Source organism: Trachinotus anak, unplaced genomic scaffold, assembly GCF_046630095.1.
Source record: "Trachinotus anak isolate AG129_WGS33_773 ecotype Australia unplaced genomic scaffold, CSIRO_AGI_Tana_v1 ptg000011l, whole genome shotgun sequence".
Lineage (NCBI taxonomy): Eukaryota > Metazoa > Chordata > Actinopteri > Carangiformes > Carangidae > Trachinotus > Trachinotus anak.
In genome coordinates, this window is record NW_027273862.1 from 13,231,001 (window position 1) to 13,355,373 (window position 124,373).

Sequence of the window (124,373 nt, forward strand, 5' to 3'; positions counted from 1 at the left end):
TTTAGAGACAGTGAAGCAGAAACCTGCCTGGCCTGCTGATTGGGTCGTATCAGTCATGAAGTCCAGATAGTGGTGAATGCAACAGTAGTAGCAACCGAAGGTAACAACTCAAATTTGTTTATTCGCTTGAAAAGCAATAAGATAAGATTGCCTTTATTAGTCCCACAGCGGGGAAATTCACATTCACATTGTCGAATGCATGGCTCAAAAAAAGAGACTTAATAGATCCAAAGTAATTGTATTACTTGTAACTGAGGTAAATGTTTGAAATAATTGTGATACTGATTTGAAGTCATATCACCCAGCTCTAAAGAAAATGAAGAAGGCTGTTTTGTTTAGGTAAAAATAAATTTTGAATTGAAGACCATGGATTACAGAGGAAAAGGCAAAGGAAAATGTATTCAAACAGAATACATACACCTGCATGAATATATTGACTATTGCCAGTTATTGGACTAACGGTGGCCGATTGGAAAATTTAAACATATCGCTCACTCTTATGAGAGAACAGCTATTCTTTTATAATCCACTTCAGGTTATAATGCAGAGAAGATCTCCTGGTGAAGTTCACTCACTTCCATCTCTCTGTGGAGTTTACAGTTCACGTTGCTATCATCTCTCTGTCTACATTTGGCTTATCTTTCCTTTGCAGCTTGTAGTCTAAGTTAGCATAGAAGACTGATGAATGTTGGTTTCTGCTTCGGTACAGGAACATATAAGAATTTGTGTTTTCAGGGGATTTTAGTAGTCCTCTTGCTATGTGACTTTTCATAGCCTACCTACTGCCCAGGGTGTTCACTATGTTAATCTTCTCTGCATTTATTCAGTATGTGCTCCATTCTGGCAACCAAGAAAATGTGTGTATCGTATAGTATGTTTTTGAAAACACTCATTGTTTGTGGAGTGTCAAGGATTCAATCTTTAAGTGCGTTTACAGCTTAAAGCAACTCCAGAGATTCAGTGTCATGGTCAAAGACTTTTCAGCAGGGTGGATGTCTGCTCTTGTGGCATTCAGTTGAAAGATGGTCTCATTCATCAGCACACTACCATGAAGAACCTTGAGGTCATTACTATCATGACATTGGGACGGCTGTTCACCTGTACATCAAACAGATTATGTTTTCAAATCAGGTGCCATGGTAGCACAGTGGTAAGTTCCATCAGTGCTGAGAGTTAGTTATTTTGTATGGAGCTCCACCTTCTGCTCCAGACACAAGCTATTCCAGTGGGTGTAGACAGCAGACCTTAAATTTCCATTAATATGTGTTTATTGTGTCATGGTCTGGCAGCATTTCATGGTTTTTTTTATTCATTTTGTTCAGCACATACTGGGAAACACTCCTGACCCCACTGATATGCAACTGAGCGTAGAAAATGAATAAATGGTTTTGCTGAGGCCATAGCTACTTGAATGCATACTGTATCTGTCCTTCGGCGATCAGATGTGAAAGCATATTGTCAAGTGATTCCAATTTTTTTCTTTTGCACCCTGTGACAGCAGTCAATACGTTTTTGCCACTTATGGTTGTGACTCTTGAGCCTGACAGCTGCAGGTAGCAAGTAAAGGAGGGATTATCATCTGATGTAGCTCACTGAGTTGAATTCAGTTTTGCAAGGTGTCCGGGAGTCCAGCTGAAAATGGATGGTAAAAATGATTTTCTAAGCTGGAGGGTTTCATTTCAACTTTTAGGGGGGGACACACTTGCGAATTACTGTTCGATGTGAAACACAGTAAGATACTATCTAACTGATCTTCTTTTTAGGGCAAAACACTCTGTTGTCGTCAGAACGCATTTAAATCATAATTAAAAATTAGGTGATGGGCCTCTTGGACACACTTGCTTCTGTGTATCTCAAAAAAGAATTACAGAATTAGAATAACATTGTTTTCTTATCTTATAATACATCTCTCCTACATTAGTACTACAGTAGTACAGTGGTACAAGTCCATGCTTTTGCATCACATTTGCAGACATACAAACGTTTTCATCATGACATTATCTTGATTTTACTATAAACGCTGCATGTGTGATTGCTTGTGTCTAATCTATATTTGCTATGCTTGAATATAAATCAATAATTCAACAGCCACAATTAAACATAACATACAGTAAAGAGATCAGTGCCAGCAAACTGTTTTTAAGTGTCATACATAGGAATTTACCATATTTTTACTAAACCAATAAATGTAATACTTAATTTCTTAATTAAATTTAAGTATGAAATTATGAGTTAGGATTAAGGAATGGTTGCTTTTTTTCTAATCTGTGGTATACTTGATGATGGCCTCCTCTTCCAAGAGAGGACTTCAAAGATCCACCTGTTTTCAACCTGATTTCCACACACTTGCCTATGTAAATGTAATAAGCATGTGACTAACACCCAGCCTAAACTACAGTTCATATGGTTTTTTTTGTTTGTTTGTTTGTTTGTTTTATTTCTTTGTTTTTTGCCCTCACCTGAAAAAAATTGATATTTGATAACAATAACTAGGATATACTTCATACAAAAACTATCAAAAGCTGCACATTACTTCTACATCTCGCAGAAACTCAGGTTTCAAGGAAAATGTGCTTTAACCCTTTAATAAGAAACAGTTGAAAACATTCAGAAGCATTTTGATGCCTGAAAAACCTTTTGAAACCAACATAGCAGGTCCATCTCTCTTTTCATCTGCTGCTTTCACACCTCTCAGGGGCCATTTTCATTGCCTGAGAAGTGCCCATTCCCCCTTGTTTGGTCGTATTGGTTCAATCTAGCTTGCTTGCCAAAGGCAGTAACCACCATAACCAGCAGCAGCACTTTCTCCGACACAAAGAATTGCGTTATCACATTTTCATGCTAGTGATCTGCGATATCACTGATTTCCTTTCTGATAATACCAAGTAATACCCAAGCTGGTATCACCGATACAATACTGACACTTTGTACAAAAGCTTAATATGTTCAGAGAAGGGAAAAAATAAGTAGGAAATAACCATTTCAAATAAGACATCAGACTACTCTTTGTAATTCTTTAATATTAAAGAATAATACATTCAGTGTACCTTTAAACACTTTCAAAAGATCAAAAGATGTCCCACAGACCAAGAAACTTAAAAGTTGCATGTTAATTGATAAGTCAGTATCTGAAAGGCTACCTTGGAAACGCTTAATAACTGTGGCAATCATGCTCTCCTGTTAGCATCGTTAGCACAGCTGAGCGCCTGGGCATCTTGCTTAAATTTACATCTTAACATCTTGCTTCATTTGCTGGCTAATTTGCTAGTTAACAAGCTAAGTAACAAGACATATAGGTGAGCGTAGTCACTGATATGTATGGTAGTACTAATAGTATATGATAGTTAAAGTTAACATATGAATAGAATAACACCAGAACACCTCAAAAAGCAGAAGCACAGACTTCCTCACATCAGTTAACTGCAAGCCATATTGATTGTTTGATATTTGCGTTAAAAAATCCTCCGAAAGGCACCAACATCACAAACATGGCCTAGAGGTCACATTCAGTAACTCTGAGGTGATATTGTGTCATGTGATTACCTTTCAGGGGTTTGACAAGGTTTGTGGTGTTGCCACAGCACCTCACAGTCTTCACACACACATCACAAACTGCTTAGTTGTTGTTCTCAGAACTGAAGAAGTTCCACACACGACTTTGTTTGCGCTCAGCCATCATCAATGTCAACACTGTTCAGTGGCTCATGCATTATAGAGCTGTAGTTCATGACAATGACAAGTGGAAAGAGATAGTTCCTATCAACCGGGTATTATTTAGACGAGACCCCCATTGATAGCGTTGTTACTTTCTACTGTCACCCTGTTGATGATACAAGACACATTTACCCAAAATTATTGAGTTATTGTAGTATTGATCTTTTAATCAGAGAATCAAACAGAAATGTTTGGAATCAGAAGTATTGATATTTCAATATCGATATGCACACCACTGGCTGTTGCAGCAGGAGGGAGACACAATGAAATGTGCCGGGAGTAAACAGTCACTCAATAATCTGTTATGAATATGAAAAAGCACTATTATTTCAGTGTTCTGTGGACCCTTTCAGACTAATAGATTATAAATAATGGAGGAATGGACAGAGAATATGGCTTCTGAACCCTCAAACAAGTAGAGAAAATCAACACCCTGGCTGCTATATCTGGTACACGATGCTGGTAGATATTAATAAATCATACCAATGTGTGTATGGTTACCGCAAAATGAACTGAACATTTGATTTCTAGAGATTCTAATTGATCTAATGAGGTATAGCAGGCTTATACTGAAAAAAATGTGACCATTTACTTTTCAGATTCATTCACCCGTTTAGAACCTTCTGAACAGCCCGTGCAGGGGCCAGCGGATGTTAAGAGGTTTTTAACACCGTGTCTAGACACAGTAAGAGCGGCGTTACAGCAGAGCCGCAAGCTTCAGTGCTCAGTCTGTGTCTATACACGATGTTGTCATTTAAACCGTGCCTGATGACCCGTTTGTCAGTCATAGTCTCATTGTGGGTACACACATTAAATGGAGGAATTTGAACTACCAGTACCAATCTGATACCAATGCGTTAGAAAAAAGAATATTTTAAATTAACAGCTGTATACTACTAACCCTGTATGGATGTGATATGATTGCTGTCATTTTTGTATGACATGGCTCAGGTAACACCCTTTGTAAAACATGAATAAATACATAAATGCCATAAAATCTTTATTTTTTCATAGTGTAAATCACTCATTGTGATCACTGTGGATCAAAAAGTTTGGGACATAATCGTTCCTATACAAATGCTGTTTAAATAATTTATTTAGTAATCAAGTAGTCTGCATACAGTGTTCATTTTAGATCTTATCATACTTGAAACTTATGGAAAAAGAATTTGGAACTGATGAAGCCTATTACTGCAAGTTGTCAAATGCTGGGTCCCTCTGACTTATTGGAACAACCCTGTGTGTGACACAATAGCCACTTGCAAGGATGCGCACACACATCCTAAAACTAACAAAAAAAAGTCTGGGAGTTTCTAAACTCTGGGTTTGAATGCAGGCAACAGTCTAGTCTGGTCCAAGTGCAAGTCCAAGTCAACGGTGGTCAAGTACAAGTCGAGTCATGAGTCCTGATTTCAGAAATAGCTAATCAAAAGTATGAGTCCTGGGGCCAGATGTATAAACTCTGTGTAGATTCATGACTAAAACTATGTATGCGGACCAAACCAGAAATACATATAGGCATTCCTTTCATCAGAATTATAAAGGCGTGCATAACATGATTCCAGTTTATAAATCTCACTCATTAATAAATTGGGTGCATGTGCACAAGCCTCATTTCCACTCCCACAATTAGCCATAAATGGATGAGGACGCTCCCTTAATCAATCAGTTTGCATACAAAAATACTGTCTGTGACAAAAAGAAACGCAATTTCACCGATTGTCGGTCAGATTACAAACAAAGGCACATCAGTAGGCTATACTTTGGTACAATAACTCTGACTGTAAAGTCCTGTTTCTTTTTTTTTTTTTGGGGGGGGGGGGTCACTTTTCATTTGTTCATACCAGAGATGTCTTAATTAGGCAACCAGACTGACATCTGAAGTTATGATTAGTAAATATTAAAATGTTATGGAAACAGTTTACAGAATGTCTCAGAATAAATGCTAACAATGTAACAATGCTAAAGGAAACATTGAGTGCATAAACTCATTTATTTCCGTTTATGAATTGTCAGATTGTTTTTGCTGCGTAAACACGAAAACGTACAACGATAGTAATGATTTCAAGCTCCATAAGGTTGGCTATTCTGTCTTATTTTTATATCTGTGTCTCCTCTTTATTTTGGATTTCCAGTTCAATATATCTAACTGAGCTTGCTCTGGAACACCATGTGTACGCATGGTTAAAAGAATTTGTGAAGTGCCCATGGTCTCGCTGCATATTCTTTGTTCATTTATAGCAATTCATGTACGGGGAATGGCCGTACACATGGTTTTCTTTGTGTATTCATCGTTTATGCGTCTGGACCCTGGAATCCAGAACTACAACACTGATGTGTACACACATCTCACTCGTCATCTGCAATCCATATGGCTCTTTGCTTTGGTCTTAAGTTTGATTTAGCTGTACTTCCTCAAAAATGTAAGGGCTTCTTGTGTTTTCTCCTACAAGTTTCTGAAGCTGGTGGAGATTTTTGACCGTGAGCAGAACATTAAAGCAGTTGAAGAAAGACCAACTAGTTTTCTCATTTTTAGCGATGAACATTTAGCAAAGATGTCGTCACTGCAAACTGCTCAGCACATCTAAGTAAAGTTTTCATCAGTGCAGCTATCTAACTGATTAATACTAAAGCCCAACATGCTCCTGACAAAATAAAAACTCTTTCTTTCACAATCTGTGCTGGTACTGAAATTCATATAATCTATATGAATTTTATAAGAACAATAAACTAAAAACATCAGAGAACACCTAAAGGTACTGTATACTGGAATTTTGATACAGCAGAAATGAATGGTAGTGGTTACAAAACAAAATGCAAAACAAAGGACCTGCAACTATTTCATCAAAATATATATAAGAAATATTTTAGCTGCAACAGGTTGCAGCAACCATAACACTCATTTTATACCTGCTCCACTGGAGTACGCAGTGTAGCAGAGCAGACACTGAGACTCATGGCTGCATGAGCCTTTAAGCTCAACAAATATTATCAATTCAGTATGCCAATACAGCAAGCAAAATATGCTGACAGACAGGAGGAGGAAAAGAGACAGAGACAGAGGGAGAAAGATTAAAAGGGTGAGAGAAGAATAGAAAGAGGGTGTGATGAAGCATGTCTGGCTCTTGGTGCTCTAGTAACTAAAGCAGCTTTCATGATCACCTGGCATTCACACACAAACGCACACACACAGAAACACACACACACACACATACACACAAGCACATGCACATGCAAGAGAAATGCATCTCACATCTCTGTACTTACTGTATCTACCTCCACAGCTTTATGTAAGTGCTCCACATACAGACTCATGCCTTTGATTGGGAAAGTAGGACATGGGAAACAGAGACAAACACACACACACAAACCAGAAACTGGCTGTGTGTGTGTGTGTGTGTGTGTGTGTGTGTGTGTGTGTGTGTGTGTGTACTTGTACTTGCTATATAGTAAGGACCAAAAAAAAGGATTTCACTAACAGAGTGAGGACATTTTGGGAAAGTGAGGACATTTTGGCCGGTCCTCACTTTTTGAGACACCTTCAAATCACATTTTGAGGGTTAAGACTTGGTTTTAGAGTTATGGTTAGAATTAGGTTTAGGTTTAGGTTAAGGTCAGGGTCAAGGTTAGGGTTAGGCACTCAGTTGTGATGGTTAAGGTTAGGGTAAGGGGCTAGGGAATGCATTATGTCAACGAGTGTCCTCACAAAGATGGAAGTACAAGTATGTGTGTGTGCGAGTCATACAGGTCAAGTATGTTTATTCAATTTTCTGTTTTTCACTTAGAAAAGCCTTGCAACAAAGCATATTTTTAATAGTATAACTGATAAAAGATAAGATGTATGTCTTTAGGGCAGGATGATATGATTGAAATATGATTAAAGTTTAGAGGGACTAACCGTGTTGCAACGCTATATGTATTTTTATATCATGAGTCATGATAAATATTTTCTCACAAGTCAGTTCAGAAACTCTTAACAGATAAAATAACCAGATAGAAATGCTTGTTTGTGGATAATCCATTAAATAGTTACAGACAGATCAAAGTACTTCATCACATTGATGCAACAGTCCCATTAGTGTTGCTATAAAGCAGAACCTTCTTATTGATATGCAACATTGGCCACAATGTAGATATTTAAGGGATAGCAACCACATTATAAATGGGATAGACAATCAATGATGGTGGGCAAATTTATATTGTACCACTGAATATATTCTATTATTACCCACACCTACATGAGACCAAAACAAGAACTCAAGAAACAAGAAGTATATAATTTTATCAGTTTTTAACTACACCATGCAAGGAATGATTAATTTGGTCAAAAATTTGATCCAAATTTAATCCAAATATATGGATTTTGCATTTAAATCTCAAAGCTATTCCTGCTTCCAAGTATCTATGCTGTTGCACATCTTCAATTTGTGTGTAAGATGGGAGTACGCTCCTTCTTGGTAACTGTGGTCCTCCAAGGAATGTCATCTTCCATGGCCAATCCTACACACAAGGCATTCTTATTCCAGATCATTTTGGTTCCCTGATGGTGGAACAAACTACCAATGCCGTCGGAGCAGGGGTGTCCCTTTATATCCTCAAGAATCTACTGACGGCTCATCTCTTCCAAGAGCACCTCCTCTCCTAGCAACTCATCATGACTAACCTGTACTTACTGTGCACTTCTTTATCTGATCTCCTCGCACTTTGTCATATTAAAACAGAGTAGTACTTAGTACTTAGTGGCTATTCCAAAGTCTCCTACTGTACTGAAACTTGTGTGCTGACCCTCACTCGTGTTTTTGGATGAAAGCATCTGCCAAATGAGTAAATGTAAATATTTGCGCAAATCATTCTTGACCACCACACACTGAGATGACTTGACTGTAATTTTTATTGAGAGTGTACAACATGTTTTGCCTGCGGCTTCCCCAGGCTCGCTCACCAGAATATTTGTGCCTCGCTCATGCACAATGCAAAAAGATCAGTGCTAAATTTATTTTCTCTGGGCAGGAGCACACACAAAGCACATATACACATTCAATACGTGCTCACAAACATGTTGAGGACCACTGGTTATGTAGCTTTGGCCTCAGGTTAAAATTTCTGAACATAGTCCAGGCCTCGATTTGTACAATTTCATTGCAGCTTGTTGATGTCTTCCACTCTGTGTATATAAAAGCAAAGACAGTAACAGGTATGGGTGAAGGCATAGTTGACCTTAATGTTACTAGAGAGAGAAAGAAAGCGGGTCTGTGTGTGTGTGGAGGAGCTGTAGTCCTCTTGACAATGATTCTCCATGACAGGGGAAGTGTACGGGCCTTCTCCCAGGAGCAAGTAGCATGCTGCGACCACAAAAACAGACACACACACACACACACACACACACGCACACACACACATACTTGTACTTCTATCTTTGTGAGGACACTCGTTGACATAATGCATTCCCTAGCCCCTTACCCTAACCTTAACCATCACAACTGAGTGCCTAACCCTAACCCTGACCCTGACCTTAACCTAAACCTAATTCTAACCATAACTCTAAAACCAAGTCTTAACCCTCAAAATGTGATTTGAAGGTGTCTCAAAAAGTGAGGACCGGCCAAAATGTCCTCACTTTCCCAAAATGTCCTCACTCTGTTAGTAAAATACTTTTTTTGGTCCTTACTATGTAGCAAGTACAAGTACACACACACACACACACACATATACATACATATATATATAATATGGCAGGAGCAGTCACTGAATAGTTTGATGAATATGAAAATGATGTGATTCATATGCTATGGTCTTCAGTCATCAGATCTCGATTTTGGACATGTTAGACATCATCAAAACACCAACTAGATAGATAGATAGATAGATAGATAGATAGATAGATAGATAGATAGATAGATAGAATACTTTATTAATCCCTAGGGGAAATTTAGATTGTGCAGTATCTTATTAATGTATTCACTTAAGATTGAAGTCAGTGTAATGATCCACTGCCTTTGTTTGAGGTGTTGAACAGTCTCAATTTCCTGAACTGCTCAGTCTTGCAGTGCAGTCAGATGAGACGCTGGCGATATGCTGGTTGGTTCCTCACACGTGCCTCCAGTTCATCACACTTGTTAGCCAGAGAATGGACATTCCCCATGAGGGTCGATGCTAGAAAGCTTAGCTTAACCCCAGCTCTGCATCCTCAGTACCGCACCTTCAGCTCAGCCGGTATGGGATGTTTAACTCCATGTCTGGTAAGCCATGAAGTAAGGTCTTCCCTTGCGTACACTATTTTCTCCATCATCAGACGAAACAACACTGCAGAATAAAGACACAAATCGACAAAACACACTAATTCTACAAGTACAAGCTACATGGACTCATTTATATAATGAGGGAATATCCTAACTTAATAACTTAAATTAGAAGCCAAGTCCCAATTAAACACAGAGTCCCTTTTACTGGCCTGATGTGGTTGGACATTTTGTCAAATTAACGCAGTTCTCAATTAGATGCTAGGTTCTTTGGATGTATTTCCGCGAGAGTGAATGATGCCCATGTTCAAAATCCATGGTGCAAAGACAAAACGGTACAATGTGAAATTTAAACGGTCAGTTACCAAATTTGCTCATTCAAATAAAGGTTTAAATAACTATGGTAACCTTCAGCTTTCATCCTTTCTAAGGTAGGCTATGGTATTTTTATGGGTTTCTCTCTCTCTCTCTCTGTGCACAGGGTTGGCATAGATGTCCTGTCTCTCAGAGCTAGATCAAATGAATGATTCATAATATGTTATTTGATAGCCTGGTAGTAATATTCCTACTGATTTAAATGGTAAATTTGATAGTATTTATCATCTTTGCTGTGCACAAGTTTTATACAAAAGGAATTAAAAGCCTGTCCTATTTAAATGCTTTGAAATATTATTTTAACCATCAAATTTCATTCATAGATATAGCATCATTAGAATCATCATTTTGAAGTATAGCAGTATTGTAAAAAGCCACAACATATTCTCTCCCACCACTGCGCGATTCATTCAATTCAATTCAATTCAATTTTATTTGTATAGCACCAAATCATAATATACATTATCTCAAGGCACTTTACAGGGTAAGGTCGAGACCTTACTTTGTTACAGAGAAAAACCCAACAGTTCCCACAAAGAGCAAGCGCTTGGCGACAGGGGGGAGGAAAAACTCCCTTTTAACAGGAAGAAACCTCCAACAGAACCGGGCTCAGGGTGGGCAGCTGTCTGCCTCGAACGGTTGGGGAGAGAGGAGAAAAGAGAGAGAGAGAGACCAGGAACAACTGTATAGGTAATGGTGTTATCAATAATAATGATAGATAACAGTGGTTAATAGTAATGATGAGTAGTGGTGGATCTGGATCCCGCTGCTCCAGAGGCAGAGATACAGAGTAGAATGTGGACAGAGAGAGGGAGAGAGAGGAGAAGTACAAACTACCGGAGAGAAAAGAATACAAAGTTAATGGCATAAAGTAGTCGAGAGAGAGAGAGAGAGAGAGAGAGAAAGAGCCCAATGCATCATGGGAATCCCCCAGCAGTCTAGCTCTATAGCAGCATAACTAAGGGATGGTTCAGGACATACCCGAGCCAGCCCTAACTATAAGCTTTATCAAAGAGGACAGTTTTCGGATGTGGCGTTATTGTCACTGTAACAGTACAAGTACAATTGCAGCAAAATTACAACAATCACCCCGTCAACACATAACATAACAGGATGACTGTAGCGAAAAGGGGGGGGGGGGGGGGGGGGGGGAGAAACATGTGGAGAGGAGAGGAGAGCACATTTCACATTTTACAACATATCGACACAAAGCCTGATCTTAAAGGTAGAGAGGGTTTCTGCCTCCCGAACCCACAGTGGGAGCTTGTTCCACAGGAGAGGAGCCTGATAGCTGAAGGCTCTGCCCCCTGTTATGCTCTTACAAACTCTGGGAACCACAAGTAGACCTGCATTTAGAGAGCGAAGTGTCCTATTGGGAAAATAGGGAACTATAAGCTCTTTAAGGTACGATGGTGCCTTACCATTATTGGCTTTGTAGGTGACATTTCATTTTATCATATTGATTAAACCGGTTCTGTGCTCCATATTGATTTCGGGGTGTCCATCCATCCGTCCATCTCATTCTCGTGGACACGATATCTCAGTAACACCTTGATGGAATTTGGCACAAATATTCACTTGGACTCAAGGATGAACAGATTAGATTTTGATGCTCAAAGGTCAAGGTGGTGGTGACCCCACAAACATGGTTTTGGCCTTGTCAACAAAATATTTCAGTAATGTCTTGAGGGAATTCCTTCAAATTTTGTAGAAATATTTACCTGGTCTCAAACTTTAAGGTCCCAGTGACCTCACAAAACATTATTAGGGCCTTGTGAATGCAATCTCAAGAATTCCTCAAGAAAATCCATTCAAAGTTGGCACAAATGTTCACTTGGACTCAAGAACAAACTGACTTACTAAACTTTGGTGGTCAAAGGTCAAGGTCACGGTGACCTCACAAAACTTGGCTTTGGCCTTTTCAACATAGTATCACCATAATGCCTTGAGGGAATTTCTTCAAATTTGGTACAAACATTCACTTGGACTGAAGGACAAATTGGTTAGACTAGACAAAAGTCAAAGGTCAAAGTCAGAATGAGCTCACAAAACACTTTTTAGCCATTAATCAATACTTCTTATATCGATTATGACAAAATTTCACACAAATTGTTAATATTTTATTCAACTCTGGATAAACAGGAATGTAATTTGAAACTAGTCTGAGGGGTGGAGGTACATAAACTACCAGACAGTAACTTTAGTTCATCTTGCTCATTGTCAGACATTGCATACACCCTGTAGTTATTAGTATGGTTAATACATTTCTTTATTTAAACTCGGTCATTGTCCTTTTGTGTTAAATTGACGTACAGGCTGGTCATCCATTGAATCAAGAAGTCATGGTTTCTGATATTAGACTGATCATATTAATCAACAAATTTACTTATCAAAGTTCTTTTCCAAAGTGAAAAGTGATGCCCCTAATAAACAAGGATTTTGACAGGGGCAACAAAAGACTGGAAAATTGGTTGAATATCTCACAACTAATTAGGTTAATTGGCAAAAGGTCAGTAGATGGTTGGGTATAAAAAAAAGCCTCTCAGAGATGCACAGTTTTAAGGCCATATTGGATAAGTATGATCTTTTTTTTGCATTAGCGTGGTGATGTTTCTTGATTTGTCAAGTATTTTACTGGATAAAATATAAATAGACATTCCCAGGAGCAGTAGACATTTTCTCCATAAACATCTCTCTCTACTAAAAACCTTTTTGCCCAATAATATTCTGAAAAATGTGCAGTGCTACAGATGCCATCAATTTCAAAAAGTGTCAAAAAGTTCAAAGAGAAACCACATGGATCACCAGAGCAATAAAAGATTAAAATTAAATCTGGAATGGATATGTTGCCTGCTCTGCAACAGTTCAGAAGGTGAGAAATTTATTTCTCTTTATAGTCTCTGCAGGGATTATTAAAGTTTCAGTTAATTTAAAACTACACAATAGACCAGAACAAAGGTTAACACATTTGCTGAGCTTTCCTGAGCTGATTCTGTGCAGGTGAATTTGGGTAAAGTGAAAAGAAGTTACAAGTTTTAGATGCGCAAAACATGCTGAAGACCTTTGCTGCAACAGGTTAAAAAGTTCAAAGTATATCATTTCATTTAATATCATGAGGAAAAAAAGCTGATCAGAGAGTTAGGAGACCAACCCTAATGGCTTTTATCTCAAATGTTCTTGTTTTCATTGAGAGTAAAGAGATGAAAGAAGAGACAGCATGACATTGAGCATGAAGCAGCCTGCTTTAGATTAGCAAGTGATCCCTGAAATGTGCCCTAACCTAGAGCTTCACTATGAGTTACAGCATACATAATATACCTACATGGAGCAGAAATGGCATACACTTAAGTAGACATGTAATGCATGCAGTGACATCACATGAGTCTTTCTCATTAGTCTGCCAAGGTCTCCTGAGGAATTTGATCCTCAGGAGACCTTGCGGGCAGAAGGCCTCTCCTCTAATTGTAAGGTCACAACCACAACCACTGTACTCTCATGTCCATTTATGCATATTAAAACCAACTTTCACACAACAATGACAACTCTATGCTAGAGTTAAATGGCTCACTTTGCATAACCAAAGGCTGGATTTGATCTGAGGGACTTTTGACCTCACACACTGTCCTTACTAAACAAGAAGACTGCTGTACAATTCATTTAGCTTAGTGTATTTTGATATAGCTTTGGATGAGCTAACAAAAAGTAATAACGTTCACCTGTTTAAAAGAGAACTAATACAAGAAATCAGATTATTATATTGTTAATTACTATAATATAATTTATAAACCACACATAAAATTTTCTGAACATGTGCAAGTACAAATTGACTGGTTTGTAATATTTGCAAAATATTTGGTCATGATACAGGTTCAGTTTCATCTCCCCTTTTTTCATGCTGTTGACAGGTTTAGTTTACTTTGACAATGTCAACTAAAAACAGATTATACATTTGCAATGTATTAAACATGATAAGGATGAGCTAAGACGGTCCTCCAACAAGTCTTCCAACCTATACAAACATATAGGTCGTTTGTCTCTCACCTCGGATATGACCCATGGGAGTGTATCGGCAGCAGGTGTACCGGACCTTCATTGTCATGGTAACAATAATGAAAATACAGTTGTTGAACAGTAATGGAAAATCCTTCTCCTAACGTAGGCTTTATTGCTGTATTACCAAAATTCCTCAATACAAGCAGTCACCTAACAATAAAATGTAACGCTGGGACGTAATAAGCTGCTTGCACAAACTACGAACTACTATGAAGTTCTTCCATTTTTTTTACAGGCCTCAAAAACCTCCTTGTTTAGATTCCCTTTTGTGGCAATACAAGTAATGTCTTCTGCCTCTGACAAGCAATGACAAATTGTGTAATATTGTTTATGGGCCCAAAAACCTTTGAGAGAGGACATCATGGTGGATAGCAGGGTGTATAAGGCATCTGACTTTGACACTAGCTACTACATCCCATCTTCTACTAACAGACCATTTCATTTTCTTTTAACCATGACTGTAGTTCTTCTCCAACCTTTACAGAGTAGTTAAATTTAACAGGGTAGCAGAACATAAAAAGTTTACATTAACACAATTTGTAATGATCATATGCATTTTAGAAACAATGACAAAATATGTGGGTAGTGGACTTGTTGAATGGACCAACTCTAGATTGGGTATTAGAAAAAAAAGCAATCTTTGCTGCTCTGTGATTACTCAAATATTGGTTATTTAATTTCAAAAGATGATAAGGACTATAAGGACAAGGTATTTCAGCAAAAAAGATGTTCACTATCCGAGATGAGGCTGTGGAAACATTTTCGAGTGTCTGACAAATGATACATTGTATTAAAATCAAGAAGAGAATGAATGCTCATGACTCTTGGGGGTTGCTGCTTGCAGCTGTTGGCTTGATGGTTTCTGAGGCAGTGTGAAAAGTTGAATTTGAAGTGGCTGATTACAACGTGGCTTCTTCCTCAGAATCTGCCCCTTAGCCTGAGGAGGTGCACATGCCTGTTCGCTGTGCCTCGGCAGTTCAATGCAGAAAGTCAAGAAGAACATCAGATGTATGGAACAGGCAGGTGAGGAAAACCCACTGTGCTGCCTTCACATAATAATCTCAGTGAGACAAGTGGCCCCCACACATCAAGAAAAAATGAAAATTGCCAGCAGACTCGACAGCTTCCTTTGTCTGTGTGACTGCGACATGTTGACATGCATCAGGGACTGCGCTGTTTCCACGGAGCTTAAAATTCATCTGCTTGCGATTTGAGAGGAAATAAGGCACATTATTGTGAGACTGTGCATAATAGAGCATTCCGCAACACAGATATACACCAGGATAAACATATTATTCATGTTTTAATGATACACTTTGGTAAACTGTCACTCCTCTGTCTCCCTTCCCATTTCTGTCTCCTCCTCCAGCTGCAGCCTCTCTTCTTTTGTCTCTCATCTGTTCTCTGGGCTCACTAAAGTCACTGAAGCAACCGTATGAGCTCCTGCTTGTTGGTACCTTGCCAGTAACACCACTTGTAGGTGTGAATTGTGTTTTGTATGTGTATGTCTATGACAGAGAAAGAGGGAGAGAGAGAAATGAAAGAGTGAGTGTGTGCAAAAGAGAAAGAGAGGGCGTGAGACTTGCAAAGTGGCAGTGTGAGTATGTCTGTCTGACTGGGTGGGTGTGCCTGTGAAGCTGCAAAATCATTTAAATTGGGAAAGGAATGCAGGAATGCTCGGTAGTGATTCTGATCTGAGCCAAATTTCTCTGTCAGAAAAGTCCCCAACCAGCCGCCTTGCAATTTCACAGTGATTGGAGAGGGAGTGAAAAAAGGAGTGAGGGAGGAGAGACTGAAAAAGAGAAGAAATGGAGGAAGAAAGGGAGGTAGGCATGAATAGAGAGTAGAGAGATAGAAGTAAGAGGGGGGTAGAGGCAGAGAGACAGACTGAGAAGAGTATGGTAATGCTGAGTTCATTTGTGTTAGTAATTCGACTGTGGGGGTAGAAGAACAGTGCTGTCAGATGAGAGTTTTCTATCTTTAAAAAAAAAAATTCAGCTTTCCAGGAATAAGCTCCTGAAGTTACAGTAAAATCACACATCACTCCCATTGTCTCCCATTATGGCAGGCTCCATTCGAACTACCCTGAAAACATTAAAACACTAAGTTTGTGTTACGACCATTAATTTTCTCTGCCCACTCTTCTCTACCCCATTTCCATCGGGAGCAGGGTGACACATGCTCAGGCAGATGATGAGTCACATTCATAAATGTGAACAATTTAGAGACTTCAGTCAAACTAACTTTCATGTCTGGAATATGAGAGAAAAGACCTGGAGGAAACCACATGAATATGGAGACAAGAGTTTACATGTTCTTTAAGGTTTCTATAAAACAATGACTACAATCCCTTCCAACATGGTTTTACTGAAAGCAAAGCACATCCTTGTGATTCCTCCAGTCTAGAAGATGATTTATGGCATGGTGTTGACACAAACAATGCATCTAGATTTGATGTGTAAGGACCCACTGTATCCCAGCAGAATGGCATTAGGGTTACAGAGTGGAATGGCAAGTAGGCACACTGTCCTTGGACCAAAGATCCAGGGTTTAAGTCCTGATGTTGTCATGCATCCACTCTGGTGAATCCTCCAACAGCCAGACACTGAGTCACTACCAGCTCCAGGGGAGCTGCTGTGTAGCTGTTCTACCTGACTTTCCCTGCAAAGCACTGCTTAGTATCAGTGGGAGTATGCCAGATGTGAACATTAAGCAGACCTCTTTATCGAAATGAATCATTTTTCACTTGATGCAAAGGAATCCTTATACTTTACAGTGTGTTTGAGCTTAAAATGTGGGTAGAACAAAATTTTTGTCAAATAACATGTCTGAAAAAAGAGATGTCCAAAGACTATTAATTGGTTTAATATGTCCAGTATTAACATGACTAATCTGCTCACATCTCATGTAAACATACGATAGTCAAGCTAATCAAAGAATAGTACAGCAATGTAGCTGCAGAAAGCATGATATCACCTACTTTATCTAGACACCCCCAACCCCATGATTCTTTTCTATGTTGTTCACTAGGGCTGCATGATTCAGAAAATGTCACAAATCGATACGATGAGATTTAGATTTTTGGGCTCAGAATTTGAAGTTCTCATTTTCCAAAACGATTCTCAATTCAAAAATGATGCTAATAAGTCATATAGACAGGCATCACTAAGTTGCGGCTCATTTCGCAAGTTATGTAACCAATGTTCCAGTGGTGGCAAGTATATATATGTCACTCCACTAAGACCACATGATCAAATGTTAGTTGAGAATATGACACAGCAGTCTGCCAAACATCCATCTAAGTAATATTAGATGATATCATTGATGCAGAAGGTTGTAATCAGTGTGGCATTAAGCAGCATAGGCGAATGAACACAAGCCCTCTGTGTTTTCAGTGGTTTCATTTACTTACTTGTGTTGAGCAAATGAAGCCACATTGGAAATATCCATTCAGATGAAAAGTTGCAGTGCAGGCAGTCAAGCTCATCTAATAGGCTAAGCTTTGAAAACGTAGCTAAGCGAGCTTTTTTATTTTCAGCAGCACTGTGGAAGCAGCAAAAGTTGTCCAAGTGTAACAGGCTGACTCTGTCATGCGTCTTTGTAAATGCATCACAAACAAAGAAAGGAGTCAGAGGAGTGAATGATAAATGAAAGGATGTTTTCTGCCTTTTCATCTTTACTAATCAATGATTCAATTTACTGCACAGCTCAAAGGCTACCAGCAGCTGCCAGCAACTTGTAAGGTGGAATGTTTTCTTGCTTGTTACTCAATGCATGATTGACATTTGGAAATCAATCAATACACCTTAAACGTCAAAATCACAACTTTGACCATTTCGTTTGTTCTTATTAGCTCTCTTGCATGACATACACTTCAGTGATGATCAGATCTCTAAGCACTTAAAAATGTATATAAAGCCTGCATATAACATGGGTCTTATTGAGCTCCTTCTTCCCCTCAAGGTTATAAGTTTTCAGTTGCTCACACTGCACTTTCTTTTTGCTCATGCCAAGGATGAGTATCTGGGTGGAAACTGACACAGCGCCATCTATAGGACTGGCGAGCTATGCTCATGTCAAAAAAAATGTAAACCTGATTCGGACTGATACAAGACTGAAAAATATTAATCGTTTTTTGGGAATTTATGAATCAAATTTGAATCCATACAGATAGAATCACAATGTTCACTTTGTCTCCTTCTCTTCTCACCATCCCCATCTCTACCCCTTTTTCATGCTGTACTTGTGATCAGTGAATTTTATATCATCTATATTACTTTATTTTGCACAGAACAAACGTTGCAAAGATTACTGGGCTGATTTACTCAAGATCTGCCACCAATCTGAGGGGAAATCCCAGCCAGAGACAGGACTGATTATGTAGTAGAGTGAGGGGCTTACAAATTCAGGCCTTACCACTGTGATCAATGAGCTGACATGTTCCAGCTGTCATGATTATGTCAAATTTTATATTTATGAGCCAGAATTTGCAGAGATGTTTGGATTGGTGTGAGTGCTCTGGTGAGATTGGAGGTGCTGACATGGTTGATAAATCAGAAACAAGGTTTTATTTCATTTATTTCCTTTCTAGCCAAGTGTGTGACACCTCACTGTCGTCTGATTGTTGTGTGAGGATGTCATGAGCACAGGACAGAAAAAATGAAAGCCAATAATGAGTATCTGATGCAATGTGCTTTCAAACTCTGTTCCAATTTTAGGTTTAGTCAACCCATCTAACTCACTTTTTGCTTCCCTCTCTCTTCTCCTCTCCTGATTGTTTGCACCTTTCCTCCATTCCTTCTTCCCCCCTTCTGTCTCCCACACCTCTTTCTCCTCCGGTCCCGGGTCCGTTTCTTGGCTTTCTTTCACTCCGTCTCCGAATTACTCTCAACCTTCCTTGCCTTTCTTCTATAGCTTTCCTTCCAACAGTAAAACAAAGAAATGATCATCTGTGCTGAAACAATGAGACGAGCTTGGAGGATAACATGCTTCCTTTTTCTCCTCTTCCTCTCTCCTTATTCTCTCTCATTAGTTCCTCCCTCCACTCATTCCTCCTTCCCTTCTTCCTCATATCCCTTCTCCTCTCATATCCCTCTCTGTACCTCTCTCCTCCTCTGTCTTTTGGGCCAACCCCAGCAGTAATCAATATCATCATCAGAATAATTATCATCATTTACCTACACAATGCAAATTGCAATTTAAATGCATGTGTATGTGCCTATATATGTGTGTATAAAATCAGTATTTTAAAACGTGGCTGTGTGTCAGTGCACACCCACAAAATGCTTCTGCTCCTAGTTTATCTCATTGTTTGAACAGTGCTGCTTTAATTAGGACAGGCCTGTCTATCCCTGTGTGCGTGTGCGCGCGCGCGCGTGTGTGTGTGCGCACATGCATGTGTGTGTGTAAGCAAGTGCGTGCATGTGCCTAAAAGTGATCACAGTGTCTGTGCGTGTGTGTGCATGTTACCATAGTGCCCCCATGTGGACGACTGTAGAACAGCGTATGTTCTCTCGTCTTGTTTCTCAACACACACGCACACACACACTAACACACTCCAATGACACGGTGTTATATTTGGAAACACAATTTCATGCTATCAGCACTGGCTAGCTATTCCATTTAGATAGCAGCCGTCTATATGTGAGTGTGTGTATGTGTATGTGTGTGTATGTGCATGGGTCCTCATGTTTGTGCGCATGGTTGTGTGTCTGTTATGTATGCATCTGTTTGTGTGTCTGAGTGCAGGGGCCCCCGGTGTGTTTCAAAGGGATGAGTCTTTCCGAATTTAATGAAATTAAAAGTTTGTTGTCATGGTAACGTTTGGATTCTCAGTAATTATGTTGATTAAAAATGTGAAAATTAATTAAAAAGTCGGGAAAATGATCTCACAGCAGATGATCAGCGAAACATCAAAAATGATTCAGATCTCTGTCGCTCTTTCTCTCCCTCCCACTCCCTCTAATACACACCAGGCTCGTTCTCATCCTGTCTTTTGCTGTCGCACTTCAGAAGTCCTTTATTGCCACGCAACACTGAATTATCTACATTCATCTCTCACACACTCTTTGTGTCAGCCTGTTACACCCTTCCTTTCGCACTTATTTGCACACAGTTTATGACAAGATGAAATTTGGCTTCATGTCCAAAAGACACAACAGCAAAAAAAGAACTACACATAACTGCACCCCTCTCACTCACTCGACTCATTCTCAACTTGTTAAAAGGCTTGAAAGGCTTGCCAGAGCAGGCACATCAACAGCAAAGGTAATACAAAACAATGGTAACCTCAGTCTCACTTTCTCTCTTTCAGCCTCTTTATTACTCCAGTGCTCCCACTCTTCACAATCTGTCTCTTGTTCTCGGACTCTTTCTCTCTGACAGAATGAATAAACAGGCTCAGCAAATTGTAATCTCTTTCTTTTATTAGCAACGGCAAACACAGAAACAATGAATTTATCCTCCTCCCCTCCCTCTTTCCTCTCCGTCTGCTCTTCTCCTCTCATCAGCTTTAATGAACCACAAATCTCATCAGCCATCTTTTCATCAGCTCTGCCATCACTACTTCCTGCATTTGGGCACAAGTCTTTAAACCCAACTACTCGTTGAAAGCTTAGTTCTGCTTTCAGCAGATGACCAGGAGGACTGCACATAATTATATTTAGCTGCAAGGTAGAATGCATATAGATTTTCCAAAAATGCTATTGTGCTAACTGTCAGAGTCAATATTAAGCAGAATTTGGTTCTGACAGTTTTCAGCGGCAGCAGTGTTAATGTGACACTGCTCCACAGCTCTGGTTTAGTAAGTGGTGATTCACTGCCAGCTGATCTTGAGCATGTTCACTATCTCACCATGGTGATGTTAAGGAGAGCAGTGTTATATCTTTGCAGCCATCAGTTAAGAGGTGGCAGTATAATAACAGCTTTGTACAGCTTGACCTATTTCTCTCTGCACCTGTGTGAACATGTTCCTTGTGCAAGATAGCATTATTTTTCAATGAAGTTCAAATCTACATAGCATGAGCATTTGTCTTGTTGTAGTGGTGTAGCAGTGACTGGGAACTGTGATACTAAGCCCGTATGTTGGTTTTTGTGCGTCATCATCCTGATGAAACAATTACAGGAGAAAGTTTTTCTGAAACATGTAAAGGAAATCCTTCATGTATAAAAGACATCTCATGACTGTGATTCCAAGCCAAACCATTGATCATATGCAGAGCCATCCATGGGCCCACCTCTTTCCACAGGCGCACGACTTGGCTTGGCCCCGTCTTCAAAGGGGTGGTAGTTGTGTATGTGTGTGTGCGTGTGTGTGAGAGTGTGTGCGGAAGAATTAAGAAATTCTGCCAAGGGTTTCATGAAGGCAAACCATCAAAAATGCAGACAGTAATGAAAAATAAGACGATGAAGGTATATCAAAGCTATTGTTCCAAAGTAGTTGAACACGTTTTAAGGCAGTGATTGTAACTCAAAGTTGCGTCATTATTCTGAGCAGACGTCTCAATGGTGGTGACCAACAATGTTACAGTATCTGCATAATATCTGTCTAACAATGGAGGATTAATTAATGTCTTTTTTTTTTTTATACCTTCAGGCAGCATGTATGTACAAAAGACTTTTTATAACGAGTTCACAAGGCTGTCTGTGAAAGCAATGCATTTAATGTGTTCAGCTTCACTTACATTCCAGTGTGTATTTAAAACACATTTCATTCTTTTCCCAGCAATAGTTTCATTCAGATTTCAGCTTTATTCGAGTTTCAATTAAGTTCATTTCAATTAAATTAAACTCATTTCTAACTTATTCATGTTTAGATATGAAGTACTGATTTCACTGATTAATTTGTTTCATAAAGTGATCTCACACAGTAATACTTTTTTTCTCTTTTTTTTTTTTTAATTTTTGCTTAGTGTTGCAGTCATAATTGTAGCTATCAGGGTTTTCTTGACTCTCTAACTTAATGCCAAAGTGCATTACCCCTGTTCATCAGCTGATTTTAATATTCATCTGAAAGGACAGTAACCATACCAGTAAAAGCTTCTAAACTATGTGTGGTCTACAGGTGCACCACTGTGTGAATATGTTTCTTTCTCTCATATGACTTTCATGCTTTCTACTTCCTCCTAGTAGGAGTGGGGCTCTTCATCCCTCTTCCTGGTGCTGCCTTAGGAGGGGCGGGGCTAGGAGCTGAGGGGGCAGGGCTAGGAGCAGCCTGGGTCTTAGGCTGTGGGATCTCTATGGGCAGTTTGGGAGGGATGATTGTTTTAGGAGTCAAAGTTGGTTTCGCCTCAGGGATTTTCTCTCCATGGCGGTACACACTCACCTGAAGAGAGCGAGAGAGAGAGTAGGACATAATATTATGTGACCACTTCCCATACATACATTTACTCTATATCTATATGTATGACAGTAAAATAAAAGAAAAAATACTGTAGTTTCAAAATGCCTCGCCTCACATTTCACAACATTTAAACAAAGTCACAAGGTCAAATATCAGCTCTGTAACAACTCTGAGTCACACAAAGTGGGATCACAAAAACATCATCTCACTGTTAGGCCCCAATGAAAACACAAGATTTGTGCCACAGATGGTCTGAAAAATTTCACAGCTCTGAGTAAATCCAGTCATTTGCAGTACACAGCAGTGACACTCACCACTATATCCACAGACTCCCCTCCGAATTTGTTCTGGACAATCATGGTATATCTGCCAGAATCCTCCATGGAAACACCTTTGATCGTCAGACTGGCAAACTTGCCCTGGTCTAGGGAGACCACGTACTGAAATAGGAAATCAAAGGTTAAAAAAGTGAGAAAGGCAGCACAGGGAGTTTAGCATGACTTAACATTTAAAATGCCTGCCACTGAAAGTTTTATTTAAAAATTGATTTATCTTTTACTCAGAGCAGCAGCATGAGCTTTGATTACCACCTCCCTTCAGCGAAAGCTGAGCACTGCTCACACAGGCCTTGCTGGACATGAGGACTGATGATTTATTCCAGTTTATAGTCTGTTCTGTTCTGCTGAACGCCGATAGCTCAATCAATATATGATGGAATTAAATGATAATAAAAACACGTTCCATCTGTAGTTCTTAAGACCACAGAAACATTTTCTATTTTTACAGTCTTCAGAGTTGGAGGACACTTGTATCAACACCTGAGAGAAGTACTTGTAGTCTGACTCGTACCATGTGAGTATTACGCACGAGAATACAATGTTTTAATTTCCCCTCTCTCATACCTGCCCACTCATTTGCAAAGTCTGTACATTAGTACAGTTAAATGGAGTGGCACTTAAATGGACATTAGTACAGTTAAATGGAGTGGCGGACTAATTACATCCCTATTACAAGAAACACTTACCTTTAATTTTGAGTAATTAAAACTCTACTGGCCTAAAAATCAAATTGACCTAAAAAAAAAAAAAAAAGATGCCATATTTGCAATTGATTTACTTTTTCTCAAACATGTTAAATGGTGTTGTATAATTACATTCATTCATTAGACATAGGCTAATCTGTGGGTTCCTATTTTCTCTTTTGTTTGACCAGTGAAAGGTTAGGTGGTGTATAAAAACATAGTATTAGATAATTATTGTTTGGTGGTAACAATGATACATCCACAGGGACAAAATGTACAAAAGCTTTAACCTCAGGTATTCACCACCTGTTCCCGCTCACCCCTGTGTGAGCCCGTGTAGTGCTACAGTCGTATCTATTTCTATTCTGAGAGTCAGTGCAATAAATGGATCTGTATATATTTCTGTTTGTTTTTCTGTTAATATCTTCAGTAGCCTCTGTGGTAAATAGGTACGGCAGAGGCACTCCTGAGGTATGGGAAATACATCACCAAAGACCTCAGTTCTTGTTTTAGACAGATTATTAACAGGTGAAGGAATGAATAAAGAAAAGGGCAAACTTGAACATAAATTCCACCCGGACCACAGTTTCTCTGACTTAAATCTTCAAAGCTGGAAGGAGCCGCAGGATGCTGATGCTGTCGAAAGAGCCTCCACTGACTGGGGACGAGACTGTAGCCTTATACTGGTTGGCAAGTAGGTCAATGAGTTATGAGAGGTAGATTTGTTCTGTTACTGATCTCGGAGTGTGCTGATAATACTGTCCTCACCTGAAGTACGTAGTGAGGGATTATAACTGGTGCTGAAGGCCACAAAAGTGGGCAGAGGCCCTTTGTTGTTATTAATCCAGGTCACTTTACTAGTAGCATACATATATGAAGGACTTTGGCTCTGCAGGGACTTCCAGCAGTGCAATCAGGGAAACTGATAATTCAGAGAACTGTATTAATTGAAACATACACTACTTAGAAAATACTTCAGTCCTCAATATTTCCTCCAATGTTTCCTGAATTCCTCCTTAAAATATCACTTTTCCATTACTTTATATGAATTTATATTAAATTCTAAAGGTAAAATTTCTTGTTCTGTCAAGAAAAGTCACTATGATATTAAAGCCATTGAGGTATTATTGTCGTAATGGCTGTGTATGGAATTTTGACAGTTCAGGTTCTGCTCTTTCGGTTACTTCCCATATGAATCCAAATAGTGTGCAAACTATTCAAATAAAGTGAAAGCAAGTTGGGGTAACACAACAGAATCCAGTAGACATGCACTGAGTGTCCTTAATATCTCTAGTTAGACAAGTTAACAGAAATATACTATTGCTATTGTCTGTGATTAATAAGGTAATTAATCATGAGAGAGGAGGGAGGGCTGGGTTTAAACTGCTCACAGAGTCTGCAGTAGTGTGTGACATGTAGAAAAGATCGAGGCCATATTCGAAGTGCTGAACATGATGCCATATGGTGCACATGAGTCATCTGTACAATTTAATTGTGTGCATGCTTCAGTGGCCATTAGATTCTGATACCTGTTATCCCCAGAAGTATTTACCTGATCATCAGGTTCGACCTCTGCTCCGTTCTTCAACCATGAGACTTGAGGCTTGGGGTCACCACACACTGTGCAAGTTAAACTCAGGGTCTATCAAAAGCAAAAAGAGGACTTATTAGACAAACGTCCACATTTACAGACACAAAAATCATGCACACAGTCAGATATTACCTTCTTCTCCATAATGGTGACCACATCAGGCAGTCCTCCCACAACCTTACCACGATCTGAAACAGAACATTAATATCATTCCTGTTGCTTGTTGCTGTATATTGACGATCGCCTTGGGGCTCTAATTGTATAAAACATATGTGCACAGTTGGCTTATGCTTTTAAGAACTGAAGGATGATGTAATAGTGATAACTTTCAATCAGCTGTCCAGTAAGTGTAACAAAAAAAGAATGCACTCACTCTTTTCAGCATAGGCTTCAGCCCTGAAACACAGAGAAAGCAAGGTTTTAGATATTTATTTTTCAAAACATTTCTGACCAGTAAAATGTACCTCTCACTATCAAAAGCCCTAATAATTCAACTTCTTTGTGGTGGGACGATATGTATGATGATATTGTCTTTGTCCGCTACCTGGCTCTGCTCAGTGACCACACACGATCTCTCTTTTCCATTTTTGGGTCACTAACTGTGGTCAGATGGTTTGCCACAAGGTATTCTGGATTTAGAGCCAAACCACATTATATTGTGGTTTACTGTGGGACCTTTCGGAATCTGTCCATGGGAAAAATGATATTGCTTTGCAATAACTGGGCAAGGGCTGTCTGAGCAGCATGGAAGGACCAGAGGTCAGCCGCAGGACCAGATGGCTGGGGGAACTCTGCTCTCCTTTTAGCATGTTGATGCTAAATCAAAAGGGCAACAGGGTGTCACTTGTTTCAGCGTGTTTGTAAAATCTTGTGCTTAAATGTCTTTCTTTGAATGTTAATTAGAAAAGGGATTTGGATGGTTTCCACTCAGCATGCAGTGTTTAGTGGTTGGAGTTGTGATTGATTTTTCTAAATGGATTTGCAAAACTCAGTGTGTGGGGTTTCACTTCGGCCCAAGTAGCCAAAGGACCCCGAAGGATCTCTGTTGCCTGACTTAATCTATTTTTAGCATTGATTTTTATCTCAAATTACAATAAAGTGGACTTGTTTAGATAGCAAGGCATGTTTTTTTTTTGATCCACTGTAGTTTTTGATGTACCTGTATCTTATACAGACAAGTAGATAAAAAACCTAATGTAAAAGCTGAGTGACAGTGTTTCAACAGAACATTTCAAAAGAAGCTGTTCACTGCAAAAACCCACATGAATAATTGGCATCTACATTAGGGTCTGACTTTGTCACTCCCCGCAGGCTTATACTAAGCTCAGCACAGTTTAGTGTATTCTTGAACAGACTGGAGGTTGGTATGTTGTACTGCTACAGTGCTCAACAGAAGCATTAGCTGCAGTGTTTGCAAACATTACAGTAAAACAGCAGTATGGTGGGCAGATTAAAATCCTATTGATCCTTTAAATTGATCTGCTTATTGGAAAGAGTGTTGGATCAACACATAGAAGCTCAGTTCAAGTTGCCTGAAATAATCTGCAGGCTTTACACCATTTTATGTGAAGGAAACTGTTATTCATCAGTTGCAGAGATAGTCAGCCTAACAAAATACACATAAAGGCACATGTAAAGTAACAGATTTGAGATGTAGTCTTACTTGAGTTTCTGGAACTCAGCATAGGCCTTCTCATATACTGTAAAAGACAAAAGCAGAATTTCATTGCTACTCTTCACAATTTGAATTGTCTTCTTAATTTTACAGTGTTACTTCACCAGAAATTCACCTAAGTATGAAAACATTGTACCCTGTCTTAACGGTGGTTTAAAATAATTGTGTCTGTTGTTTGCTCCTTTTCAAACTGCAGCAGTGTTCACTTTCAATAAATGTAAATCAAATATTCTGGTGAAAATATAAATACACAACTTCTGGCACAGCTTCAGAACCTGTGGAGGAGGGTAATGCAATTGAAAAGCAGTGCACTTACCACACATTTGTCAGAAAATATAACTTTTTGGTACATGAGCATTTGGAGATATGGGTTTCTTAGTGCATTTTACACATTTACTGCATGAAAATCCAACACTATTGGAATCCGTTATAGCCAGCTTGACTTCAGGTTGACCACCGCTGCAGTTGTTTGCGAAGGTGTAAACTTTTACAGCCAGTTTTCAAGCCTACTGGGATGAGTGTTTGATACTCAAAGGATAGATTTTGGTTTGGAGCATTACCTCAAAGCCTTAAACTACAGATTGAATCCAAGCGCGCCATAAAAACAAGTGACTGTGTCATTTCCAACCCCTTTTTATTGTATTATCAATAAAAAGGGTGAGTGACATACAACAAGAACAAATGAGAGCGAAGTGGGAGAGAAAAAAAGTTACTGACCATCACCACTGAGGTCCAGTGTGCGTTTATGTGAGTTTTCAGGGTCGGTGATCACAATGGAGTACATTCCTTTGTCCTTCTCCACTGGCTCAATCACCTGTGATTAAATTAATCATCACACATGTGACTTACAAGCCCATCAACCAGCCAGTGTCTTTATTTCTACATGTTTTCCCTAAATTAATGGTTTAAAAAAGAATAATTCATCTATTATTATAAAGCTTCCAGACAAAAAGTAAAAGCAAGACGCACCATTTAATTAATTAAGTTTAATAATTTTAAAATGTGTGATGTTTTGATTCATCAGCTACCTGTTGTGACAGTGAGATTATCTATTTAAATCCTGTCAAAGTTACCCTGGTTTCACCTCTTTTTAAGGAATACTGAAGGGCAACAGTGCCACCACCTGAGGTGCTTTGCTGTTTTAAAATCACCCATGATCCACATAACAAGCATATACTGTTCCGCATTGTACAGGAGACGTTAATACCTCCATTGTTGCCATAGCAGGGGTTCCTCCAATCACAATCTTGTCACTGTGGGGGAGTTTAGTCTCACTGAGGAGAGGAGAGGAGAGGAGAGGAGAGGAGAGGTTAGTGTGTATGTGTGTGTAGTGTTTGTATGTGAGTGGGTGAAGTCTGTTTCAGAGGTAATGGAAAATCATGTTTACATGCCTGCCTAATGTTATGCCTAGGGATACCAATTTCTCTCTCCTGCTATCTGTCGCTCTCTCACACACACTCAGTGAAAGGCCAGGGAGAGGTTAAAAATCTAATCTCCATAATTTTTGTTCTTTGAATAATTGAATAGTAGAAAAGCCCCTACTACCCCCTGTCATAGTTCTTTCTTTCTATCTATTTCTTCTTTCTTCTTGTTGTCACGTTTTTTTTCCTTTCTTTTTCTCTGTCCACTCTCTCTCATTTTGTTTCCCCTCCCTCCACACATTATAATCTCTAGGGTACAACAGAGTGCTTTTAAGTGCAGAAAAACCTTGCTTCTTTATAGAAGATGATAGGGGTGTGATTTTTGTCACAAAATAGGGCAATTTTACTGCAATAACCAGAATAATGAAAACACTTGCCAACAGCCATCACAAGTTTTATTATGTGGCTTATTGTTTTTGCCACTCACGGCAGTTTAACTCGAAAGAAAAGCAAAATAATATGTTTGTGGTCAGCATGTTTATAGGCAGACTTAAAAGAACACTCTTATTCCTCCTAAAACTACTGCTATGACTACTAATAGTGGATTTGTTATAATTTCATTCTTCTTCTTCTTACTAATAGTAGTAGTTGTGGTTGTCGTGAATAAAGCAGTAGTTATAATAGCAGTAGTGTTATTAGTATTACTGGTATTTGTATTAGTATTAATAATATAATTTCTTACCCATGATACCAAGAGATGTTCATCTCTGAGGTGTAATACTTCATGTGACACTGCAGCTGAATGCCTGTTGCTGTGCAGTTAATCACCAGCTCTGCTGCACTGGCTCCTAGAGGAGATGACAGAGGTTGGAGATAGGTTGTGGAAGGCACATTTGAAATCAAAATCAAATTTATATTTTTCATCTGCTGCTGGGTAACCTGGCTTCTCTCTGCAGTGAAAGCTACAGAGAGCACTTTTTCTCCCCAGAATTAATAAAATAAAATCAAACTTCCATCTGCAGGCATTTGTAGTGTCCATCTTAAGACTTCCCTTGTTATGCTATCATTACCCAGCCTGGAGAGCAGACGTGTACTAATGAAGCAGAGTGCGGACTGTTTGTATGCTGCATTGAGAAAAACACCTCAACCATGAGAGTTTTTATTTACTTTTTTTTTTTTTTTTTTTCTAAAGCTGTTACATCTAAAAGGGAGTTTTGTACTACACCATGTCTGTGTGTGACTTTGTTCACTGCACATTACGAGTGTGCAAGTGTGTCATCCACCTGGTCACATCACCATGGTTTCCCATTATCACAGTAATGAACCCTCTTCTCCTCTGCAACCACTGCTCTAACACTTGCTGCAGAGCTGTCAAGTGACTGTCTCTTAAAATAGGAGTAAGACGCTGCTCCACACTGTCACTGTGACAGCGCAGTGGAATTTTAAAGTGATTTCACCACATGATGGCCAAATGCTTCCAGCATGACAACTTCTGCCACACGCTGATAAGTGTGTGTGTGTGTGTGTGTGTGTGTGTGTGTGTGTGTATGTGAGTGTCACAGTGGGATTTTAAAAGAGAAATGTATCAGCCTGATGATGGATCTAAATCTCTTATCACTCTGTGGTGTGATTGTGCCATGTTAAAGTGAGATAATTTGCATGGTGATGTTTAGTACTGTTTTTAATATGGATATCTGTCTGTCTCTGTGAGATAATTGATGTCTGTGTATTCACCTCTCTGTGTGTGTGTCTGTGTGTGCGTATAACAGGGAGATACTTACCAGCCAGTTGGTTGAGTTTATTTATGGCATCGTCAAAGACTAGAAGAGAGGTAGACAAACATGGGGTCAGGGAAGGAGCCAAGAGAATGAAAGTCACAATGTTAACCTCTGCTGGCTACATTTAAAGTTCAGTGATGAAATGTTGAATGGAAAGCTGGAGTGTGGGACTTTTCCTTATCAACATTACATTCAAGTCCTTGCCAAACAAGCCCACACAAGGGCCAATTTAGCCTATCAGCGCTAGCTAAATCTCTGTATTTCACAGTATACCGGAGTTTTTAAATTTGTCTGTGTTGACATTCCCTCACTGGCCCGATGCCTTTTACGTCAACCAGCAATAATTGTTTGCCAGAGCTGAAGAGGAGCAACTGCAGTGAGACAAAGTAGGCTACAGCAACTATAAGTATGGCTGAGCCTATGGCGGAAAAACCTAGGAAGCATCCAAGAAAAGTTTCTGATGCGCCAAATAAAAAAGAAACTTGGCATTCTGAGAAAGGACTACAGTCAAAAAAAAAAAACAATCAACAGAGTGGACACACATAACCCCTTTAAAAACTCATTAGCTTGCCATGTACAGGTACAGTGCATAAATTTGCTCTTTTTCAGTTTTTACTTTTCACATGTGATTGTAGGTTATTCTTGCTTAGTTATACAACCAGCCTGCTGTTCAGGTAATTACTCCCCTAATTAATCAATAATATAATTTAAGAAAGATATCTTTACCTTTTCCGGAAATGTCAATTTGGCTCATATCTTTTCCTCTGTCATCACTGATGGTGGCCTTATAAACGCCTGCTGTCTTCAGTGAAAACTGGAGAAACAAAACAGGAAACACAAAAATATAATAGGGAGCACAGTGAATACAGTATTCTGAATCCTAACTTATTGTGAGGTCTGTTTCTTTTTTCTTGTTTTTGGATCATCAGATAACAGTGGAGAGTTTTTGTAACTTGACAAATCACTGAACAAAATATTACATTCATGTCTTGACTTAGTATAGCCACTACAACACTAAACTACTTCCTGATATGTAAATGTATAACATGTATAGAAATAAGTGAAATAATATTGTACACAGGTTTATAGTATTCAGAGGATCAACAATATCATAGTGCAATTACCAGTTTAATTGGCAGTTTACAGACTCCTGAGCCAAGGTCGGGCTTCACATCTGGGATGATCTCTGTGTCCTCTCTGTACCAGTGGAACTCTGATTCCTTCTTCAAGTTGGCGACCTGTAATGAAAAACATAACCACACATATTAATGAACAGTTCATCATCATTATCATCGTTATCATTAAAAAGGTTTTAGCTTTATGTGTAGCCTCTATACTGTGTACCAGATCATCAAATCCCAATGGCCAAACCACTTTTGCTTTACTTCCATTAGTCTGCTTTGAAAAGTCACTTGTCAGTCCTGAGTTTAGATACGGCACACCTCATCTTTTCATGGCATCCGTCGATTAGAGATGCTGAATATAAACCTAGATATAAATTTGTAACTGCTTACAAGATGCAACTTCAAAAAGTCAGTGACGTATGCTTAGTCATTCAATGTCTGTTGAGATATCTCTCTGACAGTTACTCTCACTTCATCTCTTTCCCCAAGAGAACCATGGCATGTCATCCCTTTTTAAAGAATATCTTGTATCCTGACTAATCATTAACATCAACTACAAAAGGAGCATATTTCTGCAAAATGGCTGATGGTCACATTAATTCATCCACCCATTTAATTAATTCAATATGTTTATTATTATTATTTGGGCTAAACTGGCAAACAGATGACAGCTTCAGATTGTCTGGAGTGATATGAACAATACTTAAATGTTAAAATTGTTTCAATTATATGTTTCACACTAACAAAATCCAAGACAAAATTGACAGTATAATTCTTGTTATTTTCAATCTGGGCCTTATCATTACACACCATTGTTGAATCCTGCGCTCAACAGAATTGCTAATCAGCTACCCAGAATCAGCCCTCAATTTCTGTAAATGTGTGCGTGTAAATATTCAATAATTATTGAGTTTGGCTGTGTTTACCTTGCAAACCAAAGTGACAGAGCAGTCGTCTCCAATGTGAAGTGACAGGAACTCACTGAAGTGGGGGCCTGTGGTGGATAAAGGTAGGAGAGAAAGGCCCAGTAAGTTTACAATAAATTACTTGTGGACCTTGATTGTTTGAGCTCTGTTAATTGCCTCAAGCTTAAGCTAACTATGGTTTTAAAATTCTTAATGCAACATGCCAGTGTAGAATCTTCATATGTACCTATAGTATCTGTTCTATACATTTCCAAATTTTTGAATTATATTGTGCGGTATGTACTGACCCATTTGAAAAACACAATTTTTAAGTAATATTAGTCCACTTATTTCCTGTGTACTAACACTGATTAGATTAGATTAGTAAGTTAGTCTTCCAGGCAGCATAGTAGTGTGCTTGTCCCAGACCAGGTAGAGTAAAACTCATACAGTCCTAAAAGTGAGTGATGTTTTGTTTCTTACCCTCCTTGACTCTGATGTATTCCCTCCTCTGGAACTCAGCCTCAGCCAGTGCTGCCTTGAAAGCTGTGTGCCCATACAAGCACACATAAACAGAGAATAATTAAAAGATCAAAGTGTTGCCAGTAGTTGCTATAGATTCCTTCAGAGGATTACCTAGCTAATGGTCTCCTGTATGAGGGTGGAATCATAATTTATGAAATAAAGCATCTTTATTTGAATCAGAAACAGAATGTCCTTCATAGATACAGTAAATGTTTTAAACTACAAAATAACTTAACTTAAAATAACTCAACTTAATACAATGCCATAATGTTACCTTCTTATACCAAGGTCAGTCAGTCTACTGCCAAACACACATAACAAACAATATTTATACTATGTAGGTCTCAATAGACTCTATCTTTTTTTGCATACGTATATGCATTTTTGTCTAAGGGGAGAGTAGTAAATTGTCATCCATTCTGGCAGGTTTGTTCTTGGTTTGACTGGTTTAGAAAGACAGCAGAGACTCTGACAGTGAGAAATCAGACCTGGCCTCTCTTACCATCTCCAATCAGAACCAGTGAGCTCTGTGCTTTGCCTCCTCCATCTGTGATCTGGCAGGTAAATGTCCCCTCATTCTCCTCTGTGAAATGGTCCATGATGAACTCAATGATACCTGTAGAGATGTCATGACCCATCTTGTTGGGCTGCAGAAAAATAGAGTTGCTTTTTGTAAAAAGGCTATAATGCAGCGGAGGACAGACTTTGTGAATATGGATACTTTTTTTAAACTGCGATTGTGGCTTTTATATTGCAACATTAACTGAATCCACAGGCAGACAGACAGTTTGTTCAGCTTGAAGGTAAAAAGTCATTTTTTCCATCTCTTCCTGACTGTTTTTTTTTTTTAACTACAGTGTATCTTACATCAGCTCCAGACAGTTCCTTGTTGTTGGCAAAGAATTTGTAGGTGACATTGGAAGAAATCTCTTCAGCTTGCAGCCAGAACCTCATTCTTCCTCTCTCCAAAATCTTATAGGCCAGCTCTGACTTCAGCGGGATGACTAGAGGAGAGAAGAGGATAGAAAAAGAGTGATCACAGATGAAAAAACATTATTTGCACTTACTTACTCATGACAAACTGTAGAAATAGAGAGGGAGGTAATAGAGGAGAGGAGAGGAGAGGAGAGGAGAGGAAAGGAGATGAGAGGTGTCAGTTGGGAGGCAAAAGACAGTGTAGGAGAATAGTGGTTAGGCAGGTGATGCAAAAGCAGGTAAGACTTTTTTGGATCGAATAAAAAGAGAAATGTACTCCTAAAAGAAGAAAGAAATCTGAAAGGTTCAAAGAAAGTCAGAACAAAGCAAACTGAGAGCATGAGGGGTAGAAACAGAGAAATAGAGAGTGGGTAAAACAGATTAAAGACCCAGCAGAGAAAACGTGTAAGTGAAGAGAGATTAAAAGGGACAAAGAGAGAGATTATGAGGGATCGACAGAGTCAGCTAGAGGTACCTACTTGGGTGTCTGATATCATAGCTGAGTGCCAGCATCTTTGCCAACTCTGAAACATAAAAGAAACAAGTTATTCATGTCATTCAGCTGAGGGCACAAACAAGTTTACACTTTATATATAGATGTAATTTTATCATGCACTTTGATGGGGTTCTACAAGTTTGGAGTTAATTGTGTTTAATAGGCAGAGGCAGATAAATGCACAAACACGCTGAGGAAAATGTGGCCTTAGGGAAGACAATACATTATGGCTAAGTGTTTTTTAAAGCCTAGAACTAGACCCAAAGGCCCACTCTGATACTCCTCCAACAAACTGCATTCAGAGTTAGTATATTAAATAATTGGAGGCGTCCCTAGTACCTGTGGTATAAATTAAATAAATAAAACCTTGTGTACTAAAAGTTTCAAAATTGTTGTGAGTTAAGATGAAAAAACTGTAGGCCAAATGGGAAGTGTAAGGCACACTGAATAACATATTATAGCCTTGTAGCATAATGGTGCAATAGCATGAAAACTATTGTGAAACTGTCTGACAGAAGGCCCTTTGCCATGAAGATGTGGTTTTAAAACACACATACTGCCCCAAGCTTGGAGAAATAATGTGAGCAATGTGCTCTACTAGTATTCATCAGACGTGTAATGAAATTGTTTGCTGCCTACATGCCGGTGTGATCGTTTTTGGGGACAGTCTATTTGCTTTCATCCTTGTTTCTTCTTGCACAATGCCTCAGATCCTCTGCACATAGTTTCCTTTCGAATTTTGCTTAAGTCTGTACTTTTGATGTTCTTGTCGGTGGATGTAGGAACTGGATGTTGCTGTACCACTGTTAAAATTTTCATGTTCAAGGCATGAAAGATATTTGCAGGCACTACTTTAACAGATGGAGGAAACAAATGTTTAATGTAATTTAACTTCATGAAGATAATAATGGCGACAATTCAGCATGTCAAAAGATATATAAAAGAGAAACAACAACAACAGAATAGATTTCAACAGTTCAGGTTGCAGATAGAATTTGTAATCACTGTTCGATTTCTCTAAAGTTCAAAAACCAGAATTTGGTTGGACCAGACTTACACAGTGACGGGTAAATCCTACCTTCAGCAGTGATTGTATAGCTGGATGAAACTCCCATTGTGTTAGTGACAGAAACAGAGTATGTCCCAAAGTCCTCTTTATCGGCATTCTTAAAGATCAGCTTAGAGCTAGAATGCAGAACATGAGCGAGACACAGAAAGACAAAGACAAAGAGATGTTGCACATAAGATCTAGACATTCATATTTTCCAATATCCAACCAAAATATGTGTGTGTTGTGTTTGTGTCTGTCTTACTGGTTGCCTTCAGTCTTAATCACCACTCCTTTGGAGAAATCTGTGATTTCTTTATAATCTTTTTTCCAGACGAACTGAGAACCCTCGTTCATTTGGCAGGACTCAAATGACATAACAATGTCACCTGTCTTCTGATCCACCCCACAGGACACCTCCTGGGAACCTTTAATACACAGAGACAAGCACACATCGTGATAAAGTGATCATTCTGTCACTCCAAGTCACACAGGAAGACTTGATAGATAGACTTTCATATTTTGGTTGGTTTTTATCATATTTATTATATTATATTATATTTGCAGAATCAAAAAGTAGGCAGTTTCAATCCCAGCAAAGCATACCTATGGTGCAGCTGACTTAAAATACAAAGAGAAATTTGTAGATCCATCTTTAAGAAATTTGGTTCATTGAACTTGTTAATCTCCCACTGTTTGCGATTCAGTTACCTGCCACAGCCTTGGCAGTCACAGGATCAGAGGCCATTGAGGCCATACCCACTCCTGCAGCATTGACTGCACGCACTCTGAACACATAGCTAGTGTCCACCTCCAGGCCTGTTACCTAGGAAACAAACAGACAAGGAAACAACCCTGTTATGGTAAGAGGAGATGAGTTATGATCTTTGGCATACAGGCGTGTCAGTCATCAGTCTGGACAAGTCTGCCAGGTATAGTAACTGTGACATTAACATTGTAGCAGTACGTCTGTCCACAACATCAGAAACTGTTGCAGGTAAATAACCCAAAGTCTTAGAGTCAAAGAGATACAAACAGCAGCAGCTCCTCGATCTGTGATAATAAATACAAAATGTATTGTCCTATATCAGCACCCAGACCTTTAATTATTTTTAGTTTTTGGCAATAAATTACTTAACCTATGTTTTATTCACTTTTTGCAACCCACATTTTATTAGAGCACTAAATACTGTTTTCATAATACAGTGATCAGTTAAATTGATATGTTCGTTTGTTGACTGAGTTGCCAGTGTCACATATGAATTAAGTTGCGTATTAGCTGCTAATTTGCATTCTAAAACCAAGCATATCCGATTTCCCTCCTATTGTTTCTGTATAATACTGAACAAAGTAATTGTATACTTTATCCACTGGGTGTCAGTGTCACACAGTTTAATGTATGTGTATCACTACATTGTATAACAGGTTGAATAAAGCACTATAGGCTGGTCCAGAATAGTGTAACCATCAATGGAAGGCTTTGCAGAAATATAGTATAGTATAGTATAGAGGAACACTGTGCTGAAGATATTAACATTTAGCAATATACAGTATATCATCAGGAGAGCAATGTAAAGTAGTTGTAATTTGTTTTTGTTTGAGCAGTGCTGATATCGAAAACCAGCATCCAATTTCTCGACAATAATATTTTACACAATTAAGTTATTTACAAAGTAATGTCTAACGAAGAAAAACAGAAAACAACAAGTACTAGAAATTAAAAACTCCACAGCGAGACTTCAAGAGCCTTTAGAAGTGCTCTCACCTTAAGGAAGCGGTGACTGACAGCTTTTTCGTTGGCTGTGGTCCAGTCAGAAGTGCCCTTCTTAGCATACTCAACATGATAGCCTGTGATTGATCCAGAACCAGTATAGACAGGCTTCTGCCACTCAACCACCACAGAACTATCTCTCACTTCACAGAAACTCAGGTCATAGGCAGGACCTAAAGGACACAGAGAACAGGAGAAGAAACACAAAGACACATTTACTTTTGCATTCATGTGTACATTCCATTGACCGTGTTAATTCCCTTCCTTCTAATACTCAAGGCTGCTTGGTAGACATGAGCATGATCGCCCTAAATTTGTATAGGCTTCATGTTTTTTGGGGAAGTTTCAGAGTTTGTTAGTGACAGTGACCAAGTTGGTCAGAAGATGATATTTACTGACCAGGCTCTGGCATAGTCCAGGCTTCACAGGTGTAATCGGCTGAATGTTTGGATGCTGGTCCAAGGCCAGCCAGATTGGCTGCATACACCTGGAACTGATAGACTGCTCCCTCTGTCAGGCCCTCCACCTGTCAATAAAATATTACCATGGTTACAAAAAAAAACAAAAAAAAAAAAACAAATCATAGTTAAAACAAAATAGGTTTGTAACTTTTCAGCTTTGCTATGGTATCATAGAACAACCAACTAAAGTACTTGTATCCAGTTTATGCTAAAATTGGTGTCTCCTCTTCAGTTTGTTTTGATTTTTGAGGTAGGTTTAATAACAGATATTGTTGTACCTTATAAAGTCTTTCTGTGATTGGTGGGATATGAATCTCCCTCCACATGGTTGTGCCACTGCGTCTTTTGTCCACATAATACTCTTTGATCTTTGCTCCTCCAGAGTGAAGAGGCTTCTTCCAGTTCAGAACCATTGAATGGCCGTCACAGTTCAGCAAAGCAATGTCGTAAGGAGCAGTGGGGTGGGCTAAAAAGGAAGTACTGAATTGTAATACTTGTAATTACAATAACTTTACTTCACATTCATCAAAATGATTATCACAGTCCAGCAGGGAGATGTTACAAAGCAAATTATCATCATCATCACCAACATCATCAATAATAGTGACCAAAAATACGCCAATACTGACTGAGGGCAGCCTTGACAGTCAGAGGTGAGGACTCCTGGGATTCATCACTGAGACCCAGCTCATTGATAGCCTGGACACGGAACACATAGGTTTCTCCTTTGGTCAGACCACTAACCACAAACCTGAAAAAAAAGTGTATTACTATAACCGATAATCAAAGAAAGACATATTTCTAAGGAATACAGTGTGGTTTTGTTTAGTTGAAATCATACCTGGTGTCCTTGCGAGGCTTGTGATTGGCAGAGGTCCAGTCTTTGGACCCCTTCACACACTGGTCAATATAATATCCAATCAGATTGTTGGGTTCTTTTGGAGGAGCCCACTGGATGAGGACGGAGGTGTCTGTTTCCCTTGTAGCAATCACCTGACCGGGAGCTGATGGCACACCTGAACATGGCAAAAAAAGAAATAATCATTATGATGGCAATAATAGATGTTTAAAATGTGCTCCTAATCTACACTTGTATAATGAGTGAAATGGGAAGTGACAGACCTTTGAGTTCCTGAGTCTCGATAGGTCCTGTCGGCTTTGATGGCTCGCTGGTTCCATATATATTGGCTGACAAAACTCTGAACTTGTATTGTTTGCCCTCTGCCAGGTCAAAGACGGCATAACGTGGTGATCGAATAGGAACCTGAGTGTTAACACGCTGCCACGCATCACTGTCTGCCATGGACTGCAGTGATACAAAGATGAGACACAGGAAAGCATGCCTGCTGTTACCATATATCGACACACAGAATGACGTGTACTGTGTTAAGATGGGTTTACTGCTGGTTGTTAGTATTTGTTTAAATTAATGGAACCACTTTTTATTAGTCTTTTCTGATCTAGATAAAGAAAATTACTATTTTCATAAGACTTGGTTTTGTGAAATTTGCTTAATATTTGCTATTAATAATATGACTATGTCATATTTTTAAACATTAAATTAATATTTTTGGACCAAATACAGCAGTGTACAGAATACAGTGTACACATTTAAAATGTTTCTGGTTATGTCATTCATAGCCTGTTTAGTGACTTCGACATTTCTGAGGAGAGAGAACACCATGCATTTACCGTGAATTTGCATTCTTAAATGACATGAGCTGCACAAGTAGTATGTACAGTGTAGCATTCAAAGTGACAGTGGGTGTGGTAAAACAGTATTTGTTACCCTTTCTATGTAGTACCACATAGGAGCCTTGCTGGAATATGCAGGAGCTTTCCAGCTGAGAACTACATATGTCCTGTCTGTTTCTGAGGCATGAATTCCCGATGGAACACCTGGAGGCTTTCCCTCAGCTACACAGACACACAAACATACACACAGATTATTATATATATATAATATATATATATATGGAATTTATATCTAACAATACATCTAGATTAGTTTTAACTTAAATTAAAAACTCACCTTCAACTTCATCATGGTAAGACACAACATCCAGTTTTCCTCCCAGCTTTTTGGCTACAGGAAGATAAAAGACAATGATAATCAGTTTTCTCCAAGTTGACATTGAAGTTACTTCAAGTAGATTTCAGATAGAAAATTGTATGAACTGGGTCCTGTGGTTCTTAATTTGTGGTTCAGATCAACACACTAGCATGCTAATATGACTTTCCACCGCATGATGTAAACAAATTACATCTCAGTTTTTGATCAGTGATACATGTAAGAGAAGTCACTTTAACCGTACTGACCAGGGAAGGGCACGTCATTCAGACATAAACCAAACAAGCAGAATCCAATGACACAGTTTGGTCAGTGAAACAAAAGACATGCAGCTAACTCTGCAGCATGCCATGTAATATTTAGCCTTTTGTATTTCAGTGACGCAGTAATGTAGTCTTACAACCAACATGATAACTGCACTGCAACCAGTCCAATCAACATACTAACAGCAACATTACTTCTAGTCATCTATAGTAAGTTAACATAATTGGTTGGGAACCTGCTCAGTGATTAAAGTAGAAATTGATCATGTAGCATGGTACAGTATCTGACATAATGTTAAATTGATATGAAACTGTTTTGTATTAAACTTCACCATTATCTGTTTGTCTCTTTATTTATTCATTATCTTTTTACTTAACCAGGAAGTCTCCTGGCACACATTATCTATTATCTCTTTAACAATAGGTGGCCAAAATGGTAGCAGGTAACAGGTATCTATTATTCCCTGTGTGTCAAAAATTAGATTTTTGTTTGTTTGTCTCTGGGAAAAGCCAAAGAAAAAATTTGGTTGTTTTTAATAATATATGGATACATGCATGAAGTGGCTGTATGCTAAACTGCTTCTGAGTTAAGTCGGTGAAAGAAAGCAAAAGAGACATTTTTAATATAAAAATGTCAGAAATAACAACTTTGCAAACATCCCCGAGCGGCACTGACATTTGGCATCAAACCCACCATGGAGCCTCTCAAACTCAGTGGGGTCCAGGGCAGCAATAGGATCAGACATGCGAGATGGTTTGCTGATTCCATGGGAGTTGACAGCTCTGACTCTGAAGTAGTAGGAGTGTCCTTCAAAAAGCCCAGACACTGGGTATTTACAGATCTTAATAGGGTGGTCATTGCATTGGGTCCAGTTTTCGGTGCCAACCTCACACCTACCAAATTAAGATTAAAAATGAACAGGAGAGAAGAGGAGAGGAGGAGGAGTTCAGAAGAGGAGAAGAAAACGTGTTGCATGCATGGTTTCAATTACCACTGGTGATTTTTGACAGCTATCATGCCACTATTTAATGGCAGGTATTTAACTACTGAAAAGTATATTAAAAGTTCTTAAGTACTTGCAGTACTTGAACTTGCAGAGAAGATTTACAAAATGTTCCCAGTGTAGAACTCCTACATTATGATTTTCAGTGGATGTAGTTGATTAGATTATTATAATATTATATTTTTATGATCAATCCACAAAAATACAATGACTTCAGGGAATCATTTGCTAAACTGAGATTATTTTTGTCCATTACCACACTTGGCAAGAATTTGAAAATTAAGAAACCTGTTAAATCAAATAAAGTGGGCTGTTGCATTTAAAAAAATATGACAACAGCAATGGCAAGCAAAGGATATGCAGTTTAGGCTCTTATATTTTGTACATTAATGGATCATTAATGTACAATATATAAGAGCCTATCCCTATCCAACCAGTTTTTAAGGTTGGATAGGGAAAGATTTGGCTTAGCTGTGAAATACTCAGAGAAAGTCCTAAAAGGAATGAGGGAGTAGAGCAGTATAAAGACAATGGAAGGAGTGCCTGTCCCTAAAGACAGGAACCCCTTCATTTGTATAGATAGTCAAGCAAACTCTATGTGATGACTTACAGTAATCAGTTTGTCTTTATGTTGGTCAGTTTGTCTATTTGGTGTTTATATGAGTAACTCCTACTTGTCCACAAAGTATCCCAGGATTGGACCCTCTGTGGTGGTATTTGGAGGCTTCCATGACACAATGACATAGTCTCTATTGGCATCATGGATCTTGATGTCCATAGGAGCACCAGGTGCAGCAGGGACTGGGGGAGGGCCATCTACACAGGAAGTGTCAGGATGACATTTTCTTATAATCATGTTATAAATAAGTGATATTTTTTTAAAAATCTATTAACATAGTTCTATAAAATGTACATAGTTCTATAAAATCCATACCATCAACCATAGGTCCTCTTTTGACATCAGCTATATTGTTCGATTTAAAGTTTATCAATTCATTTAAAGTTATCATCTAGTAAACCTCACCTGCAACAGAAACAAATGCGCTGTGTTCTGCGGTGCCTCCTTTAGTGACCATACGGAGTGTGTACAGCCCTTCATCGTCTTTGTAGAGGTTGGGAATACTCAAGGTGGTGACTCCTCTGCCAGTTTCAATCTTCACCCACTTAGAGTTAAACAGACGAGTGTCTAGAAATGAGACGGGATTCTGAGTTCAGTGTCACTGCATAATTCTTATAAACCTCTCTGTGAGGCTGCTAAAGCTATCTCTACATTTATATAATTACATATGGGGGTGGGCTGCATAAAGTCATTCGGAATGTGAAAGACTAATCTATTACACATTTCTTTTATAGCTCATGGCACCTTTATGTAATGTCTACAGACACATGCATAGCAAATCAAACTTCTCATGAACTGGGGGTATATTTAACTACTCTCAGTATAATTGCAGTAAAAATAGTGGCCATAAAATTTTCCCATTTGTCCACAGTTGTGCCTGTGGCTGAATGTAGACGAGACTGGATTGGGTAGTCTCCATGGTAGCCAGTATATATTACTAGCAATTACAGTGTAATTACCTTGCCATAAAATGTTACTTTATAACAATTACCATCTCTATACCACTGTGCCTCAGGCTGGAGATTGGCCAGGTTGGGGTTCAGGGTCATGGTAGCAGACAGAGTGGCAGATCCTCCCTCGGAAGCAAACACTGGACCAAACTTCTCCAGAAAAGTGATACTGATTTTAGTGTAGTGGATCTTGGGAAGCATGGCAGCTGAGAGACAGGGGAAAGGAAGAAACAGAGAACAAGAGGAAGGTGGGAATATTGCATGTGGTAACAGCTTGTTCCTTCACTTTCAAAACAGATTATATTTTATAGCGTAGCAGTGGCAATGATCCGGAGATGGAGGTAGTTATGATGCTTACCTGAGAAAGGCAACCATGCATATGGACAGGACTCATCTTCCTCCCTGAAGCCTATATGATTAAGAAACAAACATACCAAAAGTTAACTATAATTAGCAACCGCCAGTTGTAATAATAAAAGAAAAGCTAGTGAACAAGCAGACAGATGGTAACAGATGGTGGTATTGGAAAACTGGCAGCCTAGTTAAAGATCTGAGTGCCCCCAGGTAAATTGGATGTGTCCAGAAATAAATATATAAGTAAAATAGTTTAACTGGATCATAAGAAATCACAGTACAACATCAGACACAAGGTAACTGAATAGAAGGACTTACGCTTGACAATGACGGAGGCCTGAGTGGAAGCCTGTCCATGGCTGTTACAAGCAACAGCAGTGTACTGGGCTGTATCATCAGTTGAGCATCTATAGAAACACAATTTAGGTATTCCAGGTTAACTTACCCATCAGGATTCTCATAGACTCTCATTGTATTTTGATCAAAAGGTTGGGAATGTAAAAAGCCCTCATACCAGATGTACTGTATATCCATGAGGATCTGCTCTAACAGGGCTAAATGTAACCTACTGATGTAATGCCAGTTTGGATTTGCTTTTACAAGGCATATGAAACGAATGCACCAAATGACCAATCATTTCCCACATGAATGCATTATGTTGCCAGGGATAATCAGCAGCTGGGAGGGCACAGCAAAGCTTGAGCAAAGCCCCTATTCACACATACAGTAGAACATACAAATTGTTTGGTTCAGGTAAGGTATTGGTTTTGACCGACAGCTGTCCTGTGTGGGAATACTATATGTCTAGTTTGAGCCTACCTGACCTATTCTTCATAGATATGGTAATGCTTGTACAAGACTTGGCAGTATACATACTATATATCCTGGAGACAGGAAATTGGGCAGTTAATTCTATATGAAACAATTACAAGTATCTTCAAGCACAATCGGTCAAGTTTGCACTTTTTCACAAAAGCCTTATTTTAAAATCAAATCTGCTGCTGCAGCATGTATGCCATGCGCATCATATTTGCAGGGGAATGTTGTTGCTTCTGTTCCTTCAAGGACTATATGGTCACAGATGCTTGAAAAGTCAAAAAGATGAAAGACATACTGTATGTGGACAAAAAGACTAAATTTTTATTTATGGTCTGCACAAGGGGGTGAAGAAACACACTCAGTTGCTATCAATATGTCATAGGCTTCGCCATGGCTGACATGCACCTCCTGAAAAATGTAACCACACTTTGCTACTGCAGTTATGGAAATACCATGTGAAGGATGGAAAAACTGTGATCAGTCAGTTTGAACAGCCTCTAAGTTTCTGATGCCTGATTTAAGTTTCTAAAAAAATTGTTAAAAGTAAGTTTAACACAAAGGAAGTTGAAGAAAGGTTCAGGCATCTTCTCCTTTACTGGCACACACACCTAACAAAGCCATTGGCATAGCTCACCATAATCACACCTCTCTATCAAAGTATCCTCTTATTTGGTAATGAGTTAAGGCCAAAATGGAGTTGCCTGGATGTAACTCCATTTCTTTAAGCATGTCTGTAGTCCCCCACTGCTCTTGGTGGTGCTATCCATGGGTGAAATCTGACACTGGGCTATAAATCGAAACCTATGTCATAGGTTTTGACGACAGGACTGCCTTGGTGTCAAACATAAACCAGATTAAGAGGCATGAGCATGCTGCTACAGAAGACAAAACCATGTTCCTTTCTCACATACGCCACACATTCATGGTCTGAAGGACAACCTCAGCCTCTTGAGTTTAACCTCTTCCTTCTTTCATTATCTCTTTATCCTCCTGTCCCCTCATCTTTCTCTCCCTCCCTGGATCTCTCTCTTACCCCGATCCTCTTCTCACCAGTTTTCCCACAACCTCATATTACACTAGTATGATCTAACATGCGGACAGGATGCATGGGCTGGTGTAGTCATAAGGGGATGACTTTGATATCAGTAGCAGAAGTGACTACAGTGAGTTGCAGCAAATGTATTCTTGTTTTGAATCATAATAACATTCAGTAAATACTTCGATACACGCAGAAATGTTTGCACCGGTGCAGCTGTGTGTGTGAGGGTGTGCACAGGAATGTCATGGTGTAAGGATCCAAGATTGACAGGCAGTCTTGTTCTGTCATGAGTCTGTCTTAAAATTTCCACAAGCTGTGAATAATTTCAAAGAGATTTATTTAAGGTCTTAAACACCACCCAAAGCATAAAAGTTTTAGACAGATTTTGGCTGATAAAATTCTCTTTCAGACTATTCAGACCTCTTATGAGGCTCATGTAGCTGAGGAGCATTAATCGAAACTATTTAAGAAGTTAGTGAGATTCATTGTGGGTTGAAGTGGATGTAAGTAACTGACACAAGGAACGAGATGTGATTGGAGCCGAGGAAGGAGTGATGACTGAAAGAATCCTGGAGTATCATGTGGCACTAAGGTCAGCACTTGAACAGCTGAGCTTCCTAAGGCTGGAGGGAGAGCGGGATATGCTCTTGTCCCATATACAGTATGTAACCTCACAGCCTCCCCACACAGTCAGTCAGCTGACTCTGATGTTATTACTCTAGTCTGAATTTCTGTGCAGTTCCTGATGGGACTGGCAGATTTTCTGATGGTTCATGATGTAGTCTTGAGCCAGACAACTGGGAAGCCCAAGTGGGCAGGAATCATGAATAAGTTACATGTAGCAGTAAATAATGAATTACAAACCTAGTAAAACGAGTAAATGGAAATATTAACTAAACACACCTTGTAGAATTTGCGTTGAACACAAGCATTCTGTGGCTTCTCACAAAAACTACTGGTATCCTTAAAAGCCTAGCAAACATTAAATACATTACCACACCCAAAATTTTTGTTTTGAGTGCTTAGACACCTGTAATGTTTGTTTACATCAGCCTGTAGTCTTCTTTTTATTCTTCTCCATCATTGCATTGCTACCTCTAATAGTGCACTGTCCCACTCAAACTATACCTGCTCTCTGCAGCTGAAACAAATAACTATCCCTGAAAGCTGGTGTGTACATAGTATAAAGCAAAAATACAATTAAGGGTTACTCAAGTGATTTAGTATTGCAAATTACATTTGGGGGGACTTACAAAAAAGACAAGAAGAATGGTCAAAATCAGTGTAGCAGAGACTGAGATATGCTGACGTTTAATCAGTTCTGCAGAACAAACTTTTAAAAGATAGCTAAAGCAGTTCGCATATTGCAACTCAACTGTATCATTCATTAGACCTTTTCTGCCTGAAACCTATTTACTAAAATAAGTTCCTCATTAATATGAAAACGTGCTGTACCTCAGGATCTCCAGAGAATGGATTCCACCTGTGGATTCAGTCAGGTACCTTCCAGAGGATATATCCAGGATCAAATCATCTTTATACCTTAAATAGAGGAGAATTACAGCATCAGAGAAAGACATGTGGAACCCTAAAAAACTTTATTATCATCACTATTATGATTAATAATATGTCTCAGAAAAAAGACAGCGTAAACTTCATGGAATACTGTAAAGTTGTACAATTGTTATGTTGTGAGACAGTTAAAAACAACAAAAAAAATCATAGGGTATACTGTATTTTGTTAAATGTTGTATTAAATTACCAGGTAAAAAAAGTTTTTTTTGTCTTACTCACCATTTTACAATAGGTGTGGGGAAGCCCTCAACAGTACAGAAGATTTTGACTGAAGTGTTTTCAAACACAGTGTGGGATCTGAGTCTGACCAGGAACTTTGGTCCCCTGATCATGGGCTCCTCATGCACATATTTGTCCAACATCTTTGTCCTTACCTAGAAAGGTCGTCAAGAATACCAATTAGGATTAAACCTAATATAATGCTTTATACTCACACACTTCTCCTTATTGTCTTATTGCCTGCCAACCATTATTATTATTATTATTATTATTATTGTTGTTGTTGTTGTTGTTGTTATTGTTGTTGTTATCATTGTGGATTTATCATAAACTCCTACCACAAACAACATAAGCTACCACTGTATTAATACAAATTTGTGCACAGATAATGACATAAAAATTTAATCCAATGTTTATATGCAAGTCTGGATCATGTGGTTTTATAGATTCTTACCACATCCTGGATGCGAGTATGTATTTTGTGCTCATATCTGTCCTCCATGGCCTCAGAGCTAAAGACAAAAGGCAAGGGAAACAATGTTTTACCTTGTACATAAGCTGAGAACTGAGTAAATTCATCAAAGGATGGGCTTTTGAATGTTTACCTATGCCAATACTTTAAGACTATGTAACATTTATTAGCCTCATGTAAGGGTGTATGCCCAAAGAACATTTACAGTAAGTAGCACTGGTTTAAATGAAACGATAACTATGTGTGTGAAGAATGCCTTGTGCTTTTGACGATGTACAGTATAGTGCATGTGTGCAGCAGCTATGCAGGTGCCTGCCAGTCCAAATAATAGGCTGCATGCTGCCTGTGTCCAGTGACAGAGCTTCTTTCCAATTACATAACTATGAAAATACTTTTATGAAAGAGCTGAAAATTTTAAGTTAGTGCACCAAAATTTGCTGTTAAATTAATCACTGCTGATCCATCAATCCCACCTAATACTTGCTGTAACATAGGCTGTTGTACCTCAACCCCACATTCACAAAAACTTACGAAGTGGCACTGTGACAAGTTTAGAGGTCATGGCTGTTTTTATTGAATTCCATCCATCCATCTATCTATCAGCTTTACCCCTTAAGGGCTCCAGTTGGGGAGCAGTTAGTTCCAATCCCAGTTGACACTAGGCAAGATGCGGGGTACACCCTTGACGGGTTGCCAGTCTATCACAGGGCTGATACATAACAACCATTCACATTCATACTTAAGGGCAGTTTGGAATGGCCACTCAACCTAACCTGCATGTGTTTTGACTGTGGGAAGAAGCTGAAGAAGCTGGAGGAAGCCCACACAAGCATGAGGAGAACGTGCTAACTCCACACAGAAACGCCATGACAAAATGTAAAGACAAAAGAGTTTGAATCTTCTTGTAAAGAATGCAGAACACGTTTGAAGGCTCATCCATAGCAGAGACAGGAAAGCAAAGCCTCCCTGACTGAGCCTGACCTTACACAGCAGATGTGGCTGACATCAAACAGCCATAAACACCACAAAGAGAAGCTTTTTTAAGAGTGTGCATTATAGGATTTCACCTCACTAATCAACATGAGGTGTTCAAGAGATGGTAGTCTGATATAGAATAAATATTTAACTTGCAAATGCATATTACCTGCCTTTGTAAGTTGTAAGAAACTTCTGGGCAACAAGAACAACTGTTGTCCATTCAAAGAGCCATTTTTGTCATGTACCATTGTGACTGACAGCTGTTCTTTCTTGCACGTAGCCAAATCCCATATTTAGTGGACAATGCTAATGAAGACCCAACCCATGAGAGACTGCCCCAAAGCGGATATCTGGCTTGTTCTCTGCGAGCATGAGATTGTCAGCAGGAGCGACACAGACAGTTGTGGGAAGCTGTGAGTCTGTGTCTTTCATTGCTGTCATCCATGAAGCATTCAGGCCAGAAATCATTCCACCACTGCAACCAGAAAAAGCCTGCACTGCAGTTCAGAAAGTCAAGAGGGAATTGTCAGCAGTTTTTGTGATGATCTGACGCTGTGATGAGACCAGGGCAGGAGGGGCAATGTTGGATGTTGCAGAACATGAGGCAATTCTTGACCAAAAGAAAGAAAGTGTTGGTGTTAAAGGATGTCAGGTTGGGATATGACAGACATTTACAGAGCCCATGGGATATGTAAAGACTCATCCTAATTGGAGAAATAACTACAATACAAATTTCAGTGTGCCGCTTTGTAGAGGAGAGAAAGTAAACCTACGTGAATAGAAGAAACCCCATATGTTTTTCACAGAGAACTAGGAAAGAGTGTATTTTAAACTAAATGTAAAAATCAAAAACCTCTTATTGTTGTGTAAATATGCCTGGAATGTTGTCGTCTGAAGAATAAATGATCATTTTGAGCATACAACCGTGAACTTATATTTGATCAGCAAATCAGTCAGTCATTATTCAGGATACATTACACACACAAGTTTCATACTTACCTACGTTTGAAATTGGTTAGGAAATAAGTTCTATATGGGCAGAAGAGCTGCCACTACATTAGAAAAAAGAATCCAACACTTATAACTGAACATTTTGTCAGTCTGATTAAGTCGTCCTCATTTCACAGAATGTCAGACTTGTGTGGTGGTTAGCTGCTTATTAGCAAAACTAAAACATAAGCAAGAAAAAGAGAGCGGCGGCAAGAAGAAGATGCTTGAAGTGGTTAGTACAGACACAGCAGCCAGGGTACCTGTTGACACTACTCCTAAATCACACACAAAACACTCCACAGCAAAGGACCCCCCCACACACACACACACCCCACCCCACCCCACCTCAACCACCACCACCACACTCTAAAGCTGACATCAGCCAGTTTGTTACAGGTTGTTACAATGCCATTTAAATCAAAACTTCAAATTTGCTATTTTTCTACATGAGATATTTTCCCAGAGAGGCCTATGTTAAAATTAGTCATCCACTTTAGTCAAATTATACTTAAAATCGAACAAAGAATTTTGTGCAAGCATTGTATCTGTGGAAAAAGCATCAGTAGCTTAGGCCTTCATCAAAACTGCAGTTCACTCACTTGCAGCTCTGTGCATTGCAAATAGGTTTCCATGTTCTAACAAAGCACAGTTGGGTGTTTTTGACTTCTGCATAGTAGCCAATAACAAATCAATGATCAATCAATCAAATGATTTGATTAACCCTGATATAGATGAACATGGGACATCCCCTGTGAAAAATATTTTCAAGCTGAGGGTTAGTTTGGTCTTGATGTTAGCCTAATGCTAAACAGGTTAGCCTGGTAGGTTTAGGAATGAAAAAGCTTATTACTGTTGCAATATTACTATTAGTATAATATCAGAACTAAGAAATTATTGCATTAGCTTAATGTTTTAGTTGTGGTAGCTGCAGCATTAGAGTCTATCCTGTACCTGCTGTATTCTTTAACCACATATCGGCTCTGTTTGTGGTGGTATTCATGGTTGTATTTCCCACGTTTGAGCCACACTGACATGATGACACTGTAGATACTGACCTGTTGGACCAGCAACACACACACAAAAATTCTAAACAAAGGACAGAATATTCTCACCGTCAAATCAGACCAGCAACAGTGACACCAATACACACAAACACAATGGCTCCCAACCCTTTAGGATTATTTATGGAAGAAAAGAGATGGTTCATTATGTTGAAGAACATTTGGGGCATTTGGCAGTAAAATGCTGTCTCTCTCTGTGTTAATGACTCTGGGCTTTGCAACAATGTGTGGCAACAATAAGGAGCAATATATTTGTGTTTACTGCCTCATCCCCTACAAAAAGAAAAGCTCTCTAGAAATTTGGACACATATAGTTGTCACACACACAAACATACACACACACACACACACACAAAGACAGCAGTCTTGCTGGCAGCTTCAGCAATGACAAGGTGACACTACATTGTTTTAAAGACCAACACAGACATACATGAACATATGCATAAACAAAAGGCATGGATGTTGACTATTGTTGGACCAGTAATGTATATCTACAGCAACTGACAGTACGGCTGCACTAAAGGTTGTCCTTCAAAATTCAGCATCAGCAGTTATGGCATATTTATTTAACAGTGATGGACTGCAAATATTGTCATTTTCCAATTTAAAGACAATTGAACGAAACATGACTGAAGTAAACATTAAAGGACAGTGATGGAATGTGAGCTCTATGAAAGTATAGGTCTCATGTATAACAAGTTTATATTATTCACAAAACCTGCACGAGCAGCAAAACTGAGACATAACATGGCATGACTCCCACACTGATGATATTACCACTGGTACAAAAAAAGAAAAAAAAAAAGAAAGACTGCCACACACATATCACTGACAGTAAGTTTCCTCAAATGTGTCATCAAAGAAATGACTTTTGCCTATCTGGCTGCCGTTTGCACCAGCCTTGTGAATTCCTCCAATATTAAAAAAAATGAATTGTGTAGCAACTAAAAAAGGTTTCTTTGCAGCTTCTCATCAACCATTCGAGAAAGTGCGTCATTCATTATTACAGCGTTTCATGGATTAAGAAAAAAAAACATTCACCTTGATTTGCATCACATACACATCACGTTTGGAAGGTCACATGCCACAGTAGCAGTACAAGCTCCATTTTACTATCCACAGTATCACACTACATCACCAATGCCATCTTGAACCGCTCACCACTGAAGCAATGATGAACATTTTGATTACATGTGTGTTAACACTGCTCAGTATTAGTTTGCAGTTAAACAGTAGAAGCATTATGTAATGAAAACTAAGTGTTTTTACTATCAAGTGATGATAGCTCAGATGATTTGGACTCTTTCTTATTAGCTGCACGTCTTACAGTGCAGCCACCAGAGCAAGAACATAACTTTCTCTTACATCATGCACATATCATGGAACATAATTGCCTTACATCACCTAAATCTTCAGAGACTAGAAATAAGGTCACATGAAACATGAAGCGGTTTCCCCAGCCCTGCCTCACCCCGAAAGCTACTGAGACGTGCTGCATTGGCAAAGACATTCCTTCCTCCACAACTCTGAAGCACTCTCTCCAACTTCAGGTCACTATAACTAGCACCAAAGCCGCGTTTAAATCACTTCTAATGCCCCAAAACTGTCAATCAAGCAACCAGACAAGCAGATAGATTACACCACAATGCCTTAATCCCTGACCTCTAACCTCTGATCCCTGGAGTCAATAATGACTGTTTGGCTGAATCATGTGCTTGTGCAGTAGAAGAGTTTAGGTTGAAATATGTTGATTACTCTTTCATATGTTCAAGTTCATACTCATTCACATGCATCAGTGGTTGCCACTGAAAAGGTCGGTATCGTTCCTGCTATGAATAATTTTAGAAATTCAGCTGAAAATCTACGAAACAATATGGTTCACAATGACAGATCAAAACAACACATGTAAGAAGACATTGAGTTTCCAAAGTAAATAAGCATTAAACTACACACAGGACATATTCCAGTCCCAACAGTCCTACACCTACAGTATGCCGCAGTAGCTGTCCTCTGCCTCCATCAGTCTGGCCAGTACTGTAACAGCATAAATGCCTGCCAAATGACACCTGAGCCGCTCTCTCTGTAACAGTAAACCTGTAAAATTCTCAACCATAACTGTGCAAACCTCTGATATTCTCTAGCTTGATCATGAACAGTTTATTCAGATTACTTGTGCTCTAACTAGTGGCAAGGATAAAATTGAAAATGTCAGTTTTCATGTTCATTCAATGTCCATTAAAGTTTCTTAATTTCAGATGAAATATTATAGTGAACATAAGGGTAAGGTCAGTATAATAAAAGTCCCAGAGCCACACACCAACAATTTGTCCAATGAAGCAGCAGTCCCAAGTGTCCCTACCAAATTTGTTTGTCTTTTCAGAGTCCATTTTAACCAATTAGAGTGTTACCATGATAAACGCATACCAAGCTGCTATCTGTCTCTTGTCCCAGACAAGACAATTACTGTATTTATCCTCAAAACACTCGTTATCTCATTTATTCCATCTAATTTTCTGGACATCCTTCATAGTTCATAAATCCTATCTTTCATCACTTTGAGTATTATCAGCTCTGGTTAGGAGCCATACTACATCCCCTGGCCATGCCCTGATCTGCTCTCTATACCTCCATCCCACTGATCCCACCTTCTACACTTGGGTTTGAAATAAACAGTAGGTGAAAAAGCTGAGGACACAGAATGGATGCCAAAGAAAAATAGAATCAATAAAATAATTTTTCTTACCCCTTGAGATTTCCTTTGCAGTGACTTCGGTTGACAGCCTGAATCCACAGGGAGTCAGCCTAAACCAAGTACCAGGCCAACAAAACCACCACCCGTCTCCAACTGACCCCCACCCACCTCTCCCCAAGGCCTTATAAGGAAAGAGAGCTGCCTATATATAACCAGTATCCCTCAAGACTCAGGGCTGCTAGAACCATTGAATTTTTTGATTAACAGACTTCACCCATTACAGTTTTTTCGTGGAAGCCATGTCAGTGCATCTGCTGCTGGTTTCTGGCTCGTTGTCCTAACAACTGATGCTAAACAACCAGTTATTCAATTGTACCATCTTGATAGACAATGCAAACAATCCAACCACTGTGATGTTATAGGGGACAAGACAATTAGGGACAACCTACAAGCTGTTTTTTTAGCTTTACGGAATAGGCAGCAATATGGTGAGCTTTCTCAAGTACCAGTTTAACAGTGGGCTTGTCACATTAATTTCCCCCAAACCACAATGCCGTACTTATTGCAATATAAAACATCTTTTAGAAAGCATTTCAAAATTTAGACCACATACAACTTCAAACTCTGAAAATCTGTTTCAAATTCAATATTGGAACGACAGTATACACTCAAGTGGCAGTTTATTAGGAACACCTAGCTAAAGCTAATACAGTCTGATCCAACAGACCTGCAATAAATTCTCCCTTCATGAAGGTCATGACGTTCAATTTTTATTCAAATTGTTTTAGATAGCTGTTGAGTCAAGTGCATGGTTTTGCAAAAACGGTGCTATTGATCTGAATTGCATTTTACAGAGAGGTGTGTCTGTTATTTACCCTAATTGGGTGGACAAAGTAATAGAAACGCCTCTCTGTATAACGCAGCACAATTTAACAGCGCCACATAGCCACAATATACAGCTGTTTCATTTAAATACTTTTAAATCTACACTGCACACTGCACTTCAGACAGTACTGAAGTCCCTCTCCAAGATCTTTCTCCCTCCGTACTCAAAAGTCTTGAGACACTGTGTCGCATGCTGAACTTTGGCCAGAGCCTATTTATAAAACTAGCTACAGTTACAGCTAGACTATTCCTGACAGCGGAGGAGCTGTGAAACACATTTCACATCTGAGGCGAAATCATATGATGGGAAAACATTAAGTTATATTTGAGAAAAGGAAAGAGAGAGAGTGGCAGAAGATGGTGTGATGTGTTAGTGACGCAGACAGACAAGTGTGAAAGAGAGAAAATAAGACGACAAAAGACTAGAAGGCAAAAAAGAAAAACAATGGGAGGCAGTTTCTTTTTGGAGAATAAATGTACAGAAGCTGACCTTCACCAGAAACAAAACTCAGGGGGCCTGGGTTTTTGGACCTACAAGGTCCCATCAACATCACCTATCCGATAATATTTGAAGTCTTTATATGAGCACAATTAAATTCCAAATAATATCATATATACATGAAAAACATTGTAAATTAGAAATACAATATTTATTATGAGCATGAGGGTAGCATTTTGTTCAGAGATTATAGAGAGGGACAGACCCTGCATATAGACACAAGAGTCAAGAGTCATTCAGTCCATGTAAGAGTCATTGTTCCTCTGTGCACTATTGTAATCTTTGTTTTCTCTTTTTTTTCCCTTGCGTGTGTGTATCCGTGTGTATACATCTGTGGTAAAAACAGGACTGACATCTGTCTGTGGTTGAAAAGAGCCCTCTGTTGGTCATGTAGTAATACACTCTGTAACCAAAGCCCAGTGACAATTTTAGTACATTATGTTGCTGGCTGACAGTGAGATGCTGGTGAGTTAGGACTCCAGGGTAATATGACTGAAAAAGAAAAAACCTGACAAAAAAAAAAAAAACAGAAAACATTTTTAAAACAAAAAATGATGTAGTCTGATGTTGTATCCTACAAGCAGTATCTGCCTCTTCGAATTGGCTATTATCAAATTTTGATTATTCCAGCTAACACTTTTTGACATTGCAGTCCCTGGAGACAGAGCAAGATGAATTCTCTAATTTTACTGTCCTGACATGCTCGATTTTACACATCAGCTTATAATGAGTCATTATTTAAAAGGAACCCCTGGGCACTTCATACATTTAATAAGCCGGGCATGTCCGATTAACTTTAAATTAAGAATCATTAGTGCATAGCACTTACAAAGTGAAATGTCTGACTGAATATTTGTCTTCAAGTGTACAAAGATGAAGTAGGCATGCAGTGCATTTAATAGTATTTTGTAAAAAAAGACTATTTAGAATACATCAATTTCATCATACACATGAGAATTATTTGGATTTTCTGTTGGGCTTACAGACATAGAGGAGGGAAGCTTACTAATTACTACAGGATCTGTAAAATTAGTGCACAGAGCAATCCAGAAAATATATACAAATCCAAAACTATAATCATTTAATTTCATAGTATTCAGCTGATGAAGACTCTGTTAATATCTAATTGGCTAGATTAATTAAGTCACTTTTCACTGAAAGTCTGTGTCTGTGCTGTTGCCTAAGCACTGAAGCTGTTCACAGACTGTTTCAATTAGGGTATATTCTCTCCAAATTTATTAAAAGGGTTTTAGGGTTTTTTAGAGACCTGAAACAACTGTCAGATCTGAGCTCCGGCTCTCCAGAGTTGATGGTGCTGTGACAAAAACATGACCTAAAATGATCATTACAACCTACTGAGTTTTATTGTACAATGTATCGCCAGCTGTCTTGTGAGAGGATGATCGCACACATGCACACTTTCACATTAGCGAACTTTCCTTCAAAACATCAGTAAAATGCCTCCGGACCGGGAGCGGCCGGTGGGACCCGAGCATTAAATCAAGCAACCCACACATGTCTATGACGTGATGACGCATGACGTCTGCGGCGCTCACGATTGGCTGAGCTGACAGCGAAGGAGGTGAAGCGGTCGGTTGTGGGACATAAACAACAGCCCTGGTACAGTCGGCTGAGTATCTGCGCTAACCTTGCAGACTTATCTAAATGAGAGACTGCACGGCGTCTGGAGAACTACTGCGAATCTTTGTTGCAACACATCCGGCACAAGGTGAGGCCTGTTTAAAGAGTATATTCATTTTTGCTCCCTGTACGGTGCGGCGTTGGTAGGGTTTTCTGCGGCTTTAAGAGTTTCTTCTGTTCGCAGTTTAACCCCCAACAACCGATATTATATTAACCGAAGTTTATGTTAAGTACAGAGCGACATGTCCATGTCTTGTGCCTGGGCATTTACGTCAAAGTTGGACCCGGAAAGGTCAGGTCTTTCCTCAAAATGTCTTTAAAACATTCACGTTGTATAATTCACAGTGTGTTTTTGTCGAGCACCAGTTCCCCTGTCCCCTGTGAGCCGCACTTCAGTGTTTAGAGGCTGCTGTAACAAATGGGGAAACATTGTACGTCTTTGATATTTTTGCTGACTTTGCAGCTGGAGACAGGGCACGTCTCCCAGAGCTTGCTCAGTGTCGTGTTGCCACAGACTGCACATTTACATCGTAATATATAAATCCTGTGCTAACCACTGTTGCCAGTTTCAGGATTAGGTCATCATTTACTGCAGCATTGTTTTGTCAACAGAGTCGTCTCCTCGATGACTGATAGGAATTAGGGTAAAAAAAAAAAAAAAAAATGGTCCAGGTGACGTGTGCAGGTATGAGGTTTCAAATGCATCTTATGCTATTGTTTTGTTTGTGTATCTGAGGGAGAGACTGCTTTTTTTCTGTACTACCTGATTAAGTGGTCACATGAAGTCTTCTTTCCTGCTCACTTCCTCCATTTAAAACCACTACCTGTTTTTCTCCTCTTGATAGTCTTTGTGTGCTCCTGCCTGTTCCTCCTCAGTGAACCGGTCAAACATCTACGATTTTGCGGTTTAATAAGCCATAATTATAGAAATTATATAGAAATACCCTGGTGGTAGTACACAAATTCTCCGCAGACACAAATGTTTTCAGAAACCTGGGTTATTCTGATGTTCACTACTCGGTGCTCGATAAAAGCAGCTATTTATTGACAAGTGTATTTTCTTGTTTTAGGTCAGACATGAGGCTCAGCTCACCTTTTCTGCTCTGCCTGGCAGCAGCCCTGTCCTCTGCCTTTGTGATTTCATCACCGTAAGTACAACAAAATAATATGTATAGATGAACATAATGGTTGATGGTCTGATGAACGTTGCTATTTTTTGCTTCTGCATTTGTATGTCTATTAAATTGACAATTGCTCAAAGAAGATAATGTGTTGTTATCATGCTATATAAGTAATAAACAAACTGGACTAGGAAATTCTGTGTATTTCAGACACATGTGGACCAAACTGATCCTGACCCACCACTGGCCCAGCACCTTCTGTGCTGTGAGTGTCTCTGATTTTACTTTTTTAAATGTATTTTTTATTTCATTTGTTTATTTTAAATCATATTAACCATTTTAAAGATACAATCAGCCTTTTCACAGAAAACAATTTGACATGTCAGTTTAATATTTATTTATTGATATTGTTTGAGTGAATCAGTATTAGTTGTGAAAGACAATCTTCAGTTTCACTTGGTAATTAGATTAGTCAGGTTTCAGGTCTCACAGTCAAAGTTATCTCAGGAGCCTCATCGTCCACTATGGAAATCTTTAGGTTATTTACATGTGCAGCATTCTTACACGAGGATTAACCATATCCCTGTGCCTGACCAAAGTTTTATGCCAATGTTAGGTGGTTAGGTCCATGTCTGCACCAGCAAAGATGATGATAACCCTGCATCAAAACAGGTTATCCATGGGTTTAAATGAGTTCTGTATGCTAAAGTGAAAAAAAAGAAAGAAATTACTCACTGTTTCTATGATATTTTGCTTAGACTAAGAGTTATCTTATTATACTGTGATAAATTGAGACCTGTGTAGACAAATATTAATCCAACAATGCAGATTCATTGTTGAACAACCATGAGTATCCATCTCTGAGACTCTGATATTGCCCCAGAATGTTACCTGTACACCAGATCACTCTCTCAACTTTTAGTCCCTGAATCATATGATGTCTGAGTCACGAGACTGGTTGTGTGTCAGCAGTCTGGTTTGATTAGGCAATATAGTGTTCATGGTCACGAGAGTATGGAGGTTTTCCGTTTATTTGTTTGACGTCTCATTTCGCTTATTATTTTTGAAAAAGCTTGTGTTCTTAGTCCAAGTTTTCATTGTGGCATTTTGGAGAAGAAAATTCTAAGCAGTTTTAGACTATACTATACTCTATGCCAAGTCTTAGCTGCAGAGGTTTATATGCACATCCATAACTGCAAAACCAAAAAAATGCCGCAGTTCCCCTTTTCAGTCAATACTGTGACATGCCTCAGAGTAAAAAGGAAGATTTTTTTTTAATTTTAGGTGGTACTATAAATATGCAAGACTTACTGTAACTTCAAAGTGATTGTGCATGTCATCAGTCACTTAAGTCAATTATTGAGTACCACCTGACCTAACACACCTAAACTTTGAGAGTTGTAGCCTCTAAAGTAAAAAAGTGCTGCTATTTCAGTTTCCCTATATTAACTAATTATTTACGTTTTCTTTTTTTTTTCTTCAGACAAAACAATGAATTAAAGACATGATGGGCTCCCATAACTGAAATGTTTCATTATTGTCAATATATTATAGACAAAACAATTAGTTGGTTCATCTTAGAATAATCAGAATGAATCAATATTCGAAATAATCATCAGTTGCAGCCCTAATAGTTATTCACCAAAATCAACTTTTTCATTTCAACCTTTGTTTTATTCTTGCACCTTCATTGGGCTTGTGAAAGATTTTTGTATTTCAGACCAGTGAGATACAGCCACCTGAGTCCAGATGGAATAAAAATATAAAATTTTGTAAATTTCAGATGGAACATTGTCATCCCAACATTAGCTACTGGACACTACATGGACTCTGGTAAGTGTGTGTGTGTGTGTGCATGTGTGTGCATGTGTGTGCGTGCGTGTGTTGAATCAGTCATTGTTGCTTTCATTAGTGATAATATTATGAATTTGTTTTCCAGGCCAGATAAAGGGATTGATTGCAACTCGTCATGGCATTTCAACTCTTCTCAAATAGAGGTATAATACTAGTCAGACTAAGTTTATCTTTATCATTAAGTATAGAATTCAAAAATATATTTTCTTTTCCTCCAGTAATGTGTTAAAACTGTAGATCTGAGGTTTTAATTAGCAAGAAGGAACATGTAGAGACGCAAGCTTACGTCAGTGCAGTAAAGTTATTGGCAGGACAGAGAATAAGCAGAAAACTCAATTCTTTGTTTTAATCTAAGGCAGACATAACCAAGACATACATCAATCTGCATAAACAGAATCTTTAAGGGTAAATACATGTACTTTTCTCCACACCAAATACCAATAGATAAAATCTGATCTGTTTTTGTTTTCAGGACCTTCTACCTGACATGGAGAAAAGTTGGCCTGACTTGCTTAACCCCTCGTCTTCTGGCTTCTGGTATTGTATTTATAATAGGGATAATTGTAGTAGTGGCCAGTAATGCCAGTGCCACAACACACTTGCATGCATGTCAAATCATGATATGACTGTGTTTCCTTCATGTGTTTTAGTGTATTCCTCTCATATATTTGTACATTATAATAGCAAAACTCTCTTTCAACAGGAAGTACGAGTGGCATAAGCACGGTACATGTGCAGCCAGAGCGGCATCTCTGGACAGTCAACACAAATACTTCAGCAAGGCTCTGGAACTATACCACAAAGTGGATTTGGACAGGTACAGAACATGTACATGTGCACTTACACACACCACACACCACTGTCACTGTCACTGTTTTCTAGTTCTTAGTATTGTCTTGATTTTTCTTGATTCCTGTCAACCCTGAGCATTTTGCCACCCACAGTGCAGTTCACAGAAAGTGACAACTGTTATTTACTTATTTTCATTTGTCATTTGGAGAAAAGCATCAACACCTCAAAGCCTCTCATGGAAATCTGTGTCTCTTTTATTATAGCATCCTGAGGAAGTTTGACATCATCCCTTCAGAAAAATACTACACGGTAGGTCTATTTATATTTCAGAACTCTTATTATACTATATTAAAATCTCAAATGTTAGTGTTATGTAAGGATTAATCTAAAGCATTAAAATGCCTCATAATAATAATGTGGCAACTATTGTCTCTCACTTTTGCTCTTCTCTCTGTTGCTAATGTGTTTGTAGTTTTCACAAATTGAAGGTGTCATAGAGAATTTCTACGGCGTTAAACCAAAGATCCAATGCATCCACCCATCAAAGGTATAAACATGTATTCTCATTTAGATAATGAAATCATAATTTCCATTTTATGCTTTGCATGGACCTATTTGACAGGAATGTTTTCATTCATTTTTGTGTCACATATAGCTTCATTTCAAATGTTGCCTGTCGGTCTGCCGGATTGTTAAATTGTCTGTTTTTATTTTGAAAGAATGCTGATGCCCAGATCTTAGGGCAGATTGAGATCTGTTTCGACCCTGACTTCACCCTCCTGGACTGTGAGAAACAGGGAGACTGGGACAAGCTCATGGCTGCTGAGAAGGCGTCTGGATTCAGTGTGTGTGACCACGATAAGCCAGTTTACTACCCACCTCTTTCGTAAAACACAAACGTGTGCAAATTGAAATGCAGCAAATCACTAGAGCTCACATTAACACGCATTTACACAAAAACAAAAAATAAATGCATAATTTATTCACCATCCAACTGTACTGTAATTTAGGATACACACACACATTGACTAACTATAAGACTAAGCATAATTTAATTTTCATCAGGCTTCACAATGAACACTATAGCTTTAATGAAAATGTATGTCAAACATAGACTCACGCAATCAGTGTAGAATGAAAACACTCAACTTATTGAAATGCTGTCTGGGACAAGTACTTGAAAATAATCACCTTTAAGTGTATTGTTCTTTTTATATCCTACAAAAACCAGGACGCACAGACACACACTCCTCTATTACGTAGTGCTTTAATGGAATTATGTCCCTTCCTGGCTCTACTAGTTGATGAGTCTGACAGTGTTTTTCCAGGACACAACAGGAGGCATTGTGGTAAGTTTAGGTGAAGGGAGGCTGGCAGACAGTTTATGACCCTTATCTCTGGTGGCATTGGCAAATGTTGTGACTCTGCTCGCTATATTTTATAACACATTTGTCTGCTTATGTCCACCAGTTGATTGCCATATTTTTCCTCTGGGGTTGATCGGATTTTAGTTATTACCTAAATGTTTTTTCAGCATTATGATAACTCACTTCATTCAAAGCATCAAAAGTAAGAGTTCTAATATTGGGTAATACACATATTTTTGAGGGTTTTACAGGGGAAGGGCAATAATTTTTAAACCCTGACTGCTGCTTTGCAAAAACATCTACATCTTTCAGGCATTATGAACTAAAAGTGTTTATCATGATGTTTGCCAAATACATCAGCCATTATTCAGTGCTGTGCTGTAGGTCTGGTTAGATCTCTGTTGCTAAAAGATATTGTTCATCATATTTGTGAGCTTAAAAACAATAGTCTTTTTAGACTAGAAAGTAAATATAGGAATGGGATATAGAATAAATGCTTCCATTTTTTAAGACCTACACCAAATACATTACACATGATGTCACACAAGGTTATTTTGCACCACATTTTGATACACTCCAGGCGAGTACAGATACATTTCTTTTTTCTCAAGGATGTAGCAAATGTTTTGGTAAACACTATTTCATCCCCCACTGATTTGTACAATAACTTGTTTCTATTTGTGATGTTTGGCTTTGACTGTTTTTGTGTAAAATATTTTTTGTAATTATAGCTACTGTGGATAAATGATGCGGTGTGAAATTACTGAGATGAACATTTGTACTTAATGTCAATAAAACCTTCTGGTCAATCTACCCTATAGTCATCACTGAGTCATTATGTAACATGCAATATTGATAAAGTGTTTCTATTTGTGTTTTAATTTATGTAATTGAAAGGAGATCCAACCTATAAGTAGAACTTGGTGAATAAATATAGAAAAACAGTGGTAACCTGGTGGTTTTGACATGTATCTTCTGTCTGTATACGAATGCAGTATAATTTAGTATAGTAACAGTATTATATTTCAGTCTGTCTGTCTTTCTGTATCCACTCAGTGTGTATGAATATTCATGTTGTGATCTCCTTACAGGGCCTTAATCCTACAGGGACAAAGACACCAGTCCATAATCCTGAATCTCCTCCCACAACACAGCACAGCAGATTGACTAAACATGTCTGATTACATTTTCAATAGTGCTAAAATGCCTTGAAATTATGTGCCAGCTATATTCTAAATGTGGTCCAAAACTGCGCTATGAGCTCTGTTTGTAGTGATGTTCCAAATTTGGGGATCACAGTTAAAACATTTGAGGTGATTTCACCCTGGCTCAAGAGTTTGAAACCATATTTTAAAGCCCAGGTCAGTTATGGATGCTTGACCCAGGTAGAACAGTAGTCCTGATTTACCCCCTGCTTTCATCTAAAAAAAAAAAAAACTCTCATCTCTCCCTCTTCCCTTCCACTTCCTACCTCTCTCTCTCTCTCTCTCTCTTTATGGTTATGTAACACTGCAGTTCTGCAAAGCTGCTGATGTGACAGATCCAAGTACCTTCACACACACACACACACACACACACGCACACTCACACCCAGTGATCAACCAGATCACGCTGTGCTCCCAGTGATTGCTGTGCATGTTTCTGTCATCATTATTGATTGTAGCATTGATTGCTGTCCTCAATAGTTCATTGAATTCCGATGTAATGCCACTGAATCTGAGCCGCCAGTGTTTGCCAGCTAATATCATGCTGCTTTGTCAGATTTTTTAATATTCTGTCTGTATCTGTGTGCGTCTCTCTCTGTGTGTGTGTGTGTGTGTGTGTGTCATTGGATGTCATGCAGGAGCAAAAGAGAAGGGACAGAGGCAGAGGGAGACAGACAGAGGTAGCTGGGTTACACCATGTGACCTCACCAGCTGTTGCTGAATGCTGGTGGGAGAAAGAGGGAGGTAGGAACGGGGGGGGGGGGGGGCTCGCCGGCTCACAATGTGACTGGTGACAATCGCTTGTTCTGCAGAGGGAGAGAGAGAGAGAGGCAGCAGGGGATGAACACACACACATGCAGGGGCAGAGATGTGAAGAGGGAGCTCTCACACACACACACACACACACACACACACACCTCTCCTGATTCAGCGGAACAGATTTATTCGTCACCTCTCCGCGTGCAGCCTCACGCAGCGAGCCTGCTGCAAAACACAAGACAATCCCAAACCCCGCAGCACCTGCCCCTTCCGTCATCCCGGCCGTCTGTCTGCCTGGATTAACGGCTCTGTTACAGCTCTGGCTGCTTGCTTGCTGGCGTCCACTGCAGCCGAGAGCCGGAGGCAGGGAGAAGGGTGGTGGCGGTAGTGGCGGCAGTGGGGGAAACGACGGGCTGAAGCCCCACCGGAGAGGCGAGCGGCGGATTGTGAACTATGGGGAAACTACAAAGCGACGACTGCATTGAGGATGGGCCAATGGGGAAACTGCGGGACAAATAGACGACCAATACAAGCTCTCTGTTTCTGCATCTCCACCTTAGGACCCCCCTGCAGGGAGATGTTCGTCGTTATGGGATAGGGATGCGAGGGTCTGCCCGTTACCATGGATACCAGCACGCGAAAATTCACAGTGCGGAGGTGGTTTTCTATCTACCTGAAGAACAAGGCAGCAAGAAACAAGAACAGCACTGGCTTCTGTCAGCTAGAGGTTAGTAAGCGGTGCAAACTTGTGTCAACTAGAGATGAGCACATAGAGAGGCGGTTGCATCACGGTTGCACCATGAGCATGGTTGTGCCATTATTAAGGCCCAGACCCCAAGAAGTAAACAAATAATTGCTGATAATAGTAGATAAGGGTGTGTGTGTGTGTGTGTGTGTGTGTGTGTGTGTGTGTGTGTGTGTGTGTGTGTGTGTGTGTGTGTGTGTGTGTGTGTGTGTGTGTGTGTGTGTGTGTGTGTGTGTGTGTGTGAGGAGTCTGCATGCACATGGGAATGGGTGTGGAAAGAATGTGTTATTTAGACTGGTGTGGAGTGGTTCAGGAGTCATTGCAGCATCATTACAGCTGTTGCTCTGACTGCCTGTCAAGAATCCAGAAAACAGAGGGGCAGAGAGACACTGTGTTTTCATACAGAGAGAGAGAGAGAGAGAGAGAGAGAGAGAGACAGGTTTTATGGAAATACAGTCTGACAGACAGAAACACTAACAGGCAAACAAGCCACAGGGCAGGCAGGTTGATCGATAAATGGATACAGACAGACTGATTCAGTGGATGGCCACAGCAGCGGAGGTATATTTATAGCCCAAACAAACCAGTGGGTGGAGAGAGAGAGGTAGTATGCTGTTTGCAGCACATCTACCTGTGTGTCTGGGATATAAATAGAAAGGATACTCCCCCTCCCCTCTTCTGTTTTTTGCTGTTGTGACCAACTGCTGATGAATCAGCTTGACAGGCTATCTACCTGTTTCTGTGATGGTTTGTCTTTCTGGCTGGCAAAGGTCTGTCTGCTTGTGTTTGTTTACCTGTTTGTCTGACTGTCCATATCTCTAACATGATGCTGTGGGAAAGTTCTTACTTCACAGAACAAGGGCTCAGCATCCCAGAAGCTAATGTTGGGGCCTTGAACCTGTTTCCTTCCGGTTGGTGGACGTCTTTCCTGCTGCCCTGTTTAAAGAATGAAACAGAAATTAATCCTATGAGGCAAACGTTTACTGCACTGCTGTCTATGGGCTAAAACTCATCAGCTTTTCAGGCCACACCCCAATCAGCCCAAACTTAAATTTAAACCCCCCAACACTGTGTTGCAAAGATCAAACCCTAATTCACAGGCCCAGTTCTTAGAATATAGCCATCTCATATTTACACTGTTCAAATGCTGTTCACTCTAATTAACTTTATAGGATGATGTATTACCTCATTTCCCTAATGTAGACTTAATCGCTATCACTATATGAATGTGTGGCTCTCATGGTTCTGCTCTTCCTTTTAGGATCTAGACTGCAAAAAATATCCCTGTTATAGTTATTATCTTGATATTGAATATTGGAAAAAGAATTGCCATCGCTGTCAAGTGTCATTTTCTTGATAAAAGAGCATCAACTCTGAGATCCTGACTCTAATTTCTACAAAATTCCTGAAACAAGGCAAACTTCTGTGGAACAATTGGAACTATCTCTTCCACCGGCAGAGTTTGTTCTTGTAATAAAAATAAATCTTGCAGACTGAATTTGAGCCCCATGAGTTGGTTTGCTGCATTATTTTGGTTAGAGTAAATTGTAACAGGAAAACAAATGTGCTGTGATATTAACACATCTCAACACTCTCATTGCAGAGACAGCATCAAAGGACTTGTGACAGTTTGATTATTTTTAAATTCATGTGGACTCTGAGTCTTAGAAATTATGTGCAAACAAGGGATGGATCTCGTGCCATTATGAAAATATTGTATACTGCTGATTATTAATCTAGTATACATGCACATCTGCCATAGAAAGTCAAATGGTGTCTTGGAAACATTAGAAACTTAAAACCTCAAACACCAACTTAAAAGTGTATTGTAATACACAACATGGAAACACAAAAACAAACAGAAAAGGAAATAGGCCTTGTTCCTTTTATTTCCACTGCCTATGCAGTCCAACAAACAGGTCAAACCAGATAATATGAACATAGATATGACAAACATATGAACCCTCTGTTCGTGTGTCAAGCTGCACATGTTAATTTTTCAACCAAGTGCTTCCTCACTGAGAAAAACTATGATGAAGGCCCCATCCAAAAACATCAACTTATAATAACGCTTCTCTGCAAGATTGCATTAAACTCATATATTTACTAACTCCTGTCAGCATTTCATACTTGATTGAAAGTGGGTGTAATGCTCTTAACTTCTAAATGACACTGACAGCTTTACAGAATCACAGTATATTGTCACACTGACCAATCTAAGCTGTGCTTCAGGTTGGGCGCTGATCATTCACTTCACTGAGCAGACTGAATAGGCTGGAAAAGGAAGCTTATACGATGCATCACTGCCAGTGACCTCAGCCGATACCTATCCAGCAATAACATAATGGCTCATAAATAACCATGTGTCTTTGTGTGTGTATGTGCGTGTGTATAAGAGAGTGTGTTACTTAATTTTTGTCTTATTTTGTCAATCTGCATTAACTGCATAACCAAATTGTTTAGATGCACTAATGCTTTAATGTCTTCCACTCACCACCTTGTTAATGTCTCACTGCTTTTCGCCCTCTCTTGTTTTTGTGGCCCTTCTCTGTCGGTGACTCGGTATATGACTTCTACTGTCTTTCCTTTAGGATGACAGCATACTGAAAGAGATTGACATCAGCCACCATGTTAAGGAGGGCTGTGAGAAGGCAGATCCTTCTCAATTCCAGCTGCTCAAAGTGCTGGGACAGGGCTCCTATGGAAAGGTACAGGATACACACTTTTACCTCCCTAAATACCTAAAACCACATCTTATCAGAATGCTAGGACAGGGGATCTTACACAAGGTCATGAGATCAGTGTTGATACAAAAAGTAACCCACCAGGCCCAAGGCTGACTGCTCCTTTCAGGCTTTCTCTGTTAAGTATATTATAGTATTAACTGCTTAGCTCGTCTGTGAGATCTGACTATGAGAACATCTGGATGTCACACATACACTCTACAGCCAAAAGTATACGCACACTTGTGTGACTGTTGAACATCTCATTCAAAAACCATGAGCATTTACTGTATATGTTGCTACAACAGCCTGTACCCTCTGGGATGTATTTCCAGGATAGTTTAGATTTGCTCCTATTAAGACACAGGAGCATCAGTGACAATGTTGAGGTCAGAGCTGTCTTTGGGACAGTCAAATTCTTCCCCGACAAACTGGGAAAACCATTTCTTTACAGGCTTTGCTTTGTGTCAGTTTGAACAGGTAAAAGCCTTTCCGAACTGCAGCCACAAAAGTGGAAGTGCACTGTTGTCTAAAATATGATGCTGTAGCATTAGGATTTGCCTTAATTGTAACCAGGGACCTCAACCTGTGGAAAACAGCCCAAAACCAAGAGAACACAGAAGAATTTGGTGTGCACATCCTCCTGGCATATAGTTTGTGTGCGTGTGTGTGTGCATGTGTCGATGGTGGAACTGATTGTTCTAAAGCACTCATCATTTTCTAACGATAAACCATCCATTTTCAATTATTTCTAGGATAGCAGTACAACAAGTGCTACATGCAACACACCACTAAGTTTATTTGAATTAGTAAGGGCCCACTGAACTGTCAGAGTTATTGTAGATTAGAGGTCTGCATGAGGCAAATGTGACACCACAGCAGCTGGTGGTGGGTGGGTTTGTTTTCCAATGGCAGAGGTGAACACGTGAGGTCAGGTTGTAAAGTCACAGTGTGGCCTGGATATCATGCCTGCTTAGCTTGCTATACACGCACTTAATTACTATTTGGCCATCACAGGCGTAAATCATAGCTGCTGTCTCTGTCACAGTGAAACAGCATTTACGTGAATGTTTTATGAAACATGATGGTAACTGGTGCTTACTTCAGCTTGGATGGCCTACAGATTGCAGATGATTGTAGGTGTGGCAAAAAGCAGGGACATGGTCTCAAAAACAGGTGTGTGTGTGTGCGGGGGGCTCTGTAGTGTGTTAAAGTATATTACTGAAATGGTTTCCTCTATTAGCACCACCAGAATTGTATAATTGTTAATGCACTCCCTATTTATATCATAATTTTTAACTAATGCTGCCACCAAGGCTCATTTGAAATGTTCCACTTGTGTTTTAAAGTGTTAGTCTGTCCCAGAAAACGTGATGATGACTGTGATGGATGATGGTGATGATTTCTCAGGTGTTTCTGGTGAGAAAGATCAGAGGAATGGACAGAGGGCAGCTGTATGCCATGAAGGTCCTGAAGAAAGCCACCCTGAAAGGTAAAAATGAAAAGCTGAAATGTTAAACAGCTAATATTTGACAAGTTTAAATTGAGGGAATATATTTTTTTTTTAAAAAGAAACTTTAAGAAGTGTCTATAGAAGAGGTATTTTTATACTAAGTTAAAATAGTACTTGTATTTATTATAATAATACTTTTATTTCTGTGTCTGTAGCATTCCAAAAATTGAATAGATAAAAGAATACATTTAAGAATCTTGACTGCGATGCATTGCGTTGCAGCCCTGTTCTTCACTGGGCTCTGAGTGGTAATTTGTTAAGATTAATACTGGTTTTGCACAGGAATGATAAGAGGTATAGCATTGCCAGAGTTCTCAGAGTGCCCTACATTCAGGAGGATTTTAGACAAAAGAGGTTAGTTTGTACTTTCAATTGAGATAAACTGGTTTGGGTTGAATGAGATTATTGTAAACGAGGATGCACTGTAAAGCAGGTTGAGATGTCATGTGCTGATTTAGTGTCTTTGTACAAGCTTTAATCCTCTTAACCTGCACCCCTGGAATTTAAGTAGTTATGGTCTCATCTTGTCAAGGAGACAGATGCTGCAATAAGTGTTTTTGTAGTTTTCTCTGCACAACAGACCAGCAACACTACAGGATGGGTCTAATTCCATCAGCATTTTTCAGTGAAGTAAATGCAGCTTCAAGCCACATCAAACATAATTACAGTATTAGAGGCTCATCACCATTTATCTGCATTTAGATAGAAGAAACTTTAAAGAAACAGCATTAAACAGATTGCGTTTTCCACACTATCTCCTGTTTAGTTCGGGATCGTGTTCGGTCTAAGATGGAAAGGGACATTCTGGCAGAAGTGAACCATCCATTTATAGTTAAACTGCACTATGGTAAGTCTGACTGTGTGCCTTGCATTGCTGGGCACTGAGTATCTGTCTCTCTGAAATTGTGTTTTGTTTAGTTTTTTTGCCAAGAGCAAAGCAGAAAAAGAGGATTAGATAGCTTTGCAAAGCCCAACTTGTCTATATAGCAGTTTGAATTATGTCTTTTGAGAAAAATGGAAAATATAGAGGCTGAATGTTGTTATTTCATTTCATAACAAACAAAAACAATTTTAGGGAGCTGGGTGTGAAAGGGTTAACTTTAACCTTTTCTAGCAAACCCTCTGGCTTCACATTCACATCAGATATGTGTGCAAACTTAAATGTTGGGTGCTGAAAGATACCACTGGAGCATTTCGAGCTGTTCTGAGCTATTATTAAACATAGACAGGTTAGGAAAAGTAAAAAAAACAATAGCTTGATTGGATAAATCAGTCCTCATACTGAATGTGTGAAATTCTGTTCTGATGCTGATTTAGTTCAACACCTGTGTCCTACTGAGGTTGGTCTATGCACAGTATACACACTGTTTACTACTGAATACATCCTCAAAATAAGACAGGATACAATATACAGCAATAAATCCACAATATTATGTACTTCTTAACTCATGTGTGTGTGTTTGTGTTTGTTTGTGTGTCTGTGTGTGCGTGCGTATGTTTGTAGCCTTCCAGACAGAAGGAAAGCTCTATCTGATCCTAGACTTCCTCCGAGGAGGAGACCTTTTCACTCGTCTGTCAAAAGAGGTGGGTTTACTACTGATAGGTTCCCTGGCTCTTTCCCCATCTCCTCTGAGATAAAATAACACACCTTTATCTTTCAAGGTCTATTATAGGCTGTATAACACTGATGCAGAATCACCAGGAGTGAATACACCTGCCATCACTCTCCTCTCCTCAGTGCTGTGTTGATGTGACCCTCACCACTATTACTTTCATCCCGATGCATTATCCTGTCAGTAAACAAAGACACACAAGTGTGTTGAGGTGCATTTTGCTCTATAAGGTTTTTTTAAAAGAGTATTTTTGTTTTGTAATTCCAGTGAGACCCATAAGTCTAAACAATTATTTTCTGTTGTGCTGTTGATTTCCAAACCTCCTGGAAATCACAAACTCTTGAAGTGAGGAAAGACAATTAACTAGAGGAAACAATTTAACTAACCAACTAATTAATGACAGGAAGAGAGAAGTAGTTTGTTTTCTCTTCTGCTATAGGAGGCATGATAAAAGTACATCAGCAATAAACCCATAATTTCACTTAGAGATAGAACATCCATAAGGAGGTGTGATCTGATTTACCAGTTTGTATCCAGTTGTTGCTTTTAGTCCTTGTTTTTTTGTTGTATTACTTATTACCCACATTTTATATGTTCCAGGTAATGTTTACAGAAGAGGATGTGAAGTTTTACCTTGCCGAGTTGGCTCTGGCCCTGGACCATCTACACAGTCTGGGCATCATCTACAGAGACCTCAAACCTGAAAAGTACTATCTCATAAAGACTTCCTTTTGTGTATCCATTTATTTTACAAAATTATTTTTAAAGCAGATTTTAATATTCATTTTTCCCAACAGCATTCTTCTAGATGAAGAAGGACACATTAAGATAACTGGTCGGTGCATCCTACCGCAAACAATCCACATTAGATCTATTTTTCTGTCTTCATGCGTCTTATTTCTTACCTTTATCTCTGTCTTGCTCTGTTCAGACTTTGGATTGAGTAAGGAAGCCATCGACCACGATAAAAGAGCATATTCCTTCTGTGGAACAATAGAGTACATGGCTCCAGAGGTCGTTAACAGGAGAGGGCATACACAGAGTGCTGACTGGTGGTCCTTTGGGGTGCTTATGGTAAGAATCGTCTAATCTTGGAGCAATCTTTTACTGTGACAGTCTCTTTTCACTTTTATCATGCAATTGTAATCTTTCCTCTGTGAATATATCCTTTTTGCTTTCTAAAGTGCGTGTTTTGTCTGATCTTGCTGTCAAAAACAGCAGGAATAAATTTACTACACAGTATCTTATGAGCCAAGGACTCAGCTCTTAGATAATGTGGCAGCGTACTGGTTTCTTAATCTGGTTCTCTTCTGGCAGTAAAGCACCTTAATTACCATATCTGGCAGATGAGGTCCCATCACTTTCAGTAATCGTGCATCTGCTTGATTCTGCTTGTTTGGTTAGCCCAGTGGCTTATTTCACTAATCCTGAGAAGGACGTTAACATTCACTAACAGCTGGCAGCTACATCAGAGCACCAGGGAAAGGTGTCACCCCTGTCTGCCCTTGGCAAGAATTAAGAATAAAGAAAAAATTGAAACAATCAAAAGAAAAACACAACCACACATGTCAAAATACTGCCTCTGAAGACATTAGTGGAAGGAACACATCCCTGATTATGATTACGATTAATTTAAGACATTGCACTAAAATCTTTGAGACAGCCATTGCTATTAAAAGTGGTGCTGGAAAGTATTGGTATGTCATCAGTGGTGGTAGATTTGTTGCCAGTCATAAAAGTCATCAGGCCTTTTATGTGCTCTATTAATCTTCAGCAGGACAAGTAATCTTTTTTTATGTATCTTGATTTTATTTCCATTTTCTATTTTGATACTGTATATGTCTTATATAAGTATCCAATACATAACTAATGATATTGTTTCCTATTCCAAAATTAAGGTCACAGAGTAATAAATGTCTCATTTGTATGTATTGTTTTCATGTCACTATTAATAAAAATGTGTCGACCTCCAACATTTATATTACAGAAACAGGCTGATAATATGACTGAGCTCATACAAAAGTGCACTAATTTTAACAAACTATTAAGGCACTGTTTTAAAACTTCCAGTTTCCAATCAAGGAAAGTCTAATAAACTAACAAATGAAATTTTTATTGAGTATAAAAATCCAACTGTGCGGCACCTTCCACTGGTCAGCTGACACTTGATTTGCGATTGTTTTCATCTGTTTTCCAGTTTGAGATGTTGACAGGATCATTACCGTTCCAAGGAAAAGATCGTAAGGAAACAATGGCGCTTATTCTAAAGTAAGACCGACTCTTAACTGCTTAACATTTATTGTTGCTGGTCTTGAAGCCTTTTATTCATGACTTAACTCTTAATGGTGGATACAGATTTTATAAGTTAAATTGCTTAACAAAATATATTTTGTTTGTTCTTAGTTTCTGTGAGATGTAACATTGTTTTTTTTATATGCAATATGTGTAGGATGTTACTGCATTTTGGTCATACTCCTTTCTTTCTTTTAAATTCTTTCCTCATATTTTCTCATCAGCTTCTTGTCTCCCTCTGCAGCTGCATTTCTATGTTGTATATTCTGTCTCACAATGTTCAAAATATTAATTCAGTTCTTAACTATGGTTCATTTAAGATAAACTGCTCATATTAACTTTCAGTCTTAAATATCTAACTATACTTGAATCACTACAATGATAAAGTTGTTGCTATGAAAACAATTACAATGATCCAATACTTAAAATGATGTTGACATATCACAGCTTCATCAAACACCCGAGTGCATACACCTGTTTCCTGTGTTGCCAATACAGGGCTAAGCTGGGAATGCCACAGTTCCTCAGTCCTGAAGTGCAGAGTTTATTGAGAGCGCTCTTCAAGAGGAACCCTACTAATCGACTAGGTACCGTAGACATAAACCTTGGAAACTGACAAGCAAATATGATTTCAGAATAACGGTAGTGCGTCAATGTTTTGTGTCTCTTTGGATTACCAATTATTCCAGTCAGTTCTTCCATGGAGGGATGCACCATGTAAGGGACAATAAGGCTAAAACCTAAAATGAAATCAGTCATTTTGAACACTTCAGTCAGTTACATCACACCTAAAGTCCTGGGGAGATAATGCGATAAAACCTCATTCTGATGCAGGTCAGATCAGGTCTGCTCATAGCAGTAAGGTTATGAAAATGTCACTGCAACAATAGCAAAACTGAAGACACAGCATGACTTTCATATCTGCCACAGTTTTCCTATAATAGGCCAATCATATTACGCGATCCCATTTGTTTCCCTCATGTCCAAGCAGCCATGATGGTCCATTGGAAATAAAGACTCACTTTATTCATGCTCCCTGTATGTTTGATTTAATTGTAAATTAATAGGTGTTTTTGCATAATAGATGTGAACAATGACACCACTCTCTCAATCTGTCTCTACCTATGACTGATAGGTGCAGGACCAGATGGAGTGGAAGAAATAAAAAGGCATCGCTTTTTTGCATCAATAGACTGGAATGTAAGTACAGTTTATGAAGAATATTCTGCATGCGACATAGTCTTAGGACACTTTTTACAGGAGGACACTTTTATATAATATTTAATATAATATTTTGATATATAATATATTTAACTTATATAAAATATTTGTATACTCATTGGCATTATACACATGCTCTATGTTGATCATAGATTTTCTCAGAAGTGACACAAAGTTGGCTTGTTCCCACTGTTAGAGATTGTGAGGACAGGTCTGGACCTGTATGCCAGTCCACAGTTGTGGAAGTAAATATTCTGTCCTGCTACCAACAACTCCACCCTGCTTCCTCGTGCATATGAATCACATTGTGGTGACAATAGTTGTCATGTCATGGAAACCCTGCAGCTGTTAATCCACTTCCTCAATAATCATCACAATCATGAAACATTAAACATCCTTAGTATGAGATTTTGCTTAGTGGCAAAACTTCCTTTTCCGCATGTCTCGGCCAACTTTATTGTAACTAATCCTCTTTGCCTTTCTCATGGAAAGTTTGCTCATGCGCAAGTGTTCTGGCTACAAACATTACCTGTTCTGTTGTAATCTATCTGTGACATTCACTCCTTGGATGTGCTAGGCTTAAAAAAGGGACCATTCTTTCAACTGTGAGCACTCTTGTCCAAATTTTCTGCATAAGTAGCCTGTTAAACATCACAGAATCATGCTCTGGAATTCCATGTGTTTCTGGCAAACCTGAAAGCTGTTCTTGCACCACCCTCCCGGGTGAGTGACATTCATGCTGCAGAGGCCTTCTACTGCATAATCCTAACAAGAGCAGTTAAAAGCAACTCAGCAATCTTACATTAGTGAAAAGGAAAGCACTTATGTAACTACTGTATATCATGTCGTGGGATACTTTCAGGGTTTTATTAACAATCATCATCTCAATAAAAGACATTGCTTTCAAGAGGCACATCATATGTACTAAATATGCTGTGCAGACAAGAAGTGTGAGTGTGTAAAGAATAAACCTCTCCTGCATCACACAATTTATGGACTGGACTCAGAAAACCATGTTTCGTCAACAAACACAAAAGAAGCTGCAGTGGGAGAAGATGGCAATTAAATTGTTCTGAGGGGTAAAAGGACTGAGGAAGGCCAACCCTGTCATTTGCAGCTTTGACAAACATAGATGTGCACACAATCAGAGAAAGGTTTTGTTCCTTATAAAACCAGTTTTCATAACTGGTCTATTTTTGTTTAGTTTTTTTGTAACCAAGCCCCCTACACACTGTATATCTATACTGAGCAACAAAATATTTTTAAGCACTCATGGTCACACACAAGTTCCATTCTTCTTTTTTTATATCAGAGAGGTTCAGAAGGTTTACGAGTCTTGTTTATCCGCTGCTTTGAGTAGTGACGCTCTCATTTCTAACAAAATCCACTATTATCTGCTTCACATGCTCACTAATCTCTGCCCTCACCACCGGCTCTCACTCTACTCCTCACCGCATTACTACCTACTCGCTTTTTGCCAAACACAACATTTTCCTATTTACAGATGGTGTCTCTGGCTTGATGTGACAAGCTATCAGTAAGAGGCTTACATTCTCCTCCTCGCTATGCTAATTAAACCACTATGCTGCATCAGGCAGAACGACTCCTCTGTGCATCATCATCATCATCGTGTTCATCAGAATCTTGTTTGACTTTTTCCTCTGTGATATGCTAATCTTTCATTAATGTTTTGATCCTTGAGGAATTCCTCTCGTAAAGCTGACTAGCTGACAAGCAGCCCCACCCTCTCAGCGGCCGTGCATCACAGAGAAGTTCAACTGCAAATCAAATAGCAAATAAGAGTGTGCATTAGCTGTAACAGTCCCACCATAAATGCTTTAACAATCTTTTTTCCCAACGCTGGTGGCCTGTTTGAGTTATTCAATGTCTTAACAACTAACATTGCAAAGGTGACACCTGCAGGCCAGACTTAGTAATACACTTACATTAATAAAAAAAAAAAAAAATGATGTGCATTCTTTGCATAGTGTTATATGATGGGTATAAGACAGTTTTATGCAACATCGCATTACATTACATATATCCTTAAAATTTGTGTTTTTCATTATCCAAACGGGCCAGACATTGTTTTTCAGTCTAGTTTGGCTTTTCACATTATTTTATTCTCCTCTATTCTAATTTGCTTTATTCTTCAACGTCCTCATCAAAGTTCAAGATCAGGCTTTGTGCTATCTTTACAGTGACATTAAAACAGCTATTTAATGGCAAGAGAGTCACGTTTTGTCGACACAACTCTTTTCACTAAATAGTACTTTAACCACAACTTTCACATTATATTGTGTTTTTGTTATTTTTTGTAGAAGTTGTTCAGGAAGGAAGTGAGGCCTCCCTTTAAACCAACTGTCGGAAGACCTGAAGACACTTTTCATTTCGACCCTGAGTTTACCTCCAGAACACCTACTGGTAACTAAAACATACACGAACACACATACCGATATATTGTACATATTAATAAAGAAGCATATGTGTGTAGATAAAGGAAGATGAAATGTATCAAGGGGACTGAATGACAAAGTGTAATTTTACATTTTTCATATATTAGAAATCACAGATAATTGTTGTGTTAATATTTGTATCTTTGTGACTTTGCATATCCAGATTCTCCAGGCATCCCTCCCAGTGCAAACACACACCAGTTGTTTCGTGGTTTTAGCTTTGTTGCAAGTAATCAAACCCAGGAGCCCAGTGTTGCTACGGTTGCGCCTTCTCGTCAGGAGGTGAACAACATCAACCCCATAGCGCAGGTACACGTCTCTAACAAAACAGCTCATATCCTGACACTCACACACTTCAATACACAACAAATTAATTACATTATGAAAACTAGAATTACCGCCTCATGGTTGTAACCTTTGACCTTTGACCAACAAATTCTAATCAGCTCATCCTTGAGTCCAAGTGAATGACCTTTGACCATTGACCTTTGACAGCCAAAATCTAATCAATTCATCATTGAGTCCAAGTGAATGTGCCAAATTTTAAGAAAATCCCTCAAGGCATTACTGAGATATCACATTTACAAGGCCGAAACCATGTATTGTGAGGTCAATGTGACCTTGACCTTCGACCTTTGACCACCAAAAGCGAATAAAATATGTTCTTTCAAGGCCTTACTAAGATATCGCATCCACAGGAATGGGATGGACGTTCAGACAGAGGGCGGATAACCCAAAAACAATAAACCTCCGGCTCTGGCTGTCGCCGGTGCGGAGGCATAATAAATAAGTGTTTTGTGACTTAACTGACACATAAACAGACTAAATAATGAAGAGAGTGAAGAGATTTAATGATGCTGACCTTTCTAAACATTTCCCCCATAAATCACTGTCAGCTACTGTGTTACTACAGCAACTCACTGAACAAAGCATTTACTTTAATACATGACTCTGACACCTACGTGAAATATACAGTAAAGGTAAAAATGTTATGAGAATGTGTGCATCTGTTTATTTATGTGCCTTGCAGCATCTCCGTGGCGATGTGGCCTTCAGTGATGTTTATGAGCTGAAGGAAGAGGTCGGACAGACCGCGACTTCTGTGTGCAGAAGATGTCTGCACAGAGTTACTGCTGTGGAGTATTCAGTGAAGGTAGTGGACATTAAACCCCATACAGAGTGTACACATGTTCTCTAAGCTTTGCAGTTTGAGTCAGTGTTGTAGTTGAAAAATGAATGTATGGCTTTGGTACAAGGTAGAGCGTCTTAGTGTGGACAATAACTCAACAGTAATGTTCGATAATATTGCTACTGGATGTCCTGTGTGTTTCTGTGTTTTTGTCAGATTATTGAACGAGCGAGGAAAGATCCATCAGAAGAGATTGAGATTCTGTTGAGATATGGACAGCATCCAAATATTATTACCCTGAAAGATGTAAGTGTAACACACCCTCCCCTCACATAACACAACTCAAAACACGACTTTGTCTTGTCATGTTAAAATGAAAACACAATGAGAAACTGTGGATCTTGGTTTACTATACTGTGAAATAGCAGACTAAAGCAACATTGAACACCTGCAATGAAAGTTTTTAATAAGCCATTTTTGTGTCTGTCTTAATCTGGTCTGCATTTGTACCTGTAGGTGTTCGACGATGGTCAGTGTGTGTTCCTGGTTCAGGATTTACTGAGAGGAAACGAGCTGCTGGACAGAGCTCTGACAGTGCCAAATTTTACAGAGAGAGATGCATCAGACATCATCTGCACACTGGCCAAGACTGTGGAATATTTACACTCACTGGGGGTAAGGAAGATTCAAAAAACATTGTACTTGAATGTTTACATTTACTCACAAAATACAGTCAGTCTGTGTGTGGTTTTAAAGATTCAGTTTGAGCAACTTTTTTTGTGTCATCAGATGTGTGTCTGTGAGAAAGAGATGAAACACTGAGGCAGCTGAAAACAGGCAGTAAAGGTCATGCTATTCGGTGAAAGTAATCATATCATAACCTGCTAATCATGTGTGTTTTTGTCTGTGTATGTCTTCCCCATTTTTCAGGTTGTACATCGAGACCTGAAGCCCAGCAACATTCGCTATGCTGATGACAGCGGACGCCCAGAATGCATCAGGATTTGCGATTTTGGATTTGCCAAACAGCTCAGAGCGGAAAACGGCTTGTTGATGACGCCCTGTTACACAGCTACGTTCATGGCTCCTGAGGTATGTCATGTCACTGAGTCTCTAATATCTCAACAACACTTGCACAAATTGTGAAATAGCCATCAAACATACATTTAAAAATGATTAATCACAGAAAACACCATGCACTTTTGAAATGACTACTGAATGCGTGTGCCTTTGTGTGCATGCAGGTTCTGAGGAAGCAGGGTTATGATGCAGCCTGTGACATCTGGAGCCTGGGGATCCTGCTTTACACCATGATAGCTGGGTCAGTTTAATGTTTAAAAGCATTTCAAGTACCAACATGGACAGACTGTTGCAGCACAGTTGAGTGTTTTAGTGTAAATGTGTAAACAGTATGTAATGTTGTCATTTTCTGCAAAAGCTCGATCTGTTGCTGTAACTCCCTGAGGGGGCGTTTTTTTTTTTCTCTCCAGTGGGATTTATTGTCTCTGGATTTTATAGTGTCAGAGGTTTTTAATTTATCAAACTTTTTTCACATCAGTTGTAGATTTCAGAATGCTCTCTCTGGCCTGACTCGTTCTTTATGGTTGTAATTCACACGACCTTTGAATTGCACTCTCTTTTTTTTCCTATTGGCCAGATTCAGCCCATTTGCCAGCAGTCCTGAGGACACAGCAGAAGAAATTCTAGCTCAAATCGGCAGCGGGAAATTCATAATCACAGGAGGGAACTGGGACCTGGTATCAGATGCTGCCAAGGTTATATTTTAATATTTTCTTTTGGAGATGGATGCACATAAAATGGTTCTGTTGCTGATGTCATAGTACCATTAGTGCCTAACTATACTAATATCACCTGTGTGTCTGAACGTGTTTGACAGGACATCGTGGTTAAGATGCTCCACGTGGACCCTCACCAGCGCCTGACTGCTCCCCAGGTACTATTAGTCCATAACATGACTTAGTAGACCTTATATAGGTCCCCTTTGGTACTTATTTACTTATTTTTTATTTTTTTGTAAATAGTATTTACTGTAGTATTGGCAGTTTACACTCTGTTGAATGCAAACATGATTAAATATAGTACAGACAACATATTACATTGAGACAATGAAGAGTAGAGGAAATAATTTTGACACCTACTATACACCGCACCATTTCCTTTATCCCATATGTAAACATGTTCTCAAATCCTTTACAGTACATACTATTTGTTAGCTACGTTGTACTGTTTCTACTATTTATCACTGCTAAGGTAAGATTTACTTGTTGAAACAATAAATCAGGAAATCATCATCACTGCGATGCTTTACAGGTTCTTCGCCACCCCTGGATCGTAGAGAGAGACCAGCTGTCTGACAGAGCTCTCACCAGACAAGATGCACTCGCCGTCAAGGTCAGACCCTTTGTGCGTGTGTGTGTGTGTGTACTTACAGGTGCAGACTATCATAAAGACAAGCTGTATTCACATCTCATTAATATAGACCTTATTAACCTAGATATTAATATAGATATCAATAGATATATAGATATCAGACAAAAATGTATCAGTGTAAATCTGAATTATTGGGACTGAAAATATTGGTACAATAGTTTAAGTGAAATACAAACCAGCAATTCTACCTTAAAACTGCAGGTAGTCGCTTAACTTCACATTCTTTGACAAATTATAGTTGAGCGGAGATATGATGGCTGCCTGAATGTTGTTTGTACATGTACTTACAAACATACTTTGATATTTCAAAATATAATTAAATATATTGTTATATTTAAACCTCGAAATCAGAAACTGAGCTTTGAGATTGTTTGTAAATATGTGCCTAACTTTTGTATCTGATGTTTGCATATAAACTCTATATTGTTTTAAATGTAATGATTGTCAAGTGTTTGTAATCTGCAATGGTTTTGAAAAGTCTCCAACCCATAAATACAACCACTTTAAAGCAGATGTCATGTTTGCATCAGTTAAATGCATTGTGATGTAATATAATGTAATGTTTCTCTGCCATCAGGTGGAGATTTCTGCCACTTAGTGAGTTGGTGGACAGTTCTGGGCAGTATTAATATGATATAATGTACCCTGTCTCTTTTTTGCTATCCACCAGGGGGCACTGTCTGCCACCTACTCTGCTCTGAGACGCTGCGCTCCCACTCCCGTCCTGGAGCCTGTTCAGTCCTCCAGCCTGGCTCAGCGGAGAGGGATGAAGAAACTGGGGAGCCCAAAAGTTAATGCAGACCCTAAAGAGAAGGAGTAGCCTCAATAATGTGACTGAAACTCAAAAGAAATTAACCATAGGCCTGTATAATTAAAGATGTACTCTCATTTTGAAAAGCACAAACCTTGATACAAAGTGCTTGTAGGCCTAAAAATTGAATGTAGCAGATCAAACAAACCAGGAGATCCACTGATATTCAACATATATAAGAGTAAAATTGCTCCAAAAAAGGACAGAGGCAGGGTGGGGGTATTTTCATGCTTTCAGTTTGAAATAAATCTCACCCCTAAGGTAGTAAGCACCAAAATAATGAAGCTGTTCACCAACCCTGATCAAGATTTGGTTCAGTTCACTTTAGTTCATCCAATTCAAAATGTAAATTTGAAATCTTTCAATTTAAACTTTTCAATTTATAGTTCTGTGTGATCCAACATCCATCACGTGCACCTACACAGAGAGCTTGACTCCAAAACTGATCAAAACTTCAGGTGAGCCACAGCTGAACTTTTAAGCTTTAATTTTGAACTTGCCTTCCAGACAGCATCTTCATAGTCTGATCATGGCTGTAAAATTGCTAGGAAACGGACTGATTTGTAGCTGATATTCAGAGAACACGTGGACATTTACTTCTTTTTGGTCATACAGGTCGGAGCTGTAGTGCAATATGCCCTGTTACACTGTTACCTGCCTTGGTCAATATCTCTAGAAGCTCCTGCAGCTTAAAGTGGAACAAATTAGTCTGGTCCCTGAAATCAGAAAAAAGCTGTATTCTGTGCCACAAACAACATGCCAAGTACTCAGTTTACTTTAGTTTTCATGTTTAGCATACACCTGTATGTCACCAGTTCATGGACAGTCAAACATCAATACCGTCTTCCATAGTCATGACTCTAAAATATATTTGAATGAGGCAGTGACACTCAGATTATAATGTTGTTTGTCCAATCAACCTTCTGAATTCTACACTTGCATGTTAAATATGTAAATATTCTACCAAAGTAAGGGAATCATTTCTTCAGTCAACAATGCCATTGAAGTCTTATTGTTCATAATATGCTTAATAATTTTACTGTATGTATTGTTGTCTTCCATAAATACAGCCTTTGCCTCTTATAAAAATATATATATATATATATTGTTAAATGTGTCACCACTGCACTTCCCAGATTAGATGGAACAGTTTGATATGCAGGTATTTCTGTAGAACGTAGTTTGCCGTGTTTCTCCATAACATATTCAAAATGTTACTGTCTCGCTTGTAAATGTCACACTCATAGCAGAACTCTTCAGCCTGTACTACTTTGTATTATTGAATCAGCATTCAGTGAGATCGCTCATCCTTCTGTGTGTGTGCGCGCGTGTACTCAGGTGTGTCCGGTAGCTGCCGGTAGGCTCCTGTTTGCTCTTAGTGTCTGAAAGCCAAAACATTCGACAACCACTGTGTCAGAGGTTTGTATATACTGTCAATTGCTGCTGCACTGATTGTATCTAAGAAGTTGTACAATCACAAATACGAGGTAAGACTGAACAGCGGGTTTTGCAGATATAAGTAGCACACTTTGTGTTGTACAGTTTCCCAGTAGGAATGTACATAATGATGCTCCACAATTAATACACATAGTTAGTGATCAGAGGTTGAAGAAAATATATTGTGATGTGTAACTAATAAGCACTGTAGCAACAATACAGTAATTCTGCACATATGTTTGCTGATACACAAACTGTTATGTGTTGTATTGCACTGCACAACTGTAAGAGGTGGAGCTGGGACTGATGGAACTATGAGTATGCAGATAAGACTGTAGACATTGTGTTGTACAACCATAAGTTTGAGGTAAAGCTGTAAATACTGTATTGTTTAATAATTTAGATTGTACATACTGTCATGAAAAAGCACCAGTAAAGAGGTTAGATTGTACATATATACATATTTAGTGCTGTACAAGTATCAGCAAGCAGTAATACTGTACATATTGTGTTTGCAGATATATTGAGACTGTACATATTATATTGTGTTGTGCGTCCATTGCTCAGAGTGTACATACTGTCTATACCTGGCCAATCATTGAAATTATTGGCTAGAATGCCAAAGTTTTACAAATAAAGGAAAAGGACAGAAATGGCAGTGAAAAGAGAACAAGTGTTTTTAATTATATAGGTCATTATTATTTACATATCTGTACAGTCTTGTGTGTGTGTGTGTGTGTGTGTGTGCATTAGGCATCTACCTGAAGGTCTTAGCCAAGGATTTACAAAGTGAATTACTGAAAATAAACATATGGAACTAGTAATAGTGTAATTAAACATTACAACCACTGACAAGAGACAAAATTTGGCCCAAAGCAATCCCACAATTTTTGCTTTGCATTGCTTAAACCATAAAGCAAAAACTGAGCTTGTAAGATGCAGTCAGATACTTGATCATAGAAACATAAGATAAAGCAGAGTGAAGCTGGGATATATCTGCATTGTATTTTTGGATGTCACTATATGTCTTCACATCAGTCTGACATTTTTAATAATTGAATAATTATAATTAACAATAAGGTAGTTAGAGTAACTCATGCCCACAAAATATGAGATCCATTTCTATCCTACTTTCCCATAAGATGATGTTTGTATAATAATAATAATAATAATAATAATAATTATTATTATTATTATTATTATTATTATTATTATTATTATTATATACATTTCCATGTTTGAATGACCAGCAGCAGTTTTTATATATTTTTTATGTTACTCCCTCTCTGTTCACTTGTTTATGCTTTAACATTTGTTTAAAAAAAACATATAAGAGATATATATAACAAACACATTGAAAAGTGAAGGTATAGTCCCAAGACACAGACAAATAAGAAGACAAAGACATATAATGCTTTCATTAACATACAATAAACCAGTGAATTGCATTTATGCTTTAAAATCCTATCATTAAAATATATCATATTCAAATAGTGTAAGAAGTTTCAAAGATTTCACATCCAGTGTGTCATAAAATTTGAACATTTCCAAAAAGTATAGCCACTCAACACAGACCACTGCGTTATCATTCCGTAGTAGTTATACATTCAGCACATAGGGTCACACCTTAAAGAAACTGTTTCCTAATATGAATACATGTATTATCATTTATTCTGCCAGCAGTCAGGGAACACTAAAACACAGAGGTGTGCAGCTGTAGATAGTTATTTTCCTCCTCTGACTTGCTCTGACTGGACTGAATTGTCTAGTTTGATACTGTACAGATAAAAATCTAATCCATATCTGTCAATTGTGTCATTTTCTAACACCAAAGCAATTTTTTATTCTGCTTTTATTATGCTATTATCCTTTGATCAGCGTTAAATGTAATATAGTTTTATAGTGTGGCAGCAAGCACTTGTTAGAGCCACTAGATGGCAACCAATCACAACCTAAGCTCTCGCTCTCTCTCTCTCCATTTCTTACCAGAAGTTGTCCCTTCAGAGCCATAATTCCTGAAAAAAAAAAGAAGAAAAAACTCTTTAATTTATATCAACCACCAGGCTCACACTCTGCTCCATAAAAGCTTTTAGCAGGTGCTGAGCTGATGTGTCAGGTGGGTGTGGCAGACTCATCAGCCCTGACATTTAAGTGCAGTAGTGCTCAGAGCAAAAGGGATTGTAGGATATGAGTAGATACAGATGACAAGCCCCCCTGCAAAGATGATTGCAGTGGAGTGACAAGAGGAGACCAAACAACAGATAAGAGGAAGGAGAACATGTCAGGAGGGGAGAGATGAAAGGCAAAAGAAAGAAAAAGAGCTTTGAGAAACAATAACTCAACCTAACAATTACAGCTTTGGCAGAATTTATATTATCTTTCATAAAGTGAATACTTCAAAATGTATTTAAAAAAGTGTGAATTTTCTCATTTTTTTTAGAACTTCATAATGAAAGTTAAAATCTCCACACTTGTGTGGCTTCACCTAATGATTACTTTGACGTACACTCAGACTGTTGGAGTTTCAGGTTTTGGTCTTCAGTAAATTTAAATTAAAATCATGGGTAGGGACACCAGGTTTGTACCTGACCATCTTTTAACCAGACAGCCATGGTTCAGGTCCCTGTGACACCGAAACTGCCAAAGTGACTTTGAGTGTGTTACCAAATTATTACCCAGTCTGGATATGTTGTATCGCTCAGGATTTGACCTCTGTCGTTCCTGCAAAGAGAAAGTGAAAAGACATTGAGATTTACAGCATCTGGGAAGTGCTTTATGCAGATAAAGTTTAAGTGCTGCTTAAAACTCAAAGCACGATATACAGGAGGACAACACAAAACACGGAGCTGGAGGTTACCACAAAAATGACACATCTTGTTATATTTTGCAGGCTTAACGCAAAAGCAGATCATGCTTATTTTGAGGTCAACAGAGGTCTGCAAAACTTCTCCAACATTTGCACATGATGATGAATGTAAATGTTATTGAAGCTTTCTTGCGATGAGGTAAAAACAATGCTATAAGTCCACTAATCGGTAGGAATTTTATTTTAGGTTTTAAAACCATCCTTTTTGTTAACACAGCTGAGTGTGACTTTCAAAGCTGCTTGGAAATTTACTGTAGGAGCAAAGCGATAAATTAGATGTCATTCTGTGCAGAAAGCAGAGCCATCTAGTGGAAGGATATTTCCCAACGATGGGAATTATAAAAATCGTCTCATGCCATATTCAGTACTCAGAATCATCACGAAGATGAGGAAAGACAAGGATGGACACAAACAAACAAAAGAGGAGCAGATCATTTTAAAGCGGATAGTAAATGTTGAATTTAAATTACAACAGTGTTTCGTGAAGCTACATCCGTTTGTCTTCTGCTCAACATTCCTCTACTGTCACAAAACAGAGGTCTGAAGACAAGCGACATACACACTCTGACAAGAACGCAGATCCCACCACCCATGGCACTGGGTGCGCGCACACACACACACACACACACACACACACACAGAGACCCTCGGACACCCTGTGGCACTGCAGCTAGACCTGCCACTCGGACGTTCACCAAATCAGACGGACAAATCTCTAACAGACGGCTCCTGACAAAGAGATTATCACCGTGACAGGAGAAGTGTGTGCAGCTGTGGGTGGTGGAGTTTACAGCGGGGTTGATGGGGGTGGGGAGCGAACTCTTTGTACATTCACACATTTGGCTCATCTCTCTCACCATGCTGGGTTCAGAGTCAAAGTCAAAGTTACTATACGACCTGCAGCTGTATATGCGCTGCATGTACATCAATGTCTTAATGTCTGTCCGGCTGTGTTTTAGGTGAGACTGCACCATCTCTGCTGTTCATACAGTATTTCTTAAGCTAGTTCGGCTGCCAACTCTAAACATCTCTAAACAGCTTCGCAACAGCTTTGTGGAGGAATATTCCAGTTTCTCCTGCTCCAGCTGTTCACCAGTGGCCAAGAAAGGGTCAACGCACTGCGACTTTAATAAAACACAAGCAAATGAAAAACATGTTACCAATGTGCATTCAGGAGAAATGCTACAAATAAGAAACACAGTCACCAGTTTGACAACACAAACATGATTTAAAAAAAAGCAAATACAGAAAACACAAGCTCTAACAGTTGAGTTCTACACAACACAGACATTTCTGGCAAAAATGAAACAGCGTTTTTGTATTTGCTTCTGGTTTCTATATTTTTGGCAGGTGTACTTTTTTTCAAAAGTGGTTAAGTTGTTTTCTTTATTTGTTTGTGTTTTGTCCATTTGTCTGTCAAGTCAGTTCCTCGTAATAAGGTGTTTTACAAATCAAGAGATAAAAACAATACTCATGCACAGATATTAAAAAAGTACACACACACAAACACACACACACACACACACACCATGTAACTGCAATCTGTTTCACTTTGACAATTCTTATCCTCAGTGTAACTGTGACTGCAGATTTGTAAGGTTGGATGAGTTTGGATTTTCATTTATTACTTAATTCATTATCACAAAATATTTTACCAAGAAAGCACCCAAGTTTCGTTCTAATTGCATAAAGGTACCAAGCAGCAACTGTGGGTGAAATGGTTGATGGGACACAGTTTGATATTTCCTGACACAGGTTTGAACAAACTACAAATTGCCGCAATAATGGTGATATAATCATGTAGTCCAAACACAAATACACTCACAAGTCAAAGGTGCCAGTGGAGGATAAGTGAAGCTCTGCAGAAAGTCAATTAATCTTTTCAGTGGTCCCCCTTCCCTCCGCCCTGCTTAAAAGCTTCATTTACCTCCTATGGAGAAGAGATAGAAACACCATTAGTGAGATGATGGCAGGACTGGAGAGGGGAAAGGAGAATCTCACAGTTGGATGAGCTGAAACAGTATAGGCCGCCATCTCCTCAGAAAGTGTGTGTGCGCAAAAAGACGAGAGCATCTTCTGCATGGGTGAGCTCAATTAGGTTCTATCTTGATTATCAAAGGTAGTGGTGTACAACTTTTAAGGCGGAAGTGTGCCTCAAAATCCTGGGGACGGCAAAGGGTGGGCTGACCTGCAGAGCGAAGCAAGAGTTGGGCAGACAAGAGTGGAGATACAGCTGAGAGGCTCTCTGCTGCAGAGAGGTGCTTAGGAAAGGCGTACATTAGGGGATAAGACCCCAACCATTATTTCCATATCTAAGGTGATGTCTGTGTGTGTGTGTGTGTGTGTGTGTGTCGCATGGGACCCCAGATGGATAAATTATATTCATGTGTGTTTACATGCACACATTTGGGTGTCTGAAATGCCAGTGAGCATATAGGTTCTGCTTCACTGAGCTCGGCTGGCTACTGGAACACAATTGGGGGTCTTCCTGTGCGAAAGAGGTCAAAACACACACACACACACACACACACACACACACACACACACACACATACAGAGGCACAAACGCAAATAAGGAAGTTTGGCTGAATACTCAAGACTCTGATAATCAAACAGTATGTAAATGAGCAAGTTCCTTCTTCTGTGCAGAGACAGACAATCCCCACATGAACATACGCACACCATGCATGCTATTGAAATACATATCACTCCTACATTACAGTACTGTTGCATTAGTGTATATATTTCTTGACATTTAAATTCAAGCCACCTGAGTTCACCAGTTCTAAAATTATGTAAGTCTGTAAGTCTCCCTGCTGATCTTAATTACTGTAGGTCTGATCTCAGGGCAGCAGGGTTTTACATGGGTTAATAAAGTTGCTGCTAGAAGAAGGTCAAGTTAAAGTGGTAGACAGAGAGAGGACAGAAATACCCAGGGCTGAAGACATGAAGGGGTAACTGCAGGCAGGGGGCCCGGTCTCCATCTTCTTAATTACAAGGACCTTCCAGTGTCGACCCCGAGGACAAATACAAGCCGATAACGTGCATGTCCTTCAATACGTGCTCTATTACATGCTTCATGCAGCTCAAACTCCTCCAGGGGATAACAGGCCACAGGCCGGTTTCAAAAGGAAAACTCATCACTTAGGAGTCTGCAAACAGTACCAATGACGATATGCTTCGCTTTATGTGAATGTAGCTATGCCTCTACGTCTCCTGCCACGTGTCTGTGTGTGCGGCTCAATGTGTCCGTGTGCCTGTTTGCACTCATCTAATGTGTAAACAAATGTTTTGTCCCAGTTAACTAGCTCCCAGTTGGACCAAACCTATTTGGCATTGGCCCACTGATGCTGGTGTGCATGTGTTTGGGTTGCAGCAGTATGTATATGTGGGCATATGTGTGCATTGTGAACGTGGCAGCTAGGGAGATAGTATGCTGCTGCTGCCGACACTGGGCCTGTCTGCCTGGTGTGCCCCTTTCTGCACCAGTAGAGCTGGCACTGCCTTCTGCCTCTGCCCAGCCGATTCGCTGTGCGCCAGCTGGGTGCTACCAGGAGAGGCCCTGCAGAGAGAGGACGCAGGTCAGCCGTGACAGAGGGACAGAAAGAGAGAGAGAGAAAGAGAGAGAGGTGTGGAGTAAAGTGGGGAGGTTTAGATACAAAGGAGGGATACAAACATACTCGGAGAGGCATGTTATGAAGGGACTCAATTCAAAGGAAAGAAAAGAAAAAGAAAGAAATCTCTTAGAAACAGAGGGCAACCGAATGATATAAGTTGTGATTTTTACACCATCATCAGGTACCACCATTAGGTACATTTTATATTTTCTGGCTATGTTTGTTTGTACCCGTGTTTTACATTGCCTTTCATATCCTGTGAAGTAGATTTACTGTAATGTACTGCATTGCAACTGTAGTTATCCCAGCTGAGGCACTTTCAAACATTTATGCTATAATTTGTTACTTAATAGAGTGCCTGCACCGTGGCTGTTCCAGTTTTAGGACGCTGAAAGCCCAGATTAAACTGCAGAAAATTAGTTTACACCTTAGAAAACCTACCTTACTATTGTGAGAAACTTACTTGAGGAATTCTGCTGCAAATATTGACATTTTTTAATCAGCAGAAATCCAGGTTGTATTATTCAGCTTTAAGGAATAAAAAAAAACATTTATACCAACTACCAGCTCCAATCACTCAGAAAATTTTCATCCATATTCAAATAGTAATAAATTGTTATATACTTATCACTGAATTTATCTAATGTTTTAAAAACTGTGTGGTACATTTTTCATACATACATAAATATCAATCTATTTAGTCAAACCTGGGTAATTAAATGAGCATTACTTTGTTTAAACTGTGCTACATATGCTCCTTGCTAGAAATGTCTTGTGCTGTGGGAAAATAACTCTCCCCCTTTTAACAGGTTTATTCCACTTCTATTATTCAATTAGACCAATTTCACGTCACCTCCTCTGTTTGCATATTTGTCATCTCCTCTCAGCCTGCAGCAAGGTGGGACAAATGAGTTGTCGTCTTTTCAACAGCTGATGTAAACTACTGTCTCTAAAGGACTCTCGGGTTTCCAAAGATGTCAAGACTTAAATTTTTCAAATTGAAGCCGTAAAGGAATTCTGAAAGCTGCTACTCCATTCTGGCATTTTCAAATGATAAAAAAATAAATAAAAATAAAGTAAAACACATGAGCTCATTTGGTGCCTGTGAACACCTCAAGAGGAGTCAGGAACTGTTTTTCTTGGTTCGCTCATCCATGTGTAAATAACACTTTTTGCAATGTACAGTGATTAGGGGAATTAGAGACCTGCTTAAGGAAATCACAGTGTGTGCTCAGCCACCAGGAAGTAAGGTAGCAATGTACAATGTCAGACATCGACGCTGGGCTGTGCGACTTTTTCACATGGTGACTGCTGCTCGGAGGCAGAGAGGGAAAGCGTTTTGCGTTTCTTTTAACTTTTCATTATTATTTCCTCACCAGTTTATTGTATCAATGATTGTGTTTTTAATAATCTATTAATCACTAGTCAAAAAAAAAAAAAAAATCACATCATAAACTAGGAGAGCCTAAAGCCTTAAAGTTGCCAGCTTCTCTTAGTTCCAACTTGCATACACTTTTGTTAGGGAAAGCAAGTAAAGCTCTCTTTGATTATCAAAAGATTTTAGCAAACACTTCCACATACAATTGAATCGCACAAATATGAACCACCTCTAGGACAGCGTGTCCTATATTCGCAGATCTCAGATTTTTTAAATAATTTTTTTCTCTCCCTGAAAACTCAGCCAGAGCAACACAAAAATATTTCAAAAACTGGTCGTAGTATACGCGTAGTGTCTACTCCAATCACGTGAGGTTCCTCACGGTCAATGTTTACTGAGAGGGACACACCGAAAATTGATCCTATACAGTCATACATAATTTTGTAAAATTAGCAAATTAGTCAGTGTTACATGTATATAATGATATCCTCTATTACAAGAGACCAGCTCCAACTGATCAAATCATTTTCATATTTATTACATTTAGAGAAGAACTTTGGTTAAGGTTGAAGTGACATTTGACTAGGGTTAAAAAAAAGGTTTTGCATGAGTTATGGGACATACATCTTTTCTACAGTAGTAATTTATGTTTTTTGTGTGTGTGTGTGTGTGTGTGTGTGTGTGTTGGGGAGGGGGGAGGGGGGGGGGGGGGGATTTGGATACAAATCTAATTCCTTATGTGTGTGTGTTATTGGACAGACTTAACCTGCATGTTTGACCCTTAGGTTGAACTGAGGTTCCACCTTTTTAAATTATACTTGGGAAGTGTTCAGTGTGTCCCATGTCCAATGGGATGTTTCAAGGGTCAAGTAATGAAATGCCTTAAAAGTGGAAGAAGATATGGTAAAGTGTGCAACAAAGTATCAAAGAGTGATGAGAAAAAGAAACTTAACTGAAGGAGTGCATCTTAATGACCCTGATCTGGATTTAGACACCAGCTCTCCTGTCCCTCTAGTCAGTTTGCAAACTAATGAGTTTAACAAGGTGACAAACAACAGCACAGGCATGTCAAAGGTCTCCGACCCTTTCACTTTAGTCTTAATCTGAGATTTGCAGAGGACTAAAAAGAACAAAATCCTGCTGACGTTCTGAATAATGTAGCATTGAGAAGAAAAGTCCACAAGACAGTGACAGAACAAAGATTGTCATGTACTCTGGTGCCATTTGCTTTCTAATCCTGACCTGAGGAAGGTCATTAGAACCAAAACATTTCTGTGAATAAATTATTCCATGCTCAGTGTGTTCAGAGAGAAGCCGAAGAAACACTTCTGACTGAGAAAAGGAAAAAGTGACAACAAAGAAAAACAAGTTAGAAAGTTATTTTTGGCATAATACACAGATACAGTACATATATGCAACCCTGCTGACTTAAAGGATAACAGCTGGTCCTTTATACCTCTACTGTCACATCTGCATGTCATCCTGTAGCTTAAAGCTCAACTGTGCTGGCTTTGATATTGCAGAGCCACAGGGCCGTCCCTTAAGCAACAGAATCAATGGAGAAGTCATTACACCAGTAAGAGCAAAGGCCCCGAACCACCTCACCTCCTTTCTCCTTCTACTCCCACCCTCCTGCCCCACCACAGACTCTCTGTGAACACCCCAGCCCAGCCCGAGCCTTCTCCAACACAGCCTCTCTCCCGCCCCCTTCTCCATGGGCCCTGGGTCTCTGGCTGGGGCAGGCTGGCACAGCTGTGCCGGGAGCCGTGCTGTCACAAGCGGTTAGGGTGACAGCCACTCACACTTCATAATGTCCCTCTCACAGGTCACCGAGCGACAAGCTGGGTCACCTCGCTCCAGCAGGCAGCCCCAGGGGAAGCAGAGTGCCCCCCAACACCACCACCACCTCGCCCATCCCTCCCTCACCCACCACCTCTCCATCAAGCCCCCCCCCACATCCATCTACCCTCCTATTGCCCAGAAAAATAGAGAGGCAGGAGGGGGCAGGTGGAGGGAAGAGGTGCTCTATTCTGCTGGGCTCGGGTACAAGAAGCTCTCCACACAGGAGACTACGCCAGGGTCACGATGAGAGTGGGCACGCCACTGCTAGCCCCTCTGATATGGATGATGCTGGCAGTGAGGCTTAGGGTCAGTATGAGCTGCTTAGCTGGTAAATGTAAACCTCAGAGGAATCTGGTGATGCGCCGCTGCTGCTGCTGCTGCTGCTGCTGCTGCTGATACTGTAGGTCTTTAGGAAATGGTGTGGACCAAAACACGGTTGTCAGACAATGATGTCACAATGCAGCTACATTAAAACTAAATGAAGTCAAATGTTATAAAAAGCTGTATTATAGGAACCACTATGTCTTAAAAATGGATTGGATTTTCTTGTCATCCTCCATATGGGTGCAGGGATGGTAAGAACTTGGTAATGGCCATAGGAGGGCACCATATGCTCCTAATGTCTGCCATCCAACTGTCATTAATGTGCATTACCTCTGCTCTCAACCTCATTGTGAAGTCTAATCTGACAGCAATACAAGACTGAACAGACAACATTAAGATCCACATTAATGGGCTCACACTGTCTTTCTAATTGGTTTGCCATTTTCAACTAATGCATAGCTTTCAGGTCATCACTATTAAAACTGTCTATTTGAATATGTCACTCGAATTAAGTGGCTGGCCCTTGATGATTCTTACAATATCTGCAGTATTAAATTACCTTTTAATGAAATAGTTTCTTGTCTTGAGAGATGTGAAAATAGATTTAAATGTAAGCCTTCAGAGAGGTGCACTGTATGCATGACAACGGCAGACAAAACCAGAGAATAACAACCATATGTGACGTGTTGTTCACGAAAATGTTTTCCTTCTTTACGCACTAACAAATGGCAAGTTAAGCATGTGAATTTGGGGCCAGATAAGCTAATTGGATGCAATGCCTGCAGTTGGCTTCAGCTGTGAGTGAGAGGCCTCATACCTAATTCCCGTTATTCAAACAGTCACACCCTGAGAGCGGTTAATTCACTGAAGGTGCGCACACACCCACTGAACAATGTGTAGCAATTAATTTCGCTCTCCCTCCCACATCTGGCGCTTCGGTGTGACCCTGCCTCTGCTGTGCCGTGTCGCCCAGGCTAGGCAAGCCTCCGCAATTTCACACGTAAAGGACCCCAATGAAACGTGAAAAGAATATGTGGAATTGTTAAATTGCATTAAAGAGTTTAAAACAGTAGATCTGCCCCCCACCCCCCACTCCTGAGAAAACAAAGCAGTAAAAGCACTCAATCGCTCGCTGACGAGATGTGACATAATGTAATATGTACTGAGCGAGCATTTTCACAAAGGGGAAAAATTCATCATAAAGTTTGATCCACTCATGACATACACCTCTGCAAAGAGACATGAACTTCATGCAACCACAGGAGTCACGTCGAAGGTGACGGTCAAGCCTCTGGATCATGCATCGACATGTCCCAATTTATTCTGAACTTACTGTATTCACCTTATCTGCAGAGCAAAGGGCCAGGTGAGTGTGAGAACACAGAAAGTTCAAAAGTGCAACTACCATTGAAACAATTAACAAACTCATTGAGCAAGTGAAAATTAATTCAATTAAATTAAATCAATTAAATTAAATTTAGTCATTTAAGCCATTTACCAAACAAAAACTAAACACAATTTGTTTTCAGGGCCTCAAACGTGAGTGTTTTACATCGTAAATGGATTGTTGATTGAACAAAATAAGACATTAAAGGTGTCCTGTGGACACTAAGGATATCACGAGACCCGATAGTTCGGTTCCAAGTCAATGCCAAGATTCTGTGATGTCACCTGTTTTCCTACAGTACCGTTCCAGTCTGACTTCATCTGGGACAACCAAGAGCCAGTAACGCAAACAGTGTCACAGAGAATTTTACATGAAAGAAAGGCACAGCTCAAACTTATCTAAGCTGCTCAAATACAAACATCTGGATCTGTACACAGAATTCAGGGTGAGAGAGTTTCTGTTGTTAACTTTATATTAACAACATTTTATCAAAATGTTCATGTCCTGAAAGGTTCACAAAGGCTAATGTTGTATGTTTAGGCTAACATAGAGACAGCTCATATGCACACTGACTATATGGAAGTGTGTGTGTGTGTGTGTGTGTGTGTGCATCTGTTGTTTTCTGTTTTTAGCCGTGGTATCACATTCGGTATTGAGATTTGTGAAATTTCATGGGTATATTGGTACTGATCAAAATGTAAGGTATCATGACGTCCCTAGAAGACACACAGGCAATCACGAGATCATGCAGGCAACTCAATAAACAGTCCTGCTGCCAGTATCACGCATTTCCGTTGCCTAAAATTTGGTGGTGGTAATGTGCAAAGAAGTGTACCAACACACCAACAAAGCGCACCTTTAACTTGGGATATGGAAAAGGATTGTAATGAGCATTTTGACTGCATTTTATAGACAAAATGATTTAACGCTTAATAACAAAATAATAAAAATGAGAAATGGAAAATGGAATCAATAGTTAACACCAATAAACGTGATAATCTGTTGCTGTAGGCAGCGCAGGCACCTTCAGTGCTCTGCAGGTAACAGACAGCTCATGTGTAGATTTTGAAAACTGCATTTGCTTTTCAGATTTACAACTTTGCCTCTACCCTGAACACACCATCTCCTCCTCTAATCCCCCACTGCACCACCTCTCTGTCTCTGTGCCACTGTGCCAGTCACCCTGCTCTAGGGCTCTGGAGATATTTCAAACATATCTGGGAAATCAATCTTACAGCAAACTGAAGGAAAACATCGAATGTCATTGAGCAATAAGTATGAAGCCTGTCAGAGGTGGAGCTGAGAGCTGGGCCTGCGGCAAGTTAGGCCTGCCAGTGTCCCATTGAGAGGCCTCGTCAGCTGGGCCCCCTGCTTCTTCACACACACAAACACATGCACACACACACAGTTTGGCTAGAGAAAATTAGAATGCAATTTATGCTGTTATAGCATTTTCAGTTCACGCCACTCCCACCTCCGTTTACTCTCCTGTATGTTCCTTAAATTCTCATATGTATGCTTTTTTCCCCCTGCTTTTTAAAATTGAATCATGATCAAAAATTAAATAAAAAATGCTAGGCATTTAACAAAGGTCATACAGAATAAGTAAATGCTTAAGCTGAAATAATATAAACAAATGGTGGTGATAGGACATAGAGATGTACAGTATTTCAGTAATGGCTGCAATTAAGAATTATTTTCATTAATGGTCAATGTGCTGATTCTTTTCTAGATTTATTGATTCATTCTAAATGATACTGAAATTTACCATCATAGAACGCTAAGAAACCAGCAAATACTTAAAAATGAGAAGCTGGAACCAGTAAGTTTTCTTAAAAATGACTTCTAACTATTAGAACATATATTAGATCATAGAAGAATGTTAAAAAATTATGATTAATTCTCTATCAATCAATTAATTGTTTAATCAATCATTCAGTCATTCCAGCTTTACACTCAGTGTTGTGTTATGTAAAGTAAATCTATTTTACAGAAAAGTAAGCAATAAGTAGTGAGTGATATGATCATTTTGTTGTAATTATAAACAATTCTTTGTCCAAATTAATGATTTCAGGAAAGTGGAAAATAATAGTGGTATATGGGTTTTTTTTTGTTTTACATATGTGAAGAGTTTTGTCTTATGTAAAGCGTAACAGTGAATGAGTTCATTGCAATGAACATCAGATTCATTATTTTAAACGCAATTTTGCACATAATTTTGCATAGTATATGTGCAATATCGTCTACTGCTATGATTTCAGCCATGTTGCTAGCCCCCTAATGAAATGAATGTCCTCTGGTGCATGGTTCAGTGTTATCCTTTACATCTAGCAGAGGCACACAGGCAGTTACAGAAGGACACAAATGGAAAACATACGGGAGGAAGATGGATTTCAGCAGGCAGGAGGGGAAAGGGGCAGGAGAAAGGGAGAGACTGGGCCAGGACAGACAAGTGAAGGGAAGCAGAAGTTGATGAAACAAGATGTCACCATTGATGGGTCATTACACCCAAGTAAGCATGGGACACTAGCTGTGCTTATATTGACCCCCCTCTCTTTCTCTCTCTTTTTGTCTTCCTCTCTGACAGGGAACTACAAAATGTGCTATTGCCTTAGTTTCTAACTATTACTTTTGGGGCTCTTTGGCAATTATCCTCACGGTACAACAAACCACTGCAAGTCAGTGTCGCAGCCCTCCTAATTGGCTCTCTTATAGCCACATACATGTGTTTACATCTCCAGGTCAATTGAATTAGGTCTTATAATGAGCCTGGGTGCTGAATATCCAACGCGGCGGAGCACATTGGGGCATAAACCGGCACAAATCAGGTGAATCCAGTTAAGAGTGTTTACACTTAACAGCACATGCATCCAGTGTTTGTCTCACAGTCCCTTGCTGCACCCATCCTGTTGCTCATTATCATGACTCCAAGTCTGCATGAAGATCAGCGCAACAGCATCCATGATGCCACATCAACGGGTCAAGGATATGAGATCAAAAAGCGACACTAATCTACAAATCCCTAGTGTGAGAGTTTAATAGTAAAGCTCAACCATTATTGTTGGTTTTAAAGCTTACTCATTATATGGTGACTATGCACACAATGTCCATATCACACAGCCACTGACCACATCCCATAAATTGCCCAATTAGGACTTGGGGATGGAGGAAGATGAGATGTTAATGTTTGGAAGAACTTTATATGCTATTATTCAAAAAAAAGTGTCTGGAGTCAAGTGTGTGAAGGATGAATTAGTGTGAATCTGCCTGTGATTTAGAGCGATGATGAAATGTTGGCTTCTGTTGATGAACAGGGGAGCCTGGGTAAGTGCAGTGATGTGAATATGACAGAGTAGGATAAGAATTTGATGGTCCTAAGGCTGCTCAGTGGCAGGGAACAGAGAGGTCATCATTTAAGTAACAGCACCGGAACAGATAGAGCCATCTGACTGCAAAATGTAAAGTTTCATGTGTGTTCATTGTGCTGCATCAGTTGATCAGATACTATGCCTACTGTACTGTATAATGTACAGAATATGGACAAATATTACTAACATAAAAATTCATGAATAGGTTTTATTTACTTATTTCCCTTTGTAATTAGTTGGTGCATTCTCATATGTCAAAAATGTGTCCAGTATGTGTGTTTTCTATATTATACATGAGCCAGCAAGCATTATTTTGTACATAAGTGCAAGCAAACATTCTGACCCAAAAATTTCTCACCCAGCTCTCACCACCTCAATCAATCGAATGAAAAAAATGCCAAAGTAATGAAGTCAGTGTCAGATAAGAGTTTCAGATTTTCACACATGAGGAGGGGAGCATCCCAGAGGGACCTCACATCAGCCTCCATGTGTGCATTTAGACTAGTGAGTAGAACTAAAACCTGGCCCGCAAACCAACACGCCTTAGCTCCACTGGGACACACATAAGCGACAATAACAACCAAATTAACCATGCACATTGCAGGCGCCAGCGTGTTCAACAGATATTGGTGAGCCGAGGGCTCAGTGAGCGGCCCTGGGTCCACTCTGGTCCACTGATTCGAGGGACTACGACGAGCCATCATACAGCCGGGATTCTGTACTGTGAAATTAGACTGGGGTGTGAAAGTGGAAAAACCAAATAAGCATGAGGTTGAAACGCAGTATCACGCTCTCTCGCCTGCCTCACTCACGCGCCTCCACACTGTCAAACACTGTCAGGAAAATTGTCCACAATCAGAAGTATCTTGGTTTCTCTGTTGTGACTAATCTTTGGCTCTTGCCTGTTGAAATACTGTCTTCTTTATCTCTAACCTGAATTATTAAGCCATGCACATATCACATATCAGTCAGGATATACTCAAAAGGGAATAATTAAGTAGTTTAAAAAACAGAGACAGACTTATTTTTAACATTGATTAGCATTTTCTATGTTACTTCAAGGCAACAAATGTCAAGAGAGTGCAACCTCCTGCAGAGCAACTTTTAATTCCTCTTTCTAACTTTTTAACTTTAATAAAAATGTAAATCCTCATTACTTTGTGTCATTTTTACATTTACTTTGACAAATTACAACTGAGGATCCCTTGGCTGTATTCTCTATTTTTTTTTTTTTTTTTTTTTTTTGTCCATCTGCTTTCTGACCCTCAACAGGCTACTGCCTTCATGCTGGCAGCTTGAATAGCATCCTATCCACAGAGACCCCCCCCCACCCCCCACCCCCCCACCCCACCCCACCCCACACACACACACACACACACACACACACACACAAGCTCCTATACACAAGTCTCCACTGAGATATACTTATCTATACCACAAATAACTGAGATAACTGGTTTCTCTCTTTCTCCCCATCTCATATAGTCTCTCATGAACAGCACACGGATCATATATGCATTAAAATAACATTTGCACAAGCATGCACACACGGCATGGAAAAACTACATTTTTCTCCATTAAACACAATATAAATACCAAACACACACATACACTCCCTGTTACCTGAACTGGGTGGAAACTCCAGTTTTAGTATCCATGATCCCTCACACACACACACACACACACACACACAGAGCAGCTGAAACACCAAGTCAACAGGGGCTGGCAGAGAGCTGGTCTATAGCACTCTCACCACACCAGGCCTAGTTATACTCTCCCTCTTTGAGGTACACTGATTACTGATATTACGCACACACACAAATACACACACGCACACTACCTTCACTGCAGGGTATGTGTAAACTCACCATGCAGAAGCAGGTCGCTGCATTAAACACAAGCATATGCTAGCAAGGAGTCTTACTATGATCTTGCACACAGCCCTCCACTAGACTGGGCTTCAGTACGCTACACTAGTCTGTATTCCAGTGCATTGCGTTGTGGGCAGGAGCAGGCTAATGCTAGCTGAGGCACTGCCACAGCCTATAACAAGTGCAGGGCCCTGCTAGCAGGATGCTAGGCTAGGCTAAAGCATATCAAGGCCTCCTGCAGTCATTGGTGTGAGAGCCCATTTTCACAGTTCACACCCGACCTGCTAATGGCTCATCATTCATTCACGCTCGCTGTTGATTGTGCAGGCAGGGGGTTGGCCAATCGTACAGTTCGCTAATGTACCGTACATAGTGAGGATAATCGGTGAGAGCAATAAGCATGCTAATGTTCTGTTGGCCATGAAAACTGTGGTCTGGTAATCTGTGGGAGTACTTGAGAGCAGGATCGTCGACCGAGTTGTGCTTTGGGCTGGAGGTGCTGGTTGAACAGTTACGGACAAAGTTTTTCTACTGTCATTTAAGTGAAATGTGGGGATGCGCTGTGTTGAACATTTTGATAAAGTTATTTAAAGTTTATGGCAGCAGGCCTGCCACTGTGTTTGTAGTTTCCACGAGTGGGGTTTTTGCATCATGAAATCTTCCATTATGATAAAGGGTGCAGATGAGTGATTTAGGAATAAAGACATTTCCAAGTGGCTGCAGTTATGCTTACACTAACTGTTGAAAACGTTCATGTATTTTAGCTCCTTTACTCATTTGAAGGTTAAATGTCACATTTTTGCCTGTAAAAACACACTGATAAAACTGTGCCACCCATCACCTTGGCATCTGGGCACACATCAGCGCAGTATATCCAGCATAGTTTTATTATCGTACCATTCCTGATACTGTAATATATTGTAAGCAATTTATTGCCTGAGCAAAATATTGCCACCCTTTGTGACCTCACTGATCTTTCTTTCCCTCAGATACACAATCTGTGTACATGAGTAGACATACACATAAAGCCAAAACATCTACATATTGTAACACTTGTTGCGAATTGGATAAATTAAAGACACAAACTTTTCCAGTTGTTAAACATTGTTACCATCTTGCCAGAGCAGGTGCTCATGCTAAAGCTATTCCCGACACTGAATTACATTTCAGACCTTTCAACACTGAAAAAAACAGCTATTGGCAAAATCAGTTTGCAAATTATCTTGTCTGAGAATTTGAAGTCCGTGAAAAGAATAAACAATGTTGATAAGGATCCATAATTATGAATCAGCTAATACTAGAACTGGCATTAGATGGTGTGATGCAAAGTCCTTAGTGAATTTGATCTTGCTGGACAGGCTGTCTGGACATAGATTCGACTGATCGAGCGACTGAATTCAGAAACTCCCATGCTGTTGAAGGGGACATATAAAATTTGCTTGCACGGTAGGATTTGAAACTCAAATGTATTTGACCTGTTACGGTTGCCGGTATGTCAGTGTAGTTCGTTAAAGGCCCTGCAGCCCAGCAGTCAAAAATACATGATCTCACAGCGTTTTGCTCTCCTCTTTGCTGCGTTATAGAAATGAAGAACCATGGAGAGCAGAGAGTACTGAGGTTTTCATTTTAACCACTACACCAGGCGATTAGCTGATTAGCATAACTTGAAGCAGAGAGGAGGAAGTGATGAGTGAAATCAGCTAACGTAGTGTAGTGAAAACTCAGACTCTTGCCCCTCTATGAGACATGCTTATTTGAGCTGTGTCATCTCAATTATCTAGGTCCAAAGTACACATTTCACATTCAACAAAGAGACTACAAAACAATTCGGGGGATCTTCTTCACTTCAAATCTATTTTTATCTCATATTAATTGTTTTAATTTAATCATAAACTAAACCTCATCTGTGCCATTATGCCTGCTATTATGTTTTGAGGTGAAGTCTTTAATTGGAATGTAATTTGCTCTCTTACAGAGATGTTTTTTAACCTGTCAAATGTCTTTATTCCAATGCGTATAGTTACTTGTTGAGAAAAACCCTTCTGAAATCGCCAAAGTTTTAGCGTAGTTAGAAGAACGAAGCCTTTTCTATTGTGACAGACATTCGAGCTAATCTATGACAGTTAGTAAACTGATTATATTACTAATTAGTGAACAGAGGGGCAGGGGAAGTAAGTCTGAAGGAGGAAAGAACCCTCACAAATAAAACCCTTTATATATTGAGGCAGCTTGCCTCAAGCAGTATAGGGCGGTTAACAGTAAAAGCACATTTCACTCCCTATAATTAACGTCAGTATATACAGAGACATACTGCACACATTCTCCACAGTTTCCCCGCTCTCACTGTATTTAGAAATTCTAATTGACATTAAGCCTGTATCAGTTTAGCATTTTCTGTGTCAGTAAAGAGCTGTGAGGCGTGCTGATGTGAAACATGTTGCATCCGCCTCCCTCACAGGTTTTTCACAGCGCATTAGAACAACCTTGTAGAATCCGTCTTTGAGATCACACTGCATTTTCTGTGCGACTTCACATCCTTACCCTGTGGATGAGCTCGACTCTGCTACCCTGTCCATCTGGATATCCCAGCTCATCCCAGAAAGTCCGGTTCTGCCAAACATGACAAACTTCCTCAACTAGATTGGATTATAGCACGAGAGGGAGTGTGCAGCCTCAGACTTAAATACTCTCCAGGCTAAAAAGAGTGTGATAGAGTTAGTGCCAAGGAAGCATAATTAATGTTCTTAATTGGGCCTTTCCTTACAGTGGCGACTGATAGTCCACTCATAGTCAGCCATGGCTTCAGGGGCCACTGCCATGCACTGTTAATGACGTGCGTCCTGTGCTTGTCTGATCTCATACAGTTGCTGGCCTTTTCTAGCAAGAATACGTCTTGGACAACATCCAGCTGTGGTCATAGGAGGAGACACAAACATCATCAAGCTGCGGGAGAGAAACTCCTTGCTTCTGTTTAGACAAAACATGTTCTTCATACTTCTCAAGCATCTCATCCTCCTCATGTTTTAAGATGATCTATTCCTGCTGTTGAATGATGAACGAAGCGTTACAAGTCCCCTCAGTGTCTCCTCTGATTGAGCCTTTGTCCACTACAAGATGGGTTTAACCTCCTGAACCTGCTCTGCCCCCAGAGGTCTTACTTACAAGCACTCTCCTCCTCCCTCTGACCCATGGCTTAGTGACACTGGATGGGCAACGGGGTGTAAATCCATTGCTCTTACAGACCCCTGCCACAGTTAAGTCAGGTGTGACACAAAAGCCTGTTTGGAAGGGAAAATGTACAGTATATCCATTTGCACTCACAGAGTGCATGCACAAAGTGCTGCAAAGATTTGTTTTGATGTGTCTAGTGCTGTAGAGGTTAAAAGATGAAATAAATTGGGCCATAGTTGCCTAGTGGAGAATCTAAACTGCATATCCCTGGTGTGATTCTAGCTCCCCATGTTTCCTGTCTCTAACTCCACAGTGATTTATCCAATAAAAATAAAATGATAATGAAATAAACTAAAATTCATGGTTCACATATAAGTCCCATCATATTTTAATGCACTTTGATTCAATTCAATTCAATTATATTTGTAAAGTGTCAAATCATAATATACATTATCACAAGGTACTTTACAGGATAAGGTCAAGACTTTACTTTATAGAGAGAAGCCCAACAGTTCCCTCAAAGAGCAAGCACCTGGCTGGCACTTGGTTTTTAAGCTTTCCACTGTGTATTTGAATAGAATGAATTTTTATATATACAAGGAAATACTGTATTTTATGTAATGTACAGTACAGCATTTATTTATGTTCAAAAAGAGAACAGCAAGAAATTTTACATCAAGGAAAAAGAATTTAGTCAGCTTAAGAGTTCACTGGACTGTTTCTTTTAGGAAACATCACACCAGCAGGGGTCAGTAGTGCACTGCTGTCACAGGCTCTTATCACCAGTTGAAAGGGGTTCCTCTTACAAACCAGCTGCACCAAGCTTTTATATAGGCTGCACATTAATTATTCTGGTAATTATTTAGAATAAGTCAAATATTTTTCCAACATCCTACATATTTGTCTGTATTCTAAATACCATGGACTGTGGCACTATATTTTTGACCAAAAAATCTGTTAAATTGTTACAAAATAAAAGATAAAAACACAAATAATTAAAAAAAATAGTTATTTTCATGCTTACAGCTCCTGTTAAAAATGTGGATGAGGGTCATTAGCTCATGGACAACCATGGAGGGGAGAGCTCTTATTTTTAAATAATAATGAACTCAGGTTAGAGTAAGAGGCTGAGACATCAGTGATGCACAAAGGTAGAGACAGACGTTACCTTGTAATTGTTAAATTTAATCAGCATTTATAATATTCACCTCAGTGAATTCAAATATCTCATGACATTCTGGCCTAAATTTAAATTCGCTTTACTTCTACATCTAATTAGATACTATTAGAGTCCATGTCTAACTTCCTTTTTTTGCTTTGTGTGACAGTAGAGAGAAAAAAATAAATAAATAGATGGAAATGAGGTAAAGAACACCAACTTTAAATGATCCCCTCATACTGAAGTAAATAAAGACCATATAACTACATACTGCATATACTGACACACAGTCAGTGTGCTGATGTGCCATGTTTCTTGGCCTCTGTGGTCAGAGGGATGGGGTGGCAGCTTAGCGTCCAACATGGGGAGAGACTGACACACTTTCACTCTGTGTTTTCACCCTCAGGCAGAGAGCTAATTAAGGAGGGACTCTGGTTTTATTTACTGTCAGCTCCTGGCCCCTGGGTGCGTGTGTTGGTGTGTGTGTGTGTGTGTCGGGCTGATTTTGCCCTATCTGAGAGCGTTCTCAGTCACACCAGTTTAGCTGGGCCTTGCCATTTTGCCTGCATTCAGCCAGCGGCACTATGATAGTGGTAATGCTGACCGTTATCCATTAGCTAAAGCTTCTCTAAGAAGGGTATCTCCACAGCGATGCAGGGAGGTGCTGGGCACGGAAGCCAGTGCTGCAGGGAGAAATGTAATTACTATGTCCTCAATATGATACAGATATCACAGATATATCAAAGATGTGATGTGGAGATTCACCATGCGTCAGGGGCATAACATTTGAATCTGATGGTGACCATTACATCATCTTTTATCATAATTCACTGAATTTGCAGCACATATATATACAATATAAGGTATATTTTCTAAATATTTTAAATAATCTTCTTGTAAATAATTCACAACCCATGCTTTGGTTTTAATTATTAAACAAAATCTGCTCCTTTTTGTCTATATCACATTTTTTTTTATCATTTATAGTTTTACTATAATTGGGGAAATTATGGTGAGTTAAAATGTCCTTATCAACCTCATGAGTGGGCTTCTTGAAGTGTACCTAATAAGTCAGTGCTTGTCTAAAGTACTTTATCATCATGAGTGGACATATTTTTAGAATATGTTGTATTTTCGATTCAGATTCATCCATAATTTGGACTTTTTGAACTGCTCTTAATATGCTTTAAAGCCATTGCAATATTCAATATAATAATGAGTGCACACATGTTTATTTTTAGCATATTACATATTCTACATTCTACATTCTACATTCAGATTCAGATTAAGATTCAGTACAAGCAATATACACAATAATGTCAAAACAATGGCAGCCAGCAGGAATGAAGTGCAACAACAAACACCTAAATTACATGTAACTTGTGGCATATCCAACTGTGACAACAAAATTAACGTAAAATACGCCTCCACTCTAAGATGTGTTTTGCTTATTCTTACTTCACTTGGATGTCTGAGCTTCACTGTGCAGAATTATGAATGTGCACCAGAAGACTGTTTTCACAATCACCTGCTGAAGGGGGAAAGTTTCTCTGCGCTCACCTTAAATCTAAGTTTACAAAGCCTATGTAAGGATATAGGATTTTGCGACATTACAACCAGTTTAATTGGAAACCAATCATGCAAAATGCAACTTAGACTGGTGTGGAGTGAAAACCTGAAAACTCCGACATACACAGAAAATGGACTGTAAAGAGGACACCTTAACGATGCTGGATTTTTAAATGGGTGAGAAAAGGAGGGAACAAGCTGTTTGGATATTTACCTACTTAATATATTTCTGGAAAAACCACATCAGACACAAAATATTATATAATGGAAAGTATTTTATATACCTTAAAGCATGTCTGGAGGGGACCTTTAAACATGGCGGATGGTTTAAATAGTACTTTGGCAGGTCATTCTTTGGTTTCATGCTTACATTCAAACAAAATTTCATACAGGTCTACTTGACAGTCACCACAGCAAAGTTTCTAAACCCTCTAATTTTGATATCCCTCGAATAGTACATGCTATTCTCTTGAACCTTGCTTTAATATGCAGCCACTTATAACAAATACCCACTGTCTGTGTTGACTGTAGATGGTCATTTGTAGTTAAGCTGACAGTGGACATCCTCCCAACATCCACTGATGTTGATCAAACAGAACCTGCAGTCCCCCACTGGCCCCAAGCTGATTCAAACAGTACCTCAGCAGGACTCTCTTTACAGGGTTCCACTACAGCTCCATTTGTTGGTGACAGCGCTGCTGCAGAGGTGACACACCACAGTGACAGGGGCAACCTCCTCCCCACTCCACCCTCTCCACCACCATCCACTCACCCAGCGGTGGTGCCCCAGTGAGCCCTGTACCTCGCCCACGTCAGTCAATAAACCGCAGGCGGCCACACACACGTACACACACACACACACACACACATCATCGACAACCTGGAAATGTTGAGGGGAGTGACATGATGGAGAGGGAAAGTAAGTGAAAGAAAGGAAGTGATAGATGGATGGAGGAAGTGTTTCACTGGTGTCTGAACAGCGAGCACAGCGAGGAGGACTCTCATTACGTGCTGTTGTGTCTGACAGCGACGGTGCTGTAGCTGTTACAGGGAGTTGATGACCCAAGTGACCCGGAAAGCAAGGCGTGGCCCACACAGCTGTGGTCACCGTGGTGATCTCACACAGTGTAATTAATGCACACAATCAGAGGTGTCTGCGTACGTGTGTGTGTGTGTGTGTGTGTGTGTGTGTGTGTGTGTGTGTGTGCGTGAACACGCATGCAGGGGTTTGCCTGCTTATTACAACCAAACAGTGAGTTACAATCTGACAACAGAGAGCTCTGGGTAATTTCCCATCATGCCTCATCAGGAACAGCGGGGGGCCAAGAGCCTCGCCACATCAGCTCACACTCGGACCTGGGTAGAAAATTACCATCATTAAACAGCAATGTGTGAGAGAGAGAAAGAGGGAGCCAAAAAAAGAGAGCCCGTGATAGACAATGGGATAGTCGGAGACAGGCAGAATGGAAGATAGACACTTGATACGAAATGAATCAGATGAAAGTGGAGAAGGAGATGGGCACAGCTGGGCTACAGTAAATGCCAAAATCATGATGCAGTATGGATCAAGGAAAACTGGAGCTCTCAGTGTCTATGTTCCTCAAAAGACAAATCTATAGCACAATTCCAGACAGAACAGAGCTTTACCAGTTGTCTTGTCTTTCTTTCTCTCTCATTAGTGAGTAGCCGTGATTGTATTGGATTGAACAGTGACTCTGTATTGATCTGGGCAGACCTCTGAGGACTAATGTAATCAGTGCCCTCTGCCTGTGCAGGCTGAGAGGCAGGTGGTGGAGGGTGAGATTAGCCATGAGACAGGTGGGAGAATAGGCAGGAGTCAACCACTAAGATGAAATATATTTACAGCCTGTACACGGTATTTTGCAAGGTGAAGACAAGAGGGGAAACAGAGAGAACACAACCGCTTTCTCCATGAAAATTGAGGAAAATTCAATTTTTGTTTTATTTTATTTTTGGGAGGTTAAACACAGTGAAAGCGCCGCTCGAAGCAAACAGAGGCAGTCTCATGGTTGTCAAATTTCAATCATTGTTTCGTAACTGAAATACTCACAATGTGATAGATAAAAGATCTGCGGCCAAGCTCTGAGCTGAATCCCAATCTCTGATGTCTCATGTCTGTTTTAAGTAACAGTGGAAAAGATGTTTGAGTGGAATCTATGAGGAGACATTAAAATCGTGGTGTACTACTTAAAGATATATGTGTAAAATCACAACTGAGACAAGTTCTGGTTGTTCTTGGAGGGACACAATGTTTCCTGACAGTCTGAAGTCCCGCAGCTCCCTGGTCGTCTTGACAGCTCTGCTATGCCCATGGCTCCTCTTAACTCCCTCTGTCTTCCTATCTTTTTCTCAGCCCAGCACTGAAAGTGTTTACCCTCCTATCCTCTGCCATTACCTTCAGTGTCCCTGCACATATGTCTGCAGCTTGCTGTTACCCACCTTGACTCCCTCTTGCTTTTTTCCCCCTTTCCAATCCCACAGTGCGCTTTTATTTTCTCCTCTGCCTCTCCCCTCTTCCTATAGTTGAAAATAAAAAAAATAAAAAAAACAGCATCACTTGATCACTTGAGTGAGTCCTCACCTGGCTGCTCTGCTGGCTAGAGATGAGAGGAAGGAAGAGATAAAAACAACAAATGAGATGGAAAATAAACAGAGAGAAGAGAGGGACCCAGGAGGAGAGGTGGACATATGCAGAACAGAATTTATGTTTTGTTGAGGAGCAGTCATACTTTACCCAGCACCCCGAGCCCTTCAACAACACATACTGTATCTTTACTAAAAGCACACACACACACACACACACACACACACACATTCCCCATGTAAAGACCTACACAGATGCGCTCTTGGTGAGGAGGAGAGAGAAAGAGTCTTTGCATGGATGACCCAGTTGGGCTTGTGCCAGTTCTGGAAGAGCCTGGAGCCAAAGTGTGGACCACACACACACGCACACATGCACGCACACACACACACACACACATATACACACACACACACACACACACACACACACACACCATCTGGTCCCGTGCCTTTTAATAACTGAAACAAGGCACAAGATGTAGGCAGCATGGTGCATGGTTTCCCATCAGCCTGGCAGCAAGAGAGCAGTAAGTAACAATAGTAACAATAGCCGTGAGAGCAGTAAATACGCAGAGCATTACAGGTGTAGATGGAAAACACATGGCAGTGGATAAGGCAGCGGATGAGGCCTTTGTTTGCAAAAAATTGGAGAATTTGTTGAAGGAGCGTACAGGGCTTTCTGTGCTTCAACACGCATGATGTTCAGAAAGATGCAGCCATACCCGGCATAAATTCTTTCTCCTCCTTTGCTCTCTCTCTCTCTCTTTTCTTCCTCTCTGTCTTTCTCCCCTGCTGCGTACAGGAGTCAGTCTGACTTTTGATCCTGACATCTGCGTCTTGCAGGAATGTCTGTGTGCTCTCTCTGCCCTCTGATGTAGCTCCAGGAACTAATGGAATGTGAAAGAGACAGACGGGCTTCTCGTCTGAAAAACACTGCCCTCTCTCCGTACACGTGTGTATATATGTGTGTGTTTATGCGTGTCCGTGTGTGTGTGTGTGTGTGTGTGTGTGTGTGTGTGTGTGTGTGTGTGAGTTGAGAGGGCATTCTTGCTCCCACACAAATCTACTGTCTGCTTCAATCCAGCCTTTTCCATAGCATCAACGCCCCCCCCCCCAAAAAAATGAAAAAGGGTGAGACAGGGAGAAAGGCAGATGATAAACGAGTTGAACACCTCAATTCATGTTTTCGCACATGGCAATATGGAGCATGGTTTTAAATCAGCTAACCTTTGAGCTGTAGTGTACGGGTTAATCCCACAACTCTTTCACTTTCTCTCCCTCTCTCGCTCTCCCTCGTTCTGCGGAGAGAGTCTGAAGGTCTAAAAGGGTGTTTACAATTCACTAATCTGACTTCAAAACCAGCTTAACTCTGGGAGACATCAAAGGTGCGCGCGTGATGGCCCCACTGATCCCAGTGAGGGGGGGATGTATGATAGACTGGAAACCTAGTGAGAAGGGGTGGGGGCAGAAAAAGGAACAAGAGGAAACTAGATATTTCTGAGATCTTGTGATGACTGTCTCACTTGATCCAAAAAAAAAAAAGAAAAAAAAAAGAAAAAGAAAGAAAACTGTTCCAGACTTATGATAAGGCTTATAAATTAAAAGCACTTCATGAGGCTGATTGGTTCTGGATCAATCATGCAAACAAAACAATCAATAGAATGACATTATTTCATTAAAAAAAGGTTTGCAAGCTTTGTGACTCACCTTTCAAAGTCAAGCTTTAAATTGTTTGTACCCCAGTGATGAATGCATCCATCTGGGCTTATCATCTCTATCAAAATCACTCATTATGAAAGGGCAGCTAAAATATTAGCCTCTGCTTTCCATAAACATATTCATTAAGAATTGATAGCCGGATTTTCAAATACACTTCCAGGAAGTAGATGGGGAAGTCTTTGTCCTGGTGAGGCTAACTAATGATGAACAGCTCATTTAAACAAGAGTTGCATGAATATCCGCACAGGAAAAAATGCAGGCAAGGTAAAATTAGCCAGTAATAAATGAACATCGTAGAGATACATCTGGCATTAATTGTCATCCAAAGGTCACGGTTCATTAAATTACCATTAAAGAGTTTGACAAAATATATTTGGTGCTCACTGAAGTATGCTGGCTTTGTGAAGTAAAATGTATAAATAACTGTAATAACTATAGCTGTGTTTCTAAGACCTATTAATATAAGATGGAAAGGAGAAGCCCATTCTGCAGGGACATTATCAAGGGATTCGCACTATTAAGAGATGTATTTTTCCTCCTCTTTGAACACGTAGAAATAATGCAAATTATAATAAATTGTCATGTAATGAATAGTCAGGCCAAAAATGAGGACAGTATGATTTGATGGAGATGAACTGATCGCAGTCCTATTAGTTATTCAGTATGTGTGCTGAATACATCTCGATGCAAAGTTCTATTGTGATTTCAAGTTTGTCCCACATTTCTATTGAGCTATCAGGGACGGACATGCGAAACTGCCCCGAGCAAACATCTGCTCGCACATGTACACATATGTATAAACATACACAGGCTGACATACATGCCCACGCTGGACCCGTTAGAGCCCAACACTTAGACAAAAAAAAAAAAAAGGAGGGGGGGGGGGGGGGGGGGGGGGGGGGTGCAACAAAGAGTGTACAGTATGCACACATTTGATTAAGGGGAAAAGAAGGAGGGAGGAAAGAGAAAGAGAGAGAATGTGTTTGTTTGTGTGTTTGTGTGTGTGTGTGTGTGTTAGAGAGAGGCAGAGCAACATGAGACAGAGCGACTCGGGTGGACAGACACTGATTCCCCCAGGTGCATGTTGGGTAAGTCTTCAATAATGTGGAGTGACAAGGAACAGAAGGAGCCGATTTCTCCTCATGTCATATCCTCTTTCTCTTCTCGCTTCCTGCTTCTTGTCAACAGGACTTTAAACTGGTGTTTGTTAAATTGGATGTCAGGGTCAACAGAGGACTTTGTTACATTGAATGCTTGTCTGTTTGTGTGCATGTGTTAGCCTGCGTGTGCATAAATGTGTGTGCGTGCTCAATGCCATCGTTTAAACGTGGTAACATGTTGTCTCTTGGTATTAGAGGCTCAGGTTGGACAATAAAACAATGCTGAAATACCTTAACATGAGAAATTCCACAACACAACTTTGATATGTGAAGTTACAATATACACATGCAATTCAGTTACAGAAGCCTCCATCACACTGATTCACTGAGCTCACAAACACAGCAGAATCCCCACTGTATTTGATGGCAAAGCCCCGGAGCCTCCGCTGTTCAGCCATGACACTGTAGCAGGTCTACCCTGCCTTTCCAGGAAGCCTCAGATGAGTAGGAAGCCCCTGGACATCTCTGCTAATCACTCATCCCTAAACAAGCGCTTTCTAAATGACCTTAGAGAGAAAGAAACAAGAGACAGACAAACCACGCAGCCAAACAAGGCCCCCAGGCCTCTAACCAATTTAAATCCCAATTAGATTTTTCAGATGGTCTCAAGAGGTGAGTGTGTGTCCGTGTATGTTTGTGCGTATGTTTGCAGGCATGTGTGTGCATTGTAAGACAACCAGCTCCTCTGTATAAACAACAAAGGTCATTCGCTGTCTGAGTCGGTGTATGTTATTGTCCCGATTAGTGTGTGTGATTTTGTTTTGACTGTTATTGTTACAATTGTAGAAGCGGCTGACATTTGACTGTAAAAAAGAGAGGATCACATTATTGTCATTGTCAGAGGATTTTCAAATTTTCTTATCTTGCTATGGAAAGTCAATACTAATAACGAAAATGTATATTTGTAATAACAACATCTAAAATAATAGGTCAGAGGCTACTCACACACACAAATATGTTAGTTACTGATCCCAGTGTCTGTTGTCAGGATATTACCTAAATGCAAATGACTCACAGAATAAATAGCAACACCATATTTGCTGTGATACACAGTGTCAAGCAGGGTTGCATAAAATAATAAAGGTAAAAGAGGCAAACTCATCAGCTTTTCTTTCCGTCCGTGCTCCCTTGTTTACATTCTGCCTGCTGAAACACCTTCAGCTCCCATCACAGAAAAGATGAAATTGGTTTCAGTTTTGCAGAATTTTATCTCTCTAAATATACAGAAAAATGATGTAAGGTATTCAAATCACAATCTTTATATATTGCAGAATCAGTTTTACATATGGCATTTGGCTCTGTCAAGGAAGTTACCTGCATTAAAAGCATATCAAATATAATGGATACAGGAAATGCAGATTTCTTAATTTGCTGTTCAGTATGGTTCATGTTTTATGTATTATGTACATTGATAAAATCAAATTTCCACATTGTAGACAGCAACGCCTTCAATTGTTTAGTATGTTTCCATGTTGCTTATAGTAACAGCTGCTAGAAAAATACGTTGGCCTATTAATACCTTTAGACACATAAACAAAAGTGCACACATACGCTGACAAACACACACCAGATGGCCCCCCACCTCTTACATTAGTGTCCCCGTGGCAACAGGTCAAAACAGGTCCCACCTGAACAGGGCATTTGTGGTTCACAGGTGAGCCCTCTCTCTTCCTCTGCTTCGTCTTTTCTTTATAGTCATGTCCCGTATCTCTGTCTCTCTGACAGCAAATGAGAGCAGGTCAGCATGTGCTGGGTTACTTCTGCAGGCCAGATGGGATTCAATGGAGATGACATTCAGTGGATGACCCACCTGATGTAACCATAATGCCGCCAGAGCTGCCTCTTCCTATCCTTTTGATAACCACAACAGAGAGGTGAACACATAACGTACACTAATGCACACATGCATAAAATAAAGCCTTAATACTGTCAAATGGAAGCTGCTTGTGTATTTAGCAGAGCACTGGCCTTTGTCATCAACTGTAGCTAAATGAACAAGGTTTCAGAAACAGCCCTGTGCGCTTGCCTCATTCCTCCCCACGCCTCTAGGTGGCAGTATTGTCATTTCAACCTCTTACACGTGCGTCCCAGCGATTCAGCTCTCACAACTCCACAAAAAAATAAATAAAAATCTCAACTCCTCTTCCACAGTAGAAAACTATGCCACTAAAAACTGATCATCTCCTTTGCACTCTTTTAAAGCTGCACAAAATATTCACCACTACATCAAATATTCCATCTCGCAGAAGTTGCCAGAGCCATTCTTTGTGCATTTGAACCTGCATAAAAGCTTATGTTGTCGTCATTTGTTCAGAGAAAAAAATTATATTTAAACAAAAATTTAACATCCAACATTTTTTTAACCAATGTTATAAAGATTTATTACGAATTACTGTTTGAATGAAATACCCAGCTGACCCTGTGGAGTTAAAAGAAAATTAAAATTTTATCTCTTTCTATTAGATCTGAATGTAAAAAATTAAAAAGAAATTCAATCATTCAAGAGGACACAGCAGTCACTGTATATGACGCAAAGATGAAGTCATCACTGTGCTGAGGGCAATAAAAGCAGCATCATCACAACCATGAAGTCATCTACATTGGAATATTTTTGTCAGGCGTCACGCGTTGGCCCCATGTATGTGTGGCTCCCTCTCGTATCATATGGAGCAAATTTATGGTTTGGGGTTGGTGGGAGCTTTGCGTGCAGAGCAGCACTTGTTCCAACACTGAGAGTCAGCTAGAAAGAGAGGCAATAACAGCCGCATGATGTGTACAAGTGAGGAGCACACAATTAGACTCATTATTGTATCCTGGAGATGAGAGAAGTGCAACGTGGGCACTCCCCTGCTGTGACTTGGCACCCTTTGGAGACAGTGAATCATGTACACATGTACACATTTCTCACAACAATACACAAGAAGCACCTCAGATAGCATGCCTCATTCATACACTCTTCATCCAGCCAAGCACACAGTTTACATTTGTCAGTCATTGGCAAACAGCAATTAAGCATCTGGCCAACTCACCTATTCACACAGATACAGGTTTCATATCTGCAGGCCTGGTTTCCATCCTGTGATGTGAGCAGCATATCCTGCATCAGTCTTGAGTACACCCTGGTTTAAATTCTCCAAATGGATCTTTCTCCATGTTTACAGGCCTTAGTAACATGAACATGGTTGACAGTGTAGTACATAGAATGAAACTGCAGCTTAAACTGACAGTCACTTTAAATACTGTAGTTTGGGTATTTATACACACAGGCTACATGACACCTCCTTGTGCCCTTGTTTTTCCCTCCTTCCTTGGCTGCAGGATCGTGGGTGCACCTGGACTCCCCAGCAGAGTGCTGGTCTGACAGCTAACACTGCACTATGTCAAGGTGTGCACTGATTGTCTTATCTGCCCATTTATCACAGTTGAATTGGAACCAGCCTTGCCTGAAACCTGCTTTCAGACTTTGTTCGGGTGACTTGGGATGCATGATGCTGCAATTGTGGAGCTTTTAGAAATGGGGGTTCCATTGCAAATATATTCGGGGTTATTTTAACATACCGGGATACTTCATGTGTTTTATGACTGTATTTCACTGGCCTGAGATAATAATGATAATTAGCCTGCTACCAAGACATGGAGGGGGTGGGGCTGTTATACATATTAGCCTACATGCACAATGTCTTGTTTCAGCAAACTGACACAAAATAACTTCCCCAAAAGTGTAAGTTTCTCCCACTTCAAATGGGATGATTGTAAAGCCTAAAAAATGCATCAGTGTGCGAGAAGTGGATGGCTCCATGAGGCTGTCTACACAAGCTGTTTGCACACAAACCAGCGCTGATGTCTTCTGTCAGCCCTCATTTTGGTAAACACTGACGTCTACATGAAGAAACGGAGTGACAGGTGCATGATTGAGGTACTTAAAAGCAGACACTCTCAGCGACTCTCCTCCTCTCTCCTGATCTCCCAGGGTTGCTGCGATTCTCCACATGCATTTCTGTCCTGACATTATATGCATCAGCTCTCTTTCATCTCCTGCCACATTTTTTTTTTGGTCCCTTTTAATTGATGTAATGCACCTTTTGCAAGCTTTAGTGTTAATTGTAAGATGGTTATGATGGTGATCATTATCTTTCACATAGGCAGAATTTCCTTCATTAAAAAGAAAACTTGCACTTCTTAGGAATCCAGGATAAACTTGTTTGATTCTGTTAGGCAGGGGCTGGCATCACAAGGACTGTGCCACCTTTTCAAAGACTTTGCCTTACGAACAGGTCCACTTAAGCGAGATCTGTAAAAGATAAACATTAAATATGCATCCAGATCTTCTGCTTGGGCGAGTGGACTGAATCTGTATGAATGGCTAATGTGTTGCTGTGACGGCAAGCAACTAGATTGATCACTCATTACGATATCTGCTCCATTGGCCATTAACACCCGCAAGGAGACTAACCATGGGCCCCATCACACACCAGGGTTAAATTGAGAGTGAAGAAGTGAAGTGTGCTTGTGTGTGTGGCAGCGGGATGTAGGAAGACTGGTTGTTGCATGATCCAAATGTGGTCAGCTATAGGCTGCTACAGGCTGGAAGCTGGAATGACAGTGTAGGTGAGTGGGTTCAGGTGTCGTGGTATACATAAGATGAGGGGACACTGTGGTCTGTATTTATCACACTCACTAACCACATTTGGCCACAATGCAGCAGATAAAAGCGTAACCATCTATGCAGATGGCTCTTCAATGGAGGAAAATCATATGTGTACTAATATTAGACCTGGACTTCAAACTGCAGGCGCCTGTGCTCGCATGTGGCCTGCCTGAGACTTTTCTTCCTGATGGCCTGTTCACTGCTGATCCAAGAGTATAAGAAAGAACAACACATGTAAATTCAAGAGCGAATGAAGAGGTTCTCCACACCCACCGCTGCAGGGATGTTGTCAAAAGAACAAAATTTAATAAATCTGTCCATGACACCTACACACGCACTCTCTCTCTCTCGGAGTCTCCTTGTGTTTTCTCTTTCTCTCGATCACACACACCTGCCTAAGAGAAGGATTTACGTGTATTACATACAGTACATTGAACATGCCAATCACCCAACAGCGCAGCTGTCTGTGTGTTGTCTGTGAGCTGTCTGCATTCCTTTAGAAATTAACCGTGCACCTCAAATACTTTTCGACATGTAGCTTTAAATGCTAAAGTGGGGACAAATGTCGTGACAAGCTGTTCCATCGGTTACATGTCAAAATCACTCAAATACTTTTTCATTACCATACCTGAATGACTAATGCTGACCATTTTTTACATAATATAGTTCAATGATTAATTCAGTACACACATGAACACAGAGCTGCTCTGCTATTGTGCCATCTCACACTCCCTAACCACGCTTTAATTTCAAGATTAATTTCAAGATGTCACACCTTTGTATCAAACCTGAAAGTGACATACAACTGTTTTAATTTGTGTTTCTGAACTTCAGTTAACAGTAAGGTTGTTGAAAATCCACAGGTGGAGAAACTACAAACACATACAACATAATTCAACATTTATTTATCACATTTAAATTAGAACAAAATTTTAAAACACTTAAAAAGTGAGGGATAATAAATTAGATAATTTAGATAAGCCCCTCTTGCACAGAATCCACATCGCAGACAAGATCCTCAAATGGACCAGCTTGAGACCCAACTACTGGAAGGCCAATATTTGCTGTGGGGCAATGTGATTTTTACGGATATGTCGAGGATGCTGGTGTTGACATGAAGCCTGTTTACTCCTCTGTGCTCCCCCTGTAAAGATTCTGTCCACAGAGACCTCATACAGGGTGAGGGGACCCCTATTCATCTTCTCCCAAATGGGATAGCATCCTCCAGGGGAGAGGGGTGACATACTCGCTGCCAAGGCGATGGGGAAGTCCTTCTGCTGATAATAGCAGTCGACGGGGGGAACAACCTCAGCAGGCACCAGGCCAGACAACTGCCAATCAAAGTACCTCTCCTCTTTTTCCACATTTGGTTGCTACTGCCCCTCCTCTCTATACATCTCTCTTTCTTCCATCTCGCCTCCTCTCCTTCACAGGGAAAACTAGAGTGTGTACACTACGCACAATGATATTCTGACAAGGATTGGTCGGGGCATCGATGAAGACAAACATCAATTACAGATATGTAATTGTGAATAATAAGGCATTTGAATGGGTCAGCTAATTGCATATTAGCAAGGACAACAACTAAGCTAAAGTAGAAAACAAACCTCGGAACATTCCATCCAACTATTTTTCATCTCTTCCCTTAGTGCGTTAGATAATAAATAACAATCAACAATTGTGGATCCCTTTTACCTAATTACTAATTACCACAATGATAATTACACAACTGTGCAATGGCATGAAACAAATTGTTATGAGAATAAAGTGAAGTCCCCTCTCAATTTGTTTAATTTATAACTTTGGGTCTAAATTATCCATCCATCAATGCTAAAAAACAAAAACAAAAACAGAACAAGCTGCATGGAAGAAAGAAGAACAATGAATTAATAGAAAATTATGGGACCTATGTTCTAAACAAACTGTACCAAGATGCTGAAATGAAGTACCCCCTGCAGCCACAAAGCCACATTCTAAGAAAGACAGCAGCTTCTGGTCAGAGACATAGGTTTCTGAAAATAAGGTACAGGTTCAGATTCAGATTTAGGACTTTATCTTAACCCTATTCCTATTCTTGAGGTTGTACTGTCTTTTATCACGTGTAACTTTATTGCATCCAGTCTGTGTATAATGTCATACCAGCACTTTTAATGTTTTCAGTTATTATTTTATTGTGTTATTATTGTGTTTTTTATTCCGCCTTGCTGAGAAAAGATTTTTTGCCTGTGGAAAGTATCTAAAAAAGTACCTCAGTCTAATGTAGGTCTTATTAGAATTTCAACATAACTATATGTCCTGATTACAATATATTAAAACCTTGGTATAGTAGTCCCCAGATCAAATTATCTCACATGGCATCAAACTGAAAGGTGTAACATGCACTCTCACATATTTTGAGATTATGAAATGTAATGTCTATATAGCAGGAAGCACAGAAAAAGTCACCCTATTACTGCATCTTTTCTCTAAAATCGCTTGTAGCCTCCTTCTAGCTGAACAGGTTTATTCTGTTGCATGTTTTAATACTGACTCTGCTGCACTGTTGAAGCAGTTAGGGTGTGAGAGTGATGTAACAGAGCAAATCATTTGTTTTCTCTACAGAAGAGTGTAAACTATTTAATTTCCATTGACTGATGACAACTTATTATAATGTCACACACGGAAATGCTCCCTACTCCAGTATGTTTCGCAGCAATAATACTTCACTCAGCACTAAAAGCCATTATATTTGGCTGTATTGTAACAGGAACCTTCTGACTTGTTTCACATCCAATGAGAATGTATCTGAGCAACAGACAAAAACCCTGGCTTATTGATGAAAGCAGAACTGTCACCATGGCCCTGTAAAAGTGGGAGAGGTAACGCCATGCTTTTGCTGCGAGCCGTCTATTAATGAGACATCACTCCATCAGAGATGGCCTGTTTTGACAACTACCAGAGGCATTTTAGTGTGTGTGTGTGTGTGTATTTAGACAATCATGTCCCCAAATAAACACTGAATAATACAAATTTCTAGGATTTTTATTTTTATTTTTATTTTACAAAAAAGCAGTGCATTTATCATGAAGGGCATGAAAAAATAAATGCAAGAAACAAGACGAAAACAATAATCACACTCTTTTGTGACTGATACGATCATCCCAAGAATGCAATGGGAAAGTGAGAGGGAACCTGCTGTTCATCAGTGTGAATGGTCTCTATCCACAGACCTGAGAGCAATAATAGTATTAACATTGTATTTACTATAAAAATGAAATTATTTTTGGTAATCATTAGGATACAATATAGGTTATTTGATCATATTAATTGCATAAAACAAAACTAATTTAATGTGGGATTATCTACATTAAATAACTACATGTGTCCTCCAGACTTGCGTGAGCTGCCATAATTCTGCTGTGCATTATTGGTCTCATTGAGATAGACCATCCACTTCTTTTTAAAGCAAGATTTTTACATTTACAAGTCACTGTGTGTGCGTGTGTGTATCTTAACCAGCTGTATATCAGGTATTTGCGTGTCTAAGAGTGGTATGGTATAAAAAGAAACCCCATGACTCATAAAATATATAACACAGCCCATCTTGCAGATTTTCCGATTGGAAACATTGGCACACACACACATACACACTCGACATGCACCCACACACTAGTATGCTATCATATCCTTAAGCGGAAGCTTTCAGAAATGGTCCTACAGCATGTCTGCTGAATCTGTTCTTTCTCTCTGTGACATGACATGTCTCATTCATCCCAGTGTTACTGTTAAAACCTATTGTTGACGCTATTATTGCATGTAATACAGAACCACTGAGACAATGAAAAGAATACATAGAGTTGAACAGTTTTCTGTGAAAAATAATCAGAATTGTTACATGTTGCAGAAAAGTTTTGTCTATAACCTCTATACCGCAGTACCTCTAAACAAAGTTAAATGAATCTTGCAAACCTATTTGTTTAGGATTTTAGGGTTTAAGATAAAAACATATGATCAAAATGTGTTTTTGTGGTTTATCCCACAGTTTATTTTATTTTTTTACTTATAGTCTCTATCTTGGCCTGCTCATTAAGTCAATGCCTTGTTCTCCATGTTGAACTGAAATCAATATATTAATATTATATAATATACACTATATTATATATATATATTGTGATGAATGATTATATTGTTGTGACTACTGACAGTTCCAAGCGCAAGGACTTATGGGAGTTGAAGTTTTCTGATGTTTTCAAATCTACTAATACATGTTGATAGCTTCTTGGCTTCTGCAGTATAACTCAGACAGCAACGCTCCTCTTGATTCAGCCTGTCTTGAAATCAATTAATCTCCACTCTTTTACAACAGGAACCAACCCCCCCCACTCTCTCTCTCTCTCTCTCTCTTCAGTTCGGAGGCTGCACAGATCTGTGGACTGTTTGCTCTCCCACAGCATTTTAGCTGACATGACTGAGAACTCATTTTACAAGTCTAGCAGAGTGCCTGGCATCAACAGAACGAACACAGCATCCCCTCTTTACACAATGGATTCCCCGAACTCACCAAACTCCCATAATGACCAAGTCCTTCAATCCATGGCTGTGGTTGATGTTCGGCTTGCACTGTTGCTGATATTGCTCCCTCCTCCTGCTCTCTTCTTTCAAGTCCACCCATTTGACAAAGTGAAAACAACAACAAAAACACAAACAAAAACCTCCCCCAAGCACAGGCACGCACAGCCAAACCTGACAGTCTAATTAGTTTTAAAAGTAATTGCTCGAAATGATTAGTTGAGTTGGGCCACTTTCCCCTGTGACCTCTGAATTGGAAATATAATTGCGGCGGACAGTAATTGGCTAGCCATAGACTGTTGGTTATTGTAGTCTGTTGTGGCCGGCTGCATCATTACCAAGGCTTGGACGCGGTTCAGCTTTTGAACTACAGTGACTGAAGAGGAACACAAACACACACGCACGCAATGCTCTGCTTCCCCATGCCAGCTCTCCATCACCACTCGGGCCCATCATGCCCCGCTCTAAGGATCTAAGTTGTTTTCAATCCTGACCTCTCTTATTTTTCTGTCTTTCATTCTGTCATTCCTTTCTTTGCCCCTGCCTTCCTCTTTGGACCTTAGGGGCAAATAGACTGCTCGTCAAGAGAAAGAGAGGCTGCAAGCTCTAATCCGGAGAGGAGAATCTTCAACTTGTTATCATAGAAAGGGGGGTTGCATAGAAAATTGCTGTGAAGGAACAAGAGACATGACGCGGGTAGATGACGAGAAGTGTTTGCGTCATGTCCTCAGCCTTCCTGAAACCGATCAATTCCAAAAAATTCAAGAGATAACGGCACAGAAATTTGGGAAGCAGCTCTGTAAATCACATCTGAGATCTCATTTAAAATTCATACAATTCATGTATGATAATTACGATGTCTTTTCTACGTGTGTCTACGTGTGACGCTGTCTGAGTCTGTGTGAGCCTTTGTGTATGCTCTCTCTGTTATTGCCTGGATCAGTCTGTGTCTGTTTATGTTTGTGTGCGGAGTTTCCTTTGCTAAATTGTCTGGAAGCCGAACAGCCCCCATCAGTAAACCAGGCAGAAAGGGCGACGTATCCCGCTACAGGATCCAGGACATGCCAGGGGACTACACACACACACACACACACACACGCACACACATACACGCACACACACACACACACGCACGCACGCACGCACGCGCGCGCGCACACACACACGCACACACACACGCACACACACACACACACACACAAAGTGTACCTTATTCTCTCTGACTCACAAGAGCACACTGACTAGCTGACTAATTGACAGACCATCAGACACACACACACTTCAGTTATTTTTATTTATTTATTTATTTATTTTGGTGATGCAGCCATTAGAGGTTTGATCATGCTAAAGACGATCTTGAGACAAGGCTTGTCATATTAACTTGAGGTGACAAACAAGTTTACAAAACAGACTGAGGAGATGAGGCAAACTCCACACCCTCCCTTCCTACTCTATATCAGGCCCAGAAAACACGTGTGTGTATGTGCCAATTACTATCTCCCTCTCTCTTTTAAGCAAACAGGGGGATATAGGTCAGGCCTGTCAGACTAAGGCCTCTGTCATCCCCCTTCCCTCCCCACCCTCCCCCTTTCTGCATCACTCCTTGCCTGGGGATAGAGGTCCCATAGTGTTCCATTAGGACCCTCATTGAGTGTACTGTATGTACAGCAGAGGCCCCACTCCACATACATACACATAATCCTGCCCACCCGCACCATTAGAGGGAAGAAGTACTAATAGTGTTGACTGCCTTTGGGAAGGGGAGGGGGCACCAAGCCAAGGCTAGAGGCGGGCTAATGTTCCTGTGAAACCCTCAGCTTCACTGTCCTATTGACTTCATTCACACAAAATATTAACACAAGCTGAAATATTCCAAGTGTTACTTTTGGTGTTTGGAAGTTCATCTTCTTACTTCTTTAATGAAATCCAGCACAAGTTAAATTTAGCCTTCTAAACAGTCTTTGTGTCGTTTTTTTTTTTCTTCTATACTCTTTGATAAGTGGACTGTGGGTATTGACAGCCTGGTGTGTGTGATCTTCACAACAAACTGACAGTAGGGAGCTCGATAGCCGTCCTACCCAGCCTCCAATACCATCTGTCTAGTATGGATCTCTGGAGGTTGACGCCTGTTGGCTTGGGAGATGTACACACCACAAGCCTCAAGGGCTGGCAGAACAGAGTTGGAGGAGGTGTATCTGCCCCAATTGAAGCTGTTCAGTCATCTTCACACACAGAATAGGGACTGGTAGAGTATCCCCACTCTTTCTCATGCTCTCTTTCTCCGTCTTTCTCCCTCCGTGTGTCTCCCTCTCTAAAGCACACACACACACACACACACACACAGAAAGGCAAGAGTGATCAAACGCGACTGTGATGTCTTAATTAAGAGGTACTAACAGGCTTGATTAAAAGGAGAGAATGAAAGGATCCGTCAATGAAAGGAGCAATTCCCTTATCAGCTTACAGCAACACAAGTGGATGGAAGAGGAGGGAGAGTAAAAGAAAAGTCAAGGAAGAAAACAGGATGCAACAACAGAACAGAAATATGCAAAGAGAGAAGGAGGAGAACTGAAGCATGACTGAATTTGTGTAGCAGTGTGATTGATATGGCTTCAACTTAGTTAAAGTATCTGACAAGCAAAAGTTTAGTGTGATAAAGGCTACACAGGTCTTCATTAGCGACCTCCTGTTGGTGGTGTGTCTTTAGGAAAGAGATATTTTTGTTTGCAGACAGCACTAAGAGAGACATTTGGCTGTCAGAGTAATGCTGCAGCATCTGACCTAAGTTTACTTTTGGGTCATGTTCTCTACCATGGATATGAAAATAAACAAACCAGGCCATTATCAGTGACGGGCGGTTCTCTCGCTCTCTTTACCCATACTTCCCGCTCTCCACTTTCACGTGTCTCTGCACTTTTAAAGGATTCAATTAACCTGAAATGAACTAAGGAATCAAGCAAACAGATACTGCCTGTCTTCCTGCTTCTGCCACATATTCAACTATTCCACACTCCAGTTCCCTCTTGTTCTGTCTGCCCCCTCTAGTTATTTTCTATCTTCCTCTTGCTTAACTCCTTTATTTTGTTTGTGCAACAGTTTTAGGAAACACAGTAGCAATGGGAAATTTGAGGATCCGTGCAAATAACAGGATAATGATAACAATAATAATAATAATAATAATAATAATAATATGAACATCTGCCTCTCAGAGCAATACATTGCATGGCACATGCATATGAAAACAAGCCCAAGACAATAAACCTACAGCCACTGTTTATTAACTTCATAATGAGCACTACATCAGGTTAATTTGCTGTGCTAATTTTGTCACTTTATGAACGATTATGGTAGTTTAAGGAAATCTTTGTCTTAAAAGGCTCATACATACAATGTGGCAGAGCAGCAACAAAATAATGAATTTGTAATAACTGGCTTGATTTGGACACCAAGGAGGCTAAGTCATGAATGCTATCAGAAGTTATATCTAAATACAAAGAGAAAAAGTGTAGGACACCTTCCCACCACTGAAAATGATTGGTCAAAGAAAAGGTTGCAATTTTTTCTAAAAATCAATTAATTAAAATGAATAAAAACTTTTATGATTAATAAAAAATATATTTTTTAATCTGGATACTTTAGTACTACATACTACATTCTATTGCAAAAACCATAAACAAAGAACAAAGAACTTTATGTAATACTACAACTGCTCCTGAGGGAGCCGTAAGATGTCTGATAAATTGCCTTAAGTGATGTCACTTGAGTCAGTGTCAGTTGGGGCTGAGGACTACAAGTTTGAAAATGAAAAAAAAAAAGTTGGCATGTGGAATTAGACAGAAGTGAGCTCATCAGACCTCTGTAGCCTGCTTCTCATTTCTGCCTGAGGTTAGCAGCTGGAGGCCACATTAGCCACTACTAGCATAATACACCTGAATCTCTGACTGAACTGTCAGCGGTTGTGTTGCATTGTGGGTAATGGAGGTTTTGCAAGGAAAGAAGAATGCATGGAGTAAAAAAAAGATAATATCTCTGGTTCTGTTGGATCAATCGTGACTTTATTATAACTATCATGAATGTTATATGAGAGACTTTAAAAGTTTAGAAATTTGCTTGGAACAAACAAGCAATAAGGACAGTTAATAATTAGCTTTTTACTTTGCCTTTTATTTAAATTACATATATTGAAAATCCTTAAATATTTAATCTGAGAGCCAACTTCCTTTAACACAGCATTTACTCATATTAAAGAATTTTAGGCCTATTTGATATCAGTAACTGAGCATGACATTTCAGATATACAGCTACATACCATAGCGACAAGACGACAATACACTTCTGTTCTGTCCCCTTCCTCTCGTTAGAGAGGCAGGAGACACACCTCAACCCTGCTGACAGCCCACAGCCTGTCTCTGTGGTGCTGCATAGCTCAGCACAGCTGTCTGTTGACCGTTTCTTCTGATCTCTATCTCTTCCTGCCTCACTCCCAGCCTTGTGCCCACTCAGCATGATAGTGATATACACCTCTGCCCGGTCATCTCTTTGAAACTCTGGTCTCATGGCACAACTCAAAGTATGACAACAAAGCGGCACTTCAAGTAATATAAAGCTCAACTGTAGGCACTGTATCAGTAAATTTAAAGAACCAGTCTTTACTTTAAATAGAAATTCACCTCAGGGTGGACAGTGACAGAGATTCATATATTGGTAGACCTGAGAGTGAATCCACAATATTCACCCTTTTTGTTTCTTCAACTTTACTAATCATCATAAAAATGTTCTAATCCACCAGGCCTTGAATTACAATAGTAAACAGTCAGAGCTCCCTCTATTGGGCAGTATCTTTAAAGGGACATGCTAAGATTACTTGTCAGCATTTCAGCTGAACACTAGCACCATGTTGACACGCAGCAGATGAATATTAAACCTTGAGAAACAAAGATGTGCTTGAAGCAAAATCCTGCAGAAAAATTTCCCATATGCACACATATATACACATATACACACACACACACACAAACATACACACTCACACAATCTTGAGCGTCCCTCCCAGCAGGCATAGTTACACTCAGGCAGATAATTCAGTGTCACAGGGAGCCTTGTCTGTGACCCTCTGGCCCCCTCCAGACAGAGGAAGCAGCTGGACAGGGACCCACGGCTGCCTAGAACTCACTTCCCCTGGGGAAGTCTAAGGAGAAGAGTCCCTCTCTGCCTTGGAGAATGACCAGCTGAGGTTCCACGGCTCTGTATGTGAATGTGCTGATGCCTCTGTGTCCAGGAAGGTCTGAGCAGGATAAGCAGGCCTTGGAAATATACAGCTGAACGGAGTCAGCAGCAGGCTGATGAAAATATGAAATAACACCCTGCTTAGTTTTTCCCTCTGGTTAGATTTCTGTAAAAATCCCACTTTCACCACGTCACCACACTCTGCTCTAGGCTGTTCAATGACAGGGTGCAGTCGTTCCTGTGTGTGCGCTCGTGTTTGAATTTTACCTGCTGTTCAGAGGTGGAAATTGCATTACTTAAGACTAATTTATTTTTGCTTCTGTCTTTTTTGGATTTAATTATTTTGGGTACAAAACAAAGACGTGCAGCTAATGCTCTGTTTTCATTCCTCCACATTAATACCACATTGCTTTCCCTGTTAAGTCGTTGTCATGCACGTGCACTCCTGTAACAATCCTGTTAGAAACCTAGTTAAATGTATGCCACGCTTGGTTCCACGCACACACACACACACACACACACACACAGACACATACACACACACACACACACACACACACACACACACACAATGCATTCAGTGGCGAGCAAGACCCTTACTAAGTGCTTATTAATATTGTATGGTTAAATGGGAAATGTTGACATTTTTTCAATTGCCCTGGCAGCATGATGAAATATTAAACAATAAGAGAGCTTTTGTTTTGCCATATTAGAAAGAAAGCATAAACATGAAATTAATAACATCTTTTTTTAAGGGAATGAGACATGTTTTTGCTGAGGTCATAGTTTGAAGAATTAGAGAGATATTCCTGCACATATACTAACATCCTGCAAATGTGTGGT

The 124,373-nt window shown here is 39.7% G+C and overlaps 3 protein-coding genes and 1 long non-coding RNA gene across 6 annotated transcripts; 2 read left to right on the top strand and 2 right to left on the bottom strand.

The window, feature by feature from the left end:
* Positions 1 to 20,788: 20,788 nt before the first annotated feature.
* myom2b (myomesin 2b) lies at positions 20,789 to 52,691 on the bottom strand. Of its 2 annotated transcripts, XM_071488865.1 has the most exons (39): positions 52,611 to 52,691; positions 49,758 to 49,861; positions 46,821 to 46,878; positions 46,367 to 46,521; positions 46,028 to 46,114; positions 43,033 to 43,121; positions 42,719 to 42,769; positions 42,402 to 42,566; positions 41,816 to 41,977; positions 41,466 to 41,607; positions 40,482 to 40,681; positions 39,486 to 39,539; positions 39,243 to 39,370; positions 38,576 to 38,759; positions 38,295 to 38,469; positions 38,083 to 38,204; positions 37,732 to 37,919; positions 37,392 to 37,518; positions 36,987 to 37,165; positions 35,933 to 36,047; positions 35,487 to 35,649; positions 35,252 to 35,358; positions 34,157 to 34,201; positions 33,570 to 33,706; positions 33,205 to 33,349; positions 32,661 to 32,723; positions 32,199 to 32,266; positions 31,273 to 31,386; positions 30,875 to 30,962; positions 30,152 to 30,190; positions 29,113 to 29,218; positions 28,217 to 28,283; positions 27,727 to 27,823; positions 26,998 to 27,034; positions 25,708 to 25,730; positions 25,467 to 25,522; positions 25,296 to 25,385; positions 23,037 to 23,162; positions 20,789 to 22,704 (listed from the first exon to the last, which is right to left on the bottom strand). In XM_071488865.1, the coding sequence occupies exons 2-39, from the start codon at positions 49,838 to 49,840 to the stop codon at positions 22,495 to 22,497; spliced, it is 4,245 nt and encodes a 1,414-aa protein (XP_071344966.1). In that variant the 5' UTR covers positions 49,841 to 49,861; positions 52,611 to 52,691; the 3' UTR covers positions 20,789 to 22,494. The 2 variants fall into 2 exon arrangements, with proteins under 2 accessions (XP_071344966.1, XP_071344967.1); XM_071488866.1 differs by lacking the exon at positions 49,758 to 49,861 and having other exon boundaries at positions 52,611 to 52,671.
* A 2,842-nt stretch (positions 52,692 to 55,533) lies between these two features.
* On the top strand, positions 55,534 to 61,531 carry rnaset2 (ribonuclease T2). The gene is made up of 10 exons (XM_071489418.1): positions 55,534 to 55,672; positions 56,655 to 56,732; positions 56,916 to 56,970; positions 58,489 to 58,538; positions 58,645 to 58,702; positions 59,032 to 59,096; positions 59,263 to 59,376; positions 59,615 to 59,660; positions 59,824 to 59,898; positions 60,071 to 61,531. The coding sequence occupies exons 2-10, from the start codon at positions 56,662 to 56,664 to the stop codon at positions 60,239 to 60,241; spliced, it is 705 nt and encodes a 234-aa protein (XP_071345519.1). The 5' UTR covers positions 55,534 to 55,672; positions 56,655 to 56,661; the 3' UTR covers positions 60,242 to 61,531.
* Positions 61,532 to 62,703: 1,172 nt separating this feature from the next.
* rps6ka2 (ribosomal protein S6 kinase, polypeptide 2) lies at positions 62,704 to 81,731 on the top strand. Its single transcript, XM_071489669.1, has 22 exons — positions 62,704 to 63,409; positions 66,019 to 66,135; positions 67,561 to 67,642; positions 68,430 to 68,510; positions 69,168 to 69,247; positions 69,877 to 69,983; positions 70,074 to 70,111; positions 70,208 to 70,350; positions 71,474 to 71,544; positions 72,067 to 72,155; positions 72,704 to 72,768; positions 75,111 to 75,213; positions 75,409 to 75,554; positions 76,276 to 76,398; positions 76,591 to 76,680; positions 76,891 to 77,049; positions 77,305 to 77,466; positions 77,619 to 77,695; positions 78,032 to 78,149; positions 78,272 to 78,328; positions 78,706 to 78,786; positions 79,496 to 81,731. The coding sequence occupies exons 1-22, from the start codon at positions 63,305 to 63,307 to the stop codon at positions 79,643 to 79,645; spliced, it is 2,244 nt and encodes a 747-aa protein (XP_071345770.1). The 5' UTR covers positions 62,704 to 63,304; the 3' UTR covers positions 79,646 to 81,731.
* A 157-nt stretch (positions 81,732 to 81,888) lies between these two features.
* Positions 81,889 to 98,288, bottom strand: LOC139628219 (uncharacterized). 2 transcript variants are annotated; one of them, XR_011692718.1, is made up of 5 exons: positions 97,724 to 98,288; positions 86,872 to 87,501; positions 85,765 to 85,869; positions 83,749 to 83,794; positions 81,889 to 83,088 (listed from the first exon to the last, which is right to left on the bottom strand). It is a non-coding gene; the product is annotated as an uncharacterized lncRNA (long non-coding RNA). The 2 variants fall into 2 exon arrangements; XR_011692719.1 differs by lacking the exon at positions 86,872 to 87,501.
* Between the last annotated feature and the right edge of the window lie 26,085 nt (positions 98,289 to 124,373).

What these genes read in the sequence shown, in the direction of transcription:
- myom2b (XM_071488865.1), bottom strand. Translation starts at nt 49,840, where the DNA reads ATGTCAGTGTGGCTCAAACGTGGGAAATACAACCATGAATACCACCAC. An exon ending in CATTCTCTGGAGATCCTGAG is followed by an intron (nt 43,122 to 46,027) that starts GTACAGCACGTT and finishes GTGTTTCTATAG; the next exon opens with ATGCTCAACTGATGATACAG. An exon ending in AGGAACTGTCTGGAGCTGAT is followed by an intron (nt 33,350 to 33,569) that starts GTAAGATACACT and finishes ATTTTTCTGCAG; the next exon opens with CCCAACAAGATGGGTCATGA.
- rnaset2 (XM_071489418.1), top strand. Translation starts at nt 56,662, where the DNA reads ATGAGGCTCAGCTCACCTTTTCTGCTCTGCCTGGCAGCAGCCCTGTCC. An exon ending in GCCTTTGTGATTTCATCACC is followed by an intron (nt 56,733 to 56,915) that starts GTAAGTACAACA and finishes TGTGTATTTCAG; the next exon opens with ACACATGTGGACCAAACTGA. An exon ending in TCAACTCTTCTCAAATAGAG is followed by an intron (nt 58,703 to 59,031) that starts GTATAATACTAG and finishes TTTTGTTTTCAG; the next exon opens with GACCTTCTACCTGACATGGA.
- rps6ka2 (XM_071489669.1), top strand. Translation starts at nt 63,305, where the DNA reads ATGGATACCAGCACGCGAAAATTCACAGTGCGGAGGTGGTTTTCTATC. An exon ending in TATAGTTAAACTGCACTATG is followed by an intron (nt 68,511 to 69,167) that starts GTAAGTCTGACT and finishes GTATGTTTGTAG; the next exon opens with CCTTCCAGACAGAAGGAAAG. An exon ending in ATATTATTACCCTGAAAGAT is followed by an intron (nt 76,681 to 76,890) that starts GTAAGTGTAACA and finishes TTGTACCTGTAG; the next exon opens with GTGTTCGACGATGGTCAGTG.